General features: G+C 35.7%; 3 protein-coding genes and 1 non-coding gene across 4 annotated transcripts; 1 reads left to right on the forward strand and 3 right to left on the reverse strand.

Annotated features, from left to right (window-relative positions):
- Nucleotides 1-11,760: 11,760 nt before the first annotated feature.
- LOC132563344 (calmodulin-alpha-like) lies at nt 11,761-16,258 on the reverse strand. Its single transcript, XM_060228107.1, has 6 exons — nt 16,253-16,258; nt 15,905-15,935; nt 15,574-15,723; nt 13,845-13,958; nt 12,521-12,775; nt 11,761-12,083 (listed from the first exon to the last, which is right to left on the reverse strand). The coding sequence occupies exons 1-6, from the start codon at nt 16,256-16,258 to the stop codon at nt 12,049-12,051; spliced, it is 591 nt and encodes a 196-aa protein (XP_060084090.1). The 3' UTR covers nt 11,761-12,048.
- Nucleotides 16,259-23,821: 7,563 nt separating this feature from the next.
- LOC132563341 (calmodulin-A-like) lies at nt 23,822-31,277 on the reverse strand. Its single transcript, XM_060228103.1, has 5 exons — nt 31,076-31,277; nt 30,165-30,198; nt 25,188-25,331; nt 24,297-24,539; nt 23,822-24,099 (listed from the first exon to the last, which is right to left on the reverse strand). The coding sequence occupies exons 1-5, from the start codon at nt 31,076-31,078 to the stop codon at nt 24,068-24,070; spliced, it is 456 nt and encodes a 151-aa protein (XP_060084086.1). The 5' UTR covers nt 31,079-31,277; the 3' UTR covers nt 23,822-24,067.
- Nucleotides 31,278-38,672: 7,395 nt separating this feature from the next.
- On the forward strand, nt 38,673-38,762 carry Trnam-cau (transfer RNA methionine (anticodon CAU)). The gene is given in 2 exon segments: nt 38,673-38,709; nt 38,727-38,762. It is a non-coding gene; the product is annotated as a tRNA-Met (tRNA).
- A 49,709-nt stretch (nt 38,763-88,471) lies between these two features.
- On the reverse strand, nt 88,472-90,677 carry LOC132563342 (protein deadpan-like). Its single transcript, XM_060228104.1, has 3 exons — nt 90,562-90,677; nt 90,335-90,430; nt 88,472-89,630 (listed from the first exon to the last, which is right to left on the reverse strand). The coding sequence occupies exons 1-3, from the start codon at nt 90,622-90,624 to the stop codon at nt 88,722-88,724; spliced, it is 1,068 nt and encodes a 355-aa protein (XP_060084087.1). The 5' UTR covers nt 90,625-90,677; the 3' UTR covers nt 88,472-88,721.
- Nucleotides 90,678-144,179: the final 53,502 nt, after the last annotated feature.

Here is a 144,179-nt window from a genome sequence, read left to right on the forward strand (position 1 = left end):
CCAATGGTCTTGACAAAACATGTACCTCCAATGGTCTGGATCATACATGTGCCTCCAATGGTCTGGACTCATACATGTTCCTTCAATGGTCTGGACTCATACATGTACCTCCAATGGTCTGGACATTACATGTACCTCCAATGGTCTGGACTCATACATGTACCTCCAATGGTCTGGACCCATACATGTACCTCCAATGGTCTGGACTCATACATGTACCTCCAATGGTCTAAACTCATACATGTACCTCCAATGGTCTGGACTCATACATGTACCTCCAATGGTCTGGACAATACATGTACCTCCAATGGTCTGGACACATACATGTACCTCCAATGGTCTGGACCCATACATGTACCTCCAATGGTCTGGACCATACATGTACCTCCAATGGTCTGGACCCATACATGTATCTCCAATGGTCTAAACTCATACATGTACCTCCAATGGTCTGGACCCATACATGTACCTCCAATGGTCTGGACCCATACATGTACCTCCAATGGTCTGGGACTCATACATGTACCTCCAATGGTCTGGACAATACATGTACCTCCAATGGTCTTTACTCATACATGTACCTCCAATGGTCTGGACCCATACATGTACCTCCAATGGTCTGGACAATACATGTACCTCCAATGGTACTGTACCTCCATACATGTACCTCCAATGGTCTGGTACTACCTCCAACTGGACTCATACATGTACCTCCAATGGTCTGGACCCATACATGTACCTCCAATGGTCTGGACAATACATGTACCTCCAATGGTCTAAACTCATACATGTACCTCCAATGGTCTGGACCCATACATGTACCTCCAATGGTCTGGACAATACATGTACCTCCAATGGTCTGGACCCATACTCTCCAATGGTCTAAACTCATACATGTACCTCCAATGGCTGGACCATACATGTACCTCCAATGGTCTGGACCCATACATATACCTCCAATGGTCTGGACCATACATGTACCTCCAATGGTCTGACAATACATGTACCTCCAATGGTCTGTACCAATACATGTACCTCCAATGGTCTGGACCATACATGTACCTCCAATGGTCTGGACAATACATGTACCTCCAATGGTCTGGACAATACATGTACCTCCAATGGTCTGGACAATACATGTACCTCCAATGGTCTGGACAATACATGTACCTCCAATGGTCTGGACCATACATGTACCTCCAATGGTCTGGACCATACATGTACCTCCAATGGTCTGGACCCATACATGTACCTCCAATGGTCTGGACTCATACATGTACCTCCAATGGTCTGGACCATACATGTACCTCCAAGGGTCTGGATCTATACATGTAGCACCAATGGTCTGGACCCATACATGTACCTCCAATGGTCTGGACCATACATGTACCTCCAATGGTCTGGACCCATACATGTACCTCCAATGGTCTGGACCATACATGTACCACCAATGGTCTGGACCCATACATGTACCTCCAATGGTCTGGACCATACATGTACCTCCAATGGTCTGGACCCATACATGTACCTCCAATGGTCTGGACCATACATGTACCTCCAATGGTCTGGACCCATACATGTACCTCCAATGGTCTGGACATTACATGTACCTCCAATGGTCTGGACTCATACATGTACCTCCAATGGTCTGGACCATACATGTGGTCTCCAATGGTCTGGATACCTCCATACATGTACCTCCATGTACCTCCAATGGTCTGGTCTCATACATGTACCTCCAATGGTCTGGACCCATACATGTACCTCCAATGGTCTGGACCCATACATGTACCTCCAATGGTCTGGACTCATACATGTACCTCCAATGGTCTGGACAATACATGTACTTCCAATGGTCTGGACCATACATGTACCTCCAATGGTCTGGACAATACATGTACCTCCAATGGTCTAAACTCATACATGTACCTCCAATGGTCTGGACTCATACATGTTCCTCCAATGGTCTGGACTCATACATGTACCTCCAATGGTCTGGACCCATACATGTACCTCCAATGGTCTGGATCATACATGTGCCTCCAATGGTCTGGACTCATACATGTTCCTTCAATGGTCTGGACTCATACATGTACCTCCAATGGTCTGGACCCATACATGTACCTCCAATGGTCTGGACAATACATGTACCTCCAATGGTCTAAACTCATACATGTACCTCCAATGGTCTGGACCCATACATGTACCTCCAATGGTCTGGACAATACATGTACCTCCAATGGTCTAAACTCATACATGTACCTCCAATGGTCTGGACCCATACATGTACCTCCAATGGTCTGGACAATACATGTACCTCCAATGGTCTAAACTCATACATGTACCTCCAATGGTCTGGACCCATACATGTACCTCCAATGGTCTGGACAATACATGTACCTCCAATGGTCTAAACTCATACATGTACCTCCAATGGTCTGGACAATACATGTACCTCCAATGGTCTAAACTCATACATGTACCTCCAATGGTCTGGACCCATACATGTACCTCCAATGGTCTGGACAATACATGTACCTCCAATGGTCTAAACTCATACATGTACCTCCAATGGTCTGGACCCATACATGTACCTCCAATGGTCTGGACAATACATGTACCTCCAATGGTCTAAACTCATACATGTACCTCCAATGGTCTGGACAATACATGTACCTCCAATAGTCTGGACTCATACATGTACCTCCAATGGTCTGGACCCATACATGTACCTCCAATGGTCTGGACCATACATGTACCTCCAATGGTCTGGACCCATACATGTACCTCCAATGGTCTGGACCCATACATGTACCTCCAATGGTCTGGACCCATACATGTACCTCCAATGGTCTGGACCCATACATGTACCTCCAATGGTCTGGACCCATACATGTACCTCCAATGGTCTGGACCCATACATGTACCTCCAATGGTCTGGACCTCCCATACATGTACCTCCAATGGTCTGGACCCATACATGTACCTCCAATGGTCTGGACCCATACATGTACCTCCAATGGTCTGGACCCATACATGTACCTCCAATGGTCTGGACCCATACATGTACCTCCAATTTAAACACCTGAAAATAGTATTTCCTGTTTTATCTTAAATATCGACTTAAAAATTAATTAACCAGATCACAAAAACAACATTTTACACATTTATCTTAAAACATGAAATCTGACTGTCAAACGAAGTTTCAATTTTCAAAATCTTAAGGACCAACTTGAGGCACGCTTGCAATTATCTAGAACAGGTATTCAAATGTGAAAAATTTAACCTGATGGGATGGCGATATTATGATACTAAAGAATTTAACTTTACATGTGCATTTTGACCGTTTTGATTGAATTGTGGTTGTGTCAGGATGAAGGGTATGGTAGTTGTTGCACTATCTGGCTTTCGCTTCCACCGATGTTACTGCTTTACAAAGTCTTCACATCTTTTAAATATCTTGCATTGTATTCTATTGACAACAACTGGACTGATTACTTTGATTATAATAATATCCAGTTTCTAATACATAGCTGAAATATAATTTACATGTATCAATATTCAATTATCAATATTATCAGATTAAAGAACTTGAGCAATCAATGCCACAGAACAACCGCTGTCTCGGAAAACCCAAACACCTAAGGTCATAAGAGGGCGGATGTCAAGTTAGACACCAATCACAAGGATCATATGAGGATAGGAATCTACGTAGACACCGACAGCCAGGGTCATATGAGGACAGGAATCTACGTAGACACCGAAAGCCAGGGACATATGAGGACAGGAATCTACGTAGACACCGACAGCCAGGGACATATGAGGACAGGAATCTACGAAGACATCGACATCCAGGGTCATATGAGGACAGGAATCTACGTAGACACCGACAGCCAGGGTCATATGAGGACAGGAATCTACGAAGACATCGACATCCAGGGTCATATGAGGACAGGAATCTACGTAGACACCGACAGCCAGGGACATATGAGAACTTAAATCTACGTAGACACCAACAGCCAGGGACATATGAGGACAGGAATCTACGTAGACACCGACAGCCAGGGTCATATGAGGACAGGAATCTACGAAGACATCGACATCCAGGGTCATATGAGGACAGGAATCTACGTAGACACCGACAGCCAGGGACATATGAAAACTTAAATCTACGTAGACACCGACAGCCAGGGTCATATGAGGACAGGAATCTACGTATCAACCGACATCCAGGGACATATGAGAACTTAAATCTGCGTAGACACCGACAGCCAGGGTCATATGAGGACAGGAATCTACGTAGACACCGACAGCCAGGGACATATGTGGACTGGAATCTACGTAGACACCGACAGCCAGGGTCATATGAGGACAGGAATCTACGTAGACACCGACAGCCAGGGACATGTGTGTACTGGAATCTACGTAGACACCGCCAGCCAGAACATACGTGGACTGGAATCTACGTAGACACCGACAATCAGGGACATATAAGGACTGGAATCTACGTAGACACCGTCAGCCAAGGTCATATGAGGACAGGAATCTACGTAGACACCGACAGCCAGGGACATATGAGGACAGGAATCTACGTAGACACCGACAACCAGGGACATATGAGGACTGGAATCTACGTAGACACCGACAGCCAGGGTCATATGAGGACAGGAATCTACGTAGACACCGACAGCCAGGGACATATGAGGACTTGAATCTACGTAGACACCGACAGCCAAGGTCATATGAGGACAGGAATCTACGTAGACACCGACAGCCAGGGACATATGTGGACTGGAATCTACGTAGACACCGACAGCCAGGGTCATATGAGGACAGGAATCTACACCGACAGCCAGGGTCATATGAGGACAGGAATCTACGTAGACACCGACAGCCAGGGACATATGTGGACTGGAATCTACGTAGACACCGACAGCCAGGGTCATATGAGGACTGGAATCTACGTAGACACCGACAGCCAGGGACATATGAGGACTGGTTCAATTGAAGAACAATATGCAAAGTCAGCGTAGAAGAAAGAAACCGATAAGCTCACAAGTGTAATAATTACTATGTAATGCATGATATCTATTTAATGTGTCGTTTGAAGAAACGTGGGCATCCATCTGTTGTTTAATCAGTTGAAATGTTGTTATATGGTATCGTCTAAACACCACAAAGCAGACAATTCCGTGCAGCTCGATTAGCTGCCGTGACTAAATCAGAATATATCATTGTCCGACCAAACTATACTTTGTGTAACGCGGACTGTTGTTTGAACTTATCATTCGTGGTATCTCTTGGTATCTACAGATCACCTGTGCACACGTGCGTGTCAAAAATGTCTCAATATGTTAACAAATACACATGTTAGGCCGGTCTATTGACTTAATCCGGGCGTTTGGTATTTATTTTATCATTGTTTGTTTATTTTCATTGCAACATTTGCAAAATAAAAAAAACATAAGTAATAGCTTTATAGTGGTAACATATGTAGTATATGATATTTATTTCACTCGAGCGAGTGTTTTTGAACACTTTTGGGACTTGACTAACCAGAATGACAGAAAGGTGACACCCTTATATTCCGAAGGCCTAAAAGTCCGAAGGCCCGATAGTTCGAAGGTCCAATAGTCCGAAGGCCCAATAGTCCGAAGGCCTAAAAGTCCGAAGGCGCGATAGTCCGAAAATGGTTACGTATTTTTGTTTCTTATTTGTCTGTAAATGAAATAATGACGAAATTTGGAGAGAAAAATAGTTAAGTAACAGAAATTTATTACAGGTTTTGGCACAAAAAATCGCTAGAAAAAAATAACCCTATTCTTTTATCTTGTACTAAAACAGTTACGTGAAAGACGACTTATATTTGTAAGCGATGTGAATGTGAACAGAAATGGCGCGGAAAAAACTGAGAAAATCCTGCACGATAAAAGTTTCATGAATTCCGACTTGAATGATAAAAAATAATGAAAACTTGTGGCGCGGGAACAAAAAAACATTGTAAAAGTCTTGTGTAGGAACAAAGAGCTCAAACAGAAACCAGTTTGTCCTTTGAACAACATGGCGTACTGTATGGATGGAATCAAACAGGGTAAAATCCTTGTGTACGATGGATTCAGATACCATAAAATCGCGATACTGGCCGCAAAATATATTGGAAATGTTGGCGAAAGGAATGCCGTGCAGCGCTGACTTCAAATTCATTCTACATAGACGATACAGATGCTGACATCAATATACTTGAGGTATGTAGCAAATGTGTACTTTAACCAATGTTAATTTAAATAGTACAGATATAAAAATGTATATATTTGTAAACATAAAATGGCAATTACTTGCTGAATTTTGCCAAAATACTTCTGGCTGTTAAACTCTTAAAACAGGTAGACACATGTTTTATTTTAAAATAATCGATTATAAATGTTAAGGTATTTTATCATAGAAGTGAAACAGAATGTTCTTTATTATTTTGTAAATTAAATTCACCTAAATACAAATCATATAATATTGATAATAAATTCAAATTATATATATATATATATCCTTTGTAAACATTTCAGAGTACGGAACACGAACATCCCGATGTCGTCATCCAATCTGGAGCTGCTTTCAGCCGCATGAAAGCAGCGATTGAAGATGACCCAACTGTCCCAATAAAACGTACCTTCAACAAAATATTGGCTGAAATTGTTGATGACGATGATGATGCTGTAGAACTGTCGGACTTTCCACATATGAGGACAAGGTTGCAACGAGCGCGGGTGGCTGTTTTATTTCATTGTAAACTGTTTTCTGATGTGTAAACATGCGTGTTGAATATTTTAAGACAAATCGGTCTAACGGGCCTTCGGACTATCGGATCTTCGGACTTTAGGGCCTTCGGACTATTGGGCCTTCGGAATATAAGGCGGTCACCTGACAGAAATACCATATATAGTAACCACGAATTTATGAGATCTTGAGGACAATGACGCGTATCACAATACAAATACATAGTACTACTATAAATGAATTGGTTTGTTGTCTTTAAAGAAAACATATATTAAAAATCAAAATGAAAATCAAATTAAAGTATTTTTGTAGAAAGGACCTTACATAACCCCCAAGTGATATGTGATTTATGAAACGAGGCCAAGAACAGCGAGTCTATGCCGTGGTGAAAAGAAAACTGTCTGCCAATCAGCCACTAAGTTTCGAAATGTGTGACACAATCGTAATGCTTCGGATGTTTTGGTTACTGCCGTGTTACTTTGTCTATACCCTTGGCCTAAAATGGTTGTTGAGCATCGATCTTGGCTCCGTGGTCAGTGTACAAGGTAATACTTACTGTATGAGATATATTTACAAATTACATAACGTTGTCAACTTTTTGTAGGATAGGATCCTGTGTTTGTCATCTATTCCGTTTGTGTATAACATACCGCATTCAAATGTCATCGTTCTTCGCTTAAACGGAGAGGTGTATTCTAATATTAGCAAAACAGGAGGTGTATAGCAATTTGTAAACGGTTTATTCACTATCTTTTCATTTTGTTTAACTCTTTATTAGGGTAATTATCAGTCCTATAGATATTGCTTACTTCAGTGTAGTAATTGGGTCAATCTTTTACTCAATAAATAATATTGAGGAAAGTTATGCAGGTAAGACAATTATAACGTATTGACAATTAGTTACAGTACACAATTAAAATTGATCTCAGAGGAATGTCATTGTTTCCAAACACGATTCTTTTACAAAAAACTTTAAAATGAGAATATGAATCTATGACACATACAAAATGTATGTAGACGGTTAAGTATATCTCTACCTAGGTAGTGTAACCTGATTTAGGTTCATAGCTTCACTGACGAAGGGCGAAACAGCTGTATGATGTAGCATCACTGACGAGTCCTAGAAGGACGGTACAGCTGTATGATGTAGCATCACTGACGAGTCCTAGAAGGACGAAACAGCTGTATGATGTAGCATCACTGACAAGTCCTAGAAGGACGAAACAGCTGTATGATGTAGTATCACTGACGAGTCATCACTAGAAGGACGAACAGCTGTATGATGTAGCATCACTGACGAGTCCTAGAAGGACGAAACAGCTGTATGATGTAGCATCACTGACGAGTCCTAGAAGGACGGTACAGCTGTATGATGTAGCATCACTGACGAGTCCTAGAAGGACGGTACAGCTGTATGATGTAGCATCACTGACGAGTCCTAGAAGGACGAAACAGCTGTATGATGTAGCATCACTGACAAGTCCTAGAAGGACGAAACAGCTGTATGATGTAGTATCACTGACGAGTCTTAGAAGGACGAGACAGCTGTATGATGTAGCATCACTGACGAGTCCTAGAAGGACGAAACAGCTGTATGACGTATCATCACTGACGAGTCCTAGAAGGACGAAACAGCTGTATGACGTATCATCACTGACGAGTCCTAGAAGGACGAAACAGCTGTATGATGTAGCATCACTGACGAGTCCTAGAATCACTGACGAGTCCTAGAAGGACGAAACAGCTGTATGAGGTAGCATCACTGACGAGTCCTAGAAGGACGAAACAGCTGTATGATGTAGCATCACTGACGAGTCCTAGAATCACTGACGAGTCCTAGAAGGACGAAACAGCTGTATGATGTAGCATCACTGACGAGTCCTAGAAGGACGAAACAGCTGTATGATGTAGTATCACTGACGAGTCCTAGAATCACTGACGAGTCCTATAAGGACGAAACAGCTGTATGATGTATGATGTATGATGCAGTTTAATTCATTGTTTTACTCTTCTGTATCTGACTCTTAATTTGTATTACCAGGTGTTATTCACTTGTGCTTTGTTGTATAATCTATGTATTTGTTAGTCAGACTGATGTCTTATGTTGGAAGATTTGACCATGTAGCATTAATCATAGACGTAAAGGTGTAAAGTGTAAAAATACAAAGATGTAAAGTTATAAAATGCAAAGATGTAAAGTGTTAAGAAGGTGTAAAGTTGTAAAGGTGTACAGTGTAAAGTTGTACAGTGTTAAGGTGTACAGTGTTAAGGTGTACAGTGTTAAGGTGTACAGTGGAAAGGTGTACATTGTTAAGATGTACAGTGTTAAGGTGTACAGTGTTAAGGTGTACAGTGTAAAAGTGTACATTGTTAAGATGTACAGTGTTAAGGTGTACAGTGTTAAGGTGTACAGTGTAAAGGTGTACATTGTTAAGGTGTACAGCGTTAAGGAGTACAGTGTTAAGGTGTACAGTGTTAAGGTGTACAGTGTAAAGGTGTACAGTATTAAGGTGTACAGCGTTAAGGAGTACAGCTTTAAGGTGTACAGTGTTAAGATGTACAGTGGTAAAGTGTACAGTGTAAAGATGTACAGTGTTAAAGTGTACAGTGTAAAGATGTACAGTGTTAAAGTGTAAAGGTGTACAGTGTTAAGCTGTACAGTGTAAAGGTGTACAGTGTTAAGGTGTAAAGGTGCAAAGTGTTAAGGTGTAAAGTTTTACAATGTTAAGGTGTACAGTGTTAAGGTGTACAGTGTTCTTTGTGATTTCTGACCGCACACTATATCCCATATGTGTTATAATGATAATAATTCCATCATGCCTAAATGCGGTTTGTGATATTTTGGATGTTTACCCAACATTTTCATTCTTAACGTTTTATTAGATTTTGAAATGATCATTCAAAAACAAGAGGACGCACAAACAAAATATTCCGATAACACAACAAACATGAAATCCTAAAGCAAGTCTTTGTCTTTCTTAAAGTCAAAACTTGGAACAATATCCTGGAAAATATGGTCAGAACACCAGTTGAAATTTCCTTTGTAAACAGACCTGAAAAACACTGAGGTATAAAACAGAAGTAAGACCTGATATATAATATCTATTTACAACACAAAGCGTACAAACTAGTACTCAAAATGGTTGTTTTTCCTATAAAATGGAAATCTGGAAAGGTAATTTCTTTGTATAAATCTGGAAGCACCTCGGAGATTTGCAATTACAGACCTAATTCTGTATTATCCATTTTATCCAAAATATTAGAGCGACATGTCCATGGCTCTTTCTGTTAATGTTTAAATACACATCATCTCTTTGTATCTTTATCTCTTCTGATGAAAGACAAAAAGGCCGTTATAGTGGACGTAAAACCCGTTAAATAAAAACAAATATCATTACGGTAAGGTTTTCGTGAAAAGAATTGTTGTTAACCAGCTTATACATAGACAACAGATATTAAAAATGTCTTGTATACGGTGTTATTTTCTTAGATTTTAAAAAAGTTTTTGATTTAGTAAAACATACTGTGTTACTTGAGAAGATCAAAATTATACAAATGTGATTTAAATTCCATTACATGGTTTGATTCATACCTCAATATCAGGTCATAAAAAGTAATTATTGCAGGATGTATATCAACTAACATGAAAATTACCTATGGGGTGCCTCAAGTATTAATTCTGGGTCCCTTGATGTTTTTACTTTCCGTATAAAAAATCTTGAATATGTGGATGCGTGGTGTAATGAAAATATAATGATAGCTGACACACATGTAATTCAGTTTATCCTTATTGCTTCCAAACAGAGACTTGGGAGACTTAATGTCTCAATCTTAAACTAAGGGAGGAAACTCTAAGATAAAATTTAAGGGAGGAAACTCTGTCTAAGGTAAACTGTAAGGGAGGAAATTCTGTCAAAGGTAAAATGTAAGGGAGGAAACTCTGTCTAAGGAAAAATGTAAGGGAGGAAACTCTGTCTAAGGTAAAATGTAAGGGAGGAAAAACTGTCTAAGGTAAAATGTAAGGGAGGAAACTCTGTCTTAGGTAAAATGTAAGGGAGGAAACTCTAAGGTAAAATTTAAGGGAGGAAACTCTGTCTAAGATAAAATGTAAGGGAGGAATCTCTGTCTAAGGTAAAATGTAAGGGAGGAAACTCTGTCTAAGGTAAAATGTAAGGGAGGAAACTCTGTCTTAGGTAAAATGTAAGGGAAGAAACTCTAAGGTAAAATGTAAGGGAGGAAACTCTGTCTAAGATAAAATGTAAGGGAGGAAACTCTGTCTAAGGTAAAATGTAAGGGAGGAAACTCTGTCTAAGGTAAAATGTAAGGGAAGAAACTCTGTCTAAGATAAAATGTTAAAAATTACTTGATAATAGAATCGATAACGGCTTATCCTGGTCGGCGCATATTTCCTCTGTTGTTTCCACATTGAACCAAGGTTTCGGATTACTCCAGCGTACTTGCCAAATTTTACCAATAATAGGCCGGTTGAAATATTACAATGCTTGTGGGTTTTTTTTTCATTTCATGTACTGTAATACATATTATTCTTTGACCTCTGAACAATGACAATGCATTTTTCCTTTTACATGTATTGGTTTGTGTAGCTGATTCATGAAAGACGGATTGTCCTTTATTTTACGACGAAATGTCATGCTTAGTTTGTCGAACACTCGACCAACACTTCAAACCGCTGGTGTAATCGCCCAAGCATTTAAGGTGTGAAGCCACGTCCGTTGCTACCACACATATTTTTGTATGCTACTTTTCAAATATACAAGGGTACTATCTCTTATGTATAAACATCACACTTATACACATCGGTTTAATGAAAAATAAACAAATAAATAAAAATAAAATTATATAATTGTAAATTGAAGATGAAAATTTATAACAAATAAGTAGAGTACATAGAGAAAACACTGGTATACTATTAACTAGGTGGAAAGCGCGTCATGTGTCTATATGAAATTCATCAATCAGCACGCGTGTTCTGTGTCTGAAGGCAGCGGAATAGTCATTTTATGATTCTCAATGTCCGATGTAACCTCTGCCTGCTTGTATATACAACACTGAATTCTCCTGGTGACGTAATTTCCAACTGTGCTGTTCCAAATGATGGTCCGCTTCACTGTCATTTCTGTTTATCAAAGTGGTCAGTATGTAGGTTTTACATTTCCGCACAGTTACTGTATCCCGATTATAAAAGATAGGATTACAACAGATGAAAATTGTAGGGAAAATCCATCTGCAGAATTTTGTGTCATATATCCGAATAATTCATTTCTCCATGTCTAGTAAAATCTCGCAGAATTCTGAAATTCAATAAAAGCATACATTTTACTATTTTTTTATTTTCAATCTATTCCATTTGAAAGACACGAGAAACGCTATCATTTTAACGAATCCTCAAGTTTTTCAATTTCAAATAATTTCATTGCAGATAACGTTTAACTTCCCATAACACCTGTTTCTAGTCTCCTTGAATTGTTTTCAAGAATCTCTGTGTTAATGTTTTTCATATATTCCCCCTAATCTTATTGAATTGATGTTTAAATTATGACTTCGTTGACACTGGTAATTTTTGTTGTTGTTTAAATTGACATAATGTGTATAAGACTAAAAGATTGGACATCAGACAGAGCCTATTTAAAACGTTAGACACATTCAGTGTACCTTCCCATCTGATCTACCATCATGAATTGGACATCAGACAGAGCCTATTTGAACAGTTAAGACACATTCTCCGTACCTTCCCAATTGATCTGCCCATCATGGTCCGTATCTGCTTCGTTAACCATATCGTCAGCTTCTTCGTCGTCAAGCTTTTCTCCGAGAGTTACCATGATATGCCGCAGGGCGGCAGCACTGATCGTCCCCGTACCTTCCTTGTCAATCATCATAAATGCACTCCGTAACACTGCTTCCTTGTCTTGTTCCCTACTCAGTCTCTTTCCACATACACTTAGAAATGACTTCATATCTAGTGTGCCTGTCACTTCACTAGCTACAACAGGAGGGGAAAAACACTTCAAACACCTGTACAGTCTGCACACCAAAAATAACATAACGATGTTCTACTAATATACAACAAGGGCAGTCTCCAAATCAAATAAAATCATAGAAGTCTCCAAACCAAATGAAATTATTGAAGGATCCAAACCAAATGAAATTATTGAAGGATCCAAACCAAATGAAATTATTGAAGGATCCAAACCAAATGAAATTATTGAAGGATCCAAACCAAATGAAATTATTGAAGGATCCAAACCAAACGAAATTATAGAAGTCTCCAAAGCATGCCTTATCGAGAAGTTTCCAAACCATTTATTAAAACATCCACCCCTTAGTTCGTCTGATCTGACCTACTGCTAAAGGACAACTGGAAAAGTCTTCAAGCAATGTTTTTGAAAACCATTTTATTTAACACAGAAACATTTATTTATGATTATATTGGCAGACTGCCAAGGTCCTTCAAATATTTTACTATGTAGTTACATAAATAATTGTCATCTATAATCACTGTTGATAAATACAATAGATACAAATACTATTTACAGACCTAGCCATCACTACACACACAACTACCAACACTCAATGTATAGAATGCTCACTGATGCTATTTTCTCTTTAACACAGGTATGGATTAACACACATATACACTGGCCTACAATTGTTCACACAACCACAGATTCACACACCGAAATATGCACTAATCACACGTTATATATTAATAAGGTGCATGTACTCCTTTAAGGGAAAGTACGTACAATCTGGGCCTGTATAATCATACTATAGTTTAACCATATGTGCAGCTGGTACCTGCATCTTACACACGCTCACAGGTCATGCACACATACAGATTCTCAAAGCACATATACAGCTGATTCAGTATATAAACATTATACAGTTATCTGTAGGTGCCACGAAGTTCATTTCTAATCTTTTTTGTTTTATTTATATAATGTATTGACACGTGCTTAAAGACAAATACTAACATCGCTAATGTTTTGGTATACTAACATCGCAAATCGTTATATATTTGTGGTGTACATTACAGACTGACTTAGCTATACCTTTAACTGCTGATTTTGGTGGTTTGGGTTCCTCCGATTCCCCTTCCGGTACTTCAGTAGGTTCTCCGTCCTCACCTTCCGCCCCAGCTGGCTTTGGGTCAGGTGGAGGCACGGCTATATAAAAATCGTCAAATTCATCATCATTATTACAACGGCCCGTCAACACATAAAAGGTCATTTGGGCCAAAATTCATCATTAAGTCTAGTTGTATATATTTTTAAGAAAGAAAAACGCACTTTTTAATATGTTTTTAATGTTCAAGTTATGACGTCACAATCGATTTCTTACTGACATGGCAATATTTCAGCGCATTATTTTTCCTCTCGGACTAAGACAACCTCAATAACATGCTTTAACAGTATAACAGTAGTGACATATACATGGCCGATAGATATACTTATATTACATGTCACAGAGACAGATGTCTACAAGGGGTGAAACAGCTAAAGGGGTAATTCTACAGACTATGTTACTGTGTAAAGGGGAATAACCAGTGTCAATATGATTTACTTTTCATCAGACCATGTAAAGGCCTGTGACTATGACCACAATACACGGACAGTTTACCAATAAATGACTGTATATAATTCTCTGTTATGTGTCGGGATTTAAGATAGGGATATTCCACCCGAGAGGTCACAAAATGCCGTAACATCCGAGGCTTTTACCACATTTTGTGACCTCTAGGTTGAAAAACCCACCCTTCAACCCGACATATGAAAGAGGATTTCTATCTCAAATTTTAGAAAAATAAGTTTCAGATGTCTACACTGATCTCCATAGGACATCATAAAACACGATAGTCATATTTTCTATTATCCAACTGACAAATCGACAAAGAAAAAGAATTCTCCGTTCCTGGATTTGGAAAACGAAGTTTGCCTTAAAAATTAAAACAGAATATAAACAGTCACTGTAAAGATCTATTTGAGGCGATGATGTCAATCGGTAAGGGACACGTCACATTTCCACGCGCGCGTATCTACGTGGATTGATGTGTGATAGAAGAACTGAACCTGGGTGCATTGACCTGGACAGACCAGTGTTACACAGGTAGAAATTAAATTAGTTAGTACTTAAACCAGTATTCTCTCATTTCTACCGGTGTAATACTGGTCTGTCCAGGACAATACACTCAGGTTCGCTGTGCTTGTATGACGTATCCACCCATGATATACAGACAAGCGCGTGCAGAAGTGTGACGCGTCGCTTACCTATTGACGTCATCGCCTCAAATAGTTATTTGCAGCGATTATTCATATTTTGTATTTAAACTCATATTAAAAATCAATATTCTAAACTCTCAGTTTTCATTTGTTGAATTTTTGTACTAGAAATAAGTCAACCATTTATACTGAACGTATGTGTACAGCAAGGGAAGGCAGAAATAAGACCAGATTGTTGGTACCTTATAAGAGGATCCGACTACACATTGGAGATGTGACAGCGAACTACAGAACAGGCACATTTGATAAATTTGTGGTGAATACCTACATAAATTCTTAAATGGTGTGCATTACAAAGCTAATATGAATATTGAATTCATAGTTTTCTTTCAAGATCTCAATTTAACCAGAAAATTCTAAGTATTTTCATACAAAGCTTTCAAATGATTTTAGCTTTAGCAAGAGATGGGATGAAGTTAGGTTGTTTAAAATACTTGGTAGATATAGATAGCCGAAGACCAATACAACAACGATAATTGATTGTAGTAGTATGGTCTCTCACGATTTGATATGGCGTTGATCTGTAGAATCATGTCCTCCAGTTCTGCCTCTGTGGGCTGCTCTCCGACAGCTCGTAACAACGTGCCCAGTTCCTTCAAAGGAATGGTTCCTTTGTCTTCAAGATCGAACATACTGAATGCTTCTTTGATTTCTGAAAAGAGAAAATGTAAAATATTGTACACTCACAGAAGAATGGTTGCTGTGTTCCTTAAAAACAAATACGTGTTAGGAAGACCCGCAATGACGTAATAATTCAATCACTATATTTTGTTGTACAAGTTATTGCGGAAATGTTATTTACAATCTGTCCGCGAAAATATATATATACATACCTTCTAGCTTTTCTTCATCAAGCAAGTCCGCCTGTAACATAAACAGGTAAAAATGGGAATAAATTTAAACACGTCATCTCTTGTTGTCTGTGCCAGCCAATCAAAACGTGTTGAAAGTTTAAACCTCGTGTGGTTAAACTGGTTTATTTTACAACAGTTGTGATGATTATTAAAAGCCTTGTGAGTTAAATAACATTCATTTATTGTAGTAGAAAAATTACGTTTGTTATTCCTGTAATAACACATTCCAGAAAACATCAGTTCGGTAGTCTTGTCCGGAATATAGTAGGTCAACATATAGTGATATTTTTTATGTGTTTACATTCTTCATGATTTCGATTTCTTTACCTGCATTCTGAATATTAAGAATTATGACCCCTTCAAACACTAATAGGTCCCAGGACGAGGGTACAACTGTGCTGTCAGTTTAATCTACGATACACTATATCTCTTTTCTTAATAAACATGTAAACTTGATTAGTTGTCCTGGCATGATTTCTTTTCGATACAACAGAGTCGAGAGTCCGATTACGAGATCGATTACAAAGTCAGCGCAGGATCGAAAACAAATTCAGCGCCGGATCGATTACAAAGTCAGCGCAGGTTCGGTAACAAATTCAGCGCCGGATCGATTACAAAGTCAGCGCAGGTTCGGTAACAAATTCAGCGCAGGATCGAAAACAAATTCAGCGCAGGATCGATAACAAAGTCAGCGCAGTATCGCTAGCAAATTCAGCGCAGGATCGAAAACAAATTCAGCGCCGGATCGATAACAAAGTCAGCGCAGTATCGATAGCAAATTCAGCGCAGGATCGATAACAAAGTCAGCGCAAGATCGGTAACAAATTCAGCGCAGGATCGAAAACAAATTCAGCGCCGGATCGATAACAAAGTCAGCGCAGTATCGATAGCAAATTCAGCGCAGGATCGAAAACAAATTCAGCGCCGGATCGATAACAAAGTCAGCGCAGTATCGATAGCAAATTCAGCGCAGGATCGAAAACAAATTCAGCGCCGGATCGATAACAAAGTCAGCGCAGTATCGATAGCAAATTCAGCGCAGGATCGAAAACAAATTCAGCGCAGGATCGATAACAAAGTCAGCGCAGTATCGATAGCAAATTCAGCGCAGGATCGAAAACAAATTCAGCGCCGGATCGATAACAAAGTCAGCGCAGTAACGATAGCAAATTCAGCGCAGGATCGAAAACAAATTCAGCGCCGGATCGATAACAAAGTCAGCGCAGGATCGATAGCAAATTCAGCGCAGGATCGAAAACAAATTCAGCGCCGGATCGATAACAAAATCAGCGCAAGATCGATAACAAAGTCAGCGCAAGATCGATAACAAAGTCAGCGCAAGATCGATAACAAAGTCAGCGCAAGATCGATAACAAAGTCAGCGCAAGATCGATAACAAAGTCAGCGCAAGATCGATAACAAAGTCAGCGCAAGATCGATAACAAAGTCAGCGCAAGATCGATAACAAAGTCAGCGCAGGATCGAAAACAAATTCAGCGCCGGATCGATAACAAATTCAGCGCCGGATCGATAACAAAGTCAGCGCAAGATCGATAACAAATTCAGCGCCGGATCGATAACAAATTCAGCGCAGTATCGATAGCAAAGTCAGCGCAAGATCGATAACAAATTCAGCGCCGGATCGATAACAAAATCAGCGCAAGATCGATAACAAAGTCAGCGCAAGATCGATAACAAAGTCAGCGCAAGATCGATAACAAAGTCAGCGCAAGATCGATAACAAAGTCAGCGCAAGATCGATAACAAAGTCAGCGCAAGATCGATAACAAAGTCAGCGCAAGATCGATTACAAAGTCAGCGCAAGATCGATAACAAAGTCAGCGCAAGATCGATAACAAAGTCAGCGCAAGATCGATAACAAAGTCAGCGCAAGATCGATAACAAAGTCAGCGCAAGATCGATAACAAAGTCAGCGCAGGATCGAAAACAAATTCAGCGCCGGATCGATAACAAATTCAGCGCAGTATCGATAACAAAGTCAGCGCAGGATCGATAGCAAATTCAGCGCAGGATCGAAAACAAATTCAGCGCAGGATCGAAAACAAATTCAGCGCCGGATCGATAACAAATTCAGCGCAGTATCGATAACAAAGTCAGCGCAAGATCGGTAACAAATCCAGTCATTAACGTCAATATAAAAATTGCCATAGTTAAATGCACATTAAGAATAGTTAAATGACATATATATGTAAAATAGTATAAATTGTATATGTTTAGTCTAGGTCTAATCAGGAAAAGGAGAAAGATCGGTTGACTATTTCCGAAAATCAATATTCTTCACTTCCTATTTAAAGCAATCAAGTAAAACGTTAAACTATCAGAAGTTTGACCCAGGTGATTAAAATCCCTCTGTTCTTCTTTAAGTAGACTTGCGTTGACATTTGTATCGGATCCGGTGACACACGGGACTGTAGAATTAAGAATTATGTAATCTTTTCGCTTTTCACGTCTAATACATGGTGACGATCAAATTACAACATACAGCTGTTTAATTGTACAAATACAATGTACATTTCGTACCATAGACAGGCTTGTAATGAAATAACCTTATACAATATACATATACGGTTCCTGCCAATTACGATATATATAATAACTCTATCTATAGAGAGTATATTGACGGACTTCTTAAAGGAACCCTACAATTACTATGTACATCGTTTACACGGTTCACTGAGTTCTATTATATATTGAAGACAAGATATGTTGTTTTCTTTCCGTTATAATCACGGATAGGCCATGTATCGAAGCATGTTAGCTAACGTTTACGTATAGTAAGACTGTTGTTGGATTTGATGAGTATACAAATAACACGAAACAGTCACCGTATATTAGGAACTTATGTATATAATTGTCACGGCAGAAACGCGATCCCATAAATCGTAAAACATACTCGTTCTGTCACGTACTAAGTATGCAATTATATAATCAGTTATTCAATCCAACAAAATCTTAAAATGAAGAGGAATGTGATGTCATTGCAAACCTTTTAACAATATAATTCAGTATTATACCAAATTGTCACATGCTAATATCTTAACAGTATCAGTAGTATCACTATAAAAACATAACATTTACCTACAGTATGACCCTAAAGGTCACTCCACTACCAAACGATGACTTTACCAAACACAACAGAAGTTTGCTTCGGTAGTATGGAACGTAATATTATTGACAAAATCTTACGTTTTTTCTCATGTGTTAATCTAAATTACTATCTGTGTCCTACTTGACTATCAAACAACTGTAGCACTTCAGGTGTTTTATTCGTTAATACCTACTAATATATCTATATATTTTAAAGACTGGTCGTCATTCATACTTACATAATACTAAGCTCGATTGATATCGTCCCTCCCTTCCCCCTTACCCCATTCCCCAACCCCACCGCACCCATTCCCCTCCCCACCCCTCCCCACCCCACCCCACCCCACCCCACCCCACCCATTCCCCTCATCCTTACCCCACTCCCCACCCCCACCTCGCCCATTCCCCTCCCCATCCCCACCCCAACCACAACCATTATATTGATATATTCCATTCTGTGCAGGAGTGTCTAAATGAAAAACCACGCAAGATGGCGTTGCACAGATAATTGGATTTGTAACGGCGTGATAATGTTTGTTTTATGACTAAGAAGTTTTTTAGTTTCCATAGTAACCTATGTGTTATACACACATGTTTCAAATAAACAATAAAATGACTTCTTAAGTAATGTAAACAAATCAGACTTACCATGTTGATATTTGTGTCACGTCTCGCTGTCTAAATCCGAAGGCAGTTCTTTAAATACACATGCATATCCTTATAACATATACATTTCACAGTCTGATCAGCGGCGATGCGTGGAGTGTATACGTACGATAGATACAAGACAATAGACACAGAAGATATTTTAAATAACCTTTGTTTGTCAGTTCTGTAGAAATACCTATCATTATAGACTGTAGCTAGTATGGAAGCCGGACGGTGAAATTCTTTGAACTCTGGTAACATAAATGGTACGGTTAATACCGTATACACTGACAAATTAAAGACACCAGTTTAATCCTAACTTGAATCAAACATCATACTATTAATTTATACCGAGCACTAACGATATGATAATACATAATATACTCAACAAAACATGATAAAACAGGTGTTAAATATAGAAAAAATCATACCCACCATTGGAATCAACACCAAGGATTCCGGGAGGACAAAAGGTATGACGTCAGCCATATCAACCGACTATTGACTTTTTCTTACAGTGAGAATTAACTAAATTGCACTGATACTACAGAAAAAATGGATATGATTGCATGAATTAAAAATAATACTGATATTTCTTTGTAAAGTGTAATGATATACAGGTATGTTGATATATAAAAGCAAGTATTGAAAGGCTTGCATCAGAGAAACTTGCCGATACAGATTTAGAATTTAGAGTGTTCAGTCATACAATTAATTAAACAGCACCGTACGGCTGTATAGTATTTCTACAGAAAACTCATCATGGTCTTAATTACTTAAACCTATAGGGCGACTGAGTAAAGGGTCAACAGCCAGACGGAAAGGTGAATACTTAAACCTATGGGGCGACTGAGTAAAGGGTCAACAGCCAGACGGGAAGGTGAATACTTAAACCTATGGGACGACTGAGTAAAGGGTCAACAGCCAGACGGGAAGGTGAATACTTAAACCTATGGGACGACTGAGTAAAGGGTCAACAGCCAGACGGGAAGGTGAATACTTAAACCGATGGGGCGACTAAGTAAAGGGTCTAAGCCAGGAGCGAAGGCCACGTGTCCAGATATTCAACAATTTTGTAATTTTAGATATTGAAAAAATTCATAAAGAGGTTAAATTTTTCAAATGTAGGTCAAAGGTCACGGTAAAGGTCACATGAGGAAAAATTTTGGTTTAAACAATATTTTATTTTCAGATTTTCATTTACAACATACACATACACAAATTATAAAATTGAAAATGGATCTGGCAACAAGATTATAAATCTTATATTAAGCCATCTCCGTGAACAATTTTGGTACCGTCGAAAAGGTCTTAACACAAGGAACAAACACTCCAGATAGGATTCCTATACCTCTTATGATGCAAAAGTTATGGCCCATGTTTACATTTTTGAATTGTACTTCAAATGTCACTGTCAAGGTCATATGGTAAAATTTTTGGTAACTTTGGAAAGGTCTTGTCACAAGGAACACACATGACAAATTTGAACGTCCTACTTCTTATAGTGAAATATTTATGGGCAGAGTTGACAACAGACAAAGAAAGCGACAGCACAAGGACAATTTTCTTTCGATCCGGAGGCATAAAAAGTCTATGAACACCTCAAACTTACATGGAGCTTGGCATACACATTTTCTGACCTTAGCTACCATGTAACTTCGAACTAGTGTGTTTTAGATACCATAGTATTATAGGATTTGGCATCCTTGGGTTCCGTACGCTGCGATAACAGTGAACGCCACGCGCCTGGCGTTCAGAGTTAGTAGACAGTATTGTTATCTTTAGTAGTGTACAATCATACCCATCAATTATTGAAACCAACAGGTACTCACACTGAATACCTATAAAAATCCCAAGTAAAATGAAAAGATATTTTATATACGATAACCATTCATCAAAACAGGTTTCATTGAAAATCACTACAAATACTCGATAGGAGGTGACTTTGTTCCTCGTCTGTCATACCATTGAACTGCTCTCTTAACAAAGCACTGCGTTGGGCGTATAGCACAGACGTTCATAACTAATTACAAGGTTGGGCAATTAAAATCCGTAGCCGACAGTGACCAAACATTCCCTGCTAGATTGGTTTTATATTACTTGAATAATAAATATCACAGCCATAAAATATCCATAGGGAAACACGACGTCAGGAAAGGGCGAGGATATGAACCGTACTTATATCGGGGTCTGTGCTGACCAAATATAGAGTCATGGAAAGGTCTAGAAGTGTACACTATACAGCGTAGCAGAAAGTAAAGATTTCTGCGGCATATTATTTAACATAGTGTATGACTCTGTTGAGGCGTAAGTCTGCAGTTTTGGTGACGTTCAACGCACCAAAAAATTCGTGCGCACACCGTGTATACATCGACCGCACACACGCACTATACAATTATCTAGCGCACAACTGTGTGATAGGACCGCACATTTTTAATAGCATTTTTTTTTTATCATTTCACAGGTGTATATTTGTTAAGACAAGTCGGATTGATATATTTTAATGTTGATTTATCTTCTAACGCTCTTGTATTTTCTTTGGAAACAATTTATTTTAGGCTCCGAAATATAACATTGTACCTATATCGTGATATGGTGTTGTAGTTTAAGGACTAGCAGTACATATACCATAATAAAACGTATTGACAATTAGTAAACTTTCTAGAAAATAAAAACTTCCAAATCAAAGTAGATAGAATGTTTGGCGAACAATAATTTTACCAGTAAATAGAAGACGATTTGATAAAATAACAATAGCAAGACATGTATGTCAAAATATTAATGGAGAGATGTGTGAAACAGATCGTACAATTATTACATAAATATTCATCATTGAGTGATTACTGCAGCGTTAATTAAAATGCATATTCATCATTGTTGAAAAAATTTCAACTATCATTCGGATATTTTATGGAGACCATCCGCCGTACATGTAAACATTAGATTATTCTAATTTCAATAGAAATTAATTATGAAATAATCTGTTTGGAGAATGACTAATTAAAATACAACTTACAGATATTTTGTCCTCCGAGGACTCGTCAGTAACCTCTAGGACTCGTCAGTAACCTCTAGGAATCGTCAGTAACCTCTAGGACGAGTCAGTAACCTCTAGAACTCGTCAGTAACCTCTAGGACTCGTCAGTAACCTCTAGGACTCGTCAGTAACCTCTAGAACTCGTCAGTAACCTCTAGGACTCGTCAGTAACCTCTAGGACTCGTCAGTAACCTCTAGAACTCGTCAGTAACCTCTAGGACGAGTCAGTAACCTCTAGGACGAGTCAGTAACCTCTAGGACTCGTCAGTAACCTCTAGGACGAGTCAGTAACCTCTAGGACTCGTCAGTAACCTCTAGGACGAGTCAGTAACCTCTAGGACTCGTCAGTAACCTCTAGGACGAGTTAAGAATATAACCTTACTCAGCTGAGTGGTAGCAAACACACCACGATATAGTTCATGAGCGGGAAATTAATTAAGCCTTCCACCTTTTTTATCCTGTCCTTTGAGGTGAGTATAAATGACAGACTTTCAAGCAAATACCGTATTGCTCGATGGCATGTTTCCATGTAAAATTCTTTTACCAGTTACAAACATACATGTTACAAGACAGCCAACGACATTCCATATTACTGTCGGTGTCTTGTCCAGATTAATACCCCGTTATCGGGAATATGTTGATATGTTTCTAAGTTAGAAAGTTCTTTAACAGACAAAAGAGTCATGTTATCAGTACACTGGTGAAAAAAACATTCAGAGAATCCTGTAGGCCAATCTAAACGATTTCTTTTGTTGACAAACAAGTGGAGCGTTGACAACTTAACACTGAAGAATAAAGTTTCTTGACGTCACATAGTACTACATATCCACGTTGAGAGGATGAAGATGACCGCGGACATTTGTACATATTCTTAAATGACCCTAAACGTCCAAAAGTCATTTAGTGTTGTAAGTGACCAGCAGTGGAAACCAACAAACGTTTCCGAAAAAAATACTGTATACTCAACTCGGAATCAAATCTACTAAATAACATGATTCGTATATTTATTTAATATTCTGATAAGAAAATAACGACACATACCATTTTTAAAACATTTTACTATCATATCACTGACACATAAATATTTTATTGATTTCTGTCAGCATTCCCAGGTAGTGTTTCTAAGCAAGTCCTTCGTAATAGTAAAACAGATCTAGCTTCCGGGCACAAATCTGTTGGTACCAACCTCCTGTAGGATGTCGAGTGTATGTGACATATAGTAAAATGTAGCTCCGTCCTGGGTGAACACTGTGTTGTATGTACATATCTAGATGACTGAATGTTCAAACACAATTGTCATATTGTCCTTTGCGTGTAGATGTATTGTAAAAATTGTGTTTGTCTTACCATCAATTCTGTTTTAACATCGTGTTCACAAAGACTGGAAATAAAAAAATAAAGAGGACTTAAGCTTTGTATGCCAATTACCTTATATTAATTAATTTGAATTATGTTTTTTAAAAAATACGTTAAAATTAATTTGGTCTCATCTTAAAGTGAATTCTATAGATAGACGTATGATAATTAATATCGATGATTAAAGTTAAAGTTAATTAATAGAAAAAAATGTACAAATACCTTCATAATCGATCTGATTGTCTCCATTTGTATCTGCCTCCTTTATCATTTCATCCACCTCCTCTTCTGTTAGCTTTTCCCCTAAACTGATCATAACGTGTCTCAATTCCGTAGCGCTGATAAAACCATTCCCGTCCTTGTCGAACACTTTGAAGGCCTCTCGAAGTTCTTCGTCGTCAGTGGAATCACGCAGTTGTCTCACCATCATTGATAAAAATTCTGGGAAATCTATTGTACCGTTACCTGAAACAGTTTAGGAAATGAGATCATGCTGACATTTTTGTTTAATAAAAAAAAAACAACAAAAAAACATTCTAGCGTCAGGTTATAGCTTCCCCAAATTTGGTACCTCAACTTTCTCATGATATCAGTTTTGAGAATGATAAACTGTTTTATGTTGTTACTCAAACTTAACGGAATCCTGTTACTTAAGCTATATAAAACCATTATTGTTATCCTATATCTTTCCTGTACTTTGTAAACAGATTTTATATCAATCTTAAAGTGTTAGATTTATCCACCTAAGACATCAGAATACAAGATATTATAAAACAATTTTCTGGAGAGGTGAATTCTTATCGACGTTAAGTTTCAAGTTTCGCCATTTCTTGAACAAATATATTAATATTTGCCAAGGCAACAATAAAGACTTGAATTCGATTTCAGTGCATTGTAGTCGATTTGAGACTTTGGAGGATCACGTGACCGGGGTTTGTACTGTGTTGTTGTTAAAAAATAGAAAATGTTTTCCGAAACAGCTTGAATATGAATACACAACGTCTTCATTTCATTTTATCAAAACAAGACCAAACAAAACAAAACAGTGTATGTTAAAAGTCTGCGGAGTTGTGATTTTACCTGTTTCTGAGGGTAAATGATACGGTAACTAACCTTCAGTATCGACCTCGTTAATCATGTCTCTGAGCTCTGATTCGGTCGGATGTTGACCTAACGACCTCATCACTGTTCCTAGTTCCTTAGCAGTTATGGTACCGTCGCCATCTTTGTCGAACAGGCTGAATGCCTCTTTGAATTCTTCCCGAAACAAACGACAGATATATATATATATAGATACAATCGTATAGTTCATGACTATCATTATGAAATAACATATTGTAATACTCTGCAGAAAGTACTTAACATAGCTATTTTTCTATTATTAAAAGAAACATCAGACAGGATTTTTCACATAAGTTTACAAATACGTACATACATCTTTCTACAGACAGACAAAGACTATATAGAATAACGAGAGATAAAATACAGATAAATAATTAGGTTTATTTAAAATAACTATAGATATACCACAGATAAATAATTAGGTTTATTTAAAATAACTATAGATAAATAATTAAATTTATTTACAATAACTATAGATATTCCACAGATAAATATTTAGATTTATTTACAATAACTATAGATATACCACAGATAAATATTTAGATTTATTTACAATAACTATAGATATACCACAGATAAATAATTAAATTTATTTACAATCATATAGATATTCCACAGATAAATATTTAGATTTATTTACAATAACTATAGATATACCACAGATAAATATTTAGATTTATTTACAATAACTATAGATATACCACAGATAAATATTTAGATTTATTTACAATAACTATAGATATACCACAGATAAATAATTAGGTTTATTTACAATCAATATATATTAGAAGTACATTTTATCTAAATAGTCTACATACTATCACCTCCATAAAATTGATGTTAAAAGACAGACCTAGAGATTCAATATCTCATCGCTGATCATTAAAAATCCTACTGTATTTTGTAGAACTGTGAGTTCAATATCTTCGACTTACTTATGTGCCGATAACCTGTCTGTATTCCTACATAGATAGTGAGTCATGACATCACACATGTCAAGTGTATCTCCAATCAGATTATCTAGATTTACGGATGATATATAATGAATATAAAAGTCAGAATATTTCAAGATTTATTTCATATTTTTTTGTCCAAATAACGTTTCATTTACCAGCTTTCAGTATAAGATACTGACCCCTATCATCAATAAACACACCAGTATAAGATACTGACCCCTATCATCAATAAACACACCAGTATAAGATACTGACCCCTATCATCAATAAACACACCAGTATAAGATACTGACCCCTATCATCAATAAATACACCAGTATAGGTATAAGATACTGACCCCTATCATCAATAAATACACCAGTATAAGATACTGACCCCTATCATCAATAAACACACCAGTATAAGATACTGACCCCTATCATCAATAAATACACCAGTATAAGATTCTGACCCCTCTCATCAATAAAGACACCAGTATAAGATACTGACCCCTATCATCAATAAATACACCAGTATAAGATACTGACCCCTATCATCAATAAAGACACCAGTATAGGTATAAGATACTGACCCCTATCATCAATAAACACACTAGTATAGGTATAAGATACTGACCCCTATCATCAATAAACACACCAGTATAAGATACTGACCCCTATCATCAATAAACACACCAGTATAAGATACACCAGTATAAGATACTGACCCCTATCATCAATAAAGACACCAGTATAGGATACTGACCCCTATCATCAATAAAGATACCAGTATAAAATACTGACCCCTATCATCAATAAACACACCAGTATGAGATACTGACCCCTATCATCAATAAACACACCAGTATAAGATACTGACCCCTATCATCAATAACCACACCATACTGACCCCTATCATCAATAAAGACACCAGTATAGTATAAGATACTGACCCCTATCATCAATAAACACACCAGTATAAGATACTGACCCCTATCATCAATAAACACACCAGTATAAGATACTGACCCCTATCATCAATAAACACACCAGTATAAGATACTGACCCCTATCATCAATAAACACACCAGTATAAGATACTGACCCCTATCATCAATAAAGACACCAGTATAAGATACTGACCCCTATCATCAATAAACACACCAGTATAAGATACTGACCCCTATCATCAATAAACACACCAGTATAAGATACTGACCCCTATCATCAATAACCACACCAGTATAAGATACTGACCCCTATCATCAATAAACACACCAGTATAAGATACTGACCCCTATCATCAATAAACACACCAGTATAAAATACTGACCCCTATCATCAATAAAGATATCATCAATAAACACACCAGTATAAGATACTGACCCCTATCATCAATAAAGACACCAGTATAGGTATAAGATACTGACCCCTATCATCAATAAACACACCAGTATAAGATACTGACCCCTATCATCAATAAACACACCAGTATAAGATACTGACCCCTATCATCAATAACCACACCAGTATAGGTATAAGATACTGACCCCTATCATCAATAAATACACCAGTATAGGTATAAGATACTGACCCCTATCATCAATAAATACACCAGTATAAGATACTGACCCCTATCATCAATAAAGACACCAGTATAGGTATAAGATACTGACCCCTATCATCAATAAACACACCAGTATAAGATACTGACCAGTATCATCAATAAAGACACCAGTATAGGTATAAGATACTGACCCCTATCATCAATAAATACACCAGTATAAGATACTGAGACCCTATATCATCATCAATAAAGACACCAGATACTGACCCCTATAGTATAAGATACTGACCCCTATCATCAATAAATACACCAGTATAAGATACTGACCCCTATCATCAATAAAGACACCAGTATAAGATACTGACCCCTATCATCAATAAAGACAGAAGTATGAGATACTGACCCCTATCATCAATAAATACACCAGTATAGGTATAAGATACTGACCCCTATCATCAATAAATACACCAGTATAAGATACTGACCCCTATCATCAATAAAGACACCAGTATAAGATACTGACCCCTATCATCAATAAATACACCAGTATAAGATACTGACCCCTCTCATCAATAAATACACCAGTATAAGATACTGACCCGTATCATCAATAAATACACCAGTATATGTATAAGATACTGACCCCTATCATCAATAAAGAGACACCAGTATAGGTATAAGATACTGACCCCTATCATCAATAAACACACCAGTATAAGATACTGACCCCTATCATCAATAAACACACCAGTATAAGATACTGACCCCTATCATCAATAAACACACCAGTATAAGATACTGACCCCTATCATCAATAAATACACCAGTATAAGATACTGACCCCTATCATCAATAAACACACCAGTATAAGATACTGACCCCTATCATCAATAAATACACCAGTATAAGATACTGACCCCTATCATCAATAAAGACACCAGTATAGTTATAAGATACTGACCCCTATCATCACTAAACACACCAGTATAGTTATAAGATACTGACCCCTATCATCAATAAATACACCAGTATAAGATACTGACCCCTATCATCAATAAATACACCAGTATAAGATACTGACCCCTATCATCAATAAACACACCAGTATAAGATACTGACCACTATCATCAATAAAGACACAAGTATAGGTATAAGATACTGACCCCTATCATCAATAAAGACACCAGTATAGGTATAAGATACTGACCCCTATCATCAATAAACACACCAGTATAAGATACTGACCCGTATCATCAATAAATACACCAGTATATGATACTGACCCGTATCATCAATAAAGACACCAGTATAGGTATAAGATACTGACCCCTATCATCAATAAATACACCAGTATAAGATACTGACCCCTATCATCAATAAAGACACCAGTATAAGATACTGACCCCTATCATCAATAAATACACCAGTATAAGATACTGACCCCTATCATCAATAAATACACCAGTATAAGATACTGACCCCTATCATCAATAAATACACCAGTATAAGATACTGACCCCTATCATCAATAAATACACCAGTATAAGATACTGACCCCTATCATCAATAAAGACACCAGTATAGATATAAGATACTGACCCCTATCATCAATAAATACACCAGTATAAGATACTGACCCCTATCATCAATAAACACACCAGTATAAGATACTGACCCCTATCATCAATAAAGACACCAGTATAAGATACTGACCCCTATCATCAATAAAGACACCAGTATAGGTATAAGATACTGACCCCTATCATCAATAAAGACACCAATATAAGATACTGACCCCTATCATCAAATACACCAGTATAAGATACTGACCCCTATCATCAATCATCAATAAAGACCCCTATCACAAATAAACACCAGTATAGGTATAAGACCCTTATCATACTGACCCCTATCATCAATAAAGACACCAGTATAGGTATAAGATACTGACCCCTATCATCAATAAACACACCAGTATAAGATACTGACCCCTATCATCAATAAACACACCAGTATACTGACCCCTATCATCAATATGACCCCTATCATCACACCAGTATAAGATACTGACCCCTATCATCAATAAAGACACCAGTATAAGATACTGACCCCTATCATCAATAAATACACCAGTATAAGATACTGACCCCTATCATCAATAAACACACCAGTATAAGATACTGACCCCTATCATCAATAAACACACCAGTATAAGATACTGACCCCTATCACGATAATCAATAAACACACCAGTATAAGATACTGACCCCTATCATCAATAAACACACCAGTATAAGATACTGACCCCTATCATCAATAAACACACCAGTATAAGATACTGACCCCTATCACCAATAAACACACCAGTATGAGATACTGACCCCTATCATCAATAAAGACTTAATCAATGGCTTCATTTTCAATGTTTAAGTTAATGTTTCTACTTGTCTGTTATTTTCCTACCTACCTGCAATCTGTTCTTCTGAAAGTTGTTCTACTGACTGCAAAATAAACCCAAGCATTGTTAATAAAGATTTCATGACATCAAGAGTTGGAGGAAACTTACTTATGTATACAATTTTCAACATATCAATAATTTATAGTATACAAAAAATACAAATCTTAATATGATATTAAATGTATCCTGAACTTTTATAGGACAAACTATCACAATTTTGCGTTATATTCATGTAGAAAGTATTGTTAGTTTTAAAGTTTTTGAACACAAGGGAATTATCATCTTGACGCGATGACAAAGATAATGTTGCGTCGATATTAAATCAAATTCGTTCTATCAGAACCAATCTTATAAAGCACCGCCAAAAATGCATGTCCATTGTGATGTCATATTAAATGCGTAATTTTATTATATAACATGCTGAAACGATGTTCTTTGCTCATTAAGAATGCCACTATATGTGGTGTGGTAGTAGCAAATGTTTGTCAATGGTGATTCATATAAGTGAAAGAATATTCTTGTTTATGTAACAAGCAATGATAGAATTAGAGGTTAACATAAATATATGTGTGTTTTAAGCTCATTAACAGTGACACTGTAACTTACTATGAAGGGGAACAATGGCAATAAAACATTAAAAGCAATCCTTGAAAATATCCATGGACAATCCCTAGGGATTTGATTTGATTTATAATTTCACTTTATAGAGAAAGTCCGGATGGTATAACGGCGGTCGGTATGTGTGTGAATACATATGATAAATGGCGCGTGGATATTCCGCGTGTTAGTATCAAGTCTTCAAGCGTTTCTTTACATATCTATCCTACTACACGCCTTTTTTTCTTATGACAACTTTGGTGATATAGGAATAAAAAGAAATAAAAATACATTGATCGGTAATATGTAACTTAAAAACTTACCATGATGAATTTGTGTTCTTGTCTTCTTTATATAAACTGTCTGAATTTATTTATAGCCATCGACTTAAGTCGTGAGTTTGTTGTTTAAATGATTGTAAATAAATCGTTCGTAACTTTGAACTGAACAGACAAAGGTTTCAGATTGATATCACTCCACATCGTTCTAATTGATGAGTTGTGTAAAGACAATTGTTGGCGGACAATGGTAACCACCGTCTGGTGTCCTTTTAAAGAATAGACTGAACATGCGTAGAGTACGTGTGAATGACTTTATTGTGTCACATGTATCCGCATTGCGGTACCTGTATACAATGGACCCAGTGTTATGCCTTTAAGGTTGGTTTACACATGGAAACTGGTGCAAGGGAGATAACCAATACGTTTGTACTGACTTGTTTTAACTGAGAAGTTATTACGGTGCATGTAGTTACGGGGAAATATTTTCTTGATATATTTTGTTCAGATAATAACAAATATTGAGACAGAACAAATCTATGGTTGAAACTTGTTATCTCGAACTTCTATAATTCGAAGACCCTGTATAACTCGAAGTGATTCGTCGGTCTCTATCAAACTTTACCCTAAATATTCGATCTTACTTAAATCAAATCCTTCGGAATAGCTTTATTTTTTCCTGACTTCGAGATAACAAGGTTGAACTGTATTTGTGAATAGTATACTACAAGTTGGAAAGGTAACTGGGACAAACAGTACAATATCAGTCAGGTAATATATCAATACACCTTGTATATACTTTCTTATTTAACGAACATGTTGAAAGAATGAATGCTTTCAATCTCGGTTCATTATCGAAATAAGGGAGATAACTTGTGCGATGTGTGTTAATTAGAAGATGCTTTTACCTCAACTGTATCTGAGCTTTTACATAAAACGACAAACTTGATTTATTACATATTACCAGAAACAATGAGATGGTCTGTGAATACAAGAAACAATGAGATGGTCTGTGAATACAAGAAACAATGGGATGGTTTGTGAATACCAGAAACTATGAGATGGTCTGTGAATACCAGAAACAATGAGATGGTCAGTGAATACAAGAAACAATGAGATGGTCAGTGAATACAAGAAACAATGGGATGGTTTGTGAATACAAGAAACAATGGGATGGTTTGTGAATACAAGAAACAATGGGATGGTTTGTGAATACAAGAAACAATGGGATGGTCTGTGAATACAAGAAACAATGGGATGGTTTGTGAATACCAGAAACTATGAGATGGTCTGTGAATACCAGAAACAATGAGGTGGTCTGTGAATACAAGAAACAATGAGATGGTCAGTGAATACAAGAAACAATGGGATGGTTTGTGAATACCAGAAACTATGAGATGGTCTGTGAATACCAGAAACAATGAGATGGTCAGTGAATACAAGAAACAATGGGATGGTCTGTGAATACCAGAAACAATGAGGTGGTCTGTGAATACAAGAAACAATGAGATGGTCAGTGAATACAAGAAACAATGGGATGGTTTGTGAATACCAGAAACTATGAGATGGTCTGTGAATACCAGAAACAATGAGGTGGTCTGTGAATACCAGAAACTATGAGATGGTCTGTGAATACAAGAAACAATGGGATGGTTTGTGAATACCAGAAACAATGAGATGGTCTTTGAATACCAGAAACAATGAGATGGTCTGTGAATACCAGACACAATGAGGTGGTCTGTGAATACAAGAAACAATGGGATGGTTTGTGAATACCAGAAACAATGAGATTGATCCTAACAAACAAATGTTCGTTGGATGCGTATTACTGGAATAGATATATGATCAATGAAGTAATAGCAACAGTAAGGACAAATCAATTGCTAAATTTTCGTGGTAACTTGCCCCTTTATCAAGACACAATACACTATTATCTGTGTATGGTGTTTAGATGTGTTGCTCTGCGGGTCTAATGCTAATGTTGTTGTTCTGGTTATGTGAAAGCTTTTGTTTATTGTCATTGTTGTAAATATCTGTTTATTATTCTGAATAACTTTACAGAGCTAATGTTTACTGTTTTTGATATACGCCTTACAAATAAACATTCTTGAATCTCGTATTTTATAATCTTGTTATGAACAAGAAACTTCGACAAAGTGTTGATCGACCTGTGTCGGCTGAAATGCTTTGCGTGGTACTTGAAATAAGGCTTTGGTTGTCAAAACAATGTTTTTGGGAATTTAGAGTTGATTGAGAGAAGGATAATTGAAAGTAGATTTTCATCACGCGTATCACAGTGTCGTGAAAAGCTGTCCATGATATTTAATTCTTGGTAAAATTCGAGATAAGTGACTTACGTATAATGTGTAAAGGTAGTGTAGTTTAACTTCCATTTCTCATTTCCGTTTTCTCATTTAAGTACATGTCATGTTACATAGAAAAAAAACATATACAAGCAATGTGTGTTGTTCAATCTTATATTTTTCAAAAATTTAAATAATACATGATGAAATGTAAATGGTTACATTTTGATAAACTCGTTGATAAATTCACCCTCGTTTCAAAACAGAGAAAAAAGAGTCCAGGTAAGTAAGCTTCTACAGAAACACCAAAAGTCTAGAAGATGTTGGCACCAAAACTGACAAAGAGAATACCGCCATGTTGACAAAAACTCAAACCGATGGAATGAGAAGAAATATTAAACAAAAAAAGATTGACATTTTTCCTGAAAACAATATTTAAGTTTTTGTCGTCGTCATGAAAGCGAGTGGTTCTGCTTACTTTATCGTCAGTACATATTATCTGATCATTTCACGCACATGTTTTATAAATGACGGACAGTAGCAATACATACATTTTTCACTTTACAGTAGAAAAATCTGCAAGAAACATTCCATTCACAAGGGGAGTAATGAATTAAATTGGAAAGGGTTTTATGAGTCAGATATTTAATTTTAAACATCTAAAAGTGTTACATCCTTCAACGACAAAAGTCTGTATGTTTGAGTCTTATACTGGTGTGGATAATGGCGTCTTTCACCGCCGTCTGATGTTAGAAAGAGCATAACACTTTCTAAAATCTAATTAGAATATACACTTTAAGTCATCGCCGGTGAAACAAACAGAAAATTACACTTTGAATAAAGTTCATGGAGTAAAACTCAAAATCTAAACCATCTCTGTTTTGTAACAACTAAAACGAGTTATTTCACCCTATGATAAGTCCTAACAAGTCTTTATAAGTTCCTAACTCCTACAGCAACGTCCACGATTGTGTATAAGGACAGGACATTTTTGTTCTAAGATATCAGGAATATTTTATCATTAAACAGTGTTAAAATCAACTGCGTGTTATTGACGTGTCTAACGGTGCATACAGCTGTCATATTTAATCGCCAGTCGATTTCAATGTAAACGTGTCAACAGAAGGATAGCGGATTATTGAAAGCAGGACATGGCCATATATGCTTAATTTAACTTTTTGGTGACAAAAGTGGTAAAATGAATAGCAAGCGCCCCAGGACGTGTCACTAAGTTTGATCTCATTTCACATTAAATAAGTTTCGACAAAACATTAGAGGCTACGGTTGAATAACACGACCGCGTGAGCGTGCCCTAGGGACGGGATCAAGTAGATCCCTGGTCAGCGTATCACTCCATGTCTGGTCAGCCATGTACAACATTAATATGGACAGGAGAAACACCATAAATCTCTAATTATGTCCTCGATTCTTTTTTTCCGGGTTTAATGATAACGTATTGTGTTTTTTGGTAGAAATGAAGAAGTTTTATTTTAATCTGCCGGTGACATCTTGACGTTCTTTGTTGGGAATCTTAATCAATTGCTATCGTATTTGATACTGGCAGTGTAATGGTGTAAGTCCGGGTGGCAGGGTTAGACCAAGTCATCTGTGGAAAATTAATTAAACGAGAATTAATTGACAAAATTAGCTTAAGTGGAGACAAAAGTAGGTAACGATGTAAAAATGCTTACTATTGAGTTATCACGCTGCTTCTACAAAGTCTACTCCTCTTGTACAAGTAATTACATATACGAAATGTCTGTACTTACAAGATACGGAGAAAGCCATAACGCCGTCTTTGTAGGGGTAAGGAAGGTTACTTGAATTGTGGTTACAAGTCATAAGTTATGACAGTTCGCCAAACCAGTATGTGTTGTTCCACAATATTTGTCACTGGTATTGCTATGAAGCTATTTTTAAAATAATATTTTAGAAAAAAACTGTCATTGAGCCACACCGTGTTTCTATTTATTCAGATAGGCTATGTGTAACTGTCACACCATCTTTTCTACATATAATGTTTTGCAATCATACATTTGGGCCACGTTCTCGTTCAATAGGTAAAGAGATATGTGGTGACTACAAGTGCAGGCAAAGACTTAATTGAACTGTTAGGAATCGGACATTTGTAACAGGAACAAAAATTGTCAGGACAGTTTCTTTGAGCAAGAACAAAATTAACATAATGTACATTTTTAAAGTTTTTTAATAATACATGAACAGAAGAAGACAACAAAGATATATATGACATTTTTCCTTGTTTATTTTGCCTTTTTTAATTAAACAGGATATTTTTAAAACATCAATCATTGGTTATTTATTGTCAGTTCCATTACTTAAATGATAATATATATTTAAGGAAAATTATGTTGTCAAGTTTTCCTATCAATCACCTGCAATCTATAGCCTTTAGTTAAAGTATTCGTTTAGTCGTGGTATTTAATGGAAAGTAGTCTCATTAAGTGGCAAGCCGCCGACTGACAGCGAATGAAAAGACAAGTGTGATTTACTTTGATGAACAGCCTGTATAAACGTTTTATACGTTTTCACGGGCGCTGTCCACGGGCGACTATCTCTGGGTCATCACGGGTTGTGCCCTGGTCAGGTCGCTTGACCTATCGATAAGTATCGCAACATGTGTTTTTTTACAATGCTATCACATTTGCCTTTAACAGCTACACAGAAATCAATTCCCTATTTTAGCTTTTGACACAGTACAACAACTTCCTTCATATCTTTTACATCGGGGCAGCGTAGATAATTATGTTCAGGTCTGAAATTATAACTGATGGAAACTGTCACAATAATCTCGACAGTTTGTCGTTTATTGTACGGGACGATGTGAAATGCCACGGGTAGACCGCTGTGTGCAGAATCAAAATGTGCGTTTCTGGTTTGATAACTCTGTCAACATCAGAATATCAATATCAGACCGAAATTATAACTTCTTTGTGTCTGCCTTTTGAATATAATATCGCGGTTAGTGTCTAACCAGACAATACATCTTATTTTTGTGTTCCGAGATTTGATTTATGGGACAAACTGATCACAACAATCTTCACTAATGATCAGACGACAATCTGGGCTACTTCAGCAAAGCCATAACGTAAAACTATATCAGAAAGTTATTTAGAACAGGTTACAAACTTTATATATATATATTATTGAAATAGAAGCAATTACCGATGTAACAAAACTTGTCATACACAGGGCCCCGCGAAACAGTGATGAGTTATAGAAAACGTCTGCAGGAAGCAATGTTGTGTATTCAGTCTACAGATCACCATATGTTGTGATTTAATTTTATGAGGAGACAAATATAAACAACGCTTCCATCGTTTATCAGTCTAAAGATAACACTAAATACCAACCACGACAAATTATGTAACTAAATAACACTAAACACCGTCCGAGACAGACAGTGACGCAACCAGTAGAAGATTAGAGTGTAATTTTTCGATGACTACACGATCACCTTCATCAGACAAATGACCAGTGTGGAGCGTACTAGCACTGACGTACGTCGTGTGACGAGATGGTACGGAATCGACCATCTTGTTCGGCTGCACTATAATCCCATGTATACTAACGTCGAAAATAGTGTGACGAGATGGTAAGGAATCGACAACCTTTTACGGCTACACTATAACCCCATATATACTAAGGTCGAACATATTGTGACGAGATGGTATGGAATCGACCATCCTTTTCGGCTGCACTATAATGCTATGCACACTAAGGTGGAAAATTGTGTGATGAGATGGTAAGGAATCGACCATCCTTTTCGGCTGCACTATTATGCTATGCACACTAAGGTAGAAAATTGTGTGACGAGATGGTAAACAGATTATAGACCAAAAAATACACCAGATGGTAACTGATGTTCCAAAAAAAAAAAAAAATAAGCGGAGGAGTTTTAGAATAAGCAATAAATTACATATTTCAGCAACTAAAATTTATCATGAACTGCATTTAACAATGTTCTCATTCCCAACACTTCCTACCTTATCATTCTTTAATTTTTCGGTGATCTCCGTGTAAATCTTTGTTTTGTTCATGTTTTGTCCTAGTTTCACCGGAGTTTGTATTGTGATTCGTTTGAAGTTCCGATATTTCTTCTTGTTTTAATGATATATTTACACATTGATATTCTCTTGGTAACACCAGGAGTTTAATGTCATTAGAAAGAAAATCATTGAATTATATAGCTAGCTGGTCAAACCATCGACAACCCGAACAAGGAATAGTTCGCTGAAGAGCCTACCTATATTTGTAGGTCTGTATCGGGATAACTTGTATCCCAATAGAAGGGTGGCTATGACTACTAGCCTAGGAAAGGATACATTCCCCAAGTTTCGTTTCCCCATACAGACTTTGATATCAGTTGACAAATATGTTATTTAAGTTGAATTTTAAACAGGGTTAATAAAAAATATCGTTTAACAAAAACAATGAAAATTGAAAAATTATTTGATATGACAAGGGTATAGATTGACCTCTGGTATATATTGATGGTATGTTAATTTGAAGTCTTAACTGACTGAAATCTCAAACTTTTATAAGACTAGGCTAATACATTATTGAAAACATGAATCAAATAGGGATGGCGCATAATGACCCCTAAGCACACACACACCTTTTTTTCTATTTCAGTGCATTATCAATTATAAGTGTGACACGCACGTGTACCCATTGTGATGGAAAGAAATCTAAATATGTATCAGGTATCTATTATAACTCAGGATATCAATTTATCAGATATACTTTTAAACCTATAGTGTACAGGCTACTGGACTAAGTTGACAATCGCTTATACCAGGGACGTATAATACAGAATTATACGTCCATGCTTATAACATCAATCATATGTTTATATTCGTTCGGCACCATTAAAAATCCAATGTGCTATTTGTAATAAGAAATGTAAAATCATATTTGATTTTTTTTTAAAACGCAGGTAAAATTATCACCAAGAAATACGCTTTGCCTTTTAAACAAACAAACAAAAAATGTAATATATGGGAACAGGTGACCTCGAATGGGCGAGTATATCTTGAACAGACATTTTATATTAACATCGTTCCAAATAACGAAAGATCTACCTCGACAAAATGACAATTTTTTTCAGCGTTTAACATTGAGCAAGCTGCCGTATACACTTATAGCAACGTGTAAAGTCTTAAATAATCCCGATCTCGCGGTAACGAGAAAGAAAACAGCGCTAATTGCCCGAGGCGTGGATATCAGTCTATCTGGTTCGCGTGATCGTAACGGAAGCATCTATAAATAGAATACATGCGTTTGTTTCCGGTCCGCTGTTGTTTTATTGTGAGACATATGCCTCGGTAGCGCAGTAGGTAGCGCGTCAGTCTCATAATCACACATACAGAGCGATCTGAAGGTCGTGAGTTCGATCCTCACCCGGGGCAGTTATTTTTTAATTATTGTATTTGTGTCTTTTATACATGATATACACGCTTTTCATACAAATTTAGAATTGTACATTACAGTCGAATGCTGAATTAAATTAAATCAAGCAGGCTACTGTTCCTTGATGTTCCTACCTAAATTGTTGAGATCTAGAATGTTAAATCATTGACAGAAATATCAACATAATAATTAGTGAGGTACAGTAACGCCAGAATTCTCTCGATATAATAATTTTCAAATATCAAGTGTATTTCGTATAATCTTTTCAAAAGAATGACAAGTACGCGTGTATGAATTGAATCGTTGAAAGGTTACATACGGCAAACTTCGGGTACTAAAGTCCAACAGTGGAATTTCCCAATTGCAATCAACTTGCATCACTTTTATCTGTAGTGTGAATCGCAATAATTATAACAGATGGAGAAAATTGATCAACATAATTCAAATCCAAATCTGAGGTTATACTTGCAGATAATATATGACTATATGCCTCAGTAGGACAATACGTGTAAATAACCATATAATGCTTTTAAAATGTAACTTTGCTGATGATGTGATAAAAGTATCTTAATTTTGTTTTATTTGATATGAGGGTTTATGAACGTCGTCCGGAAGTTTAAATTGTTATCACAATTTTTTTTAATCTGTGACACCTTTCCTGAAATTTCTTATGAAATGATAACTTATTTTGGGGTCCTACGTATACGAGATTCGCTGTTGTGTTCAACCATGGTTATAGACTAGAGTTGTCTCTCTTTATTCGATGTGTTTTAGAGACGCATTAACATATAGCAAATGATACACAGGATGAAAGTACGAAAACTTGAAGTCGTTATTAAGCGGGGCGAAGTACCTTTCGCCGCGACAAAACGATTATTAGCGGGGTGAAAAGACGATAACTAGCGTTTTGTCGCTACGAAAAAAAATAAATTGCGACTTCAAGTTTTCGTTATTTCGCGTATAGTAATGGACAAAGATGTTCTATTTCAAATAAATTCCACAACACACAAAACTAAACTGACTAATATATTATGACGTTTATGATAATATTTTACGATGTAATAACATAATGGTCAAAGATACCAATGATATTGTGTATCTGTGTCGTACAGTGTATCAGAGCACTACTTCACTTCCTCCATCTACTTCCATCCCCTCCCCCCCCCCTCTCTCTCTCTCTCTCTCTCTCTCTCTCTCTCTCTCTCTCTCTCTCTCTCTCTCTCTCTCTCTCTCTCTCTCTCTCTCTCTCTCTCTCTCTCTCTCTCTCTCTCTCTCGGGAGTGTGTAATGGTTGTATCGGGATTGTGTGATGGTTGTTCCGGGAGTGTCTGATTGTTGTTCCGGAAGTGTCTGATGGTTGTTCCGGAAATGTGTGATGGTTGTTCCGGGAGTGTCTGATGGTTGTACCGGGAGTATGTGATGGTTGTTCCGGTTGTGTGTGATGATTGTTTCGGGAGTGTGTGATGATTGTATTTGGAGTGTCTGATTGTTGTTCCGGGAGTGTCTGGTGGTTGCATCGGGAGTGTCTTATGGTAGTTCCGGGAGTGTGTGATGGTTGTTCCGGGAGTGTGTGATGATTGTATCGGGAGTGTGTGATGATTGTATTTGGAGTGTCTGATTGTTGTTCCGGGAGTGTCTGGTGGTTGCATCGGGAGTGTCTTATGGTAGTTCCGGGAGTGTGTGATGGTTGTTCCGGGAGTGTCTGATGGTTGTTCCGGTAGTGTGTGATGATTGTTTCGGGAGTGTGTGATGATTGTATTTGGAGTGTCTGATTGTTGTTCCGGGAGTGTCTGGTGGTTGCATCGGGAGTGTCTTATGGTAGTTCCGGGAGTGTGTGATGGTTGTATTGGGAGTGTCTGATGGTTGTTCCGGAAATGTGTGATGGTTGTTCCGGGAGTGTGTGATGGTTGTTCCGGTAGTGTGTGATGATTGTATCGGTAGTGTGTGATGATTGTATCGGGAGTGTGTGATGATTGTTTCGGGAGTGTGTGATGATTGTATCGGAAGTGTCTGATGGTTGTACCGGGAGTGTGTGGGAGTGTCTTATGGTTGGAACGGAAGTGTCTGATGGTTGTACCGGGAGTGTGTGATGGTTGTTCCGGGAGTGTGTGATGATTGTATCGGGAGTGTCTGATGGTTGTTCCGGAAATGTGTGATGGTTGTTCCGGGAGTGTCTGATGGTTGTACCGGGAGTGTGTGATGGTTGTTCCGGTAGTGTGTGATGATTGTATCGGTAGTGTGTGATGATTGTTTCGGGAGTGTGTGATGATTGTATCGGGAGTGTCTGATGGTTGTTCCGGAAATGTGTGATGGTTGTACCGGGAGTGTCTGATGGTTGTACCGGGAGTGTGTGATGGTTGTTCCGGGAGTGTCTGATTGTTGTTCCTGGAGTGTGTGATGGTTGTATCGGGAGTGTGTGATGATTGTGTCGGGAGTGCCTGATGATTGTTCCGGAAATGTGTTATGATTGTATCGGGAGTGTCTGATTGTTGTTCCAGGAGTGTGTGATGGTTGTTCCGGGAGTGTCTGATGGTTGTACCGGGAGTGTGTGATGGTTGTTCCGGGAGTGTGTGATGGTTGTTCCGGGAGTGTGTTATGGTTGTTCCGGGAGTGTGTTATGATTGTATCGGGAGTGTGTGATGATTGTTTCGGGAGTGTGTGATGATTGTATCGGGAGTGTCTGATGGTTGTACCGGGAGTGTGTGATGGTTGTTCCGGGAGTGTGTGATGATTGTTCCGGGAGTGTGTGATGATTGTATCGGGAGTGTCTGTTGGTTGTATCGGAAATGTCTGATGGTTGTTCCGGGAGTGTCTGATGGTTGTTCCGGGAGTGTGTGATGGTTGTACCGGGAGTGTGTGATGGTTGTATCGGGAGTGTCTGATGGTTGTATCGGTAGTGTCTGATGGTTGTATCGGGAGTGTGTGATGGTTGTTCCGGGAGTGTGTGATGGTTGTCCCGGGAGTGTGTGATGGTTGTATCGGGAGTGTCTGATGGTTGTTCCTGGAGTGTGTGATGGTTGTATCGGGAGTGTCTGATGGTTGTATCGGGAGTGTCTGATGGTTGTTCCGGGACATCACGTTGCAACTTTGATGCAAAACTTCCGGTGATTATGTAATAAATGAATTGGTATCGCCAGGCAATAGAACATTTCTTCTATAAAATAATACCTGACCAGTGATTCAAATCACTTTTTCTGTCCAATATAGATTTTCCACATAAACTTATTTCTATCTATGTCGTTCCGGTGTATACTCACTGTCCAATATTTCAACTATTTTTTTTCTGGTGTATAATTTACCTAAAACATATTTCAACTATCATTTTTATATGTTTTGCTTAAGATAAAATATAGTCAGTTTCAATCCACGTCCATTGGTTCAATGTCAAATTAACATAATGTATTGAAAATCATACGTTGCGGAAACTGAGAAATAAATATATTTTGGATGCCATAAAGTTATGACACAAAACATATTTAATAGCTAATGTCATGTATGTTCCTGAGATGAATAAACTTGATGTGCCTATTGAGAATGTTTAAACCTGTTTTCAAACAGCAGCAGATGGATATAGCCATTTATTAAATGATGATCACTGTCCCCTGACAATTAGATGGTGATCTCCTTTTCTTGGGAGTTATTTTCCCACGAGATCACACAAAAGGAAGTTCTACCTGTACACACGGTGAATCTGTTGATGGGGAACGCTGTCGCGAGACTTATCAGAGAAGTGGGGGCACCAACAGGGAATCAAACCTAATATTGAAATAAAAAAAGTAAACTCGAGACTGAAAATATCAATTTTATAAACTTATATCATGAAAAACGAAAATCTCTACTTATAAATTAAATTGATATAAGGGAGATGTGGTTGATGTGTCAATATATATAAGTAAGTAGTCTTGTGACAGTATTGTTCGTCTATATTTAGCGCAAGGTGAAGTAGTGTATATAACGAAAGTATTGTTCAATATGGACACATTTGACTATTTGACGTATACATTTATAAATAGTTCTTATCAGTTCATCAGGATACCTACATTTTCATTACACGTGTATACAAAGAGCAGGCCTTCATTTACAGAAGGAACACGCTATTACGTAAAATGGAGGGAAGTCAGCTGTACAATGCCTAGTTATTGAGTTCATTTCTCGTGTATCTGGTGCGATCTGACGATTATGATATCAAACAATGGTTCGATAGGATCACTTTACATATCTTTTTCATTAACAAAGATTTTTAATGCTATGGTCTTGAGTTATCATTATCATGTTTAAGTTTGCCGTGTTTACATCTATTACTGTGGGCGTAAACTATTTTAGTCTTGCTGCCTGTTGAACAAATATATAATTAACAGCAATTGTATGTGTATATATATATATTTACGTATCACCTATTTACTATATATTTCCTGCAGCATGTCAATTTACACCTGTAGGGGGGAAAAAGTACCCTCACTCTGGCCCCTGTACACTTGACGGGAATCAAAGTGTGCTTATCACGAACGCGGTTCATAGTGTGACAGTGACCCATGGAAAATTAGGAAAGGGGCGTGGTTTTCTCACAGGCATAAAATTGTCGTCTCCAGCGAAAAGTCGGCACGTGTCTGAAAGCGGTACAGGTAACAGACTGAATACAGTTACACATCTTACCCGAATCTATACATATAACACATCTAAAAATTAGTGCAGGTTCCATAATCCACCAAAATTAATACACGGCACACGTTTCATCCTAATTAATACAGATGAGATTTTTCACCCAAATTAGAATAAACAGTTGATACATTTCAACCAAATTAGTTACATTTCAACAATGGTAACGGTATGTTTGTCCTGAAAATGCTAGGGCATAGTTAGTTATCTTATTAGACATCACCAAATCACTGTTTTGTCGAGATTGTTTTTGTGTCTTTGCTAATAGACCAGAAATCATTTACATTAAGTGGAAAAGTATCATAAGTATCTATGTGTAGCATTTCATGGTAACGCCATGTTCCCATGATTAATGGCTAACCAATATGGCAAACTTTTTCGTGTTTTTATGCAGCGTTGAATTTTACAATACTAATGTATAATGACTATCGTACATGAAAGTTGACATAATTGTGAGCTTTTGAAAAGTTGTACAAGAATGCACCAGCGAAAAGTACCTTATAATATACATTTCTATATGTGAAATGAGTTTGCCTGTTGGTGCCGTTGTTGTATATCCTTTTGAGAACGTGACATTACTTACTTGACAAGTTTTGAGAACGTGACATTACTTACTTGACAAGTTTTGAGAACGTGACATTACTTACTTGACAAGTTTTGAGAACGTGACATTACTTACTTGACAAGTGTTGTCGATGAAACAGCAGACAATTTTAATTCTTTTGAAATAACTGGTCTTATTCTCCTTGTACTTTTTCTCCGTGTAAATCTTTCTTTTGTCCATATTTTGTCATATTTTATTGAATTCTGGTTTGGATTGTAGTTGACAAGTTGGGTTTTTTTTTACTGTATCGAGATGCAGTAGAGCCAAATAATAAATTTACATGTTTCATCCTGTTTGAACTCGTCAGTGATGCTAAGGGTCCAAAGATTTAGGCGAAGGGGACTGCTGTGAAAATCTCCAGTGATCGAAATATATTTCAAAATCTTGATGGGGAGGTGCCCAAGCCTCACAATTCAATAAATTGAGTCATTTCAGATATATATGATGACCTTAGAACGTCATGTAAATATTTATAATCTAAACAGTGTGAATGAATTAAAACGGGGCGCGTAGGTTACAGCAAACCTCGGTTACGATAGGTCCATCAGCAATATCCATCTACAAGATTGTACCAAAGACAAAAGTGAAAAACTTGTTTTCATACAAATTGACAGTTATATACAGCAGATCCGAACACTGAATTAGACTGCATGATACTGCCGTTGATAGGTCAGTGACGCTAAGGAAACATATTTAAAGTCTACAAGGCAGCCACAAGAAAAATCCAAAGCGATCGAAAAACTGTTAAAATTTAGTGTTAGAGTTTAAAAATAACGGGGAATGATACACTGTGAAAGATTCCTTCTATTTTCTGAGGTTACATGTAGATATCTTACGAAATCAGCAATTCAAGAGGGACGTTTAATGAGCTGAATAAGACTACTTCAATATTTTCAGTTGTGAAATTTCATTTTGATAACTGCTTGCCAGAAATTAATTGGAATTTTACTCTTCGAAAATAACGGCAAATAGCTTCATATCAGCAGAATGTTAAAGCAAATTCAAAATCGTGGAAACGTAGGCAAACTGAGAAACAAAACAAAAAGTTATACATGGAAACGTACAAGGAGGGTAAGATTATTTTTTCTGGTAGGGTATCCTGTTTCAACGGAAAGGAGGTATGTATTCAATCACACATGCTTCTCATACCCGCGCAAAGTTTTGTCATAGCAAAATATTTCATCTTGCATAATTTAAGTGGTGTGTACTAATATATTTTTCGTTGAATTATTTCATTATAGTAATTATTAACGAAAAAAATATCGGTATGATTTTATATATACGTAATATAATTTTACTTATACTATTGTTGATAGGAACGACTAGATAAACTCAGTCCTGAATATCTAAACGCGGTAGTAAAATATTTGAATATTAATAATAAGAATCTATTATTTTTAAGCACTTTCAGATTCCAATACAGAAAATATTCAAAATGCCGACGGCGTAAGATAATGCTTTAACAACGTTTTTATAGAACGTCATACTACAGTGATACCTATCGTCGTGACAGCAAGCCCACCTGATACCCGTCTTCACGTATTACCGGATAGGATTTATCTGATTACGGAGAGAAAAATGATATTAAAAGACATTGATGCTTTACATGTGTTTGAAAGATAAAAGTCTTTGTCAGTATCCCATTAACATAACGTCTTAAATCGGAACAGTAATCGCACTATGTTTTTCCTTATCTTACAATATAAATATATTACTAACGCTCCAGGCGTCCCGCCCGATATCTCTTTCCATTTCCATATCAATACGCTGTGCTAAGGCCCCGTGATATATGTGCTTAGAACTCAGCTTTTCATATTGATAGGCAGATCCGAAACTTTTCCTTTCTTCTGTTATCGGTCAGAAAATCAATTTTGAATGAATTTATATAGCGATACATGGCTGCAGCAAAGTATAAGACATTTTGGCAATATTTATAGCTAAGTATTATTGTTATGAGGTTTTTATTCGTGGTTTTAAAACTTTACTTTTTGTTCAAAATTGCTCAGGCTATAAAGCTTATCATTTCGTATCTGTTATTAAAACGAAGAAAGATTCTATGCCATAGTGATTGAACTCTTTCTCATCATGATAAACTTTGTTCGTGTTTTGTCTCGGACATGGTGTGAATACAACGGCAACTATTGTTAAAATGAAACCAGACTGATAACGGTTTGTCATGGTCGACAAAAAGTGAAATTAAATGCAGATTTCTGACCATGAGCTGACCGCTAGTGGACATAAAATATAAAGTAAGATATCGTATTTCACAGGCCACCTCGACAGGTGACCAGACGCAGACTCCCGTTGACTATCACTCTCGTTAACCCAAGAATAAAAGACTATTTCTCCAAGAATTTATAGAAAATTCAGTTATTGTTGTAATAAAAATATTTTAATATCTAATTTACTTTAATAAAGCAAAAAACGGCCATGAAAAAGAAATGATTTGCGAAATTCCATATGAATACAACCTATTGTAAGAACATAAAACTCTAATAAAATAGGTTTCTTTTGAGAAAATGATTTAGTATTTAAAATAGTTTTTTGCTTCATTACTCAGAAATAGGCAATAGCACTTGCCAATTATTTATTAGCAGAGGGAACCTGTTCGGGTATCAATGAAGTGTTTTCATAGCATTTTTGTCGTTATTGAGACTCGCGACGTTTTCCAGGGTCAATGTGGAATTACAAGGCAACACGTGACTATTCTTAAGTTTTCTTCCATTTTTTACAATATTCTGCAAATCATTTAATGTTTACAGATAAAATTCATTATACCTTTCTTTTAGTGTTTAATTCTGCCCGTATTTATTTAAATTCGATTCCACTTAAAATCATTAATTACTTAATCCGAGAAACTTGTGTAAATGTATTTCAGAAATATATACATCACATTTTCACACAAAGATGGAAAAAAAAGAGAAAGAAATTTGAAATCTATAAAGTGAAGTGAAAATATGAGCAAACGAAATATTTCAACACAAATCCATAAAATATCCAGTGAGGTTTCGACAAGATGTTTCGCGGGGTAACTGCTTCGTCAATGGTACTATCCAAGTAGCATCACGTTCTCAAATGGAGAGACATTTTAACGACACCATAACCCATACTAAAGAGAATAACTAGACATATCTGAAATCAAAAACATTTCCTAAGTAGAAGTTTGACAGTCGTCATAACTACATTCTAAGGAGATATTGTATATGTTGCGATATGAAGTAAGAAGTATATAACTCGTTAGTAAACATGGGGCTTCCTATGATCTCATTTGAGAGCGCACCATTACCGAGACTTTCAAGGCGGGTATCGTCTATGAAGCAGAAAACACGTATACTCTTCTGGAACACCTGGTCTAATTTCTTATAATAATTGATAATTTAGGAACACAATTTTTACAATTTTTTGGGTGGTCGGGTGGCGCAGTGGCAACGCTCTGGCCTTTCACCAAGCCGTCAAGGGTTCGATTCCCGGAATGGAAGTGAAAAGGTATGGGGTCACCTGTCTGACCACGTGGGTTTTCCCCGGGTACTCCGGTTTCCTACCACAATAAGACCCCTCGCGCGCTTCCATCTGGGCCAACAAGAAATGTCATTTGCTTACAAAATGTATATGTCCATTTACCTACGAGCGCCAGGTATTGTTATGGACTTAGTAACCATAATCAGCTTTCTATTGTGTTTTTATTTTTCGATGAACCGTAAAATAAATAATTATGGTTTCATGTTCATCACGAAATAAAACCCAATATTTCACTGAAATATCATAACCTTTAGCTTAATAAAAACGAAATGGCCGGTTTTGTCTTCGCAGTGAATAACACGAAAAATACTGGGTTCAGTGACATATCATGTTCCCTTTGACCATTCTAATGGTTGATATGGAACATTTAATAATGAAGTTTATAGCTTGATATTTAAAAACGAAAGGCAGGGATGATTAGAAATTGACATGGGTTCAATGTTAGTTATCTTAATGTTAGGGTCGTCTAATGAAAGGAAATTTGAAACTAGACATTATATCTCCAACATAGTATTATATATTCATGTCTAAGATGGCGATATGGTAAATCAGGTCATTTATATACTCTGTTTACATGTAAACATATGTTGAAAAACCATTTAACAACTTGTGATATTACAACTAATCAGATAAAGACTATAAAAAGCAGAAAGCAATTTGAACAAAACATGTAGTATAGATGCATAAGATTACAGTCAATCAGCGTCAATATGTGTTTTCAAGTCACGTGTTTGTCTCAGTGGTTTTTGTTATTTAAAAAAACATACAGGTTCTTAATAGAATTCATACTTACGAACTCGTGAATTAAATTGAAGCTGTCTTGTATATCAAATATTGTGTAAAAGCCTTCCTGTAATTCATTTTTTCATTTTTTGTTGAATTGAATGCACATTTAAGATTTTGATAAGAAATTCGCGGATTTCTTTTTCCTTTTTTCTTTTCCCAAAAAAAGGTGGGTAGTTATATAAGCCGAAGCCTGGGAGAAAATATTGTAAAAATAGCATGTGAAAAATACTTTACGCATAGATATTTTTCACACAACATTTATGAACCCGTATTTGAAGACGGTTTTAATATTTGAAAAAAAAACTACTAACGCAGTTCACTTGTTTATGATATTTTGACAGTGCCTTACCTGAAGTTCAGATAACAAAGTAACTTTGTGATATATTGGTAGTTGGATAAAGGTTTATTGAATCACTTGAAAAAATGGTTTCTATAGAAATGCGGTAGTTTCACCTCTCTTGAGTTTGTCACTTAATAAACCGATTTAATGATTACTTGACTCTAAAAATATTTGGTCTGAGATCACAGGGTGGAGATGAGTACAAGTGTATTAATGAACGCTAAGACTTTCTCCTGTCGAGTTACGCCCTGCTGTCACAGTTAACTCTCGACGAAGGTCGTTGGGATGTTAGGTGGCCCTTGGGATCAACAACAGAGTCGGCACCTGTCTGTAATGGGACACCTCATTAATGGTTACCAACTTCACTTGTTTGTTTTCTCTCCCTTCTTCAGATACTCCTCCAGATGATGTCGATAGTCCTGCTTTGTGGTAGGGAATTTGTAGGTACTTGAGAAATAGTTTTTTCCAGACGATGGGTAGATTTTTCGATCTATCGTGAGCAACTCGTGTGACATGATAAGCTTTATTTACAAGATATAAACTCTATTTCTAAAACAAACAGGTACCCACCATTGTTTACTATAAGTAAATGATAAAGTTTAACTACGATTGTTTCCTAAATCTTGATAAATCCCTGGTATTTTCAGAGAAATATTATTCGATCAATCTCCTATTAAGCTAACAAAGCCGCGTGAAATGTGGACATGGCGGGTGTGAGGTCACACGCTTATACGAGTTCAAAGCAAATCTTAGCGTCCACTTTCTGTAATAATTATACGGTATCAAAACGGATATTAAGGTAACACACTGTACTCAACTTCGGTCTGTAGAAATTAAACCAAATACGGTATATGATTATGCTTGAACAGTGTTGCTTCAAAGTGATCAGTACATTTCATTTTAAAATGTAGCATTTTCTGGGCGTGTAAAAGGTGTGGTGAGCGTTTGTTACAAATCGTTTATAAAGTCTGGCCATACAATATCTTCAGTATCACAAGTTCAAGCTTTTCAAAATAAACTAGAATTAAATAATAAACATAATGATGTTTTCCACTAGAGACCAGGAGACAAGATCAGCCACAATGCAATAGAAACGACTTTGTCGTAAAGCATGTAGCCATCATGTTGTAGCAAAATGGATTCTTCTTTATAATTACTGTACAAACAGTTCATTTACGGATGGACACAGATTAAAGACATTCTACTTATGTTAAATGCTAACATTTCCTAAAACTAATTTCTTTTAATTAACGTAATTGAATTACGAAATACGATATTAGCGAAGTACCCAAAGTTTTCCGACGAAATACGAACCTCTCATCTTCTGGTTGTTAGTTAAACACGTTGTAATAACAATCAGATTTGGGGTCTGGCTATACTGACAGTGACTAAAACAAGCTGGCGAATTTCTTTACGCCGTAAAACAAATGTCTTTCAAGGCCGATTTACTCTAGTGATTTTCAAATGCGGAAAAATTCAAACGAGTTTCCTTGAGTTAAAGGGAAAACCTATTGATGGCTGCGAACTTGCGATAAAGAAATAAAAAAGTGAGTAGTCACGGAACTTGTTTCTAGTGTTGCACATCAAGAACAGTGTATAAAAAGATGATCAAATGTTGTTTTCTTCTCATGTTAATATTTTTACGTCATGACTGCAGGTTATGTTCGAACATAGGTGAATTTCCTAAAGACGTTGTACATCACTTTTCATTCACTCCGCGGGTTATTTTCCTTTTTAGTTTTTTCAGATCATGATATTCTTCAAACTTTTTCTGAGATTATTGTTGATAAAATCAAGCCTGGAGCAGCACTGCTCTAGAAGGATGAAACAGCTTTATGAATGTAGGTATAGCGTTATTTGGCTCTGTTGTATTTATTTCTGAAGTCGTATTGAAGGGTGCTTCTCACTTGTCTTTTGAACATACTTACTTTTGTTTTGAAATAATAGTGTTGGCGATTATATTGATCGCATATGGAAATGTGGGCCCTATGAAATTTTAGCTAAGGAAGTTTTCAAGTTCCATGTAGTTGAACGCTCTTGTAATTACAAGGTTCATTTCAAATGATAAACGCTTATAAACCTATGGCATCGTTTGTATAATAGAATTCGGATACTCGCTGAATTGGATATACTGGTAACAATTTCATACAATCTAATGTCCAACTTGAGTTTGCAAAGCTTAGCACTTTCCGGAACATTCATGTATAAGGATGCATGATTTGAAGAGATACAATTTAAGGCGAATTCCCTCATGCACGTGTGTCAAACATTGTAGCATTGTCTGGTTGTTTTTACTGTTCGTGCACAAATGGATTCCGGCAGAAATGGAGAAAACAGGGGTCAAAGAGAAATGCCATGTTTTCTCTGCCCATACAATTACAGGTAACAAAAGGGCCACGGTGGAACAAGGCTGTCCGACATGTCGCCAGTCCCCGGATACAATGAGTTTGATTTTTTCTCACGACAGACTACTTAATTTGACAGAAATTCAATTTTAAATCAATGTTATGGACACTAATTTATAATAATCTAAAACTAGTAATGAACTCATACTGTGTTAAGTAGCTATATCAAACTATCATTTCTGGGACCGAACCTTTCCTCAGATCTCGTGCTGAACCACGCGCCATTGTTATGCGCGCCCCCTACAGGGGCAAAGTGTCCTTGTGTTGAAATATGTTCGTTTCGAATTTCTGTGAAGTGGAAATATGTTACCTTTAAAGAAGTAATTTACGGGTATAAAGACGATAATTAGAGCAAGATTTATTTTGAACAACACATCAATTGACAACTCGTATTTATACTGGCAGACAGCCGAAAAAGAGCCGTTGTCGAAAGGATGGATTCAATGCTAAACGTTAAGATGTTTAACAAAGTTTAAATCACATAATTAGGAGTCTTATACTGAACAAAGGATGCTAATTCCACACCTATTAAACGATTTCTAAGAATACAGAACACACTTGAAGAGTCAACTTCCAGGCCGAGGTATTCACCTGTCGGGAAAGAAACAACAGAGACAAAAAACGTCCGGAACTCAATATAAAAACGAGAAATAATCAGTAATCGAACAGCGTTATGCACGCTCAATTCTTGTTCATTGTGCATTGATAGCTATAGAGTATATCGTTTAAAGAAATTATGTAAATTACATACACCAGCCACTCGTAGGGTATTTTCCTCTCTCATAGTAAAATATCAGCAACGCTATCCTTCTGTGTATATAGAGTATAAGTGTTAAGTGAAATATGTGGATTGGTTAATGAATAAAACTTACGTTAGATGTAAAGTCCGCTATCACATTAACATTTCCAGTCTAACAGAACAGACTTTCGATTTAACGTAAACATTCACTGTAACATGTACAAACACGTGGGGGAGGAGAAATGTACATATCTACTTTTTATACTTATGAGGCGACTGATGTGGAACACTCTGGAAACAGGAACTTTCATGTCTTCTGCGTAACGTGTTCTTGTGTGGTATACTTTATAGTTTGTTAAATAAAAAAAATATGAAGTATTCATTCAATAAGTTGGTAGTTCTAAAATTAGTTACATTCGACAATATCAAATCATGATCTAATTTTCATCCTATAAAGAGTTCAATATCATTTGATTAACAACCTAAATGTAAAGTTCCAGTAACTGAATAAGACGACATTTTATAAACAAGACAAAGTATGGCTGTATCACGTGATTACGTAGTTATGGTCTTAGTCATTACACATATTTATTGTTTACATCATATTTGACGATCAAGACCGAGATGTACCGAATGTTTTCCTTCAACTATTTCTCCATACTTCTTTTATGAATATCACAAATACGTGAATAATGATCTTTATAATGTTGATCAAGTTTCACAAGACTGCTTTTAAATCGAACCTTAGAATAATAAGTGATCACGACAATCCTGGACTGCGGAAGATGGTGAAATGGAATGTAACGAGAACCTCTCATCGTGCTGTGGTGAGATTACCACACATCGAGAAAGCATGTCTATTTATTATTGTAACAGATATGGTTGGGAATTACCACCCATCAAATACCAGGCGCATGATGTCATTTCCGTAAATTATCTATGAAAAGCTGTTGGTTTTTCCATAGCATTTACGCATGCATCTTTGTATGAGATTTACCTGTAACTTTGTTGGTCTCCACACCAGTTCTAAACACTTGAGATAAAACTGATTTTTAATAAGCACACTTTGCTTTTGGCAGCTAACATTATAATTTACCATTACATTGACGCGTTGGTATTTTCTTGCTGTTTTTTAACAATCATCAGTTGAAATAGAAGCAACTTGCTATGCCTAATTAAGTAATGTCCCTTTCATCAATATGGTATTATAAGTTATTTTTACTCTTCTTACTAGCGTCATCAATTCAAATCCATTTTTGCATAACAATCTAACAAAAAAAAAACAACGTGTAATTACGATTATATTGGAACGAAACAGTCAGTATTTTTACTACTAGAAAACAGGCAGATTATTAGTAGTGAAATTAATAGTGTGATTTTCAACGTTTCATATCAGAAACAATTAACGGCAGATTTACGTTGCACCTATCTAATTACCTGTGTATGCTCGTCCTGTTCCCCACTGGGCGAGGACGTGTACTATAAAAAACAATTACAAATATATATGTGTAAGCCCTTAAGTCAATGGGGTATCTAGTTTCGTTTCGCTCTCTTACAATTTGAATGCGTATGCTCACAGATGTGTGATTTATTTGCAACTTTTCCGCAATGACGTTTACGATGGACCACCCGGTCTCTATAAGGATATAGTATACAAATACACGACTGAGGCGTTATAATGATATTGTTATCCTTACTAAGTCTCTGTCACAACAAAATGCTTAAAAAAGTCATGGAAAATGAATAAAATCTGTGATTGTTACAGTTGTTCTGATTCAGTGATCCCGGGCTGTCACCAAGGCGCCAAGGCTTGCAGGGAACTCAAAGCGTATTCAGGATTGAGAATGACTGCAAGCGGTACAACACGGAATCAATAAGGTGGGAACACAATCGGAAACAATTCAGGTCAAAAGGGTCTCAAAGGCGAAAAAGGTATTGATAAATCGGAGACAAGTGACAAAGAAAATGTCGACACAGACCGCTAAGAGGTCCCAGGTCGTGTTAATACGTCCACATTTACAGATATGGTGTTAGATGTGTTGTAGATTTGAGCATAAGGATTTGGGCGTCTGTGTTGATTTTGTGTGTATAGAAGGCTGTTTAAACACAAGCGAGAATAGCCGGAAAACTGCCAATTAGTCTTTGTATCAACAAGAGCATTGTGTCCAATCAGAAAGCAGTCGTCGATTTCCTCGTTATAGTGTCGTGTTACAGTGATGTGTTTAACTAACTTAGCAAAGCTTCTATAAATGTTACGGTAAAATATCGTATATTATCACTTGTACAAATATTAGTTCCCACCCCCCTTGTCGAACAAATAAAACATACTGATGTGGACGATTCAGTGATACCATGGTGTAACCATCGTTCATAATCTTATATACATCCACGTCATCTATACCAATGTTAAAAAGGCATTCATTATCTATGAAACTATTGTAACTAATAGCAAATTTTCAAACATAAGGTAAACGAATGGTTTCCGAGCTAGTTAATACACATAAACAAATGTGTAAATGTAAATTAAGCTGTAGAAGGAGGGATGATTTTAAATGGTATATTTTTAATATCAGGTAATAAGTAAAGACAGACACATGGTTTTAAAGCATGTCCTTATTGGGAAATCTTCGACATTGTTGAGTAATAGGAAGTTAAATGTGTTTGATAGTTCTGATAATATCTGCTAGTTGAGTTGTTATAGGCTTATTCGTATCTATAAACATGACATTACTTCTTTACGGGTGCGTCGATAAAGCAGAAGACGCACACCCTTTTGAAACAACGCGTTTTGCTCTCCGGGTACTACTTTGTGTATATTCATGTAAATCTTTCCCTTGTTGATAACCTATTGGATTATTTGAGTTTAAATAAACATTTTGTTAAGAAGCCGATATTTCTCGTTACTTTTGATTGAGTGTGAACAGTTGATGTGAACAATCTAACGAGCCGGCTATCGTTGTATTGTGGTAAGGTTGCTCTCACTTCATATTTTGATGGTACACATCAACCTTGTATTCGGCGGTCTCCAAGAAAATCACAATACTCAATGCGAACAGGCAATCTACTGTCATATAAGACAATTATATCGGTAGTTAATAATATATTACTGATCTCTGTTAAGCTCTGCTTATATTTCAGAATAATTTTAGTCCCTCGGGTGTCATCTCACAGAAATGCCGTCGCTATGACAACTTAACCATAACCTCGGTAATGTTATACTGAATATAGACGAACCAATCCTACCTCTAACAGGAAGCACAAAATAACAATTAAAGTTTGAATTGTTGTGATCAGGTAAAAGGCTCCAAAATGTAAAATTAAATCCAGATATTTCTTTCGGAAAAGAGGATACGTGAGCGGAGAGTAAATGCCTTACTAGGTAAAAGTGAAATACATTTATGTTCGTTTTGTGTTTGTCTTTAAGTGGATGTTACATGTAGAAGTCCTTGAGTTTATAGATCTCCTCACATTAGTCGCCTCTTACACGACATGCAGTGTGTGGTAGTAGGTACACATACTCTATCCAATCAAAGTCTGAGGAATAATCATATTAAATTTCATATCAAACATAGGAAAATGGGGTTTTTTTCTTTCGACCTCCGATAATGTCAAAAAACGGTCAAACATAAACATGGTTTAATTTGATAAAAAGTAAGATATGTATAAATTTGTGTGATTATTATTATTAATTTTGTAATTTTTTTTATCTATATAGTTATTTTGTTTTATTGGCAACAATTTTGTCGTACTGGCTTCTTTTTTTAAAAAAAACATTATACATAATGATAACATACAAATTTTAGAATCAGGCGCAATATCGAAAGTCTTTAACATTTTATCTAAGCTTAATGAGATTATTTCCATATCGCTTTTAAAGTTCTAAAGTGTGCACTTTTCAAATCCTTAGCTGTGCACTTACTTCGTATAATCTTATCGGCAGAGATAACAGCATACCAGAGACGTGTGCCATTACCAACCCTCCCACTCAAAACCACCCGTTATTTTAATTCCAAATTACTAGAGAAGTCATTCATAAAAGCTGTTATTTATGACGCCACACGAACGCAGCACTATCTTTTATTGTAAAGAAATTGGTTCTAGCCATTCACCTTCCCTGTCATATTACACAATGCAAACGCTGGAATGACTTGCATTGGTATTCCAAACAATGACGCGGAAGCTGACAATAAAATCCGGATAGCACCTGCTTATCGCCATTATTTGGGATTGTCGCAACCACTTGGCGATTTCCGTGTGAAAAAGAGGCACTTATCATAATTAGTAAATAGTTAAAATTCTGTAGTCGTGGCATCCCATTCAGTATAAGATGACGTACTTTTGAACTTTGTTGCTTTGTGTAACAATTCTGTAATATTTATTTCGCGTTGACACTTCATGGTTGACTTAAGAAACTCCAATATGTAATGTTATGTGAAGCGACAATACCATAGGAAAATCTCTTATAACAGTTGTTATGTGTTAATATTGTCGTTAATTAGCACACAGTAGGCAGTAATAATCATCAGGAACATGAACACTGTTGTTAAATAGTTATCCATGATGGGCCTAGGCAATGGGTCGGACTGGTTTTCCTGAAATACAAAGGTAAGAGGATATTGGGGGTTGTCTACAGGTGCGGAGGAGGTATCACGTAAACCAGGGAGTGGCCAAGTTTCCAACTTTATAATCAGTCATCATCAGTGAAAGCCATAGAAAAGGAATTCTTTATGAAATGATTCATCCCCGAAAGCAAGACACTGAACGAATCTAAGTAGTTGACAATCAGGGAAGATATTTCACAATGTTACTGTGAAGATGTATTTTGCTTGGCAGTGTTATCAATAAATTTTCAAATCAATGATTTGCTAAGCAAGACAAATACAAAAGAAATATTTTTTTCCTACAATGAAGACAACAAGCATAATTCCTACGACCTCTCTACAGTACTCATTTTAATACCAACTACCAGAGCAAGTGTTATTTCTATATTTAGACTATTCCTACCTAATCTGGACAATGTTTGGTCAATATGATATTGTAAACGTCGCATACTTTCCAGACAAGCAGTAAACAAAAACATTTTCTCTGATTTTTGTAGGGATACGGTTAAAGGTTACTTTAAAATGCCATTCTGGTCACCTAGACATATGTCAAGACTTAATTACATGCAAACATGAATACTGAACTGACCATCATGATAGCCCCAGGCTCATTATCACATTTGCATTTAGATGTATGTATATCAACACCAAACATCTGTTTTGAGGCACTGAAATGAAATATCTATAAATGCAAAAAGCATCATAATCTCTTTGCCATCTGCGGCTTCGGACAAAGTGACCAACAAAAAGAAATGTTTTGGCGGGTGTTAAAGTCAGGATAGGTACAAGTATAGTCATCTTAACATTAAAAAAATCGTGTACGATATCTTCTCCATTTAAATGATTTAGTAAAAGTTACAGCTTGTGATCATGCACCAACATTCGTGCAGTTAGTCAAATGATATACTTCTTCAGTATCCGTGTATGAGATGAGAGATTCATGTCCGGAAAGTTTGAAAAGCGATCGTCATCTGTTGCGGGTATGTTTAACATCAAGCTTGTTGGTCAAGGTGTTTTCTTGACCACTGGTCAGTAAGATATGACAGCCGACAGCCATAAATAACCTTTAAATGATCTATCATTGTCCACATAACCGCCGGTCATTGAAAATGATCAACAGGCCTGGATACTAAAAACATTTATGTACAAGATTTGAAACGTACAACTATATCGGACTCATTTACATGACTTTACTCCACTTTTTAACTGTATTGAAAATGATCAACAGGTCTGAACACTGAAATCGTGTTCTTTAAACATTTATAAACATGATTTGGGATAACGATCAAGACCTTTTTATTTAAGATTATAGTGATTCAAAGTATATATGGGATTAATTTAAGATAAGTTGCTCTACCTTTTTTTGTTTAGGGATCGAAATTTAATTAAGGAATCTTAAGAAGTACATTTGTATTTCAAACATGACAAATATGTTTGTTATGTTGTCGAACTGACTGAATACAAGCAATATATATTCACACTCATGATTAATAGATGTAAAACAAAATCAAAGAGAAAGGTTTTTTTAAAATTTGGTTAAGATTTGTATCGTAAGAAGATAATTGGCCAGAAATACCACCGATAAAAGTATAGGGCCAGTGTTGTGGGATGATGATTGGCCAGAAATATCACAGATAAAAGTATAGGGCCAGTGTTGTGGGATGATGATTGGCCAGAAATATCACAGATAAAAGTATAGGGCCAGTGTTGTAGGATGATGATTGGCCAGAAATATCACAGATAAAAGTATAGGGCCAGTGTTGTAGGATGATGATTGGCCAGAAATATCACAGATAAAAGTATAGGGCCAGTGTTGTGGGATGATGATTGGCCAGAAATATCACAGATTAAAGTATAGGGCCAGTGTTGTGGGATGATGATTGGCCAGATAAAAGTATAGGATCAATGTTGTGGGATGATGATTGGCCAGAAATATCACAGATAAAAGTATAGGTCCAGTGTTGTGGGATGATGATTGGCCAGAAATATCACAGATAAAAGTAAAGTATAGGGCCAGTAAAATAAAAGTATAGGGCCAGTGTTGTGGGATGATGATTGGCCAGAAATATCACAGATAAAAGTATAGGGCCAGTGTTGTGGGATGATGATTGGCCAGATAAAAGTATAGGGCCAGTGTTGTGGGATGATGATTGGCCAGAAATATCACAGATAAAAGTATAGGGCCAGTGTTGTGGGATGATGATTGGCCAGAAATATCACAGATAAAAGTATAGGGCCAGTGTTGTAGGATGATGATTGGCCAGAAATATCACAGATAAAAGTATAGGGCCAGTGTTGTGGGATGATGATTGGCCAGATAAAAGTATAGGATCAATGTTGTGGGATGATGATTGGCCAGAAATATCACAGATAAAAGTATAGGGCCAGTGTTGTGGGATGATGATTGGCCAGAAATATCACAGATTAAAGTATAGGGCCAGTGTTGTGGGATGATGATTGGCCAGATAAAAGTATAGGATCAATGTTGTGGGATGATGATTGGCCAGAAATATCACAGATAAAAGTATAGGGCCAGTGTTGTGGGATGATGATTGGCCAGAAATATCACAGATTAAAGTATAGGGCCAGTGTTGTGGGATGATGATTGGCCAGAAATATCACAGATAAAAGTATAGGGCCAGTGTTGTGGGATGATGATTGGCCAGAAATATCACAGATAAAAGTATAGGGCCAGTGTTGTAGGATGATGATTGGCCAGAAATATCACAGATAAAAAATAAAGGACCAGATTTGTTCAGATTAGTTCTCCATACAATTGACATCTTAACTTCAAGCCACTGATTATATGCGCTAAGATATAATTCCTGGTACTAGAACAAAACTTGATATAAGCTGATGAAAGTGAAGTATGTTTTAAGTACTAATCTTATTTCAATGGTAAATTGACGATAACCATATATTCGTACGTTAACTGACTCTGTCCTGTATAGGAATTACATAAAAACTCATTATTTTGCTATTTGCTCCACTTGACTTTTTTATTTAGATATTTTTCAAAACTTGAAAATACGAGTTTTAGTTAACATTATCTAAAACAACGAAAGAGAAATACTGGCGATGAATCGACTTGTTTTGGAAATATATACAGTTGTTCTACATTATATTCTTGGCGTTTGGGTTCCTCTTAGACCTAAACAGCATAGGTCAAAGATCGTCTTCTTTATTCGTGTTTGAGTCTGTCCTTGGTTTTGCGGTCGCTCTTATTGTTACAATGTTGCAAATTACAAAACTGATATTTATCATCAAATACGGTTTACACGATGGATCATCTACACATACTTAATGGTCATCTTTAAATCGTTGCATGAAGCTTTTTATGTGTTTAGTGCAGTGTGACATTACGTCCTATTAACAGTCCAAGTTATTCTAGGACGTGTCAGGTTTGGTTGATGGAAGAAGTCCAGGATGACCTGAGAAAAACCATCGACCTGCGGCCATAACCTAGCGGCTGCCACCATGTGGGCCTCGAACGCGCGACCCATAGGTGGAGGGTTAGTGATAAAGACGCTCAGAGTTCACCGCAGCCTCCAATTTGTAATGTAACTGGCAATATAGCCAACAAATTGATACTTTGGGAATTTCTGTGGACCAGAAATCACTTATTGGATATACATTATCATAACATTTAGTTTTAGAAATGCTAATTTTAAGCGTTTGTTGTAATTATCTTAAAATTGTAACAAAACACCCGTATTCAATGAACCATAACGATAAATGGAAGTCGATTTTGCAGCAAAACTTAGAGAAAAAATTGGAATTTAAATGACATGATTTACATGAAATAAAATTTGAAATTAAGTCTATTGCAATAAAAAGGACAAAGTGATTTACCAGATTAGTAACCCACAACATGTTGCAACACTATAATAACACACATCTGAATAGAAATGAAGGGAATTCCTCCAGAAATCATCCAGTTCGTTTAATGTTACACATTCTTGTCTCATTATGTAGCAGCCAAGCACTGACTTCAGACGAAACATAATCGTTAGCGAAGCCTAGCCAGGTAATAAAATGCCACTTTGTGGCTTTACAAACAAGGACAACATTAAAGAAATCTAGGAGGCAAGACTTGCGTTTGATTCTCATAATCTGTTATGAAGGCTATCCTCGACATTTAAATGTGATTGAATCCTTTAAGAAGTCTGGTCCGAAAAATCGAATAAGTTCACACCAAATAAGTTTTATGACCTACAGCGAAATATCTTTGGAGGATATTCTTTTACTGTGATAAAGGAAAGAGGTCAAGTTTATTCCATTAAAAAAATAAACCAAAAATAAACTGTTAAGATTATCAGATCATGAGTCTTTATTAAATTCATTTTGACACGTGTTACTTTTCTTCTGATACAATGACTGCTTCATATTGGCAATCCGGAGAACTTATAAGTCAAAATCTGAGATTAACAACGCTGACCTTTCTGTTCCAGCTTGGGTCAAATCACTCAGGGTAAGGGAGACTAACAGATACGATTAATGAATTTCTATCACATTTGTAGTGAAAAAAGACCACAAGAAAGTGTTCGACACAATGCTGTTCTCATCATTACAGTGTCTGGTCACAGGTAGATCACAATATGCCCACTTTGACCTCTGGCCTCATAGCGCGTGCCTCAATGGACGGAGGTGAAAGATCAAGACGTCATCGGCAGCTGTAAAGCTTGGGAATGGAAATAAAATCCGCGTGGTCAGAACGTTTACAACAAAAAAAACGGGAATATGTTGTCCTCGTTGACGCTGTTATATTCACAATGTGTAAAGATATAACTTTGTAGCTCTGAACAAGAAACAATTACACATTTATTATGGGGAAGTCAATAAATACATTTATTCATTTTTGGAAGCTCTCTTAATTCTATTTTCAGGAAATAAAGAATATTAAAGCAGAGGTCATTCATATAGCAACGATAAAACTATGTAAGGACGCTACAGCAACAATCATGATTACAGATAGAAGGCCCCTATTTAACGGTAATCCATATAATACACTACTCTAATTATTTTAACCCAATCACATTTTAGCGGTTTTAGCCCGATCACATTTTAGCGGTTTTAGCCCGATCACATTTTATTGAAATGATGAACATGCTTATTGACAATGATTGCCAAGCATTTGACATAAAGAAACTGCAATTAGAGCATTAGTATTTTAGCGCAAAAAAGTTTAACACGTTTACACAAATTCTGCTCTGAATGCTAGTACCCAAACACTAGTTGTATTCTGAATTTAAGTTGTATCTCATGGTATCCCCATTTCAATTTGTATTTTTAGCTGAACAAATCAACCGATTTAACCGATTATTATTAAAGCTTTACCTACAACTGTGGTCTACCTTCAACACTAACTCCTAACTACACCCTAGTCAACAAGCTTTAACAGAAATATTAGAAGCAACCCCGATTCCTTAACAAAACTAAACCTCTTTTCAACTCTTTTCAAAATAACCCAAATTCTTGTATCCTCACTTCTAATGGTATCGACAAATTTCATTATATCTAGATATTCTTTAATTCACCCCTTACCAACATTTTAGTTGTATCTCAGATTTTAGCATTATTCTCAATTCAAATTAAACTTTTCAACTTGATCTGTTTCCCTTTTTATGTACCTCCAACGTTAATGTATCTCGATGTTTGTCGTACGACCAACGTTAATGTATCTCGATGTTTGTCGTACGACCAACGTTAATGTATCTCGATGTTTGTCGTACGACCAACGTTAATGTATCTCGATGTTTGTCGTACGACCAACGTTAATGTATCTCGATGTTTGTCGTACCACTAAAGTTAACTGTATCTTTATTTTTGTTATTCACCCAATGTGATCTATATGCTTATACTTTGCAATACCCTAAACGATAGCCATATCCTAATATTTGCATATTTTTTGTTGTAACTCTAATAGTACTTTTATTTGTGCTCCCAACTTCAGCTGTAACATAGGTTTAGTAGCAACTGAAATATTGCATTTATTCTTTTAAATTTTCTTTTATATGGTTTACTCTTGAATGTATTTGCACCTTTAGTTTGTGGGATGTTTGCTGAAAATGTAATGGTTATGATAAAATACCTGCTTACCAGTGTTCTGATGTTAAATATGTCTTTCAAAATGTCATGCAATCTCCTCAGGATAGTATTTAAATTTTTTGATTTCAAGAATGATTTTTTCAAAAATATCAGATTCAAATTGCTGGCATTAAACTTCATGCGATATATCTACCACTTTGACTAGGCGACCGTCAGTAGAATTCTGCATTGCATTTACATAATCTGATAACTAATTCACTTTATATTGCAATGAAGGAGAGAAATCCAATTTGGTTAATGTAAAGTCAAAATATCTATCACAAAACTACGTAAAAAAGTTCTAAACTGCATCTTAAGTGGGTGCCAACTACACCATTACTTCAACCTGCAACAAACAAGATTAAAGATACATCGTTCATCCTCTCTTATCATAATATTACTGCTTTCTGCATCATCTTCAAGCTACTTTGATAGAGTGGAGATTAGGTTAGGGGCGAGAGTAAACGGCGAATTACCATTAACAATCATATGAACCGGCAGATAGCGGCGTGTTAAGACATGTTATCTTGATGAACGTAGGTGACAGAGGACTGTTTTAGACAGAGATTCAATGTACTGTGTCAGTAGGGTTTGTATATCATTGTGCCTTTCTTTCCGCTCACAAAAATCAGCGTTACAGCTACGCGCGCGTTATGCTAGTGCTGAACGCGTACGAATGATGTTTAATTGTCTAGCTGTATGGCACGGATACCCGCTTCAATGGTCAATGAAATTACCCTGATTTATGCCCTAGTTTGGAATAGATATTGCAATGCTATGTTTGATATAATCTTTATATGTTGATGTCTAAAACTTTAAAATATAAAAGAAAACTGAAATGATAAAAAAATCACCTGTCTGCTGTTGTTATGACCTGCTGTTGGGAGAGCCGTGCTTCAAAGTGATTGACAATCATAGTGTTAAGCAAATATTCTTCACAATTATAGAAAATGATTTTCCATTAGAAAACATCATTTTTACATCCGAAGACAATAGGTTTTTTTTAAATCAGTTTCTGATGCTTTAATATACAACGTACATGGTATGTAGTTATTATGACTCTCAAACAATTCTCAACTGTTGACTTTCCTGAGAACTGTACGCACACATAACATCGCTTCATATATTTGCTTCATACCAAAATTCTGTATAAATGTAGTTATATTAGCGTGAACAGCACTGTACCAAGTCGTTTGAACTTTGTATTTATACAAATTGCTGAAAAACAATTAAGCAGTATCTATAAATCAAGAAATGATTTCTACTTAAATCGTAAAATGTGTCACAGAAGGTACATATACCCTTCTTAATCGATCACAGTTGATTCGATATTAAATGACTTAGTCACATTATCGAAATGTTTGCGCAAGAAGTCGTCAACTGTCGGATAAACTTGTAATACGAGGTCTCAAAAGATGAAGGTTGATGAAAATTATTGGGAAGTTTTACATTCGTCAAAGTGATGTTGATAAATATGCATGTGTATGATACTTTTTAGTTTGTCTGTTGGTTCCGTTGTTATATACCTTGTTCTCATTTGAGAATGTGACATTTCTTATTTGGATTGATCAAGTGGCTTACTCTTTCAGAATACCTGGTCTTATTCTCCATATACTTTTTCTTCTTTTGTCTAGCCCTCATTTAAATTTGCTGTACTTAAGCTCCAGATAATTTCATTTGATTCTTTTTCTAATCGTCGACGTCATAAAAGAAGAAGTATTTTCTATATTACTTTTCGACTTTGCGTCACTACAAGACGACAACTGTAGAAATGCGACAATTCTCCTTACATGACCAAATTTATGGTTGATAGTTCGCTACTTTCCATGTCTTTTTTTATGATTCAGAATTGAAAAGTTTACAACACGCGAATATCGTTCACTTCAGACGTTTTAACGTTGTTTTTATTCTCATTATATTGCTGACTGTGCTTTGTCATCTCTAAATCTCACAAAACCATGAAAATATTTACATCTTTTTGTGATCTGCCAAAAGAGCTATCTAATGGTTTTATATAAAACACCGACGAACATTCTTCATTTTCGCAATCAACAGAAACTGTTTGTTGTTGTTTTATTAGGTGATTCCATGGGTCTATTTTAACATTGACGATGAGCCGATTTCTTTGTCTCCTGCACGCTTTGTAATAGCCACGTCAGTAAAGAATTTTACTGTCGTTGATCAGGACTCGTGTACCGCTGATAAAAAGCAGGACAGCAAAAGAATTTCTGTTAAGGGTTTTAAACAATTTTGTTTTAAGTATTTCCCCTTGAATATCCGGATTGTGTGTTCGTGACGAAGCTCCTTCTGATATGCATAGTAAAATAACTTACATAAGAACCTCTTACGGGGGTGGGGAACACACGCTTTTACGGAATACCATAAAGGCCGTCTACATAAACTCGTTTCATTTTTTATAGTTTACTTATCGGTCAGTGTTTCATTTTAATCATTTTGAGCTAAACGTTTTGGTCTTGTTTATTTCATCAATAAACATGTTCTTTCTTTGTCTTCTCTTTGTTCTGATAATTTTCTTCTGATTTCTGTGTATCGGTCAACGACAGAATTAGTTATTATGTCCTTATTGGCGTCAGCAAGTTTCTTCTTTATCGGTACTTCCCGAATACTTCTACCAAGTACGACAAACATCGAGATACATTATTTCTGGCATGAAGGTGCGAAATCCGAAACAAGTTTGGTCAATTTTTTTAACTTATAACAAATCGAATTCAGGACTTTGCTAACGTGCAATTTAAGATGAGAACACTTTCAATAAACTAACAACACATTATCAACGTAATGATAATCAGATTCCTAGTGCTTATGAGGTCAAAGGTAAGATGGATTTTGTATTACTTAGCAGAAAGAGTCCTGGACAAAAGTTTGGTTGGGCAGCTACACGAGCCAAGATTAAAACGTTATTAATAGATATTCTTGTGAATTTATGCAATCCAATATAAACAGGGAAGTCCGTATCCTTATCATTAATAAGCATTGGCAATGATTGTGATACTGAAGCATAGAAAAGCATTATTTCTTCTTCGGGAAGATTTCATAATGCCTATGGGGATATCCTTCGTTATCATGCAAGTCTATTCATTTTTGTATGCAGAAAATAATAATCATAATATTTGCTAAAATGTTCAAGTCATTGGATGCCTTATCTACAAGTACGACAGTATGGCGTTAACATTAGGATCTAGGAAACCTTGCTTCTTCCACTTCAGGTTTCAATGTGCGCTTTTTTAACAATGATGCGCCTAACGGATTTGATCCTCTTTGAAAGTGAATACAACGCATCATGATCTCGTTTCATCTATGCTACGGCATGGATATTCTAGGATCCATACGTATTGTGATTATATTCTAAGTAATGGACGGGTTTCGCGATATCTAAAACTTCTCGTAGCTTAACGTTCGGGATAATGCTTAAATCGTCAGTTATTACATATATGTGCCCAGTTGGACAATGCTTAGAGGGAAAGATACAACAGGGGATGTTTTCTGGTGTCATCTAAAGTCATTGGCTGCAGCGTTTGTTTGCAGTGTTTAAACAGTGGGCTTTGAGTAACTTAGGGAAAAGAACTGCATCTCTCTCTCTCTCTCTCTCTCTCTCTCTCTCTCTCTCTCTCTCTCTCTCTCTCTCTCTCTCTCTCTCTCTCTCTCTCTCTCTCTCTCTCTCTCTCTCTCTCTCTCTCTCTCTCTCTCTCTCTCTCTCTCTCTCTCTCTCTCTCTCTCTCTCTCTCTCTCTCTCTCTCTCTCTCTCTCTCTCTCTCTCGTCTCTCTCTCTCTCTCTCTCTCTCTCTCTCTCTCTCTCTCTCTCTCTCTCTCTCTCTCTCTCTCTCTCTCTCTCTCTCTCCCTCTCTCTCTCTCTCTCTCTCTCTCTCTCTCTCTCTCTCTCTCTCTCTCTCTCTCTCTCTCTCTCTCTCTCTCTCTCTCTCTCTCTCGCTCTCTCTGTCTCTCCCTCTCTGTCTCTCTGTCTCTCTGTCCCTATCTCTGTCCTACTCTCTGTCTCTCCCGTTCTGTCTCTCTCTCCCTCCCTCCCTCTCTCTCACTGTCTCCTTCTCTCTCTTTCTCTCTCTCTCACTCCCACCCCCTCTCTCTCTCTCTCACTCACTCAGCGAGAGCGAGACCGAAAACAATGCCCAAAATTATTTATATACCTTGTTCAGATCTCTGATAAATTTCTCAAAGTCTCTAAACAACTTGTAGGTCACATTTACTAACTCCTAAAGTTAATTATCTGTAATTTAATTTATTCCCTCCTCTAGTAGTAAGCTAGTATCCCTTATTATGGTTCCTTGGAGTTTTTTCTTCTTCGTTGGCAGTTTGTTTTATTGAAAACATTTAGGATAAGGCATGTTTTTGAAAACTCGTTTTTATTTTTTTATATAAATAAAGTAAATCTTATACTTGTGAACGGTATCATATTTTCAAACATCACGGTTTTCACTTACCGATGTGTGTAAAATGGTTGTGTATGATATGAGCGTTTTGGGCCTCCGCTTTCGATATGACGTCGAAACCACGCTTCCCCGGTCCTCTTGTTGTTCTTGCTAGTCATATAGGGATCCGCCTTCACTTCACTTACCCTCAGTCTCAAGGACAAATTATCCTATTTACGTGATAAACTTTCTTAACATACCAACTCACTTAAGTGACACGTGTCATAATGGTTGTTTTGATACTCTGTAAGTAGTCATACCCTGTTATGTAATTGTCCTGTTTTTCCTGAATTCCCCCGCTATCTTACTGGTCGAACATGAGCACATGAATCTATATATAGCTTTCATAAACTAGAAAAGCAGAATTCGGTCATTGCCATTTGACCAATACATTTTTTATTGATAAATTGAATTATGGAAGTATTTCTGACACATATGTGAAATAGCCTTATGGTGTAACTGTTTTACGTGGGTGCACTTAATAAGATTTGTTATAGCGATGTCACAATGAAATGACGTTTCATTGTGATGTCAAAATCAAAAGCCTTTCATCATTGTTAATCTCTACCAGAGTTTTCGTTCACTAACCTTCTCAATACATATCTGTTAATGCTCACGAGCTACCAACAGTCGACTTGAGGTCAGGTGCAAAGTTTGACGTCGGGCAAAACAATGGCGGCACCCCTGACAACACTAACGGAGGACAAATCTATAGCCTGCTTTGTATGCCGTTGATAACCGTAAAAATAACATTGGGGCTGTCAGAGAGGTTATGTGCCAATACTGTAGCTAAATTACCATTATTTATCGCTGATGTCACAATACATGAGCATTTGTCTCGAGAACGTGCCGGAAGTTGAAACGTTAAAGTACAAAATATAAACACAGCAGTCTGTCACTATTTACACAAAATTAATCTTCCATGATATAATATATAATGTTTATAGCCATGCAAACTAATTTTATTTTATTTTATAGTGAATAAACATATATTGTAAAATAATGATACAAATTCAAAAAGGAAGAAAAAAACAACACACTTTTTAGCACAAATACGATGTTCAAGATTCCTGAAAAGACGCGAGCTGTTTACAGATGTAGGGAACCGCAATGCAACATTTGGAAATTAATAAATTGTTTGCCTGCTCATGGCGATCTTTCCGTCGGCAACTGGCTCGTCTAATAAGTTATTACACAGGTTCGTGGCGAACTTAAACGTTAGGTTATTTTTTCTGAACATTTCAAATATGACTTTTACACGTATAGAAAATTTACAGCTGTTTCTTGATGAACATTGTGTTTACCATATATTCGTGTTAAGAGGTGGAAGAATTAATCAAAATCCTCGGTTCTGAACCAAATTCGATAACCCCCGACAGAGTATCTGTATCCCTGTGATCGATTATATAAATCGTGTTTGTTCTAATAAATTTCATGTAATTGCTGGGTAAAATGAACTATTAAACGTACATGACGCTGTTTGTTAAAATATGAACTCGAGATTTGAGTGTCACTCCATATATGGGACACATAATAGTTGGATGCCGAACATTAAAAGTGATACACATTTATCCGTGACTAGGAAATCTTGAAAACGACCAATTCCTTTCAGGACAACCTCGTCTATTTACCATAAATTTGTTTATGTATATGACCAACAACGACGGACAATGCCTACCTGCCGTGACCTCCACGTGCACAAATGGGAAGGTAATAAGTAAACCACACCTGGAGAGAAGTTTGACGGCCAGAAAGTCACGGGTATTTGTCTGGGTGATTTGTACTGTAAAGGGGTACATAATAATGTGTGTACCTTTAAACTTTACTGTAAAATGACTTTTTATGTCGCATCTATTACCTAGATTCAGCGTTAGGTACCAAGATAGGAAACATTAGGAATGACGCGTCAAAAAACTACATATCTTTTTTCAATTCATTGAATAATAGCCAAGTTTAATAGATCTTTAGTTTAACTCAAATATGATTAAATTAGAGCAAAACAGCAACCAACAAAACAACTTTCTCTTGACAGAAGAAATAACGTGCCTTTTGTTGGTTAGCTTTTGGCGTTTGCTCTAACAGTGACACTCGCCATGTAAACCAAATGAAAACTAGATTTGTCTCAACGAGATCACCATGAATATTGAATCATATTCTAGAAGGCAATAAAACCATTTGAAATTGTGATGAACGCTATTATCTCCCGAATCAGTGTGTTGTTTAATCAATCTTTCCGCTCTCGCCATCTTTCACGGAAATCATCAAGGATTCACTTTCTTATAACTGGTGTACCATTTTTTAATTCTTAACAATGAAAGAACTGTCCAGAAAATACACAATCCTAAAATATTGTTTTACCATAGTTACAATAATGAAGTACATGATACAATACGCGCGTATTAGAATTCATTCTCTTCAATGCTGAATCCTACGCGACACATGTTCTTTTATGTATTTTATTTATCTATTTTTTATTTATTTATTTTTGATGTGATCAAGCAATAACGTTGACTCGACAACCAGTGAACAAATTAATTTTGACGTGTCAAACTTCAGGAGGCCAGAATTGATGGAAATGATTGCATTTCAATATACCATCGTCAATGGAGACAAATTCGAATTTTTTTTAAGTCTCTAAGGTAGAGATTTTGGACTTAAATCTGTAGCTTTTTATGGTCTCTCTACACGTCAAACTCGTGTCCAGGTGTGCTATACCTATCAGCTTACTATTTGTACAGGCAGAGGTGTCGACAGGTAGACATTGTCCACCGCAGTTGGTCATTCACATCAACAAATTTATGATAAATAGTTCAGATAGTCCTGACGCAGGCTGGCCGTTTTGAGGAATTTCTTGTCACGTTCAACTGTATATCAATTATTATAATCAGCATCCAATTACACTATGTCCACTTAATAATGAATGAAGAGATTATTAAGAACCAATTCCACATTAAGAAAGTATGCTATTTCACAAAGCTGAAGATATTTTTTCTATCGTTTCTTCGCATTTTTGCAGGTGTTACGATATTAGCTATCAGGTATGTGTGTGTGCTTCACAATTGTCAGCAGGCATTAGAATTTTAATGATGCTCTAATTCATCCGGGTACTGAACCGAGACCAGTGGCAACCTTTGACCCCAGGACGCTGTTGAGCAGCCATCACATCTATCGCAATGTTTATCTTTCATTTGAGGAAAAAAAGACAAACATCTCTGAATGTCCCTTCAGGGAAGTTCAATCCGAATTAATCCCACTCCCTGGTGGCAGGAGACATGACCTCTGCCGGAAATCATGCCCTTGGCATTGGATTCTTGGACATGGAGTCTTGAGTCGAGCGACAAGTGTCGACCATGACAGTTAGATATCTCCATCTGCTGAATGTGGCGTTATATTTCACAGAATTAATGATAGGTGATCCTATTTTATTCCGCCTTACCTGTTCAGAACAGTACTTGACCTAACTGTATCTTCCTCAATATTTGACCTACAAGGGTCATCGTACCCTTTGGATATTGTGTTCTGATTGTCAGAATCCAAATAAGATTTCTTACAGTAACATTTATCTATAATATACGTTTACTATCAAATAGTCAACACACTCCCTTCTACAAAACCTACTTCTATATTGTATATCAATTTGGTAAAACATATTTTCAAAGTATTTCTTTCATTTCTCATTCTTGAAAAAGTATTCAAACTTCCAATGAGTGTACTCTCTCTTTTCTTCCGGATCCTCACCTTCGTCCAATATTTTTTTCTGAACAAACTTTTCTTCAATACAGGTTAACTAGTAACATATATACATTCGTCTGTATCAATTGAAATATATATGATTATGCATGCATGGAAATTAAAAATTAAAAAGCACGCTGATTTTTTTCCCCCCATGTTTTTGCATTTGTTCAGCTGCACGACACAAAGAACATAATATCAACATAGATGAAGATAATTTGGAAGGAAATAGACGTACTTTGGGAAACCCTCTGTGGTCAGCCCACGCTTCCGTATTTGTATTTTAAACAGTCCTCCCCTGTGCTTTAGTTGATTATCCGATTTTCAAATGTTATGATACTCAAATTGTATTATTTTAAAATGAAAAGACCAAGATTAAAATGATGAGAACGAAAAATTTGGTTTAATGCACTTTGTCCCTTGTTTCACTCTCAAATATATTTCTGACATATTGTAGATAATTATAACATGTTTTTTAACGACTACGGTTTGTTTTAAAAGGCTTGTAGAAGGTCATTATTTTAATATTTGACGCCTTCAAACAATTGATATAAGTAGTAAGTAAGTGATATAAAATATTCACGAAAAATACCAGATTTAAAGTTAGGATTTCCCATGAAAAAAATCTTCTTCAGAATCAGACTTATCTATGAAGTGTCCGAATCATAATATAAACAGTTCAATCATTTAGGGAATTTGTATCAACAAGATAAGATCATCCCTGTTTGAGCTCTGACACCTATTCTCTTATCTGAAGCTCCAGTATCGGCCAGCACACAGCCATAAATCATCCAGCATTTACCTGACAGTCTAGGACAATACATTCTCCAAGATTGTATATACTTGGTATGAAAATTAGGATCAATGTATTTGCATCACTATAGAACTAGAGTGAAGAATTCCGAACTATGTATAAGTTAGAAGAAGAAAATCTACAGAAAAAGACTCGATATCAATATTAATTTCAATATACATAGTTAAATGTCAGTCATGTATAATAATGAGGTCGTCTGTCTACTCCACAGTACTTGAAACTGAACCCGAGTTACTCCAGAGAGAACTCCCGTATATGTTATTTCATGGGTGATGGTAAAGCATTTTAAGTATCTCGCAAGATACAACAAGAATTCAGAGAACTGTTTCAATTGGAGTCATAATACATCATTTTTTTCCATTTGTCACAAGAAGTTATGTATACTGCTACTGGCAGTAAATTTGAACCTTTAATCATGATTAAACTCACATTCTACACTGGTATTGAAAAGTAATTATTAGCTAACATAGAATGTTTTCTGCCTATTATTTTGTCTTGTTAGTATATAATCCAATTTTTTACAATTTCTTTATGCCTATTATACTTTGTGAAAACCTTTACAGATGGGAAATCATTTTGTGATGTCTTCTGTAAAATTTTATTGAAAACAGAAAAACGCCAACATATGGCCAGTAACATATTCCAAGTTCAATAACACTAAGACAAAAACATTAACAAATAACAATAGACGGAAACTGATGACAAATAACAATGTGATTACGACCATTACGTCTTCTGCGTCATCGTGGACGTCCACCATGTAAACCTTGGTCAATCCAAGTAAGTAATCTCATGTTCTGATATGAGAACTAGTTATACAACAATGGAATCTTCAGGCATCAATAACGTCTAGCTTTCTATCGAAAAAGTAGAATGTTTCTCAATAAGATTACTTTGACGAGTCAAAAACATCCCCATAATTTTACATCAATTGACCAAGGTTTACGGGTTAATTTAAAAGCTAGCCTGACCATATCCATGATTTTATGATACAAATTATATATATATATATATTTATGTATGATATACATGGTAAATAACATTAAATGTGAAATTCCTTTATAAGTGTTTCCTGTTCTCATAAGCGGTTTGATAAATTAAGCTCTGCATGAAAACAAACAACAAATCAACCAAGAAAGGGACATTCACTGAATACGGCAAAAGTCTGTGGATTCAGACGTTAAACATGGAAACGTGTATTAAAGATTTCAAAAACGATTCGTCTAAATAATGTAAGAGAATTGTATCGGATGGCAATGTCTTTAAGATGTGTAAGAATTTGTTCATGCAAGAAACTTTATCAAAAGTGTATATATCACATATACTGGGGGTCGTAGTCCACATTGATACCACGTCTTGATAAAATCGCTCCCATAGCTTAGTCGAGAATATTACTACTGGATTCGAAAAAAAATGATGTGAGTCTGCTTACGTTTTATTGGTTATAACCATGATGTGACTGGACTAAGGATTGCCACAGCGTGATATCGCCATTATGGACGATCTAACTGTAACAACACGTAAAACGAGGAAATAGTACCAAGCCTCGCCACAAGACACATGTGTCCCCTGTAATTTCTAGCCAGACCACAGACATGTGATTACCAGTTTGTCCTGTTCCCATGACCTCTCAGAACATTGCCTCTAACATTAATATTCAAACAAAAAATGTAGTGGTTGTCGGACATGAGTAGGAGGTGTTCTGCCAGAATTGTGTCATACGTGTTATTAGCGACAGGACAATTGGTATGTAGTATTCCGTACCTCAGAAACACGGAACTCCCCCCAAAACCAAACTACCACTTACATGTATATTACGTGAGAATCATACAAGGGTTTCTGAGTTTGAAATTTTCTAAACTTTGATATCATATTTTCGTATTGTTGAAATTCCTGTTTTATGCAATCCTTAATTACAAGCCATCGATTCATGTGCTGCTTGGCTTCAAAACGGCGGTTGTATAGGAATAGAATGGCGAACCGTTCCAAATTTTTGTTGTGCAAATTATTCAAATTCCTGCAAACTTCAGTGCACATATACATAGTCTATTACTAGATGTAGTTTTAATATCAACTAACATTTTCTAAAACAGATATTGAATCAAACTTTGTCGTCAGTGAAATAAAGGGAATGAACGATACCTTTTACAAATACGAAATGAAATGAAATATGGCGACATTGACGTTATAAAGTGCAACCCGTAAATGAGCTACTTCACATCTCATATACAGTCCGATAAAATTTAAACTGAATACTTTTCACACCATCTATTCTAACTAGGACATAACAATTGAAATGAAGTCATATGTTGAAAATGACAAAAAACTAGTCCAAAATACGGATTATATTGCACCCGTCAAAAACCTCCTAGAAAACACCAACATAATAAAAATTCAAACTCAAATTCGATAAAAAAATACAGCAAATTATGAACAAAAGAAACATTTACACGGAGACACCCGAAAAGGTAAAAGGATAGTAAGGCCAGGTGTTCCGGAAGCGTAAGCGTCTTCTACTTCATCGACGACACCCGCCATGTATACATTGGTCAATACAAGTAAGTAATGTCACATTCTCAAAAGAGAATAATGTATACAACAACGGAACCATCAGACAAACTTACGAACATCAGACGTCCAGCTTCATGTCATACAAACTTGACGTTCATTTAATTCAGTACTGAAAAATGTTATTTCTGGGGAAATCATTTCCATATTTTCGAACCGTTATGATTTTCCTCAATCATCTCCTAGATGTTAACAATGTAGGGCCCTAGCATCAAGTTCAACAAGTGTGTGATTCAGACTTATTTATTTTCAAGCCCTTATCATCACTGACAAGTCCAAGGAGGTTGAAACAACAGTGTTTAATCCTTATTTAAAGCTAGGTTATTTTTTTTTGTATTGCATGTATCCTATCCTAAATTTGTATTTAAATGTGTTACTAATGCATGTGTCTTTTGTACAATCTTTGTTCAATCATTTATAAGCAACAAAAAAGGACTTGCCAAACCAATTTTTATTGATATTTTTGAATCAGCAATTTCATTTCAAATGCACTTCTACCTGCACAGTTAATAATTTTCAGATGTCCTTTGCTTTGTAAAAGTAACGACCAAACACGTATGGTGACCGTCGTTAATTACATCCTACCTATCGATACACCTGGCTGGAGTTATACCCGCAGATTCCTCACACCCGTATTTTTGTTATGATTTAATGTCAACGTGCTTTCAAGAAGACACAACACTATTGAATAGAGATTTCAGCAGTTTAGTCTTCTTTGTAATCATAAAAATCAATTTAGAGATTTAAACTGACCGAAGTGAGTCAACATATTTACTGAAATAGTTTAACGACTATCATTGAAGTCTTTAAGTCCCTTTTTTACTGAGATGATATCTTGCTAATGATTTACCTGTTGCTAGTTTCACGGTTTATGAGATATAAATTGAGCTCCAATAAGTAGTACCTAAGACCTGCCGTCCTTCTTGGACTATCATTAACCATGCCGGTCTGTCATTTACCTAGCAGGAAGACGTGCGCGAGAGGCGCAATCTGTCAATACTTAGGATGTTGATTCTTCTGCACCCGTTGAATTGTTTGTTTACAGTTAAATAACCCTTAATCAGACCCGTGGGACAGATAACCCTTGGTTGTAGATTTACACCTTGTTCTCTCTAACAATCGGGATACTCCTTTGTTACAGTATTTCATACCGTGCAGGACAAGTCGACAAGAGATTACCATCTAATCATCTACCCGCTGCCAATAATACTGTTGGAAATTTCAGGAGTTGTAAAATTATCTTTCACTTATAAAGGTACATACAACATCGGAACAGATATGTTATAATGGCCGAGACTCCCGACCGAGATCTTTCGGGGTATTTTACTCGACATCTTCACAGATTCACTTTAAACTTTAAACTAACGATGTATAAAGACATGGCTGCTTTATTGTAACAGCTTGATTTGACGACGTGGTAACAGCTAAAACATTTTACAAACATTACATGTCTTAGGTATGTAAATTTGTTACAAAATGTTCTAAAATACTCAAATTTCTTCATGTGAATAAAAAACATCATCAGTGATTTTGAAGTAAAAGAATAAACTCATTAGTAACATTGTACAGACTAAAAGTAACTCACAAACAATTAAACCACAGCGTCAAAACACAAACAACACAGCCTCAATAGTGTACAAACACAAAACAAACTGAAAAAATATAGACATGTCAACAAATTCAGAATCCGTACTCAAATTCAATAAAAGTAAGGCAAAGATTAACAAAAAAAAAAAAATAAAAAAAATATTTACACGAAGCCTCCCGAAAAAGTACAGGGATAATAAAACCAGGGCCCGTATTCATGAAACCATTCTCATGCTCAAGCACAGTTTTGTGCTCAAGCAAATTTTTTTTTTATAATTCACCAAAATAATATAAAATAATACAAATGTCAAATTTAAGCCTTGAATATAGCTTTGACTTGAAGTCCTTTCAAAATTGTCTGTAAATCTTCGGTAAAATAAGCCTTATTTATTAATCTTTAACTTTAACAAGACATAAGGCTTGAGCACAAAATTCCTGCTTGAGTATGAGAACGGTTTCGTGAATACAGGCCCAGATATTCCTTATCAATTCAAGAAAGTACTGTCACATTCTCAGATGAGAACATGGTAAACAGTAACACAACCAATTTACGAGCCCCGAACTCATCCAACACAAAAAATGCGCTATTTTACAATTAGTTCATTATAATAAACTTTCCTATCGTTTTTATCAACCTGCACCAACCAAAGCCATTTGTTGTGAGTTACATCAGGACCGCTATAGTGTAATCGATTTTAACAAACACGTTTAACTTCTTTATTTCGAAATATCGCAATCAGTAATCATCATGAAATTCAACGAAAATATCAAATACTCAGGCAAGGATAACAATATTGTAAATTAGTTTTGTAATAATTTGTCTGCTGAAATAAGACTGGTGTGTTTTATTTATCTTATTGTACAGGTATAACAAAATTACCGTTAAGATATGATATAAACATATGACCCATTTTTTCTGTAATCACACAGATTTATCAGAATCTCGTATCATCCGACTTTTAAGTGGATAAGCAGATTTCAAAGCGGATATGTGAGAGATTTTAATATCGTTTACTAAATTATATACATTAAGCTGTCTCTCAGGTGTGAAATCGCGTTCTTTTCATGAACCTAGGCGTAAAAAGGTGATTTGTCCAAAATATACACCTGGTTTCTTCAGCCATCTCATCAACATCTTTATCGGTCATTATCATCATCATTATCATCGCTGTCATCATCGGGGCCATTACAGTAGGACGTCTAAACTCCGTTTGATCTCTCAAACTTTCTTACTTGTGTACAACTAAGAGCAAATTGACTCAATAAATCGAAGATCGTCCTGAAATTTAATAGAAAAACATAAAAATATTTCATCAAAATACATGCAACTTTGGTTTGATTTTACAGTTAACCGCTGTTTTATCCTCTATGATATAAAAATATAAAGACTATTTCAGCAGGAGTTTTATGGACCAGTGCCTTAATGCATCAGATTGTGGAAATGGACAATTTATCAATAAAATGGAGAATAGATATGGCCATTAACGCCGATCCCCTTTGAAGTATTTGGATACCTAACACAAGGAACAACCAAGCCTGTATTACAGAGATGAGGCCATGAGGATATTGATGTTGTGTGAAGGACTGTGGTGGATCCTTGGTTTCGATAGCACTTTAAATTTTTTTTTTCACTTTTCCTATAACAGAATATTTTTTCAAATAAAATTTTATCATCAAAACCTTGTTAACATTATGTGTTACATACTTGAACTTTGTTTATCGTGTTTTTTCTCTTAAAACTATAGTCAACTCTGATTGCAAAGAATACAAAATTCTTTAATGTCCAAAGTGCTTTTTTGGTGTTTGTCATATGCAGGTGCGAAGTGTTAAATTAACTCCTATTAATTTTGTATAAATTATCTACCACGTTGCATATTACACATCAAATATAAGAAACATAGCTTAGTATCCGCGTCCCTCTCGTGTACACCCTCAAACCAATACGTGACCCGTTCATACCATTATTTCCTCCGGTGATTTTTTGTCAAAACATCCGTTCATTTCCTGCTACTAATGGGAATGTTGCCTCTCAATTGCTCTTCTAACGCCTTTAAGTTATGTTTTTAATAGTCGTTTTGTATTTTTACATCGGCCAGCTATTCTTTGGCATCGTTTATCGACATATTACCACCGCGCACGTGCCTAGTGAGGTAATAACTTTTTTGATTGATGGATATGAGACAGATATGATATTTCTTCTCATCATGTTTAATGCGTATCACCTCGTACATGTACGTGACCTCTTAAAATCTCTATATCATCAACAGGTGTTAGCGTGATTTAGTTAAACCAAAGAAATACAATATGTATTCAATATGGCCGATAATGGCACGAATTTCAAATTTGCGAGAACTGTAACAGTTGAAATTATTGTCATCACTTTTACTTTCTAAAATAGATATATAAATTACGATAGATAAATAATGTTTTAGGTTTCAGTGATTCTATGTGTCACCCACGTCGTTATGGTCAGTATGTACTGCTAGAGATGTTTGAGCTGATGGTATAAGAACGTGACTTGTACAAACTAAGTAGCACCTCTACATCCGCACGTGTCTTTATCAATACTTTTTTTTTTGAAGATTCAAGCGTGAAATTTCATTGACCATACTTTTAAATCCTTCAGTTTGTACTAGTCAGGCTTTCTTCTCACGAAACCAATGGCAGTCTTGTATCATCTTTCTATTGTTCAAAGCATATACAAGAAAAATTAAACTTTTTCTCCACGTTAAGTATTAAAATGTAATTTTACATACACACGAACACAAATATCTGTGTGTGACTGACGCATTCATCTCCAACGTGTGTCGTTCTGTAAGCGCATTCATGTAATGGGTTCATCGCCATAAACATAAGTTATAAAAGATAACGATATTCAAAGGTCTGAATTTCATTTTCAATTACAAGCGTTTAAAATTCTCGTGAATATATCAAATTTGTTAGTTATTAGGCCTCGCGTTAAAACGAAGAAAGACTTTACAAAGTGATGATAATGTTTAATACAACTCCCCAAATTGATTTGGCGTCAAAAAGATTGTTTCCCGACATTGTATCATGTCTACATGTCTGAGAATGCTGACATGTTTATCACGTGACCAATAAAAATACAGTCGGGAGATAAAGCACGTGAGGAGATTAAAATCGCTTCTATTTTAAATACAAATTTCACCATGACTGTTTGTGTCATTCTTATCTCAAGCTATTTAATTTACTTAAATTTTAGCATTAAAATGACACTAAAAACACCTTTTTGTAATACAATGTTCACTTTTAAGATTTAAGGGTGCGGAGGATATTTTGTCAATGTAACAAATCTGCCTACACTCTTGAATACGTCTGATACCCTGCCAATGAGTACGATATAATTCTATAGGTGCGCTCATTTTTTTTTATTCAAAACGTTTTCTGTAACTGTATATGCAAAAACGGGCGCAGGAACCTCTTGTTTTAGTGTCACTGAGAACTTTCCCAGGCTTTCGTATCACTGATCACTAAAAATGTAAAATTTCTGGCGTGATTTAAGACAAAGTCCTCATTGTCCAGCTATGTGACAAGGTCTCGAATAGAGGTCTTATAACACAACCAATTGAAGATTTGAGTGTGATGTTTCTACACATCAAAATCATATTGTTGACAGGGAAAATTCCAAACTATTCGACAGGGAAAAAAACCTATTTAGACGGTTAATTAAGGAATCCATCTTGATACGCCGCAACGGGTCAGTACTTTATAGGGACGAGTGGGGCCATAGACTCTCGCACACCTATGACTAAGTGTTAAAGAAAGGGAAGTCGAATTGACTACAGTACATGGTTATCATCTGATATATATTTTTTGGCCTATAACATGTTACCATCTCGTTTTTTCGACCTTTGCGTACAAAGGATTATAATGCAGCCGAAAAAGTTGGTCGATTCTTTACCAGAACTAGTAACTGAACTGGTCATTTGTCAGATGAAGGTGACAGTGTAGTCATCGAAACATCACACTCTAATCTTCTACTGGTTGTTATAAGATGAAGGTGACCGTGTAGTCATCGAAACATCACACTCTAATTTTCTACTGGTTGTGTTATAATAATTCCTATTCTATTGACCTGAAAATTTTTTCAAAAATATGTGACGAGGAACATTAATATAAGAAAGTTGTTTACAGTCATTTATTTGTGGTCATTGCAGCTAAAGTTATTTATTTCCTCTGTACCTCTCAGTAACCACTTTTCGATTGCAGATTTATGGAGCAGGAGTTCAAAGCAGATAATTCCTAAATCATATTTCTGTTCGATGTATAACATAATGTTATATTGATGTTATCAATAGACTCTGTAATGATGTTTTTTCAGGCTTCTCAATTATTCATATCTAACGATGTAATCCTGCCACTTCAAGTTTGCATGAATAGACTTTCTACCATTCCCTATATTGAATGATGAAGTCATTACGTGATACATGGCCAATATCTAAAGTATTATGAAGACACTCCCGACCAACACACAGTTATACTTGGTCTATAATTATCTGAGAAGACGTCTCTTTAAATATGTTTCTATGACAGTTCTCACCATGTCTAAAACAGGGAATCAGTTGTTGGAATTCGCGCGTCTCACCTCCGTATGAAATAGTACAGAGGAAACATATGTTTAGAAACTAACCCTATTTTAATGGTTGGTCTATCAATACCGTCATTGATACCAATATTTGTTTTTCATTTCAGGGATTTGATGACTGTTCGATGATGCCACTGTACAAAATGCTCTCGTCTTTATATGCCTGTTTCCCTTTCTCACCAAAGTAAACATCATTACCCGATCGAAAACATCTTCCTATTGTGGCAGATTTGTGTTGTACATTTTTCAAAGCTGTTCATAACATCAATGTAAAGCGGATGGGCGACACCCAGCTGACAGTGACTTACACCAAAATGATTGACTTTGAATCGTGAATTAACTTTTCACATATAAACTCAATGAACGATCTTTCAAACTTGATAGTTTAGTTTCCATTATAATCACACCAATTATCTTTCCTTGTTTACGTTCAAATATTTGATGGGCATTCTGACCAGAGTTTGTATTTACATTTCGGATGGGATCTTTGAAAAGGAAGTAGTGTTACACAGGCGTTCAATGTTTACTCGCCTCTCAAGCGAATTAATTTGTCACGTGCACGGTTCAGTGTACACAAATTGTGTTTATCCTTCAACTGACCTAAGAATGCAGTGCAACTTGACCGCTATAATCCCAGGGCCAACAGAACAAAAGGTTTGCACCTGAGAATTGCAATACGATCATCTCCAGTCATAAACGATTCTAGATCAGTTCCAGATTCTTTCAATTTGTTGGCAATATCACAAACAAAATACATTAACCAAATCTGAATGGGGAAATTGGATTAGATCGTTAAGCGACTGAAGTGTCTTAATACTTGGTTTACGGATCATCCTGACTTATTGGCATTACGATCTAACTGTGTACACGTACATATCATATGTCGTATTTATTCAATGTGTTCTACAACAATAAAAACTAGGTGCTTTCTTTCTTTTTCACTTTATCCAGCAAAGAGGGGGTGTGAGAACAAACAAAAAAAAACCAGCTGCAACAAAAATCATTTTTGGATGTGATAATTCATCTTACCTGTAAGAACACTTTCTAGTATAAGTTATTGTTGTTGGTTTCGCTTGAGGTAAATATCGCGAAAAGCGGTAGATGTGTAATATTCTATTGTGATTTCTGCATCTGGTGTTTATATACGATGAAAAAGGTCAAATAATTTCTTGTTGTTGGGTCCAGGTCCATCATCTCAAAAAATAGCAAACTGAAATCTAAAGTGAAAACAAACAAATGTCAATGTTCCTGAACCCTTAATTTAAATCCACACTTCAAGATTTGCGTAACAGGTATAACATGGTGCCGGCAGATAAGGTTTCCAGTATCTTCATCTTTGTCTACAAACCTTATTACATTTCCTGTACACAAAAAGACCTAGCCTTGCTTGATAACGAACATCACCTACAAATTATTCAAACTTTCCAAAGAAGAAATACTGTCTAATCATGGTCCAGTATTACAATAATTTAGATTGCAAAATAATAAGGATACGGACCTCCCTCGTGTATACTAGATGCCTTAACTTCGCAGGAATTCGTATAAACAACGTTTATTGCTGGCTTGTCAATCTGTTCAACGAAACGTTTATCAAAAACATTAATACTATTCTTAGTACTAGCAAATCTAGGTTACAGACTCATTGTGATACAGTCTACTTAGGAGGTAAAATTAGCACCATATGGATTGTAAAAATCACCAAAGAGCTTTTGACCAGTCGTCAAGATCATCTTCTATTTATTTTATAACAACATTTGATTTTTCTCTCGGTAAACCACCACAACACCCTGGCTAACTGTGTCCCTCTGTTGGCTGACTTGTTTTTGTTTTCTTATAACGCCTAATTCAATGACGAGTTTATCAAAACATGCCACAAAGAGGTTGTTAAGTCGTTCAATTTAACTTTCACTATTGATGACGTCTTGTCTTTATATATCAAGAGATTAATTGACCACTTCCTCGTATATACCAACCAAACCTTGAAATCAAGGACAAGACGGACGCACTTACATCAACCGTTCATTTCGATCTATTCCCTCAAGAAACAGGAAAAAAACAAACAAAAATTAAAGATGAAGCGTGATGATTTCAATCTCCTTATTGTGATTTTTCCACTTTGGGATAGCAACAGCCATGCATCCCCAGCCTATGCCAACCTAACGTCGGGATGTTTTACTATTATTGTGATTTCATAGAGAAGTCCTCTACATGAATTTGGACATGTTTGATGCTCGTAAGTTTGCCTGTATTTTTCATTGTCGTATACCTTGTTCTTATTTGAGAACGTGGCATTACTTACTTGGAATTACTAAGATTTACATTGCTGGTGTTGACGATGAAATCGGAAAAGCTTACTCTTCAGGAACGCCTGTTCTTATTCAAGAGTCTGTATATATTTTGTTACTATTTTGTCCAAGTTTTTTTTTATTTTGAGCTATATTATGAATACTTTGATATTTTGTTTTTTTTCAAGACATCATCAATATTTCTAAAAATGAAATGCGAGGACTGACGAGATCTCTGCGATAAATAGTGATATGGTAATCGATTCATTCTTCTGAGAATGATACAAAAAACAGTCCGACAAGAAAGAGGCTTAGTTTGTTCGCCTGGGATGGTTATACGAAAAGGGTTTTGGAAGATCAGTATACTTATCTAAGTTATAAGATAATGTGTACTTTGGCTATTAAGCTCGTTTTTATCCATAGAAGGGGCATAGTAATAGTGTTTCAGGAAAAGGAACAACATATGACGCACCTTATCTGCAAACACATCGACATATCTACTATTATGACGTGTTTCTTTTTTCTGACATCAGGATCGAGGAATATATTCTCATGTTAAGTTTTCATCTAAGATTTAAAACTACTAATTCTGTTAGTAATGATCAACTGGACAGATTTAATGCAAACTGAATAAGTAGCCAACTCACAATGCCTTCTTTCTCATTTTGAGAAGATGTGCGTAGTGGTTGTCGCCTATGAAGCATAAGATGCTTACCCTTCTGGAACGCCTTATCTTTTCTCCTTGTGCTTCTTCATGATTCTCCTCTAAATCTTTCTTTTGACCTTATTTTGCCCTCGTTTCGTCGACTTCAGATTTAGTTCAGCGTCTTTATCACATAGATAATATCTCATTTTCTACACACAAAGATGGATGTGCCTGGTTGAGGTATTGATGGTAGTAAAAAATTAACATAAAGAGATAATGTGTAAATAAGCTTTAACTAGTTTAAAAACTAAAACAAATTAATTAATGATTATCGAATAAAACTTACATAATAAGTATTGTAATCAAAGAAGAGAAAGGGCACTGTTTTACAGAAGTACCAACAGAGTAAGGACGAGTTAGTCAACTATTATTATATAGTATGTAGTATGCAAAAGTATATTCATCTACTGACAAAAACTGCCACTACCGCCGCCGACAAGGGGTACATTCATGTCAGTCATGTACCTTACAAACATCTACATGTTTACAGGGCGTACAACACAGGGGACTACACAGGTGACACGGTAATATTGATATCTGAACTACTTAGACGAGTGTGAACAAAGGCCGGATACCAAAGCATCGAGATTTGATACGTGACGGTAACATTATATCGAAACGCGATACTTTTTTATAAGATCATGTATCCCACAAACATTCGATACGGAGTATAAAATTGTCTTGTCATGATCAGATCGTTTTTAAAACAAACCTTGATTACAGACCATTACATATCGCTTGATAGACAAAATATTTCTGGCCAATTTTCTATCAAACGCGTGTTGATTTATAGTCTAAAATCTAGCGGTGATTCAGGACCGTAGTTATTGAACACATCCACTCCGTGTTCATGTTTGATTTTAACGGGATATACGGTCAATGTTTGATAAATTTGTCGTAGTAAAACGAAAATCATCACGTGAACAAATTGTTCTGCATATCAATAACTCTAGTTTCACTTTATGTTCATTTCATTTTTATTTATTAAATTTGAAATAAACTCACAACGGTATCAGTGATATTTCTGAAATAGATAGATGTCTGATGATATCGATAACAGTCATTCATTAATGTAAAAGTTTATCAAATAACTCTACTTTGCCATAATTGTAGTAAAAAGTATACAAATCAATATTTTATATCACGGAATGAGATAATAACACAGAAATCATCCTTCAGAAATGACAAAGAGAAATAATGAGCAAGAACTGGAAAATTAGACAAAGAAACGAGTCTAGAAAGTAGAGATATTTTTGTAAGGTACAACAGTCCCTACATTAGTAATACAATTTAATATTGAATTCCTCGAATGTATTCCTAGTGGGTCGGTACCCTGTCTTTAGCATTCCAGTGATTTTAATGCCTTCTGCAAAAATGTGTATCAAGTTCAAAATATTTTTGAACTGACAGTCAAATATGTTGCTGTAGTAAACAATAGGTTTGCTCGCTGTCGATATAATGTGAACGAGTTTGGTGTTTTGCTTAGTATTTTCCACAGTGTATTGCAGTATGATAGCACTACAAAGTCGGCGTTAGTTCCGCTCTTTCACAAGGAGACTTACAAGAACATATCACAGCCTTATATTTAAAACATGCACTCTTGAACAAACATAGGGACGCCGTCTTATCAAATGCCCTGCAGGTAGACCGTAAGAATTGCACCTGCTGAGATCGACTATTTTTCCATCCGAACACCTCACTTGACAACGTCTCACTTTCAACCCGTTTGTTGAGTGTTTGCCGACTCGAGGAAATTCTAACCAGACTTTAACACTGTTAATTCACTGCACTCGGCTTTACATTAAGCTGTAAGGTATGTGGTACCTGTAAGGACTGGTAAGTTTGTTGAAATTATTGCCTGTCCATATCACGATATTTCAGTGTGATAACTCTATACAAACGTCCATCAGTAGCCCCATCATCAATTTACGCCGTTTAAAAACAGTTTGCCATAAACGGAATTTGAGTCTTGGTTGTGAACGTACTAGCATACCAGAATTCTATCTCTCTTTATATGCCCAATAGCTAATGATTTTAGATGGACTTTATATTTGTGACATACTGGAATACATATTTTCCAGTGACATTGACGTTGCTGGTATATCAGTAGATACTGGTTCACATTTCCAGTATTTTGCTTAGCGATTAGGAAAGTTCGTAGAAGTAAATCTGAAGATTGTGCTCAATTCACAAACGTCAAATTGTTTACAATGTAAGTAAGATGCAGTAACAATGCCCGGGGAGGTTATAACAGAGCTACTGAGTTTACGTATGGAACTCGGATGGAAGTAATATTTATAGTCATGCTAATGTTGAAAACACAATTCGTTAAACTGTTACACACGGGTTCTGATCACATGAAATCTCTTTGTAAATAAGTATCGTACGGAACATCTTTGTCATGGTTTACCAGGGATCGGTATTTGGACAAAACTTTCTGATGATGACGATGTTTGATTGTTGTACGTGTTGATTAAATGTGTAAAAGTAGAAGATCTCATCTAAAAAATATCGGATTGATTTTGTCAGAAAATAAGCAAAGCAGTTATTTTATTACGAGTTGTTCCCCTTCGATTACGGCTGTATCAGTCACAGAACCACATGATCTACAACTTCCGGTAATCTTTTTTCATTAAAGGCAAATTTTATGTTTTTCATACCCCGAGCCTTACATAAAATACATAACCATTTTAATTTCTTGCGGAAATATAAAATCTGAACGTATTTCATTTCGGAGTTAATAGTTTTTAAAGAAGTAACTAAGCTTATCTATCAATCGGTGACTACTTAGTTTCATAACTTTATTTACAAAACACCTGTTGATAGCGATATTTTGACTCGTTTTTATTATGATATTCAATAACAAATTTAATGACTCTTTATCCAAAACTCAACTTGAACACTGGAGTCGATAGCCATGCCATTCTGTTCTTATCGTTGCCCCCGCCGTTCCTCGGGCGTACACCACGAATCCATTGTAAATGTATCTCCTATAGGCACGCTTGCGTCACGAGACGAGGTCAGAGATCAGTTTTGGCTGAATACCACGTGACATACTGATGTCGTGGGAAAGGAGCCCATATTTCTGACCCGGAACCCTTCGATACACTTTTGCAATTCAACAGACGAATTGATTTAAATCAGTCATGCACACACGTCAGTTGAGAGGGTCTGTGTATGAAGTTTCAGGAAAACTTGATAACTCAATTACAACATATCTGATATTTCTTCTGTGGTGGTAAACGCCGATAAAACGCCATGAAATAAGGTTGTGTATGGCGTTAAAGAAATTAACTTTCATTAGTCGTTTTAAATTGGCGTTGGGATATCGGAGCTGTATAGAGTCGCTTACACAAGCAAGCCACGTACATCTACTTATTTCTTTTGGGTGTAATTCGTTCTAAGTTGTTTACTTGTAAAACGATAGAGGCGTACAAGAAGTACCTAGCTTGCAAGGCGTACGTATATATCCTGGGTTTGGTGTTATAAAAACTATTATCAATGATCTCTCCTGCCATCTAAAATCAGCGTAATTGGTACAAGATTGGGCTTCTTGTGGTGTTTCACGGAGCAGACCGTAATAATTTGAATATCTAACGAGCGATATGTAATCAACCTGTTGTGGGAGAGAGAAAGGAGCTGCTCACACAAATTTTATCTCTCCGTAACGTGTAGCACGCGCGCGACTCGTGATCCTGACAATTTGATGAAAGTACGCGCGCCGTATAATCACAGCAACACGCACTTGTTGCAGCTTTGTGTACTGAACATAACATATTGTAATGAGTTGTTCTGATATTGCTATGGTCTGCTCGACTTATCATCGTATTGTGATCATGATGCCTAGCAGAAATCCTGCTTTTGTATAACGTATCGGACTGTCACGAATGGTAAACAATAAAATATAGGACGAAAGAGCTGCGAAAGATTCCATAACTCAGACGGAATTGATTTGCTACAACTGTATCACTTTTTTTACATGTCATATTTCAGATATTCTCCAAGATCTTTGGTCCACGCTGGGCGAGAACACTTTTTTATAACCTATCATCTGTCCTTAATATTGTGTGAAATAGTAGTTTTCTTAAAATGCTAATAAAATCGTGAACAAAATTTAAGATATTTGCTCCTGTTTGAAGCGAGTTCAATCGTTGCTGGTGTTTAAAACATTATAAACTGTATATGAATGTGTAATGTTTAATTCGCTTCTGATAGACATTAGCTTACAGAAACGATCTCCGCTGTAAAAGCTCTTGCGCAAAATGAAATGTAGCTTCGACTTTGGTTTTGATTAATTGTGTAATAACGAATGCCCGATGGTATTTGCACACGCGTACGCATGTCTTTGTTCCCTTTCATACACGTAACGACGTTTCATATGTAACAGATATGGTACTGTAATCAGAGAGTTACTCTAGGGTTTCTCACGGGACAACAGGACATGTGTACCCATTAGTCAGGAAATATTAGTACAGTGATGTTCCCAGCTCTCAACCTTAACCGCTGTATCTGTTAATCGTCTGTTTTCTCATATATTCATCAAAATTATTTCGTGTCTAGTCGGTTTCAGTTGTCAAAGTTTATGAAAGAAATATTATATTTCAGTCACACCTATTAACAGGTGACATTCTCAGCTAATCTTTTACATCATTTCATCCTAATGATGAACATGTTCTTGATCTGTGCGGTGTAAAAGATTAACAACCCTAAGAGACCAACTCTGTATTTCTTCTTGTTTTTAAACTGCTTTGTCCGTCGCATGTGTTAGGTAATAGAGTACAGCGGTCTAAAGACCAACATAACTTTGATGTAGAGGAAACGCTGGATGTTGTTATAGGACCTGGTGTCACATTACTTTGGACTTGTGAGGATATCTTACAATATAAGCACATCGCTGTAGTTGTCTGTGTCACATAACCATGGACTTTTGTAGTATTTGAAACCTTGTATATTCTTTTAAATGCCTGTTTAACATCCTGGTGCACTTTAGAAGTTTTGAAAACTTTATAAAAGATTCTTGATGTTTACATCAGGGCATGTTATTGATAGACAAATTGTATCGTTTGTCATACGGGTTTATAATCAATTTTGATGTCATGACATAATGGTGATGGATACGCTGATAACGTGTTTGGGTGTGTTATATCCACACTGAGCTACCTTACATATATATCAGAAAAAAAAACAGATATTCTGTAGCATTGATAACAAATAAAGGCAAGTCAATAATTCATTTAAATAACAAATTTAATAATTGGAATAAAAAATATTCAAAATTCAACAAATAGAACAACACAGAATAGCACTAGTATCAATTTAGCAGCTATTCCTAGTAATGTTTGGAATAGTTTCTCCTTTATCACACGAGTCTGTCTTACAGCGTAAAGGTCTATGGAAGCACTTTGGTTTGCCCTGAGTTTGTCATTAGTTTATCTCACACATTTAGTCTCATTTTCGCACAACACATATCCCTCGAAGTTCACCAAGGCCTCCAAAGCCTTTCATTGTACACGTTAGAATCTTGGCAATCGACATGTCCCATGTTTAACAATTGCGCTTGCTTGGACATTAAAGAGTAATCCTGATTGTCTTTAGCATAAATGTTTTCCTTGTTTTTGTTTGGCGATGGTGTGTTTGACTGCTGGGAAGGCACTTGAACTGTAAACACAGGGAGAGCGGTAGTGGACGGTGAAGTATGGTTGTCATTTACTGGTCCCACGTACACAGCCACAGGGCCATTGTAAAGATTTCCTGGAAGAATTTGGAAGGAACCGGAAAGTTGTGTTTTTTTGTCCGTATTTACTGGAGCGTTAATGTTCACGAATGTGGGAGAAGACTGATTCTGCACGTTCTGAGGGGCGGTCTGATGTTGTGACACATTTCCAGGCATAAGCAGACACGTACTTTGTTTGACAGGTGAGGAAGAGTTCATGTTAAAGCTGCACGTGCTACTATTACTGCTAAAGCTGTTGTTCTGTGCGTGCTGCTGTGTAGGAATTTGAACACTAAGTGGCTGCATATTCTGATGTTGTGGCTGAGGATGGACCACCTTTGGCTGGGATACAGGTGTTATCTGTACAGGTGTAACCTGTTGTTGTTGTTGCTGCTGCTGCTGCTGCTGCTGCGACTGGACATGTCCATTAACAGATGGAACCACTCCAGATAGGTGGTTCATGATTCTTGATCGCATATCATCATTGACGCTCTGCGATGTGTTCAGGTACTTCACAACTTCTCCCGCGCATTCTTTGAATCCTGCTCGGTATTTTGACACAACATTGGGGTCTGAAGCAAGAGCTGTAGACATCTGTTGCCTCTGCAGATTTCTGAGATGTTTAACCGTCATTTCCAATATATCAGCCTTTTCTAGTTTGGAATATTGAGAGCTCTGAAAAATAGAAAATAATGAAAATAAATATATGGAACGATAATTGAATCAATGGTAGCATTATACTAATTATAGAATGAGATGGCAACCTGATAACATTAACAATGGTAACAGTTCGCTTTATATCATATATCACCAACTGTATGTAAATGTGCTAAGATGTTTTTGAATAAACGGATCCATAGTCAAACTTGTTGTTCTTTGTTCAGCAATTTCAAATCGAAATCCCATCACCCCGAACAGAGTTAACGGTCACAGGTATCACCTGTTCTTGTATATATTGTGACGTCGATCCAGTGTTCAACCGACCGTGTATTAACATATGTGCACGAGCCGAGACAACAAGATACCGCTAACTCATCCTACACTTTGTCGCCTATCGATTGTCTAAACATATCTATGTCCTATTCACCGCCCTCTTTGCACTTTAACATTAAATATAATCTTGTATGCTTATATTGATTTGTGAGTATCTATCTATTACGTGTTGAAAGATGGCATGTGTGTGATATCGATCCTAGTGATAAGTGTTCAATCAGAATTCAATAACTCCCGGGGTCTTCGTCCCCTAGTCCACTATTATATCTAATACACTATGACGAAGCACAGTATTACGTATATCATGTTACATGATTTCTGCCCCGAGCCAAAAACAATATCAGTATGACGTATTATCACTGTTGTAATGATATCGTGACACTTACATCTTTTCGCATAGCTTCTAGCACCAACGTCTTCAGCTGAGACAGACAACTGTTGATCCTTGCTCTCCTTTTCTTTTCCATTATTGGTTTGTTGCTCTGGAAAATCAAGTCAACAAATAATTAAAATAGGAATAAAATTTGAAAATAAAATTCAATTATTAAAAGAAATTAAAAACTATTACATTGATATATCAATGGCTCTTTTAATTTCTCTAAATATAACTTACCTTTCGAAGAGAAGCTTTCTTTTCCTTCGTTGTATGACCACACTCCATATTTTGTAACGACATAGTGTTGATATCAAATATAAATCCAAGTAAGGTGTTTGCGGTACGAAGATAAAATTTAAACTGCTTTGCTTCAGTCTATCCAAGGATATATAGGCCTACTCAGATGTCTAATGTCAGATCTGCTGGTATGTTTGTTGCCCTTTCCCACGGTAAAAATCCTTCACTTCCGACCAATCAAAACACACGACCGCCACAATCCACCACATGTATCCAATCAGATACCGAGATAGGTATATCGGCGCGCTTGGTCTCGTGGCTGCAAGCATTCCATTGGTTTCAGGCAGGTGGTTGGATTTGTCACGTTGCCTCGCTGTCAATCATAGTGTTTGCCATTTGTTAACTAAATAGGTCCACGTGCCACACTGATTATCTGCTGGTTTTGTGAAAGTGTGGGAAAACCCCGCCTACTTTGGTACGTCTAAATGCTTGAATGACTATGTAAACACGCATACCGATAAGCGGCCGGATTCACAAAGAGTGTATAAAATGTATCATGAAGGCCTTATCGCCAACCCGGCCTTATGTGTGCAGGAATGTCATCCATTGTACCAGCTCGTGGGAAAATGCCTCGAGACGACAGAAAAAGAATGTGATTTGGTTGAATGTTTAAAAGTGATACCAACCGCCATAGGTCAAAGTTTAAAAGAACTATCCTGTGTTAACATCTGCTTCCGTAGTACGAGACATTGTCATATTCATATTAATCAGAATCCGTGTAGGTGTATCCGTGTGTGTATTCAACTCACACGAGAGCACGTAAGGACTAGGTACGCAGGCGAATATTAATTAACATGTTTATACATGATTAGTTAATATATACATACATATGTACATATAAGATAAACGATATAGATAGAAAACTGAAGGACATCATCATTCGTACGACTTTTTAAAATTTATCTAGCGATCGTCAACACATTAACCCGTCAACGCTTATAACGATAAGAAGTTTCAAATAGGACAACAAACACAATACTTTATGGCGAAACGTTATTAATTCAACGAAAAGTTGATGTTCTAAACACATTTTTAAGTCGCCAAAATAAACATCTGTCTTTATCTCTGCATCGGCATTGATTATCATTAATTAAAGCTAGGCAAAATATAAGAATTTCATTTGTCTGGCTACTATTGATTACATGAACATAACCCAGCGTACTTTATGAACTTCAAAATTGTCATAAATATACATCGGTAGTTAAAGATAAAATGAGAAATAGAACTGATCATTTTCAGACACTTTTTGGCATCAAGCTAACTCAAGAACACTATGAGAAATTACAGCAGTGGTAACAACAGCAATAAACAGTTATCAACATTATGAATTATTTCTAACAAAAGATAAATAATTTTGGGCACTTTTGAAATTGTTACAGAGATTAAACAGTTATACACAGTATGACAATGTAGAGCTAACGGCGCCGGACCGCCCACAGGAAGTATACCACATCACTCGTCACCATCCATCAATGTGTCCCGCTGCTATTGTTGCCCACACTGGCACCGTGACCTGTAAATAACCGCCAAACATAAAAAAGTCCTCGTGGCACCATGACACAACAAACCGGATACATGATAACAGAGCCTTAGATTGATGTTCACGGCGCAGATATAATTATGAAGTAGAAGTTTTCCTTATTCTTTGACAAGTATTTGTGTTATAACGCGTATCCGAATTTATTTTAGTATTAGTTCTACAGGTTAGGCTAACAATTTTTACAATATTACGTTACCTGTTTTACCTGTAACATAACGTTGTAAGATTGTTTCATGTTTTATATCAGGGATAAAAATTAAATTATCTGATGATACAAAATGTATTTTTCATTTCGAATAACAAATTTGTTAAATGGCTATGTTGAATAAGATTCTACAGCTGCATTCACTTACAAATTATAGGGCTATGTAACATGATCGTGTAAGGGTATACATGTTCTGCTTTGGCTTATTACTAGTAGACATTCATCTCCCTACCGATTTGTCATTGTTTTAAACCTAAAACAATTCAGTTTCAGGTGCTGAATACTCGTGAGGGTGTCAGGTGTTTCTTTTGTTAGCTAAATGGTTATCTTTCGAGAACGGCGATACAGCAGAGGACGCTTACCCTTCCGAATAACCTGGTCTTGTTTTCTGTAAGCCAGTTTTTGAAATCTCCATGTGAATCTTTTGATCATTTCATGCTCTGCATTCATCGAATTTGACATTGATTTAGGATTCTAGTGAATTATGGGCATTTTCTCAAACGTCATACTTTAACGTCCTGAACACGGTTTCCGATGCTGAAGATTTCAAAAGCCTTTGTGTTTACATACCTACCAGCAAACTGTATATTTGTTTATATGCCAAACGCATTAACATTTTAAGCTTTTGGTTGCACTAAGAAATGGGAAATTTGCGAATTGTATGAAGATATTTGCATGTAAGTTGATATTACATTAGGAATGAAGCATATTTGTGTCGGGAAATGAAATGATATGAATCCGAGATTAAACCTGAAAAGTACTTCCGAGATATTTTGTTCTTAATTTTGTGATTTATTTTCTGTGTTTTCTATAGATGAAAAGTTAACAAAATTTCAATGTTTTACACAAAGTCTGTCTCTTGTTATATGTTTATCTGGGATATATATAGAATAATAATGTATCAGCTTTAAATCCACAGTAGAAATTCATATTTTGTGAAAACATTACGACAGATACACAGTAAAGAGAACATAACTCGGTCGTCATGGAAACTAGAATCATTGAGAAGACAAGAGTACTGGACATCAAATATGTTTAACGTTTTCCAATTTGCAGAAGTATATTACACATCTAGTAGAAATACAGACGTTCAACATATAAAACAGGAACGAATGTATCAAACTGTTCTTTACTTATCTGTGAAACAATGGATGGTGTGACAGTTATATATATATAGGGCTGCATTATGCGTCTAGTTTCGCTCACAACGAGCATTTCGATTTCTTTTATTCATTAAAGTTAGATTCGTATACATAAATACAGATTGACATTAAACATACAAAGATGTTTCGCAACATTAAACTTTATATGGTTCTGTGTATAACTTAGATAAAGAGGGGAGGTAACTTTCTCACGCTCGTTTCGTTCTGATCATCGAGCTGTGACTACATAGATCACCTTACATCTACATAAGGATTTATCACGCACGCGTCTTCATACAAATTACCGAGCACATCTGCTTTTAATATCCCGATATTAAAAAATCGTTCACAACATCTCTAGCAATAAATTATAGTTTCATAATAGATAAAAAGTATGAGAACATACGTACCTCTAGTTGTTCTGTACTGTATCAAAACGTTCTGATGACTTCCGCTACCTGTTATTAACCTTTGACTTATTGGATCTATATTTTAGTGTGATTATATTAAGTTATCATACTGGTATATGTAATATAAATATTTGTTTTGATTATGATTTCTACACAAAAACTCGTATAACTTTCCTAACATAAATCATCATGCCCGGGTAAAGAAAGTGTGAATATACAGCGAATTACCCATAAAATGTTAACATTCAGTATATTTTTTGTTCTATTTAACATAGTTTATCACGTTAAATTGATAATTATTTTTCTGATAATAAAAGTAACACGAGAATATCAATTGTAAATTAAATCGTTTTTAAAAATTCAAAATCGATTAAGAAGTAAGCAAATATACGGACACTCTTGAAAATGTACATGGGTGATTAGTCTAGCTGTTTAAAACCAGGATCTCCTCTTGTGTCAGTTAAACCATAAAGTATCGTATCGCAATTAACTCGAACACATTATTACAGTAGTGGTGGTAACATATAAAATTCTCAAAATGAGAGCCGTGTTAACAATGACATAACTTTAATAACAAAGTGCATTGAACATATCAAACTTACTGTCACAATAGAAAATACGCTATGAGATAATGATGGTGACTGAAAAGTATCGTTTTCATTAACCTTCCTCTGTAAACAATATGTGTTGTGAATGTGCAGTCGGATGGGCGTCTTTTATTTTCAAAACATGGTGATATTAGGAACACAAAACTGTGAATACTGAATCACAGAAAATTCACAATAAGTCGAATTTAATCATCAATCTTAACTTTATGGATAAACTTTAATCATTTTTATGATATATCGCCAGGAATGGATGGGGTCAGTTAGGATCGATGACATGAAGAATTATTGAAGTTAATTTTTATAATCTAATCAAAGATAGAAATATTTTTTGCATTGATAAGGGATTCTTTTTCTTTGTGTTTTTTTTCATAAAGGATGGTTTTTCCCCCTATATTTCGTTTTACATTGAAATATGATGTTATAATACATACGACTTAGTATAGTAACGTATCGATGAAATGCTTCATCGCAAACGCAGTATCAGTGTCAGATTGTTTATATTTTGATTCAGCGCTGTCACTGATGATAATTCTGATATTGTGACTGGAGATTTAGGGTTCAACTGAAAGGCTGATTACCAGGGTCTGTTAGACTTCTGACTGTATAAAACTATTACGGTGATATGTAATAAGTCTTATTTTAGTGATGCTGCTAACGTTTAAAAAGTTGTTTTTACTTATATCTAAATAAATTATACTAACCATCTTATATTGGTAATAGTCATACCTCTCTATATTTCAATATATCACAATACTAGCACCTTCACAATGATAAGGTCTTTCTTTTTTAGGTACAGTCTTTAGAATGTTGAAAGATCAGCATACCGACCAAGGTTTCTGAAAGAAATCCTAAATGTACGTTACAGAAACGTCATGATCTCTATTCTTATCTGATTTAAGTAATATGCACTTCTGAAAGTGTTGTCACACTGAAATCCTTCCACTCCGTAACGATACTTCTCTGAACCTAAACGTTAAGCTGAGAGCAGTAAGTAAAGACTTTCTGTCGGTAAGGAGATGATAGTTTTATTTTTCGCTTGATCAATGAGAAGACCAAAGAGAAGACTTAAAAAAAATGCACGAGAAAATAGAGAAGCAGAATGACGGAGAAAACATACCCTGCTAGTCTCTACCAAAATTGAGATTTGCTAAAAGATTGTGGCCACTGGGTGTTTAAATCTATAATCTGCAATATATGAAAAAAATCTGCATTTATTTTTCTTTTTTCTGTTTTAAACAATTTCAATGTATCTGGGGCGGATTAGGACATGTGTAAAATGTCGGGGGGGGGGGTTTACATTAGTTGGTAGCTAGTTTCATGTGTAAACGTTTGGTTGTTGATTTCTAAAAGCGATGACATTCCGAGATGCTATGTAACGTACTAAAAGATATTAGCTTAAATGTTAAGTAATAATATATAGTGATTGATTTCGTTGTGTGAGTCTTCAAAAACGGCTTCTGAAATATGCGAGGTCTCAAATATTAACTATGTATCTTATGTCATAATGCTACATAATGTATGGAAAATGTTACTTCGGCTCTAGAAAGTGTTACATAGTGTACAGAAGATATCATATACTGTATTTGATATTCTACATACTGTGTAGAAAATGCTACTGTACTGTATTTCAAATGTTACATAATATACAGGAAATGTTATACACTGCATATGATAGGATATGTTTCCCCATTATAAAGAATGCGGATAAAAACATCTTTAAAGAGTATAAGTAAAATTCACTGATTTTGTCTCTAATCACAAAAAAAAAACTTAATGACGTGCAAAAAGATAGCCGTAGAGATCTACCGTAAAATCGCGATACTGATTTCAAAAGGGCATCGAGTTTACATTTCAAAACTGAATAAAATTCGAAAATGAGACATTTGTAAGTATGAGTGGATTTCGTTAGTGCTTATTATCCATGACAAAACTCAGTCTTCACTTATATTCATCTGAGCACATGATACCATTGACAATGAACACAGTGAATAACATTGTACTTCAAAACGTACACCAACCATTTCAAGGGATATAGGTTGAAAAGAGAACTCTTCAAGAGTGTAATAGGGGTGAACGTGATGTCATTGAGTGTCCATGTTAGTAACCTGTTTCTCAATTTTAGGACGTGGTATTTCTTGTTCAACCTCGGTTTGCTGAGCAGAAGTCGTCTATGATCTGAAGCAACTAGTTACTACCGAAATACTTAAATAAATTCAAAACTTAACAAACGTGGACAGAAGAAACAATTATGGTGAATTGAAAATGTAGAGGAACACGTCTAGATGTTCTGGAAGGGTAAACGTCTTCATCAACAAAACGTGCCTTATCAACCTTAGTCAACGACCGAAGTAAGTAAGTTGGAGAGTCGGTAATGAACAGAAAAGTTCCAACAATAATCTCGGAGATCTATATTTGAAAGTTATTTTGAAGATATAAGCAGTAGATATTTCAGTGTGTGCTACCTGTGTTTTGTACATATAGCATTTCTTTACCTTTTAATAGAAAGTATCAGAAAAAAATATATATATAAAAACAGAAAAAGAATATTAAGCATATAATGGATATCTTATGAAAAGATAAATGTAGCAAATAGATAAAAGATAGAATAAATGTTATTTACTGGATCATTTCGGGAGATTGCTCGGAACATTAAATATTATATGTTCTGATTGGATTGTGAGGTGAAAAGAAATGTTTAGGTTCTCACGCCGAGAATTTGTTGTGATCACTCAGGTGAGATTTTCTGGTGAAACGGAACGTCTTGTGTACATTTATGTAAATAGTCAGATATTCAAAACGCCTGTAGGGTTTTATGATAGGAAATATTAGATTCATGATTGCAAGCATCTATTGACCTAAAAAAAATGATAATGAATTTAGATTCAAGTCCATGGGAAAAATTACAGACGTTATCATAAAGAGAATACATGGGGTGCAAAAGAGAGTGGATATAAAAGAATGTGGGTATATAAAAATAAGCCTCAATAGATTGGATTACCGTACATTTGTATTAAGATCATCATCTTACATAGGAAAAAAATGAAATGCACCAAAGTTGAAAGACAAACAGGGGTATAACTTATCCTCTACGATTGTATTACTGTTTATAGTTAGGCAATACGTTAGACGTAAATGTGATTTGGTTGACATAGGTATATATATCAAATGTCATGTTTGCCTTGTATTTCATCATATATATATAAAGAGCGCGTGTTTATTGGCTGTGTTTTAATGTTCAGCTATTAAGTTACCTCACGCAGGATGTATTTTCTATATTTTTTTTAATCATATTTTTTCTAATCTTCTGGTCTTATTATCTTTGTATACATAGGACTCCTCTTACTCCTTAAGTTGTTCATAAGTTGGCTTCGTTCATCACTCTTGAGTCTGAATTAAGGTTTTGCTAACAAGTCGCTATTTTTTGCCCTTTCATCACTCTTGAGTCTGAATTAAGGTTTTGCTAACAAGTCGCTGTTTTTTGCCCTCGTTCATCACTCTTGAGTCTGAATTAAGGTTTTGCTAACAAGTCGCTGTTTTTTGCCCTCGTTCATCACTCTTGAGTCTGAATTAAGGTTTTGCTAACAAGTCGCTGTTTTTTGCCCTCGTTCATCACTCTTGAGTCTGAATTAAGGTTTTGCTAACAAGTCGCTATTTTTTGCCCTCGTTCATCACTCTTGAGTCTGAATTAAGGTTTTGCTAACAAGTCGCTGTTTTTTGCCCTCGTTCATCACTCTTGAGTCTGAATTAAGGTTTTGCTAACAAGTCGCTGTTTTTTGCCCTCGTTCATCACTCTTGAGTCTGAATTAAGGTTTTGCTAACAAGTCGCTGTTTTTTGCCCTCGTTCATCACTCTTGAGTCTGAATTAAGGTTTTGCTAACAAGTCGCTATTTCTTGCCCTCGTTCATCGTTCTTGAGTCTGAATTAAGGTTTTGCTAACAAGTTGCTATTTTTTGCCCTCGTTCATCGTTCTTGAGTCTGAATTAAGGTCTTGTTAACAAGTCGCTATTTTTTGCCCTCGTTCATCACTCTTGAATCTGAGTTAAGGTTTTGCTAACAAGTCGCTGTTTTTTGCCCTCGTTCATCACTCTTGAGTCTGAATTAAGGTTTTGCTAACAAGTCGCTGTTTTTTGCCCTCGTTCATCACTCTTGAGTCTGAATTAAGGTCTTGTTAACAAGTCGCTATTTTTTGCCCTCGTTCATCACTCTTTAGTCTGAATTAAGGTCTTGTTAACAAGTCGCTATTTTTTGCCCTCGTTCATCACTCTTGAGTCTGAATTAAGGTCTTGTTATGAAGTCGCTATTTTTTGTCCTCGTTCATCACTCTTGAGTCTGAATTAAGGTCTTGTTAACAAGTCGCTATTTTTTGCCCTCGTTCATCACTCTTGAGTCTGAATTAAGGTCTTGTTAACAAGTCGCTATTTTTTGCCCTCGTTCATCACTCTTTAGTCTGAATTAAGGTCTTGTTATGAAGTCGCTATTTTTTGCCCTTGTTCATCGTTCTTGAGTCTGAATTAAGGTCTTGTTAACAAGTCGCTATTTTTTGCCCTCGTTCATCACTCATGAGTCTGAATTAAGGTTTTGATAACAAGCCGCTATTTTTTGCCCTCGTTCATCGTTCTTGAGTCTGAATTAAGGTCTCGTTAACAAGTCGCTGTATTTGTATTCCTATTTACATGCAGTTAAACTAACAGTTCCCTATTCCAGCGGATTCATTCTACGTCGATACCGATTTTCAAATAAAATGTTTTTAAAAATGTTCTGCAAAATTAAAACTTTCAATACACATGTCTTTATTGTTATCGATGACTTTGTTGTATCAGGAAATAATCAACAGACAAAGATGTTAAATGATATCTATCAAATACTAAAACACTACTCCTGGAGCTACAAAAAGGAAAATGGTGATTTTAACTGTTACATTCAACCACTGTACGATAAATTGGGTGGACACAGAAATTGACTATTTCGAGGTTAAGACAGGTCGTAAATTTATACCAGATTGAAATAAGAGGAAGCATATTTCACAAACAGAACGGACCCTGACGGTATTCTCCCTCACATACAATATTCCTTGACAAGATACAGAGAGGATCTGTCACATTTATCAGTATCTGTAGTGTACTGATCCCCTAATCTAGTGACCAGTCACGATCTCCCTTCATCGAGCTCCGTGTAATGTTTCTGAATACATGTCTTTGTTACCAAAGTTAAACAAATTCTGTCCAGATTGTTTTTGATCGTCGTTTGTCACGTGGCTTTCTCTAAACAAAGTATTGTCAGCTTGACAATGTTATTTTCTACAAATATCTAATCATTAAGTAGAATGTTTTTTAAAAATTACTCATCATGATGGGGTAATTTCTTCTTACAATTTACACTGTAGAACCTTTTAATCAAGCTTTATACGATGTTGTTTCTATATTCTATATTTGCAATGCCGTTTCAATGAATATAAAGACAATTCATTATTATTGCATGCACTAAGTAAACTAGCAATGCTTTTGTGGTACCGTGTATTTTTGTATCTAAAACGAACATTTCATGTGATTTACGTCTGTTTATTAGATTATAAAACATAAAACATCTGTTGAATATCGTCAAATATCACCGGTTTACATGTGTCTTAAAATCTCTTATTTACTCATCTATTTAACCTCAGTGCTGAATTTAAAGATTTGAATCAAACTTTATTCATAAGCAGCCTATAGCATAACGAAAACGACCAGCACCACCTGTTCTAATTTTTTAAATGTTGATCTCTGATTTAATCGTCTTTGGTGATGCTGTTGTTACATTCCAATTAGCCAAGTGCTACAAGTATGACTAGAACAAATACAACTGAGATATTACTACTCTCACAGAGTCATGTATGCATTGGTCTTCAATGAATAAAATTGTTATATAAACTCGCTCAGAATATGATACATTCCGGACCTAAACTTTACTTCGAAACTTACAAATAATCGCCAAGTGTTATTGAATTACAATTTAAAATTCATTATGGTATTGAAACTGGAGATCAACTCAATATCAAATTGAAATTTGATATTACCAAAATAGAAATAAACGGATCTTAAAGAATACAGAAATAAATTTTAATTTAATGTTCCATGCAATATAGTTTTCCGAACAGCGTGCCTTCTAATTTGAACGGCAACACCAGATTGACCAAACAGAATGTGTTTCGCATTACCTGGTCTTTAGACAGGAAAAGGACACATTTGAAGACTGCATGCGAACAAAATAAGTTTGAATACTACTATTCAACTGTGCAGTGAGTTAATGATGCAGCATGCATACTACCCAATAAGTGTCCAAAGAACTGACGCGAATCAATGACGCTATTTGAACGTAATCAAGCATAGAAACGGAGAACGGGAAAAACAACAAGAGTCTGCTTTAACTGAAACATGTGCTCTATAATTTTATTTACGTGTGTTGTCCGTAATTGCAACCCATGGGAATACCCATGCATGTTGCCTCCATGTCAGGTTTACTCCAATAAATTAGTATGGTAGATACCAGTACACGGGAGTCGCATGTTCTTGAGCCAGTTTGTGAACCACGACATCCGATGGGTGATTAACTTGTAATTATTGTCAGGATCAGTCACACCTTAGATAATGAAATGATATTGACTTAACAGATAAACACAGACGCATACCATAGGAGAAAGGTGTCACTGTTATAATTGTATTATTTCAATTTAGTGTTAATATGGTTTGAATATAAATCATAGTGTTCAAAGATTGTACAATAGACACCAATTAATAACACCAGATATATGTAGAAGTTGATATATTGTATATAACGCCTTTTAACTCGAATGTAGTAATTGTAGCGATATTGTCAAATAATTAATCAACCTGTATGTTACTGTGTCATACTAGTGCATTTCAAAGATGCTTAGAGATTCTCATTCACAACTGTCTTGATAAAAAAATCTAACGTTGGTTTCAGACACACTCTTGCCAAAGTATGACATGTTATGATACTCTGAAGGTATTTTTTAATAAATCGTGATATCTTGCATATGCTGGTAAAATAATACAGCTGGATAATTTCTTTCAAAAATTGATGAAAACCAGACTGTAAATGAATGTGGGAAACCATTATTTAGCAGACAGACTAGCTGGAAAGCGCCCGAGAAGATGTATATATACAGATCATTACAATACCATTAACATACATTTAAATTATATAATATCAGAAACAGGTATCGTGTGATCGGATATTAAAGCCTACCATTGCTGTGATTTACTGATGTACAGGAATGTTTTATACACATATCTAGAGTTTGTGATTTTATCTAAATTGATAAGTTATGTCATTGTACCAAACGTTTTCCTTGAGACATATTCATTGGTTCTCGTTACCATGCCATTGCTTTCCTGACTAAACATTGATATTATGTGTATATCTCTAGATTGCATCAAAAATATATGTATTTATGTAGAACCCGTAAAGACATGTCTAAACCCGATGACAACATGTTTATAAATAGACCATGTGATGAGTAAACAAAATATAGGGCATACGCAATAGAATTATGACACGCTCATTGCATTTAATATATTCAAAACTAGCGTCGAGAGGTGCAGCATGTCATCTATATAGAGACGCTAGTGTCAGAAGTACCGTTAGCATCAGGTTTTTTGAGGTGACACATGAAAAGGAATAAATTTGTGAAATACCGATGTACGCTCTTGTGAACGCGACAGACGTACGTGACACTCGTCTTGACACGTGAAATTCGCCCACCTGAACCGAAAGTAACCATCACCGGTGCATTGAATGCAAATTAAAGAACCATAAGTGTCACGGGTTTTCAGGTCGGTCGGGCGTGACGTGGATGACACCGATGGCATGCCCCTGTACAGACAGCGTCGAGTCTACCTGGAAGACCCACCTGTTGGATAGCGCTACTGATATTGGTCGCCTGCTCTATAACGCTATCGAGTGTATGGGAATTTCATGGTCGAGTCAACGGAGCGAGACCCGTGACAAGTGACAGTGGGTAAACACTCAATAACTACCTTAATCAGAGCCATGACATCGATTTAGGTGTATAAAAATGTCATACAAAGCTGTTCGTCATCTTTCACGCATGGCTGATCTTTAACATTAATTAGAGTGTCACAAAACTGCAATTTTAATGTTGATTTATATGGAATCATATGCAGCGAGTGTAAGATAAACTTAATTATAACGAAATACAGAAAAAGTATAATTTCAACCACCAAAACAGTACATGGAAACGCCAATATGAAGTTGCAGACAAAACCCGTTACTGTATATAATAAGGATTTTCTCGAGATAATGACACATATCTGATTGAGGTTAAGACATCAAAGTAAAAATATCTGTATTAGAAAAGAAATAAACTGCCTCACCCATCTGTCTTTGTGGGTATCATCAGTAATGCCTGGGGCATTCTATGCTAAAATTGCTATTATTGTAATAGTATCACATTGTATTGGAGTATATCACGATACATAGCAATATATATGACTCTATGAATATTCATTACAATGTATAGGAATATGATTAAGAATATTCATAACTATTTATTCAAATCAATACCACACATAATCACAAATTATTGCAATTTATAAGTATATATCACGAAGTGTAGAAATATATATAGATTCATCACAAAGGATATAATAAATCCGAATGCATCACCATGTATATGAATCTTTAAAAACAGGGTTGTAAACAGGTTCTATGTTAAGTGCAGTGGCCTGTTTTACCACGAAACTCCTACTAATGTTGTAGAACATAATAGTACGAAAGACACTCAAAACAAATACAAATTTATAATGTGATATACTATAAGCCAAATAATGAATCAAACGAAGTAAATTGTACGATATATTTCTAGTGTATTCTGAACCAAATCATTATTCATATTGATGTAGGCCTGACTCTGACAAACCTCAAGGCCGAAAGTCGACAATTAAATTTACTTGCTCTAATGCCGATAGAGCACATTTAGTATTCGACAGAATACCAGACAAATTAATTAATATGAGTTAAACTACGCAGCTTTTAATGGAAATTTAGAATACCTTCAGGTTTCTGAAATGGATTCAATCAACTTTATATATCCCCGTAGACGTTTTGTTATTACGTGATCTGTGTGTTAATTTTCTCTGTATTTTTTCTTACATCTTGATTCTGTGATACTGTTTGTCTCGTGTATACATTTAGTATTTTGTATCTAGAAAACAAAACCTTTTGTATTTATAATTACTTTAATCATTTCTCACATTTTCTGTTGGCTTTTGTTATATTTTGTCCTTAATTACACTGTATACACCTACCAAGATGCGGTTTTTTTTTGTTTCCATCAATTATATTCAGAACTATAACTTCTACAATTTCTCTTAGCGACTAAAACTATTATTTTGTACCAAAACTGTCGCTCTCAAAATTGTGCAAATATTATTAAAAGCTGAGATTATATTCTTTATGTATAACGAATACATTAATTTATTTATTCACTGTTAATTAACAATTAATTTGCCTGTAACGTAATATTTTCGATTTTAGCACCTTTATCAATATTGTAAAAACCCTTATTTAATATATAGTTGGAAAGATGTGGTTCAAAAGTCATTTTATGAAATAGTGTTGGTCATTTCTTTTTTTAACTAATAAGATGGTAATTTTTTCAGTTTAATCAAGATGAGGTAAATCACTATGGAAACAATGATTAAACAGAATAAATAGACAATATCAGTCCGTTAATTTCGTTAGCTATGTTGCACTTCATGGCGTGTGATCACAAGGTAGGGACTTGGTAGTACATTCCTAGTGATGGAGATATCATTGTTTGTCCTCTACAAACAAGCAAATATTTTAATGAGTCAATATATTTTCATTCATTGACATAAACATGGTCACGCGTCATTCATTGCTCTAAGTATTATTCTCAGACATGTGAGCGTTTTGGCGCTCGATTTAAACGCAGAAGCAGCTGCCCCACCTGCCCGCAGTCCGATGTTTTGCCATCAGTCCGTTGGTTCATTTGAATTATTTTTAACGGCTTTCTCTATACTTCCTGAATGTTCATTCAATGATTTTCTCTCTTTTAGGGGGGTTTAACAGTCGACCCCACCCCTACTTGATGATGCAAGCCCCACCCACAACAACGGTTAGATAATTAACATTGAATCAATCAGAAGGCAAGACTAGCCTACTGTTACGATGAGTATTCTGAATGAGGATTCTCAAGTGACAACACGTGACCTCTATATCCGGTTATGATTAACTGTGCATCTAGGAACACCTGGACAACCTTTCCGCAAGTGTGGGAATTTACTGTAACAAAATGTGTAAACCGTACAGGTAAACATTTTCCCAGGTAAACCGACCGCTATCACTCTCAGGTGTACAAAGGAAGACGACAATAAAAACTCAAAACGACAAAGAAGTCATTAGATTGCGATCTAGATACATAATTCACATCATCCTAAATCAAGGGTGCTGATAAAACATGACCAATAAAATCGAAATCCTGATCTTAATAAAAGCTGAGACTCTTTCAATATCCGTCAATGATACAACATTATTACTACACTGTACAACATTTAAACACACTTCTGTAATGAAATTATTTTCGGTGTATGAACTTTCCATGAAAAAAGATTATTCGATTTGACGTGAAATTAAAATTGGTATTTTTTCTTCAGCATTCAAACTGCTCGAAATTTCTGGAACAAGAAAACAAGCCATGAAATAAATATATTACACCAACTTTATAAATAATATATGATACAGCTTGAATAACATGTAAATTAATTTAAACTGCAGTACAGTTGAATCTAATTGCCATGACAGTAAGCGACTCGCGTTTCTAATGCGTTGTCAAGGGCGTGCCAGGCACACACAGATAAGAGAACTTTAACTTCAAAAGCAATAATTCTACCAGCCTGTGATAGAAACGACCTGTTGAATTTTTGTAATTTTTGTAACAAGTGTCCACTTCACACACGGTCACTAAGTGATACATAACACGACCACAAAGGCGTACTTCACATACTCTGGGCACTTGCCTTCAACTGACCTCTGACCTGGCACCTCTCATAGCACCGTTATCTCTGTCGTGCGAGCGACAGGAACAAACTGCTTCAAACTTTTATAGCATTCCGTTGAATTAATTTGTTTTCTCTTGGTACACAAAAATTTTAAATATTTCACAATGTCAACTTTAAATTCATAATTTCAATTTGAACGAAAATGATAAGCGATATTAGAGATTGGAAAAGAAACTTCAGATATACTTATATTATTAAGTATTTTGATAAAAGAAATAAATATGACATGCATAACTTCTGGATATATTTCTTGTTCGTTTAATACTATGAAAATTAATATATTAAAAAAACATTCTGAAATACAACTGACAAAACTTTGAATGTTTAATGTTGAAATTGATTGCAGTACTTTATGCTAGACTAGCAAACAAAGCTTCTATCAAACCTGTGTTTTAGCAAGTTGTCAGTAGGGTCGGTGTGTACTGGAGTTTGTTACACCGTTATCTGGGGGCGCACTTATCGTTGATCCATGTACAGTGATGTTATATTTATGAGTTAATTATTCTCAACACACAAAGGTATAGCTTTCTGGCTGGAATATTGTAACCTTTCTATTTAATCAACTGGAAAATTTTACAACGTAATATAAGCTTATGGTTTTCAACAAACAACCTCGACACGCTTAGCTCAATACGGGGTTACATTTTTCAGTAATACTTCATTTCGCGAGCAAAACGTTCACTCGAAAACAATCGTTCGTTTTGTACTAAACCAGGGATTTATTTCAGTCACATTAATTTAATTATATAGGGGCTGCCTTCGGCTGTTGCACTTCATTTCATGAGCAAATTGTTTACAGAATTGCTATTTTTTTTAGCTAACGGTTATTTATCTAACTTTTCAATCTCGTTTAAAAATCTTACCCTTCCATTAAATATAAAAATACATTCGAGAAGCTTTGTCTAACATTAATATGGATAAAGAACGTTGGTTTAGCAAACTGGCATTGTAAAAAAGGTTTAAACAATATCATGGTGTATTATACTGATAAAGGGTAAGATTGTTAAGACGATATATGAACGGAATACCTTCATGCATTTCTTTGTATATCATTGGCATTCTCCATGGTTTGGAAACAAGATATATTACATGACTGTTGATGCTTGTTTCCTCAATATTGTTACAGTTTCCGCACAGACGGTGATGTTGACAAACAATGCAAGCTCCGGTTTTAACAGGTTTGTATGTCTTTTTGTCGATATCATGGTTAATGGCCATTTTGTTCAAGTCCTTGTTTTGTTTTTTGTATTGCGTATTTATTTTGTACCGTGATAAGTGTAGAGTTTGTATATGTTTGTGGTATATATTTATTTTTACAATAATTATGTTTATGATATCTTTGACACCCTATCAAGATGACAATACATCACGCATGCAGTTGGGCCTTATCGAGTAATCACTAGTGATACTGCTGTCACTCTTGTTTATTTTGTATTCGGTAAACATATACGTAACGCCACAGACTTATATTTTACCATCGTGTCATAATTCAAATATACAGTTGTATGCTTTTTAACTGATAACGAGCATGTTTGATCAATCTAAAGTGTCACAACAAATTTGAAGTCAGTTCATGCAGTTTTAAAGACAATTCATGTATGTGCGCACCTCAGTTGAGAGTTGAGTTACTCTTCCGGAACACCTGGTCTTTTCTTTCGTTCACATTTTTTTCTTCTGAATACAGACACTAAAAATATTATATATCCTCTTGTTCTTAAAATACTTGTTTTGACGAAATTACATCCTAACAATAGGTGATTATTTACTTTATGTAAGTACTTATGTTCTTTCTAATCCGGTTCGAGTCATCTTGCAGATATGGCCCAGCTATAAATCAACAGGAGTGGTAAGGGTGACTGAAGGCGCACCTGGCATTGTTACCTGGTCTCGGACTGGTCGGTAATTAAAATCAATATTTATATTTAAATATGCAATTCATTCATAGAATTTCATTCATTCATGATGGATATTGATCCATTTTGTAGTATAACTCTTCATTTCATTCATGAATGTGTTCGATGGATGACAGATCACAAACAAGAACTGAAAATGAGTTCTTTTACAACATCTGTAGTGCAATTCAATTTATTTCAATCGATACTTTCAATATCTGCCAGTGTATTCACTCTTAGTGGAAAGGTTGACTTTTTGTTCAACGCAATGGAACGCCGAATGTTGCATGTTTTGTGAATATCATTTTTTTCAATGAATAATGAAATCATTCCAGCAAAGGAACTCAATGTTTCATTGATCTAAAATACCACTATGAAATTACTGTTTCGCTATGGAATCAAACTCAAACAACAAACATAACAATCCACTCACACAAAACTGATATTGCTTCAAAGAAGGGCAATATATTCATATTATTCTATGGTGGTGATGTGGTATCTTTTTTCAGCATAGCGAGGCCAGAAATCAAATGGTATTCCAGGACAGATTGTGTCGAGTCATACTACAATGCTTAATACCCATGGGAAGTATGTGTGGTTTAAATTATCAGTTAATTAAAACAAGGAACCACTATACAAATGGATATGGAGTTTCTAAGATGAATCAAGATTGTTTTGAATTATATTTATTTGGATAAACAACCATGATAGAGCTGAGACAATACGTCTGTGACATTAAGCCATAGTGTTGAACGGCCTCATTGTATGCTAAACAATTATATCATATGATCGAAACAAAAACGCCACGTTTATTACGATAACGCCTCGGGTCAGCGCTAGGTTTCAATCGCTCCCACGCGCTCAGCGCGAGCTCGGACTGAGGTCAGCATTCATCGGAATGTCACAAAATGATATACTGATTTTTAAATCGATAATGTTTGGTGTTATATCTAGTAATACCAACTTAGTTATACAGACGATAATGGATACTATGCTAGAGGTAAACCAAAAAGACTTCTGTTTAAATCAAGACAGAATAGTTGTCTATTCTTTTCACCAAAATCTGTCTTCTTTAACTAAAACTGATCAGCTAGTTGTCATATATGAATGTGATATATGTAACAAGGTATATTAATAGATATTTATTTACATACGTAATGGATTTTTTAAACTTCGTATATCATTATAAGAAATGGTATTGTAAACAACTATGTTTCAACATCTATACTGTACAGAAGAATGATCTGCATCCTTTCATCCTTAACAATGCACTTCTAATGTAAATGTCTGGTGAATGAATAAGTTTGACTTGTGTCAATTGCATTTTTGACTTATTACTTCGTGTTATTTTCCACAAGTTTACATCATGACCGTATATTAACGTTTTGGGTACAACATTTAAATACCTGTTTTTCAACACTAGTTGGAAATGTCACTCAATTACAAAAGAGGCTGACTTTAAACATTAATTTTCCCACCTGCATTTTAAATGCCGTGTGAACGAGTTCCTAATCACACGCGAGGTTTATTGGTTGTATCGTTACGTTCTCCCAAGAGTAAAACGTACAAAAACAGTTGTCATCCGTCACAAAGTCACTTCCAAAACTGTTTTTACGTTTTGTTTGTATTGAAAAAAGCACTTCCTATTTAATGAGAGTCACTTAACACAATGCTGTCCTTTGTGAATGTTATCAGTGCAAAAGGCACGTTCTCGTCACGAGACGGGTCAGAGGTCAACACACTTCAGTAATATGTAATACTACAGTACCGTGGGAAATATATCTGTTCTCACATATCAACACATGTTTGTGATCTCGGCCTAACCCCGGCTCACGTAGGCACGGTTTTAGTCACCCACGTCATGGCAACACACGTCCCAGTAAATAGGTTTCCTCCCCGCGATAATTTCACCTAGATCACCATCAACAAATAGGCCACGCAATGACTACCAGCTAATTACTTTATTAGTGGATATTGCCGAATAATTAATTGAAATGTTCCCATGTTTAAACAATTATTGTGTGTTTAAAACGCAATAAACATTAGAATTGATAACATATTTAATAACATGTCAAAAGTAATTAGGAATACTCTGAAATATAGCCTGGCATGAGTTGGCATATAAATCTCATTACGTCATTGTATATATATATACATTTATTTTAAGTTTCTACTTTAAAACATTTCACTGCTAGAACATATTCCTGCTGTTTCTTTAATACAGATACATATAAATAAACATATTTTAATAATTATGACCATTCACCTGTCTTTTGGGCTTATCTACTCTACTATTCTGTGTACATATGTCATTTGTTGCCCCATGTCGGCTGAAATTCGTTTATAAAGAAATTCAATTAAGATGACAACAAAGACGTTGTTTAAGTTCTGACAGTTAAACAGTAATAAATGCGAATTACGCAGTTATCACTATCACGTATTTCTGGCGTGTGTCACTTGTATACAATTACTTCAAATTACCAAAGTACATATATCTAACCTGGTTTGATCGTTAAACTTTAAATGAAATCTCCTTTAAATGTATGTGTCGAGTTTTTTTACATTGTCTGAAATAATTGGTGATCTTACTGAAGATATTTAATTTCGTCATGAGTCAGAGGTAAATAGCACTATATATATAGCAACACAACCACAAAACATTTTCACACGGATGGCAAGTAATTTGTCTAAAAATAAATCGAAATATTTTTTTCTCTTGTATGTTATATTATTGATCATTGTTAAACAACAGAGCTAGGTAAGTTTAAAAACACTGATCGAATGGATTCCATAACATCCAGCCAATCAGAGTGCTTGTTTAACATATCACCTGTCAGAGTCTCGTGCCATGTTGACAATGATTGGTCGAGTGTCAAGAATATTTTTCTGGTTATTTAGGAATGCCCGTAGCACGACTTATCTAAACGCTTGCACGTGGCAAGGAAACCATAAAATAGCTCCAGTCTGAGTGTGGGAAAACCACGCCTACAGGACTTTCTTCCCAAAATTTTGAATAGGTAAGTAGATAGGACCTGTGTCGCGTCTCAGTGATTTACAAAGGCCAAGTACACCCGGCTCGCGACCACTCTAGCGGTGAAGTGGTTGTCGGGAGTGTACAGAAGGTTATGCATTGTGTTGGATCGTGGGAAAATGCCTGTAGAGAGACGACAGGGTCGGGATCAGATAGAACGATATTGTAAAATGTTCATTTCACCACGTTCCGATGAAAACAAATATCCTACTTTCCACAAACTTATCGCTAGGTAGACAGGCGTTAGGCCAGGACAGCGAGGGTATTATACTCACTGCGACATGAAAACAAATATCACTTTGATAACGAGTAGATACAGACGGAATTAGATGGCCAGGCATTATAACGGCTAGAGAAAATCTCAGATAACAGATAAGTCTAGGTAATAAATACAGGGCAATATCAAAAGTAAACAATGGTAGTCCTGGTTCTAAAACAGCACGAGACGGAGACATTGATATAACATTAATTGTTTACGTCCATTAGTGTACCGTGACCACTCTAGCGGATTTCTAAAGAGCAAACTTCGATCCTAGAATTAGAGTCTACTACATGAGACACTTTATTCAAACATTAGTAACACATGAAATATTGACAGAACGAGCTGTCAACAAGCATAAAAGCTATTTGTAGCAAATGTGAGTTTTTTTTTCGGTAAACGCAGAGTTACATTAAAGATAACTTTGATTTGATGAATGTTGGGCGACTATTGTTACACGCAATGTCGATGAAGGAGAGATCGGTTAAAGCCACACAGCAAGGCTAATAAAACTAGGGAAAGAGTTGATCTCGATTGTTAGTCGGATGAATATAATGTACTATCAGAATCAAAGAATTTTTAACGGAGACAAGATGAAGCTGTAACAGATTGACACACCATTGTAATTAATTAATACATTTCTTACGTAGTAAACTATGATTAGCGTCATTCGTTATTCGGATAGAGCTTGCGACAGTTATATCAACATGACAAAATGGTTATGTATCATGTATTTGTATAAACATGGCATCATTTGTACTTATTTAAGTAAATATTTACTGTTTAATGTTGATTCTCTCCGTGATAAATTATTTGTCATGTAAAACTTTTGACAGAGAATTCGTTCTTCTGATTACAAGAATGGGTAAAATACTAGCGTAATATGGTGTAGGGCTGCAAGTGCGTGTGGTTCATAACAACCATAAAATCCAGGATAAGACACTTTAATCCATTCATAATTGGTTAGTATTGAAACATATTGACACTCAAGTGATGAAGACCATTAGAACAAACCATCTTTTAATAAAAAAAATTTTCATCTATTTTATTTTTTACAGAACAGAACAGTTGAAGCGTGCATGATTTTCCCGAACGTTTGTTTATCCCTTACTCGTCTTTTTGATGAGCTTGTTCAAGTTTTTAAAAAAGCGCAAAATGTAATATAGACAATTGTATGAGTGTATTGTTGTTTTTGTTTACACAGCTAACGAGGAAGAGATAGTCATCGCTCTTCATATAGACAAACAGTCACCAATAGATCCACTTGGACAAGATTGTTTACAATGAGTGACGTATGACCTTGTCACTTGTAACTATATACGTGTCTTCCGCTCTCTGCTCATTTCCTATGCACGTTATCTGTTAGAAACTGATGAACAAAATGCATCATCTATTGCAAATGTTTTGCACTTTGTCGGTGAATGCTTGTTGTACCATATCGAGTCTGTCGCCTTCCTGTTAAAGAGTGCTCGCCTATTATCACTGGAATCAGATAAAAATGAAACTGTTAATCAAAAGATGTCTATATTATTTTTTATTCTAATCTTTATTGACTATGTATTTAACCATCGGAATTCTTAGATATTGGAATAAAAGTTAGTTTTGTCGAAGCTAGAATTCATAATTTAAGCTACATTGTAGAACTGTTAGTTTAAATTTAGCTAAACAGCCCAGATATGACAGAGGACCCTGTGAAGATCACACAGGACACGGAACATAAGTTACATGACACTGTTACCTGTAGTTTAACTACAATAGAATGTTTCATGTCGGGAAAAATGGTCAGTGATTTATGATTTTTCCCAAGAAATAACCGGTAAATTTAAACTATGTCATTTTTAAAAAAGAAAATAGATTTTTTCTTACCACCATTGTGGTATATATATTGGAAAATAATAAATGGGATAAGATTTCGATAAGATTCTCCTCGTACTGTTTCAGGAACATCCGTGTTAAATCTGTCATATTTTTCTCAAGTTTGATTGAATATGATTTTGGATTTTGATAATGTTCACATGATTTTTTGTTTTTTGTTTTTTGTTTTGTTTTGTTTTGTTTTGTTTTTTGTTTTTTTGTTTAGTTTTGTAGCTTATCATTTTATTCAATACAATAAATTAAATTCAACAAGGAATACATTTACACTCCCATACATACACCTTTGCACACATATGACTTAATATCATTGCACGTATCCAGTCTCCAATAGAATCACACTAATATCATCTCTTTATTCATCGAGATATCTATAGATTTGCTTGTAAACATACATTAGACATACATATATGTACAATATAGCGTACAAATACACATTATATCTGTTGGTATGTTATTGGTTGTTTTTCTATTTTCAAGCTGGCATTTTTGTTGGCTGTACCTGTTGTGCTGACAATTGGTTTCAACTGACACCCATGCATGTATATCACTATAGTACTGCAAATTACATAATTACCAATACCATATAGACAGTCGTATTTTCTTTAAGGTATTTTGACAATGAATATCAATTAAAGTGTTTCCTCAGTACTAAACATGACGTTTTACTTCACAATAATGTTCAATACCCGACGCTGAATAATGTTTTTCAATTCCCATGAAGTATCATGTAAACACACTAATACAATCAGACGAATAGTTTGACTCATCGATAAATATTACTTCAGTATTCAACACCCGGTTTTGTGGTAACAAACTGATTTATTCTACGCTTAATTATGTTTTCTCGTTCTCATAATAATAATCATGTGATCAGAATCTCGTAGAAAACAACTGATTGGTGATGTTTCGATGACCTCACTTCGATGGCTTTCACCCGACCAGTGAAGCGTTGAAAAGTTCAGCATTAAGGCAACTGCTTCACTCATTTAACGTCTTAATTTTTATCATTGAAAATATTCAAAAGAAAATGTTACAGAAATCATGGTTAATAAGTAGTTTGATATAATAGGAGTTCGAGTGATAAAAGTTTGTAAAGACGATGGTCTTCATCATCACCTAAATAGTAAATATGTTAATTAAATGAGCGATATAAAGTTAACGGTGTTCGATCCTTGTTAGTATGCCCAGTGGTAGTCGCCTTGATATAAAACTGCTTTTTATGTTCAGAATATCACGATACATGAATTTACCTATAATTACGATTTAGAAGTCTTTAGAAATGAAGGCGATTTTAGGTCAAGCAATGATGGCGGCAAATATCAAACTACTGGATGTTGCTGTTCAATGGTCCTATCACTATTACATCTACTTGTGTCTGATTTTTGGCAGGAAATGTTTCCACAATTGGTGATTTAAACGGATAGTCTCTGATTAGCGGACTATTAAGAACAACCACGAACATTCAAGCAAGTGTTGCGATTTGTCGTTTCAACTTTATCGTCTTACTGCTATGAGGTAGTCTTTCTTTGTGAAAACATTTGAGCAAGAAATATGCACTGCGTCCTGTGTGCCCGATATCTCCAGATATCTTGACGACATTTCTCTCCTTATAACTCCTAAGCACTACATTCAAAGGATTGAAATAAATCTTCCGCATTCGCGATAACTTCTGTTACACGAAGCACAAGACGTTTACCCTTCCGAAACATATGATCGTTGTTTCCTAGAATATATACAAGGACGTCCGAAAATATTTTCTTTTTAATCGGTGGATCAATTTTGAGTTTGCATTACGATATCAGTGATGTGTGACATGATGTTTCTGGGTTAATATGTATGGGAAAGTATTGATGTTTATAATTGCAGACAAAATCGGACGATCCTAAAGAGTGCCACACTTGAGAACAGATGCACGTATATAAAAGTTGTATATATCTAGGCCCTTTGTAGCACTGTAGGGTGCAATTCAATTTGTTATTTGTCTTAATGTATTTAATTCTAAATTCGTGTTATTCACTTGTGCTTCTTTTGTGCATTTTTACATAAATAAATATCCACCTTATTTTCAAACATTTACGATAGCATGTAACCATCAACTTCTGCCGTCTTTTGTATTCTGTTTGGCTTCCATACAAACAAACATTGCTGTAGATATATGACGTAAAGAAATAAGATATTTATCAAGAAAGAAAATATGATGTTCTTGCAGAACGTTCTAGCCATGGAAACTGTCATATTATTTAATTGTTATGTCTACAACATTCTCTTATCCTTGCTGGTATCACATATCAAAATCGGTTCCGATTAGATATCGGCTGTGTCTGACACATGCAACCTAGCACTTAACCGCTTGTATATTATGCATGACGTAGCATAAAGACACAACGATCTGATGTACAACACTGGAATTTGCAGCGTAATGAACATGGTTTCTTGTTACTTCATGTAATCCTGTCCGTCACATTTATATATATGATAGCATGGGTGATGATTAGCTTATCAGATCTCTATAAAATGATAAATCTAGTCTAATTAACGAACCCATTTTAAATAGTTTACACATAGTAATGTCGTATCGTGTAACTCTAACTATGATTCAGCATTTCCAAACAAGAAATCCCTACTAGACAGCTAAACGCCGTTATTGGTGTTTGGGTAGTTTTGTATAAGATGACTATATTGAGATTGCACGTGTCGATTATGGCCAGTTGAATGAGAGCACATCGCCCTTGCACGTGCTGACATTACATCTGACTGACGATCATTGTTTCCTTGTGGAGAATAATGCTGTTGTTATGTAGTTGAAATGACAGGTACACACGACCACAAACAGATCGCTGACTCAGCGTAAAATTGTTTCTTGATAAGGAAATTTAGTTTTATTACACTAAACTAAACACGTACACCATCTAATGTCATAACATTTAAGGGTAAGCAAAGGTTTGTACATGAAATGCTGAATAATTCAATCATTTTGATGTATTACAAAACCAATAATGTCTCGTTTAGATTACAGTTGGACTTATTTCTAATTGTTTTGATAATACCAGAATGGCAATGAGCAATCATACTGCTCTAAGGATGACGTGGTTTAAGATAATACATGGACATCTAGAATGTTTATAACTTTATCGATTTTATCAATACGAAATATATAGAATGTTGATGAGGCAATTAGCCGTAGTCTTCTACTAACTTAACATTTTGTTTCCATATCTCCAATTCACGTCGTCTTTCCCTTTGATACAGTTTCGATGTCTTCAGGAACCGTTTATATATTGGTTTCATTTTAATGGGTTATCTAATGTTTCTGTTACGGTCAATGTAATTGAGCCAGTTTGTTCTTATTCCACCTGTGTTCATGCATCTCGACATCTCATGTTGCCCAATTTTGGTTTTCCTATGTTGACCCCCCCCCCCCCCAGGTTTCAACAATTTGGCTTTTTTCATCAATGAGGGGTCCTAGTAGGCCAAAACAAGTGGATGATACAGATTAATGATTGTTTATACTTTGAATTGTTCTAAATTCAGTCTTCAGTTAAATATTCTTGTCTTTCCTGACATAATGTTTTACCAATATTTTCAGCAGTAGACTTATATTTAGTTAGCTCTGCTTCTGGAGTTATCTTTCCTACTTTTTAATCACCCTTAGTTCTCTATCACCTTATTTCGTGAATTTCCATTACTTCGGAAATTGATTTTTGTAAGTTCATTGAAATAAACTTTTTTTCCACACCTCCGTTGTTGCATTCACCTTCATTTCAAGATCTTTTCGCTTTGCTGTTTTTCGGTTTCGTTTTGTCACTTGTTCATGTTGTTTTCCCTTTATCATTGGTGTCTCCTCATTTCTTGCTGTCCCTTTATTTCGGTGTATCCATACATTATTTCATTGTATCCATACATTATTTCGGAGTATCCATACATTATTTCGGAGTATCCATACATTATTTCGGAGTATCCGTACATTATTTCGGAGTATCCGTACATCCTGACATTGTCTTTCTTCTATATTTTCCAGTCTCTTTACTGTAGACTTAATTATTTCTATTTTTCGTTCGTCCACTTTCTGGCTTGTTTTTTTCGTGGTGTCCAAATTTTCTGTCATATTTCTTATTTCTTCGTTTAGATTCGATGTGTTCATGGTTTCGTCATTTGTCCATCACAAGTTCAAACCTCCAATAGAATAAACAGGTGCAAGTTCGAAAAATATGGAAGAAGGCCAAGGACATTGCACTGAATGATACCGAATTTAATCAACCCAGTGATACATCCGAGTTGAAATGGAATTTCAAAATATGCAATTATTTTCCTTGAGGGAGAAGTGAACTGATTACCTGTACTTAAATGTTTTTATTGTGATACTTGTAATCAAAATGATATTACTTACTCCCAACATTAGCGAGATAAATGGGTTTAAATGAATCGTTGTTCATGTCAAAAGAAGTTCAGAATTAAACGGAGAAGTCACTGCAGAAACCTGCTTGATTACGTTTTAGACAGCAATATATGGATTTCAAAAGAAGTGTTCATTTTTCTTAAAGTCTCACACATTACCAGTCGCTTGTCTATAACCTCTGCCCTCATGATAGATTACTGTAATATTTTCCTTTAAATATCCGACAATTAAAATATAATTTCTCAAAGTGGCACTTTTGGTATTTATATTCTGATATCATCGCGAGGTGTATTTAACAGAAGGTCAGCCACGTGTTCCGCTATCATCAATCATGAGGACACACATGGCGGACAGGATTACATACTAAACACACTGATCCGTGTTAATTAGAGGTTGCTTTTCTGTATAATTGGTGAAATGTCCACGATGGAATTAAAAGACACGATTGTTATGGTAAATGAAATTTATCTACAGGTGAATCTTCATTTTCTTCTTATAGTAACTGAACACAAAACATTGAAAAAGTCTTATTAAAATATCGCCTTAAAAGTACACATGTTTGACCCTGGCAGACATAAGTTTGTTCGCAATATTTCAAATTATTTCAATAGCATGGAATCGTATCCATCGAGAAATTAATCACTATTAAATTATTAAGTTTACATCACCCAGTAGTTCAAGACATACCCAGAAAACTGATATTTGTGTATAGTTGATATATTTCAAACCTTTTCATCTTCTCCTGTATATTGTTAATTAATAACGATTGTGAAAATAACACGGAAAATACCGACACATTATCAGATTTGTATTATAAAACTTAAAATCGGCGAAACGAGGGCAACATACGATTAAAGGAACATTTACATGGTGATACATTCAAAAGACCAGATGTTCTAAAAGGGTAAGCGTCTTCAAATCCATCAATGACAGTCTCGGTCAATTCAAATATATTATGTAGTTCATTTCTGTTAATTTTATATCTTTCTATTGTGTTTCCGGAACACTATCTAAACTCCCATCTCTGAGGGATTCCGGTAATATCAACCAGGTGTCTGAGATAGATTAGTAGGATTTTTTTTCTAAAATAGAAGATAATTCAACAAATGTGCTGAGTTACATACGTCTGTTCTCATTGTCTGAAGATTCCCCTGTCGGTTACAAACATGTGCGGTTATTTGTAAACAATCATATGAAACAAACCTATAGTTTAACCTGATGACCTATTGTATTGGTTACATCACACTAACAAAGTGCTGTGTTAAATGTATGATATGACGTCAGATATTATGTCTTTATGCTCATAAAAAATAGATTTTTTACAGTGTATCGGTTAATCATTAAATGAGTGAACTGGTATGATCATCCAATTAAAACACGGATTTGTTGATTGATGGTGAAAATAAAGAAAGAAATAGAACAGGATCCTTACATCATTATAGGGGCCACGTGGTAAGGGAGTTGATTTTTTGTTTTGTTTCGTTTTGTTTGTTTGTTTGTTTGTTTGTTTCTTTGTTTGTTTGTAAAATTGTAGTCTATAAGACAAACAACATAAGTATCCATCAGAACTCATAAAGCATTTGTTTATAACAGAGAAGGGATCACAGTTTGAGTAAATCATAAAATGTATATATTTTAGTTTCTATACAAGATAAACTAGTACACGTGAAGCACATTAGCCAGGAAAAGGTCAAGGGAGATAACCCGTGTTGAAGGCGTGTTGTCAGTCACAAGTATACTCCCCTTCTAAGAAATCAAAAATATAAATCCTATCTAAGGCTGCATGTCTGCAATAATCTAATGTTATTGATGCCATGACAATTCGTTTTATCACGCATTGTTCTCTTTGACATTTTAGAAAATGCATATGTCTTTACACTATGATTCTGTATCCGTATATTGATTAACTCGAATGATGCCTGACAAATCAACAATTGACAACACTTGTAGGTTACCATTCCAAAAATAAAATCTATATATCAGAGTATGAAAATGGCTAAAAGGTAGGGTAAAACATGTGTACGAAAAATGAATAGCATGTTTCAAAATAAATTCAAAATCCGTGTAGCGCTAAATAATAATGTAAAATATATCATACAGCTGTATTGTCCTTGTAGGACTGAAAATATAAGTCTATGAGGAGGTTTGGCAAAGGATGTTTTACTTTTACTTTTTACAAAAAACATGTGTTTATATATTTTATGTAATATGACAATAAATACCACGACGACAAACTGGATAACGTGATACATTCTTACGCTTCCATGTTACAAGTGAGGTGGCGATTTTTCGTTTTCACTTTTCAACTTATGACGATGTTTTTAGATATTAGAATAGAAATACCGAAGAGAATTCTGTGCGATTTCTGGCGATCCTGTTTTTTCCAATGAGAGATTTTTTAAAGCTACAACATATCACAACAGTCAGTTTTTAAAACAACAGGAAAATATCAACCAGGCAACATAATCATAATCCAAATTCAAATTCGATAAAACCAAGGCAAAATATGAATGAAAGAAAGATTTACACGGAGACTCGTGAAAAAGTACAAGGTGCTCCGGAAGAGAAAGCGTCACTGAAACATCACATTTATTTTTCAAACAATATTTTTTTCTTGTAGGTTACTTTAAGGAGTCTAAATTTTGAAACATATGACGTGACTTGAGAGGAACAGCCAAATCATTTTTTGAAAATGTCAAAATCAAGATGGGTAGGTGTACTTTCAGATATTTCATCAAATTTGGTAATTCCAATTGCTACGAATAGCTTCAAAAGAACCGACACGTACATGTGTAAATGCAAAATTGTATTCCAAGGACATGATCACATTAAGTAAATTGGTGAACGTTTTCATATGTGATTGAATATTTTATGAAACTACGAAGATAAAGAATAAAAACTCGCCAATCCGTTGTATATGATCCCAAACTCATAAACGATGGTAAAATACAGCCAATTTAAACCTGTTTTGACTGATTACAAAGATTACACATTGTACAGGAAACTTTGTAGGTTTATGTATTGTGTATTATATGTCAATCTCTGTCGGTTTCAATCTTTATGTATTGTGTATTATATGTCAATCTCTGTCGGTTTCAATCTTTATGTATTGTGTATTATATATCAATCTCTGTCGGTTTCAATCTTTATGTATTGGTTTTTACGGAAACATGTCAATTTCGAAATGGTTATAAAATGCATCATTTTATTTACTGATCAAATCAAATCTAACAGAACTGTAATTGGAGACAAAATTTCAACAACTTCAGTACATTATCGTGACCCGAAGTTGTCTTACTTACAAAATTCTCATTAACTTGTATCTTTGTATAATGATATTCATTACAACAGCTGATGTCACATAGAACAGTTGAAAGAAATGCACATTTAATCTTTTATATTTTTCACTGTAACTAAGACATTCATTTACGACAGGAAAACGGATTGGAGAGCTTGGTGTATAAGAGTGACATGAATCCATTTAACTGCCCCGATCACACTGCACTTATCTATGACAGAGAAAAGAGATAGCAATGCATATGACATTGACGCACATAGACCCCGGGGTCAAGAGGAAGACCCGGGGGTCGGAAGATATACATCTCTGCCCTGGAAGGGTACAACATATCCGTGACACTAACTTGCTCCACCTATGCGTGACATTCCGTTGTGCCGGCTTCATATTTTTCGTATTGTTGAAATTTAATATAAGCAGGTGAAACAGTACAAGTGTCCTAAAGTGATAAAAGAACAATGTTGTTTGTTCTGGCATGTTAACAGTTTGGTTGCGATTTGAAGTCGGGGCTCACATTCAGGAGATTGCTAACATGTGCACGCAAAACAAATTTCATGTAAAATGGACTCTTATATAGCAAATACGATGCATGTGTAACTTTATCGTGACTTTAAGTTTTACATCATATTTTCCTTTTCTTTTTTTTTTAAATTTCCAATACTTTATCATTCAAAACTTCAGAGCATTCTGGGGACCAGTAAAGGATGAGGTGTGTTGCGGTGTATTAAGGTAAACACAGGAGGTCGGTACATAAAGTCTGAATGTAACGAGTACATTGTGCTTATAACAAAATTGGAAAGATAATTTTCAATTTTAAACGTATTTTACTGCAATACAGTTTGACTGAGCACAAAATATTAAGCTCACATTCATCTCTTTTTCCCATTTAATGACAAACAAATATTTGCAACATGACAAGATGGTAGACTTAAACTCATCAACGCAATCTTACATTTTCCACCGTTTTCTCGTGTTTCCCGTATGTGGACACAAACTTATAGTAAAAATTGTACAAAAGACATACAAATGAATAAATGCATTTTTCAATGAAGTTTCAGAAGAAGATAGAGTAGAGCTAATAATCAATAAAACGGCATCACACAGTTGTCTCCTAGGGATCGTCAGTGGTGCTAAGGGCTTTAATTTTGAAGCCTACGAGGTGACCGAAAAAATTCACAAAATTATTCGGAAAGAAAATAAAGATTTAGATGTGAAGATGCCCTAGCTCCATAATTCAATACATTTCGTAATTTTCATTTATCTGACTTCTTTTTTCTTTTTTTTTTCAAAGCACGAAAATTGTATGTATATATTCTGAACAGTGCTAATATTCCAAGGCATTAAATTATAATATAACTGATATATTTGTACATTGAAGAAAATACTTATTAAAGAGGAAACAAACCTGAAAAATAAAATGTAATAAGTAGTTTATTATTGTAAGTCTGGAATGAAATGTAAAGCTTTTACAATTATCAGCATCAAATATACCATCCACAATACAACAAGATAAACACAGTTTTTTTAAGTATCAAATTTATGTAAAAACGATATTGTCGCAGTAACAATGGCTATTAGTTTTTTCAACAGTCACTTGGCTCTTGTCTGCATTCATACCGTCTTGACATTGAACTTTGAATTTAGAAACACAAAGGACGCAATTACACAAGATACAGTAAGTAGAAGACATACCTTACTAGGGAGAGCTATACCGTTACATATGTATTCCGCTTATGGTTTCCAGAACTTACAACAAGCGGTGGTGAACATTCACGTCAGGGATAGGTTCAAATTTGATTTACTACCTTCGGGTGAAATAAAGGAAACATTATGCGCTTGTTTAGATTGAATACTGTGTACAAAAGAAGGTAAAAGTACTGGAAACAGCATGGATAACCAGTCCAATTAAACAGATAATTATATGGGCGCGTTCGTACAATATACTAGTGTTCACTTGTCCATCGCAATCGGACGCACCGCTCGCGTGAGAACCGGCGGTTGCACTTCGATGAAAAGGTCAGGTTCTTTTGAATTTCTTTTCTTAAGTCTTTTATAACATTTGTAAACGGTATTATCTAAATTCATTCTGGATGAATTCAAAATTTTTCATGGTCATTAACAGCGTTGAATACTTGCGCACGTGTGCCGTGGGCCAATTAAGAGCATCAGGTCCGTCGGGGTGTCCAATCTTTGTCAAAGATGATAATGTATACAATATGGATGCTTGATGAAAAATGAGAAAATGCGGGTTATCGAGTGAGTGTTCCTTATCGTTTTTACATCGTCATACATTTTAAATTCACATATAAAAAAGCAGATGATTGAAAAACGCTTTAGACCTTTGAATAAGTAACCCGTGTTAATATATTCGTATGCATGCCACGTTTTCATTCCTTGAACTAATGTCATGATTCAGAAAATATACATGTTTTTGCGTTCATCTGAAACCATCAGATATATGAAAAAAAAACAATATTTATTAAGATAAGGGACTAACACCCCTCCAACAGATCTGACATTTTTTAGCACTTATGGATCCCCCCAGTCGCTCCCTGAATTCCAAATTTAGGCCCTTAACATGCCTGACGAAGGACAAAACTTCTGTATCCTGTCGTTTATTCGTTATTCAATTTTTATTATCAAAAATATGTTCATTTGTGTATTTTTTTAATTAATTTTTTTATTAAATATAGAAAATATATAACACATTAAGATATCTCGCCATTTAACATTTCAAGTCATTATTTAGATGAAATGATATCTTGTGTACAATCCCCCGAAATCAGCTGTTACGATACTGATGATAACATTACATCAGAGGTTCTTAGGAATAGTGACACACGTTCAGAATATATCACAAACATATTATTTATCTTTTTACATGTGATGGAACAGCTGAATAATGTTTCGGCGACGAGTGGCACAGCATTTTGGTTACAATGCTAGGTACTAACCTGAGTTACTCAATGCGACTGACCCTACAACACGACTGATAGGGAAGACCGTTTTTCACGATTAATACACTTGCACAATCGATTCGTAACGGCAATAGAGACAACAACTAGACACTGTTTGGGCGTCGTGCAGCCAAGACAATCAATAGCAGATTGAGACTACATTGGCCCTTTTATCCTGTGACGTCATGATAATAATCGCCGTAACTGCACTCGAGTGAACCATCGTTTGGCCTTAGGACAGTGCACCAATGTTGTATGCAACACGGTGGCGAAAGGCGTAGGGTGTCGGGACAACGACTGGGGAGCGTTTTGCAAACTGCTGCGTCGCCGAACGGGACCGATTCGATAGCGGCATTGTAATGGCTTGGGTCAGTATTTGGTATTGGAGATCGTGCCAAACTTGTTGTGGTAAATGGCAATTTAACTGGCATTCGATATCGGGACGAAATATTAAGACTTTTTCGTTCCCAAGACGCCATGGCTTTGGTGTTTTTCTTCAGATGGAAAACGCGTCAGCTCACATCAGTCACTTCACAATAGAACTTTTCTATAGTAAAATAGATTAGCCATCGAAATCGTCAGATTTTTCACCAAAAAAAGCACATTCTTGGACAACTCGTCAGGGACCGTCAAAACAAGAAGTTCAACTTACAGGAGCAGGTTCCTAGTCCAAGATACCTCACAACTACATTACAATGTTGTCTGATACAGTCTGTGTATAAAAACAGATACATTTCTCACCACTAAACAAAACGGGCGCTGGCTACTGTCGGCATAAATACACTGATATATCCGAAGATTTTAGACCTAGGGAAGAGTCCTTTACTTAAAACTGAAATACCATAACGTAGTTACATGTTTAAGATTTGAACTGAATTACTGTCAAAAACATAATTTACCAAAAAAAACTTATCATCGCTATAGCATACGACACGATTAGACAAATGCTAGACATCGATATTGGAATACATTGAAAAACATATCTCCTTGTGAACGTTGTCACTTACTGACTGACAGGAGCGGTTTTCATTAACAATTTCCATGGTTACTCTATATTGAAAATCACACAAGTCTACTCTATGACATGAAAATGTAAATAAATATCGAAAAAAAAACCACCAGATACAACGCTCCGTAAAATCTTATTAACAGTCTCTTCACTTCTTAATCAGATAATCATTCCAAAAAGAACAATTACTGACTTTAATTCCAAAAAAAAAGGAAAACAGAATAAAAACTTGTAGTTATTATGATGAATTTATACTTTTATGTAAAATATAAGTTATATTTGTCATCATATTATTTATTGGTAATGGACGACATTTCTATGTTCTATCAACCAAACTGTATTTATATTGATGTTCGTTAGTTTGCCTGTTGGTTCTTTTGTTGTATACAATGTTCTCATTTGAGAACGCGACATTACTTAATTGGATTGAACAAGATTTACATGGCGGTTGCGTCGATTAAACAGAAGACGCTTACTCTTCCGGAACATCTGGTCTTATTAGATATGTATTTATCAGGATTATCTTTGTTAATCTTTTGTTAATATTTTGTCCTGTTTACTGAATCTGGGTTTTGAGTATCATTATGTTGACATATTGGTATTTTCTTGCTTTTTATTGGTTGTTTACTAGTAAATGTTGTCACGTGATTACCTGTATCACCTAAACATTATTTACTCTACTGTGTATAAAGAATACTGATGCCGAAATTGTGTATAACTTTTATACAAGTCGACGTTTGCTATCGTGTCATGCCAACATATAAATATTGTTAGATTTTTATATATTAACAGTACTGTATTATGTGAATTACTGCTGATACCAGTTACTGCCAACGATTTCTTTATTGAGGAACTGTTTACATAATATTACTTACCGATATGAATAATCAAAGCAACCTGGGACGGGAAGAACCGATTTATCAGTCAAGTGTATTACACCACAACAATGCAATATATATAAAACTGGAGGTCAACCTATTAAACAGAAGGGTTTTTGACGGTATCTCATTAAATATAGCTGTACCTGTAAGAACACGTATTGCTGCATAAGGAATTAGTCAATCAAGGTAAATATTGAGGTAAAAATATTTAACTTATCATTAATGTTTTTGTCGTTTATACAATTATGGAATAACGTTGTCAATAAATATTCACTACTTCGGATATCAAACAAATCTTATTAGAAAACTTGGTCGGCGTTTTCAAAGCGTCAAGTGTATTTTAACATTATTGCATCGTTATAGCGACATGATCTACAATAATGTGACTCTGCTATTATACAAAGCGGTCGCTCAGACACGTGTCATCTGTCGGAATCCCCGGCACAGAGACGACATCTGTATAATGACATTCATTTAACCAGCGTTCCGATACCTTCTGCATCCTGTCCGATTGAACGCTTGTCTATTTATAACTAAAATCAGCGTCGTCGATTTGAACCTGCACGTGCTGGCATTCTCTTGGTGAAGGGCGGAAGTTGATCGATAACGCATGTGTCAGTATTCAAGATCGTTCCCTATAGCGCATACCGGAACAGCTGGTTTCCAGGTGAGAGGTAGGGACGCTACCTATTGGCACGTGCCGAGAGTGTCACATCTGACACGGCTGGCTGCACCAGTATAGCGCTTGAGAAGTCTCCATTGTAAACGGTATTATCAAGCGGTATTTACACAGTTATCTTACAACGTCGCGTCTGTTAGCTGATAGCGTGTCACCAATGACACATTTTTAACTGTCCCCGAGTCATTATATGTTTTCTGTTATTTCATTATTGTTTAAATATGTGGGTATGTCAATGTTTATTTAAACACTGCTGGAATGTTTTAGAAGAATGATTAATTCTTGAAAGGAGCCTATAAAATATACTGACATGTTAGTGTCAACCTAAATATGTAAATTAAATAGATGCTTAAGTACAGGTGAAAACGTAACAGAATAATAAAGAATGTTTGTGGTACCCTGGTCTATATAATTAGAAGGATGACGTTTCAGCTGTTACAGAATCAGACTCCGTAGTTGGATTTTACAGCTACTTTAAGGTTACAGACCCAACAATAAAAATCGTACAATTGACTTACTTATTTCAATACACAAGAACATATTGCCCAATTACAGAACTGGTTACAGGATTGTAACATGTGATTATGATATCAAAGTTCAGAAGTTCCTTACCCTGGAGCTAAACGTTTGAAATATCTATTTTCATCATTTGCGTAAAGGAAAAAATATAAATTAAGGTTTTTCTCTATATACTATCCCAATTCCAACAGTCCCGCTTACAAAAGAAAAATAATTTTTTAAAATAAATATCAAATAAAATGGTACAGGACAAAACATATTTAAATTAATATCATTTATAACCAACTTTAAATAAGGCATTTGTACATATATATGGTACATGTAAGTGTTGTCACGTGATCGTATCCTCGTTTATACCTGTGTGTTAATAACAAACGCTAGACTGACCGGCACATAATTCTTGTGTCGGACACTGAGTGTTAATCATGAAGTAGAATAATAATTATTGGTTTGCATTCGCGACATCAGCAACGAAATGTTTTCTGTGAAGCTGGACGTATTTTGAGGATCGTTAGTTTGCCTGTTGGTTCTGTTGTTGTATACCTTGTTCTCATTAAAGAACCTAACACTACTTACTTGCACTGACCAAGACTTACTGCGTTTTTTAACTTGTGAGCACTGACGGGTATCTATTTTTCAGATCACTTCAACGTCGCATAAAACAAATGGACATTTCTGCTGAGGATATGAAAACTGATGACGAGAACAAGAACGTTTATATCGAAGTTTACAACTATCAAATGTTCTATTTTGTTATAGAGAAAGACAATGCATTATTTCTTGAATAAATATTATATAGAAAGTACAGACACAGCTGTAAGTGTATACTCTGTGTTAATGGTTCCTGTAGACCAGTATAACCTCGTTTAATTATGGAAAACATGCAGGATTTAATTGGAGGAATTAATGAGCAGCGCAAAACAATGATGAGTCTAAATTATGAAATAAAAACATAAAAACAGATCCGAACATTTCTGTACATGTACATGTATTTATCCTCTAGCCGGAAAGTATACCTTAACATAGATACTGGTAAGTAATACTACATATCTACTCCAGTATTCATGTCGTTCTACATACATATACTGTAGCGTCAAATACCTAGTTATACAAGGAGATATAAAGAAAGTGAGTCTAACTCATTATAGATTCAACTATCGCAATAAGTACAAAAACCGTTGTATTTGTTCGGAAATGTCTGCCTCTCCATCAGTCGGCATCATAATCAGCCCAACTGAAGATATGTTTGTGTCTAAAATACCCAGAGCAATATGAAGCACTAGCGAGGTAAAAATAAGGAAGCTATAAGTTTATCATGTGGATCTCCCAATCATTTCACCAATACGAATCTCACGAGACCTTGTGTGACAGATTTCAAAATGTTAATAAAGTGTTTCTTTTGTAAAATCCTTTGAGTGACATACACATGTTGAAATCCTCCCATGATTAAAAAACATGATTTTTAGGCTAATGCGACACCCCCACCCCACATCCCGATTCGGACATTTTCCGATCTATTTTGAGATTGCCTCAATCGCCTTCTAGATAACAACATTTAGGCCCAAGTATCACTAACGAATTATCGAAGGACAAAACATCTGTATGATATAGTTTAATTCATAATTTGACTCTGTTGTATTTTATTTTGAATTTCAAAATAGTAATATAGTGCGTGTGTTATGTAGCACTCCCTTATATGATGATTCGGTAGATATACATACTGTACGATACAATAAGGATTTATGATAATCAAATTCTCTCTGCACAATCGGAGAAGACAATAAGTCGGTTCCAATTAGTTTCAATTTCAACAGTTTTACATAATATTTTAGGAAGATATTTACATATTTTCGGGTGTTTTTCGATGTCACCTATTCGTTATAACAGTTATAATGATCAGAACCTTAAGAGAAGAATATGATTGATCTGATTGGAAACTGAAATCACTTGTGTTTTTATTACTTCTGATTTGGTATCTATCAACACAACACAGGACACTACCGATAGCATTTAAAGTATGGAGCTAGATATATTGCAACCAACATTGGAATCAATTTGATATTAGAACACGTTGGTAAATTAAAAAAAGATGAACACCAAACAAAGCAGAATAGTAATTGTGTCTTAAGTTAAAAGTCGCAAAAGTTTAGCTCCAGTAAAAGTTATCTTGTTCAAGTTGTTCAGTTTAGATCTAGGCCAAAAAATAATTCTTAAGAAAAAAGATTAATGATTTATTTTTTTAAATAATAAAAAATAATATATAATTAAAAAAAAAACTTAAAATATCTATGAGATAAGCGGTTTTCTATACCCTATGAAATGTTTTTTTAGTAACATTAACTATGATATCAAGCCAAGATATTTCAATGTACAGGTGGTCTGTATATATTGAAACAATCAAGGTTCAGAATATGTGGTATTGACATCCGGTAGCTCCTAAACTATTTAGAAATACAATTTTACTGTGGACGATTGCCAGCTGAAAACAACCTGGTGATATGTATTTTAGTCAGATTCCATGTGCACGAACACTGAAAATATTAAAGTGGTGATTATTTTCCAATAATTCGATTGAGGTGAAAGGGGTTTGAATGGTCAGTGATTTTGAAATGCATGTTTGATATTTTAACTAGAAGATAGGCGCCATTGATAAAACAGTTTATTGTAGGATGAATGTGGTTCTGATGCCAAATCGTATATCATACACATCAAGTAGCCGCCACCCGAGTGATTCTAAAACCCAAAAGATATCGGACACAGAGATAGTCATCTCACTACTCGTTAGAATAATTATTTTACGATAGAACTGAATGAGGAAAACATGCGAACTTCGGAAACTCTCGATAAACTTTGTGGAATGCCGGACAAATGACATTTTGTATGAGATGTGCAGTTCTCGACCAAGATTATTTATGTATTTTTTACAGCCACTGAATTTGGCCAGAGGCGGGATTTTATGACGGGTGGTCTGCTGGACATTGACCATGAAATAAACACCAAGTGAAATAGACCCATGTTTATATTGTCTCTGTATTAATATACCATTGACGTGCAGAGAAAACTAGGGAACTTTAAAATGCCACCGGACATTAATGATACATTTGTGGAAAACTAATTGAGATAAAGACATAGATGTAAATATGCTGTCGAAAATGTTTATCTCTCTACCGCATCCCCTGTGTTTCAGCTTGTTTTTACCTCTACTTATAACTATGTTCCAACTGGGTACATAGTTACTGGTGATTTAAGTATTATTCAAAATGTTATGTTATGAGAGATTTTCATGATGGGTCCTAGATATCGTGAAACGAAAACCCCCTTCACTTTCTGTGTAGGTTAAATCCATTTGGTTAATAATTCTTAAAATAATGCATCTTAAATCTAAAATGAAAGCAAAACACAAGTCAACGTTCCTAGATCCTGATGTTCAATCTAAACAGGTATGTTATGGTGCCTGGGGATAAGGCGTCCAATAACTTGATCCTTGTCAGCAGACGATATTACGATTCCTACATTCAAAAAGAACCAGACTTGCTTGATAACGAAGGAAATCCCACCTGTACATTATACAATGTCTCAAGAGAAGAATTTCCGAACGATCATCCGTTGGTATCATTTAGATATTAATGATAAAGATACGGACCTCCCTTGTTTGTATTGCATTCGTAAACAAGACTCCATTTAAGCAACGTTTTGTCGCTGAATCGTTTAGCTGTTCAACCAAACCTTTGTCAAAACTACTAATTACCATTCTTACCACTATCAAATCTAGGTTCCAAGTTCATTGTGATACTTGTTACTGAAGAAGTGGAATGAATTGTAAATTAGTTTTAAAGATCTCTTTTAAAAACCTTTTGACCAATCTTCAATACTCGCTAAACTATTTCTTTTATAAGTACATTCTATTTTTCCATCCTGTAACACCACCATGCCCCATCCTAAACTAAAAGAGCGATTTCGTTCTCGTGTTACGAATACATGTTTTTTCTTTTCCAAGAAAGGTGAACGGAAGTAGGTATATATGGTTGTAAACTATGGTAAATCGTAAGGACCAAATCAAAGAAAAAGATGCAATACACAGAGGCCAAAAACATAAAAAATGATCGAGTTTCTGGTTGACAACATCTTCGTCGAGTTTATTGGTAAGATATCGAAACAGACTATTGGGATACCGTAGGAACTATCTGTGTCCCTTTGTCGATTGACTAGATTTTTTGTTTTCATTACAAGCTAAATTTATCGAAAAGTTTATCAAAACAGGTCACGTAGTTTTTGTAAAGTCATTTAATTTCACGTTGATGGCGTCTTGTCTTTAAATAACAAGAAATTTATTGGCTACGTCCACCAAGCTATATAATAAGCATGTTGATTTCAATTTCCCTATTGTAAATTCTCCATTTCTGGATAGCAACATCCCTGCATCCCCAGTCAAGTATTTACATGTCATAGTTGATTCGATATACAAGGGCCTGTTCCCATTAACATGATTTTCATGCAAGAAGTCGTCAACTGACGGACAAACGCGTAACACATGATTCCAAGGATGCAGGTTGATGGAAATTTTGGGGAAGTTTTATGGTCGACATAGTGATCTCTTAGGAAATACTCGATCCTTTGTTAGATATCAAGCTGGACGTGTTTCATGCTCGTTAGTTAGCTTATTGGTTCCGTTGTTGTATACGATAATCGCATTCAATAACGTGACATTTCTTACTTGGATTGATCAAAATTTACCTGGCGGGTGTCGTCAATGAAGCAGAAGACGCTTTCTATTCCGGAACACATGGTTTTATTTTTCCTTGAATTTGTTTTGAGGATTCTCCGTGTAAATTTAGTTTTGTACATATTTATTGAATTTGAGTTTGGAGTACGATTGTGATGACATGTTGGTATATTTTAATTTTTTTTTTTGTAGTTTTGTCTTTTTCTTGCTGTACATTTTGCCCTCTATATGATAAATTCCTTGAAGTATGTAAAGAGGGAACTATTTTTGTGTAATTTTAAAATAAGTTTATGAAAATAAAACACTCCCTGCTTCAGATCTAGTATACCATATGCTTCATAGTAAGATAAAACGTTTTTGTAAATCGCTAATGAATTTGGCACGTGCATACCACGTGGTCAGAGTGTGTAACATGAAACAGAGACATAAGGATTAGGCGTGTCCTTAAAATATAAAATCATAGTGACAGATTATCAGTCATCAACAGGAAATAGTCCCGATAGTGTATTAGGTCATTCAGTGCAAGGTTTTCTGTGAAATCAAGGTTAATGTATCAACCCTTTATTTTTAGTGATTTTATGATCGAGCACATGAATTTGTAGTATGGACGATAGAGATTGGAAAATATGGCATGAACCAACCAGAGGTTTAACCTCTTTTGCCTCTTTAACTGGTATGCATAAATAAAATCACACCAAATATTCCAGTTATTAGAAACTGTCAAACTTTCATATAATTATGCAAAGAGTCGAAAGCATTACCATTTTTTCAACAAGGCCTTAGTTTGACATTTCCCTACCGAAATTGAACTGGCATGCGTTGAAAACAGCATTTGGTTGAAATCCATACATAGAATGTGTTGCATGGAATTAATGCGGTTGACAGAGCATCAACATTTTGAGGATTCAACGCGAATGTTCTTGACCACAGTTGCCGATAAGACCAGTTACAAAATCGTGACTAGGATTCGCTTTGATATGCAAAGATTGTACATTTTTGTACAAGAGACACACAAATAGATAACATGCGGTTTACGAAAACCTCGAACATTAAATGTCCACCAGCACTGACTACTACCGGCAAATTCGAAGACAGCACGAAGACACACAAGTGAATATCGTCTTGTAACACAAATTTAGAGTTAGGTATATTAGAGCCAAACAATGAGTTAAACTGCATCATACAACTATTTCATCCTTCCAGGATTCGGCAGTGATGCTGAGGGCGTAAATTGTGGTGCCTAGGAGGCGGTTGAGGAAAACTCAAAGTGATCGAAAAAGGTCAAGCTCTAGACAGGGAGGTGTTCTAGCCTCATATTCAATCAATTTTAGAAAACGTAAATCGTATGTGTATATTTTGAACCGTGTCACGATTCGAATGAATTAAAACGTGGCATGTACGCTACGCACAATTGAGAAACACCTTTCAGTACAAATTTAGAATCAGATTCAACATAGTCAATGAATGAACTAAACTGCATTATTCAGCTGTTTGGTGCTCTTCGAGCGCATCATTTAGGCTTTAGACTTGTTAATCTCCCCCTAATTCAGTATCAGCTACTTCGAAAGCCTTAGATGAAAGCGGAACTCAAAGTACCACACGGTGACATGGGAATACATGTACATGTACAAGCACACAGCATTGTTATCTTGGTAACTAAAACAGAAGATTTGATATTTAAAAGACATAATTTTTTTTAAGTTTATAGCAATTTACCTGCATTGCTAGTTCAGGCCTAGGTTTTGAGATTTTATTAACGTTTTACCATAGCTGCTATCATGCAAAAATGAATGCAATGTTTGACAATTCTTTCAAAAATGTACTAAATATTGATATGTATATAAGCATGAACGTTAACCGTTTAGCTACATACGTGTAAGCTGTGAAGTTCTAGACCTATCAAAACAGAAGGACGAAGTTTCATATCCTGGTACAAGAGTGAGGAGCCAGATTTATGTTACAACGTGTTATTTATTCGTAAGTTGTCCTGCTCCATGATAAGGATTAACTTAAAGCTTCCAGGCAAAATTAACACTAGAAATGCAGCACCAGTTTATAGCGCTATGTTTTATGTACCGAAAAAGGGAGGATCCAAAATGATAAAAAAAGCGAGTGAAATATAAAATTTCGTGACACACCTCAACTGATGAAATCGTTTTCTTTAATTACAAAATGTTTCTTTTTAATCGCCGTGGCTTGGTGATGTCACTAAGTCGCTTCCTTTGTAACGGTTCCTGTAATGGGAGATATGTAGGTAGTTTTCTGGATGCTCGTGGGCTAGTTGTTATGGGCGAGGTGTAGGTAAAGCCGATGATGAATGTTTGGTTTGCAATTATATCGTAAAAAATATATGAAGAACATATAAAAAGATACTAAACTGTTTATCATCGGCGCCCATCACAACAAATCAAGGGTCATAAAGAGAAAGTCTGTAGAAATGAATGTAATGAAACGGAATTAGTGTCAAATAAATGCCGGTTATAATAACTTCAATCACTGCATCTCGGGGTTAGAAATGGCGACCATTTCTGGACGAGATTCTTTTACCGGTAGAGTGTTGTATCTATTAATTTTTTGCTTTAATCATCTCTACTGGCAAATGTAAAAATTGAGGATTTGTGTTATCAATCGAAAAAATTAACAAGGTATTTTTGACTGGACCATTTAGACGTGATGCATTAAAAAAACATCGTCAGAATGTATTTGGTGGATCAGACGAAAATGGACTGTAATAATGCGATAAAGGCTGAAGGAAAAAATCACGGTCTGTGAAGGCATGCATCTATATTGACATTTAAAACTGAGTTAAAAAGGAAAAATTTACAGAGACGTGTAGAAGAGGACAAAAGATAGTTTAGTGGGTGTATTGGTTGTGTAGTTGTTTAATTTAGAACGTGGACATAACAAAACATTTGGGTGGCGTTATCTAGACACGCCCAGTGTGTGTAATAGATACGGATATTTGTCATTGTTTGATTTCCATGTATAAATGACTAACAGATAACCTATACGCTAAGCAACATAAACAAAGAATACTTATTGTTGTTTACTTCAACCTGTCCTGTTTATCCTTAGTAAATAAAAAAACAATACTGACGTCATAAGGTTAAACAACAAAAAGGAAACTACATCTAGAAATTTATAAATAAATAAGATTTCAACGTAGCTGTAGAAGTAGCCAGAATTATGTTAGAAAGATGAACGTCGACAATCATACGTATTTCATGAATGTTCCCTAATCTGCATATACCTGAACATTTTAGGCTAGGTATTATGGCATCTTTCTGGACTTTTTAACATTGACAACAGTACTTCAATATACATGTCCATTAAATAACCAAAGACATAACAGCAGATTTTACCAAAATGGGTTAACCTCGTAGGCTTGTTATTACTTCGTGAATGTCTTGTCTTGTGATTAGTAAGCGACACTCTAGTGCACCTAGGAACTCCAATCAAACGAAAATCAGACATGCAGTGGGAGGCTCAAACTCGCTTAAGACCTGGACAACCATACATTGTTTGCTTTAAGGCAAATTCAATATTAATCGCTTTGTGGATTTTTTTCCAAAACCTTGTACAATTATTAAATGCATTGAAGACATTTTAAAGACTTAGGAGTTATACAGTTCGCGATAGAAAGTTTTTTTGTATTTTATATGAAATATATCGATATTAAAATCCTACTGCATTCACGTGCAGAAATACTAACTAAACTTGTGTTACAAAACATGCTGGTATTATTTAAGTACAGCGATAGTAACGTTAATACTTTGATACATGTACAAATTCAGGAATTGTTTCGTAGTCTAATGAATCACAAGTCGTCCTGGTGGGTCTTTCTATTTGGGTATTTTTTTTTCTCTCCTATTTTTTTTAGCAAGTACCCAACCAGTTAAAAATTGCACGAGAGCGCACCTGTGGCGTGCATTCTTCTTGGTGACAAATCTATTAAGTCGGCGCTAATGCCTATGATTTTCTATATATAGTTACCACTTTGTTATCTCCAACTGTCTATATCGGATTTACACAGGTAGACTAGATGTAATCTGATTCCCCACCAGTATGGTCTATACCACATTGACAATACCGCAAGGTGTCGACCCGGGCACACGTTCACAAAGATGGTGGTCATCAACGAGGAACACCACCCACCGTGGCCTAGTGCGCATGCCCCATGGTTATGACAAAAGTCAAATGTCATCAGCTCAAGTGACAAAAATAACAGCCAAATGAGCTTAAACAGTGAAAAAGTTACGATCGAGATAGACCTCTGGGTCAATAGCGCACGTGTTCACTGACAAACCTGGGATCCTCCCGTACATAAACCATGTGAACTGTTCTCCGCATGACATGAGTCTATTTACGGGGGAGAGACAATAATGTGGCATTTCTTTGTTAAGTGTGTCACGCTCGTGCAATTTTCATTTTAATAAAGAAAAAATCATCAAAATACCAATAAAAAAATATCCAAAATTATAACTTTTTACTAAGATCAACCAAACGTACGTGCCAGTAATGATATATATACACTAACTAACTTCTATTTTTTGAACATTTTTAAAATCTACTCACCAGGACGTCAACATCTAGAACCAGTAAACAAGTCAACATGTTAAGAAAAATAAAGACATATAAATCTATTAACATAAAACTTATACAAAGTATACCACATCGTCTAAACACATAGACACATTTCAAACTTTATAGGGAACAGATTGAACATTAAGCATAAGTGTTTCCCTCTCCATCTTGGAATATCTGTTTGCTAAATTTTCACGAAAACAAAACAAAATTTCTCTTTGTCATAACGCCCATATTTATAACAATACACTACATTAATACAATGCCAGTCATTATATTATGAAAATAAAACATGTTTAACATTTATAAGTGTAATTACCAGCCGACTTATACTTGAGAAAAACTATACAAAACATTTAGAACTATAGGGTGAAAGATTCGTTAAAACACTCTATATGATAATGTCTTTTGTGGGGGTGTGTGTTCCTCCTGACCCTCTTACAGGTGACAGAAAAAATGCAATCAGAGGGTCAAAGGTCACGCCTAACTGTTGTAAAATGTCAATTAACTGTAGATTCCGTAAATAGTTTTACACCTACCCACGTGCACGCTAAGAAGCAGACCCGATTTTAACGAGGTTAATTATGTAATTGTGATATCTTTTCAACATTTCACAAATTCAACGTTTCTAAGGTAAATACAGAATGATAGCCTTGAATGTCTCGCTAATCTATTTACTGACAATATTTTCACGAGTAGTTTAATTTATCTGAGTTAACGCCCTTCTACCAGGCAAGAATACAAACAGGAACATATAAGTGTCGAAAAACAAAGAGAAGTAAGGAATGGGCAGATTGAAAAGACACGAAATATGATGTTTTGGGAGCTGAAGTTCAATTAAGACACATTATTTATTTTGTCTGATGAGAAGATATAAAGTAATGTCAACAGATTCTTGGTGCAAAGTCAGACTCAATAAAAGAACGGTAACACGAACAGATCCACACTGAGACCCTTGTTTAAAGTACCGGAAAAATAAGACCAAATGTTCTGGAAGGCCAAGAGTCTGCTGTTCTATCGAACTCATGAGAAAATGCATGTTTGTTTTCGCTTTCCATAATGAATATTGTACAAAAGACACACAAGTGAACAGCACCTTTTCATAATTTAGAGTGAGGTACAGTAGAGCCAAACACTGAATCAAACTGCATCATACAGCTGTTTCGTCCTTCTAGGACTCGTCAGTGATGATACATCATGCAGCTGTTTCGTCCTTCTAGGACTCGTCAGTGATGATACATCATGCAGCTGTTTCGTCCTTCTAGGACTTGACAGTGATGATACAACATACAGCTGTTTCGTCCTTCTAGGACTCGTCAGTGATGATACATCATACAGCTGTTTCGTCCTTCTAGGACTCGTCAGTGATGATACATCATACAGCTGTTTCGTCCTTCTAGGACTCGTCATTGATGATACATCATAAAGCTGTTTCGTCCTTCTAGAACACGTCAGTGATGATACATCATACAGCTGTTTCGTCCTTCTAGGACTCGTCAGTGATGATACATCATACAGCTGTTTCGTTCTTCTAGGACTCGTCAGTGATGATACATCATACAGCTGTTTCGTCCTTCTAGGACTCGTCAGTGATGATACATCATGCAGCTGTTTCGTCCTTCTAGGACTCGTCAGTGATGATACATCATGCAGCTGTTTCGTCCTTCTAGGACTCGTCAGTGATGCTACAACATACAGCTGTTTCGTCCTTCTAGGACTCGTCAGTGATGATACATCATACAGCTGTTTCGTCCTTCTAGGACTCGTCATTGATGATACATCATAAAGCTGTTTCGTCCTTCTAGAACACGTCAGTGATGATACATCATACAGCTGTTTCGTCCTTCTAGAGTCATAAAGTGATGATATTTACTGTGCATTAAAGTAACACAAACACTGAGTGATTTTTATATAGAATATTAAAGTTTATGGATTAGCTTTATCTGTTCTGGTGACGATGATTTAAGATAAACTGTTAGAAACAATATGTATCGTCACTTGTTAACTGACATATAAAGAAACGCGGTTTTCTTTAAATCAACTAATTCTGTAAAAGGAGGGCTTAGTCAAGCAATATGTTACGTAGATTATATTGAAAAGTCGCTTATTTCTAGTTTCCATCTAATTCAAGTCATAGTATTAAACACAGGTTGCCTGCTTACAAATGTCAACACAGCTTTGACCTTATGAGATTGCATTAACATATTGCATATTGACATACCAACAGTGGTATATGATAAGGGCAATAACTCCATATACTTAAAGTTCTGTAAAAGTGATTAATGCTTTGTTTCATGAAATATGTTTTAATAAAGTATTTATCTTTTTATTTCAAGTGTTTACTAAACAAATAAATAAACAACAAGTCCAGTAAAATGATTTCTTGAGTCACATGTCAGTACTTACAGAATCTTGCCGGTATTGAATTCAAGTGGTATCGTGTCATGATGATACAGGGCCGTTAGTGTTGATTCATCATTTACTACATTACATAATATATATGTAGGTTTCGAAAAGAATATTAAGACTGGAGTAATTCTCGCCTACTATACTTATTTCTAAACAGTTTGTTCGTAGTTTCTCTGGGAGACCAGCGAAATATTTCCAAATATCTATAACTGAATTTCAAGGTTTTTTGGCCTTTCGTTACGTGTCACTGACTCTGACATTGAGCGCAAGTGCAAACACCCTTCTACTAAATTCAATCCTTTATTTCGTCTTTTTATGTGATAATTAAAGAAATTGTTTGTACTAAAAATAACCAAATCTTTTTTTTTATGGGAAAAATTTGTTTTTAAAAATCTTCAATTGAAAACTTGTTATTTGTGATCTGAACTTAAATAATTGACAAGAAACTTGAAAACGGCATAATAACCGTTATCGAATCTTCATTAGTTCATGTTATGTCATCACAATGGTAATTCAAATATACAGAATCGTTTAGGAAAATAGACCAGATGGAATATAAATATTGACAGGCCTCAATCAGAGTGGGGTTTACGTCAGGTAAACACTGAGAAACAATGACAAACACTGCCACATCTAACCTTACCCCGTGTGACAAGACGTTACGTCGAGATTTGTTATGAACATATTTACTCATGAGCACGACCTCAATACAAATTACCCGGGGGTCGTCATCTCGCGCGTGACATGTCATCACTAAGGGTGTCACTGTCAATAACTTGTGAAACAGAAAAGAACTCCTGCAACGAGCACACGTAAAGTCTGCAGGGTTTGTACCTGTCTCTGTGACGTCAACAATCGATCACCCGTCGTGCCTACACAACAAACCGGAGACGGTGAATATATCCGGAACACATTGCGATTAATTTTATTGTCCCCCGTCAGAGGAAATCATAAATATTATTCGCTTTATTTGACAGATAAGTATTATGATAGGCCGTCCTGTAAAGAATGCTGATTTCCGGTAATAAACATACTGGGGCAACTCGTCATTTCTGGTCAGTGGTTAAATTGTACAAGTAAAAAGTTGTAAACAGACATGTAAATAAATTTGTTTGCGATAACGAAATATTATTCAGAATATTTGTTGATTTAGAATCAAAATGTCCGATTGTTTCTAGCAAGGAAATGTCGTATTCCTACAAAATCCAATTTAACATAAAGAACATCTAATTTCATATAGAAGTCCGTGCTAATAATTGAAAGCAGAAAATAAGATACTAAGATCTGATTAACATAAAGCCTCGGATTTTAATCATTTCTGTTTTTTTAATATTTATTTACGATTATGAGCCACATTTATGTATTTTGTTAATGAAGAACACGTAACACTGACGATTTTTTTGTTGTTTTCAGTATTTTGATCGATGCGTTGTATAAACGTGAATGCCGGTAAGAAAAATGTCTATATTTCCCTTTTTCATTATTTGTCAGTACTACCTGTTCACTGTAGTACATCTCCACACTGATTACACTAAAGGTTAAAGGTCAATTCACCATTAATCCAGATTATCAGTGTTTTTATATTCTACAATGTTTGAAATAGTCAAATCAGCCAAGCATTAAGAGAAATACTGTGTCAAGCTTTAATGCTCCTCTGATACTAACGATCCTAGTAAGGAACTCTTCAGACATCAGAACAGTATCTCCTTGGGGGTTAGGAATTTTATTTTGCTGACTTAAGTGATGGCTTCTGTCATTAGATAGCACGTGCATAAACACGTACGTGCTTATCTATCAGATACTTGTCCCTTTTGATGTGGACATACGTAAATATTTGGGTCGAGTTAAGGAAGGGGCTGTCTCTCCAGGGGCCAATCTCTGCTCATCCCTAGCCGTGTTTATGGCGCGCAACAATTTCACGGACCACGCGGGAGTCGTAACGATTTCCCCCTCCAGTCCATCCGTGACTAATGAAAGTAGACGTGTGGTTTAATGGCTTAGTCCAAGCAGTAAGAAATGCTTATTATGAAACAAAAGTTTCTTTTCAAAGGAGTCGACGGGGTATATGTAAAATAACTACCGTCTACCAGTGAGAGCCTAGAGCACGCGATTACAGTTTTACGGACGACTATCGAATTTTAAACGAATGTTCACACGTGTCCACTCTGGTCAAAATCGAATTTAACTAAACTGTCCAACGACGTCAGTGGAAACATAATGAAATAACATTACCCAAGTAATGCAGTGCTTTTCATTAAATAATTAAAATCAAAGACATATATAACACACATATGTAACACACATATATAACACACACACATATATATATGTGATATATACGTATTAAAATTAAGTAAACAATATCTGGCCTTTTTTTCTTCTAAAGATTGTTCCCTTCATTTAATTATTTGGTGTTTTCCAAATCAAAACACTTTGTCAACTACAATAAATACATGCACGGACTTAGACGGGATGTAGAAGTCTGCAATATGTCTTCATAAGCACAGCGTCAAGGCTCTCTTCGGTAAATTATCATAAGAAGGAACATTGCCATCCATTACGATTGGGCCCCATATTCCTATTAAAGAGAAAATTGAACATTGTGTTACAAATCAACCATCGTTCCATATCATGTTATAAAGCATATCGGCAGTTATTTACCATGAAAGACATTATTACCCGTCACTTCCAGTTTAATTAAAAAGATTTTTTTCACGTGCGACTCACGTGACGGTAGTCACGTTCCTGTTTACAAAATCGGACGAAGTGTCGATTGAAGTCTACTCTTGTTACCTTGCATTCTTGTGTTTAATTATAAAATATTTTCTGTCAGCACGTGTGATTATTTAATTTAAAAAATGGATTTTTTTAAAGAAAAGCTGATATAATGCGGATCAAGGTGTTAAGGTTCTTGAAACCGATATGGTTGTATTCCTCATGAAGGTATGCACCCAGCAAATTTATGGTGTGATTGAACTGGTGTGGTAAATTAGTTGACCATTTTGGCTATTATGTCTGTGGGACTGACCACCTGAAATTATCTGAAATCCAAACAGCATACAAATATGCACCTGTGTAACATTTTTTTCATAATGAAAGGGGCGAGAGATTGATTTGTGTCACTTAAAACAGGGTTCTGTTGGTCAGTTACCCTAAAAAGGACCCAAGATCGATGCAATTTTAGACGCCCCGTCTTCTGTTAGACGTGGGAATTGATTTCTCAGTGGCCAGTAACCCTAAAGAGTTTTGTGTTGAAGTAGTGTGATTCCTTTAGAACAATTTCTTTAAAATGTGAACAACATCTTTGAATTGATTTGTCCTCTAGAACAGGTTTTAATGGTCAATATTCCTGTATTTAATGCATTGTCAGCTTGTTGAGTCAAATACATAATCAAAATAGAAGCTAAACTTTAAGTATGTTAAATCAATATAGCTAGGTTTTCTTATCAAATGTCCTATCATTATTCCCGTGGATCTATTTTAGCACCGAGGATGAATGACTTAAAATTATCCTTTTTTAACAAATTTCGTTTGTCAACTGATAAACTACCAGTGCTATGGAGTTAGGAACCTGGCGCCCGGAAAGGGGCGCAACTTTGTTGAAAGGCGGACAAAGTCTGACCAATGGTCAGTTTGTGTCCTGGTCAGTCGGATGAACGTGTTCACTTTTGTTGTTCATGACGTTGAGAAATTATCAATTACGGATCGTCCATCGATAACGTTTGTCCTGCGTCCATATGGTCAAGTGCTTTATAAAGTGATGTTTGAGTTACGACATTGAGGTCAAGCTCTGTCCTTCCCCTATTAATCTTACTTTTAATTCTGAATCTGATCAAGACGATCGCGGCAGACAGTATTCACTGAACCCTGGCGTAACAGCTGAGAGGGTCCCGATAACGATAATGTTAAACAAGAAATGAAATGAACATGAAACATCGGTATACCGTTTGAATGCCGTTTAAACAAATTCACATATAAAGCGAATGTCCCCATAATTTGCTGTTCTTACATGTCATAACCAATTATTTTTATGTGCAAATAACATGTTCTGCGTTTAATCTTAAAACGATTTGACTGCTTTTGATTAAAAAAAAAAACTCAAATAGAAAGTGCCGGACGGACTGGTCATTATACGGGACGGGAGGGATGTTATTTCTATTTTTTTCGAACATTAAACACTCCATAATAGAAGAAAATTTTACTAAGAGGAAGAAAACGAAATAGAGCGTGCAACAAGCAGACCCGGGAAAATGATGTTTATGAGTATCGCGTATGATTCGGGAGACTCCTAGTGATAATGGCGTGGAATTGTTTTTTTATTAATTCACTTCATGTTTATTACAAAGTCATACTACAGTTTCTACATGTACAACATACTGCTATTACAGCGTATACAAAATAGTCAAGTATTATGACAATTAACCTACAGTTTTCAAGACAAGAAAGTACGATAGCTTACAGGACAGTGCACGTTAGGATACAAAAGTATCACTTAAAGACAATACAACTGATTTGTGTGGTAATTGTAAGAATTGCGGCGGACAATGTCATTTTCTGATTTTTGTTGTAATTGTAAGAATTGCGCCGGACAATGTCATTTTACAAATGTTAACTGTCAAAAGATTGGTTATTGAACAATATTCATTAGACATGAAATGCTGACGTAATGATAAACTTGATTGTAATTATTCAACTAGACAGTAAAGTTATTTTCGATCAGTGTTTACAGTCCATATACTGTTAACAATGGTACAAGTTTAGGAGACAACATAAGGTTCCAATACTAAAACTGTTCACGTAAAATCACAGAGGACAAACAGAAATATATGGCACTCCTACTCCACTGAATCCTGATTACAAGGAAGATCTGTGTGCCCTTGGGATATTACAGAATCTACGTACTCCCGTAGCTGGTGAGATGATAATGACTTGTCTGTCTATAGCTGATCTACATTTTCTGTAGTTTACTTTTAATTTTTGGCAGGATGTGGACCACAACAAAATTGAAAGCATACTTTGACGGACCTTATGATTATACCAGCATTGACGAATTTTGAATTAGTTCTAGTATCAACTTTGTGTTTTCTCTAAATACTTTATTAAATGCAGGACGAGTTTGAAAATGGTTTTAACTGGTTAGATCTGTAACGATCCTGGTCACATAGTAACACCTCATCTCTCACGTTAAAATTCGGCCTTGTCGTTGTTGTCGTGACCGAAGCGACTAACCTCAAACTCGGCCGTTTGATTCGTTTACGTTTCGAGATTAATATGGCAATTACGTTTAAAATGAGGATCATATCATCTCGACCTTGATAACAATGAGGCAGTATATGTGCTGTCTTCGGGGCCATAAAGTATTGTCATTAACACACAAGATACCGTTATTTCCTTTCAAATTACTTTGTGATTGTAAAGAAAAATAATATTCAATTCGAATTGAATTTAATTCTTAGATGTAGAATAAAACTCATTTCCTTATTGTTGAAAATTAAAATCTAATTTCAATCTTTCTTTCAGTAAAAATTGCACTTGTTAACATATTTTTACATAATTTTTAGATAAAAAGAAAAAAATAATGAGTTGCCTGGTGATTTATGAAAGACAGACAATTTGACTAGATAATTTATTACTGAGATTAAGATAGTTTTCTATACATACTTAGGTGAATAAGATTAATTTTCAATTTAACAGATCACTAACTGAGAGTCGATCAATAGCGCAATTCAACTGATGCATTTTATTCAGCGTAAAAAATTATGATTTTGACGGAATGTAATATCATTGCAGCACGTTCGCATGTTCTAAACCATAAAAGGACACTCCTTAATAAGGTAGACGAAGGAGGGCCATTCTTCACGTCAACGCGGCCTTATAAATCATTACAGTTACACCAAACAACCACCGCTGCTACAGATAGGCATGTTCATCATAACGAGGCTTGATAGCCAACTTCCGGTGAAAGTCCTTTGATGCTCAAGTCGTGCGTTTGTCACCTTCAAATGAAAAATCATCTAGCTTTCTTTCGGACAAAGATAGCAC

This window comes from Ylistrum balloti, unplaced genomic scaffold, assembly GCF_031769215.1.
Source record: "Ylistrum balloti isolate Yb309-2 unplaced genomic scaffold, AGI_CSIRO_Ybal_v1 Utg371684, whole genome shotgun sequence".
In the NCBI taxonomy this organism is placed as follows: domain Eukaryota; kingdom Metazoa; phylum Mollusca; class Bivalvia; order Pectinida; family Pectinidae; genus Ylistrum; species Ylistrum balloti.

Coding starts and splice junctions, on each gene's coding strand:
- LOC132563344 (XM_060228107.1), bottom strand. Junction 13,959..15,573: donor GATCAACGCCATATCAAATC/GTGAGAGACCAT, acceptor ATTTTTATATAG/CCGTGCCTCCACCTGACCCA. Junction 12,084..12,520: donor TGGGCAGATCAATTGGGAAG/GTACGGAGAATG, acceptor ATTGAATTTCAG/AATTCTGCGAGATTTTACTA.
- LOC132563341 (XM_060228103.1), bottom strand. Junction 25,332..30,164: donor TTCAGAAGAACAGATTGCAG/GTAGGTAGGAAA, acceptor TGTTTCGGGAAG/AATTCAAAGAGGCATTCAGC. Junction 24,540..25,187: donor TAACGAGGTCGATACTGAAG/GTTAGTTACCGT, acceptor AAACTGTTTCAG/GTAACGGTACAATAGATTTC.
- LOC132563342 (XM_060228104.1), bottom strand. CDS start 90,624: ATGTCGTTACAAAATATGGAGTGTGGTCATACAACGAAGGAAAAGAAA. Junction 90,431..90,561: donor AGAAAGCTTCTCTTCGAAAG/GTAAGTTATATT, acceptor TTGATTTTCCAG/AGCAACAAACCAATAATGGA. Junction 89,631..90,334: donor TAGAAGCTATGCGAAAAGAT/GTAAGTGTCACG, acceptor TCTATTTTTCAG/AGCTCTCAATATTCCAAACT.